The sequence below is a fragment of the Capra hircus genome, chromosome 24 (assembly GCF_001704415.2).
Source record: "Capra hircus breed San Clemente chromosome 24, ASM170441v1, whole genome shotgun sequence".
NCBI lineage: Eukaryota > Metazoa > Chordata > Mammalia > Artiodactyla > Bovidae > Capra > Capra hircus.
The window spans coordinates 36,718,972-36,863,150 of NC_030831.1; positions in this window are offsets into that span (position 1 = coordinate 36,718,972).

Consider the following 144,179-nt stretch of genomic DNA (forward strand, 5'->3'; position numbering starts at 1 on the left):
GTGAAAGAGGAGAGTGAAAAAGTTGGCTTAAAACCCAACATTCAGAAAACTAAGATCATGGCATCTGGTCCCATTACTTCATGAAAAATAGATGAGGAAACAATGGAAACAGTGACATATTTATTTGGGGGGGCTCCATAATCACTGCAGATGGTGACTTCAGCCATGAAATTAAAAGATGCTTGCTCCTTGGAAGAAAAGCTGTGACCAACCTAGTCAGCATATTAAAAAGCAGAGACATTACTTTACCAACAAAGGTCCATCTAGTCAAAGCTTTGATTTTTCCAGTAGTCATGTATGGATGTGAGAATTGGACTATAAAGAAAGCTGAGCACCGAAGAACTGATGCTTTTGAGCTGCAGTGTTGGAGAAGACTCTTGAGAGTCTCTTGGACTGCAAGGAGATCCAACCAGTCCATCCTAAAGGAAATCAGTCCTGAATATTCATTGGAAGGACTGATGCTGAAGCTGAAACTCCAATACTTTGGCCACCCGATGCGAAGAGCTGACTCACGGGGAAAGGCCCTGCTGCTGGGAAAGATTGAAAACAGGAGGAGAAGGGGACGAGAGAGAATGAGATGGTTGGATGGCATCACTGATGTGATGGACATGAGTTTGAGTAGGCTCTGGGAGTTGGTGATGGCCAGGGAAGCCTGGTGTGCTGCAGTCCATGGGGTCACCAATAGTCAGACACAACCGAGTGACTGAAATGAACTGAACTGAAGGGCAACTAAGCATTAATCTCATTTTACCTTTTACTTACATGAATAGTATTTTTCTTGTTGAATTGCCCATCCTGCCCACTGATTTTACTTTTTAATTGGAGTATAATTGCTTTACAGGGCTTCCCAGGTGGTGTAGGCAGTAAAAGAACCTGCCTGCCAACACATGAGACAAGAGTTCAATCCCTGGGTCAGGAAGATCCCCTGGAGGAGGAGAATGGCAACCAACTCCAGTATTCTTGCCTGGAGAATTCCATGGACAGAGAAGCTTGACAGGCTATACCCCAACTAGTCACAAAGAATCGAACATAACGGAAGTGACTTAGCGTGCACACATTTACCTTGTTGAATTGCCCATCGTCCTCACTAAATTTTTTTTAATTGGTGTATAATTGCTTTAGAGTTTTCCCTTAGGGCTCAGTGGCAAGGAATCAACCTGCAATGCAGGGGACTCGGGTTTCATCCCTGTGTCAGGAAGATCTCCTTGGAGAAGAAAATGGCAATCTACTCCAGTATTCTTGCCTGGAGAATCCCATGGACAGAGAAGCCTGGTGGGCTATGATCCATTACAGAAAAGAATCAGACATGACTGAGTGACTGAGCATGTGTAATTGCTTTACAGTGTTGTGTTAGTTTCTGCTGTTCAACAATGTGAATCAGGGATAAGCATACATAGATCCTCTCCCTTTGAGCCTCCCTCCCATCCACCCCACTATCCCACCCCTCTGAATCATCACTGAGCACCAAGCTGAGATCCCTGTGCTATACAGCAGCTTCCCACTAGCTGTTTATTTTACACATGGTGGTATATACATTGCCAGTGCTGTCTCTCAATTCATCCCCCACCATTCTTTCTCTGCTGTTTCTACATGTCCATTCTCTATGCCTGCATCTCTATTTCTGCCCTGCAAATAGGTTCATCAGTACCATTTCTCTAGATTTCATATATATGTGTTAATATATGATATTTGTTTCTCTCTTTCTGATGTACTTCACTCTGTATGACAGGCTCTAGGTTCATCCACATCACTACAACTAACTCAATTTCGTTCCTTTTTATGACTGACTAATATTCCATTGTGTATATGTACCACAACATTTTTATCCATCCATCTGTCTATGGATATCTAGGTTGCTTCCACTTCCTGGCTATTGTAAATAGCTATCCACTGATTTTTAATGCTCCCTTTGTCATATTCTGAGAGCTTCTTTTGAGAATTTCTCTTTCTAGGTTATCAGTTCTGTTCCATTGACACATGCTTCTCTTGCTGTATTAATACCAAAAGGAATGCTTAAATATAGAAAGACATGTCCTCTTTTATTCTTCACATTCTTCCTAATTTTCTTGCACTTTCATGACTGTTTATTTTTACACAACATTTTAACGTTCATCTTTAAGCTCCTCAAACGTGGTGGGGAATTTTATTTCAAACACGCTGAATTTGCAAATTAATTTTTGAGATTTGCACCTTTGTAAGAACAGGTTTTCCAGTACATGAGCATACTGAATCTACAGATCCTTATTTATATCCCACAGTAAGGTTTTATACATATTCCTATACAGATCTTAATGCATTTCTTTTAATTTTTATTTTTACTTTATTTTACTTTACAATACAACAATGATTTTTTAAAGAAATGCTTTATCATTACCATAAATAAGGAGGAATTAAAGCTGTGTGTCAGGATATATCCCTTAACGGTAGCATGTAGGTGAGCAATAGGGACTAGAGTCAAATCCCAATATGTTGCACTGCTTAATGCATTTTTAATTAGACTTATTACTAGACATTAACTTGGCTTTGTTCCTTTGTTAATGTTTTCTTTTAAAAATCATTTGTTCTATATAAATTGTCTAGTTATTTGCTGCTATTGGATTTTCATATTTTGGTTTTCTTTCTGGCATTTAACAGTAGTGCTAATTTATCTGTAGTTTCTCTTGGGTTTTCTAAGAAGGCAGTTAGATTGTCAATAAATAATACCCTTTTCTTCCTTTCCAATACTTTTATATGTCCTGTCTTGTCACTTTGCACTTGAAAAGACTAACAGTATATGTTGATTAAAGTCTTACTAGTGAGTAATTTTTTCTTTTGAGAATTTGAGAGGAGTAATTTGGTTTGTTATGGTTTTATCTTTCTGTATTATAAATGTTTAAGTATGCTAAGTAGGTCTTTACTGGACATCGTTTGTCATATTAAATAAGGTCCCTTCTACTTTTAGCTAAGTTTTGATCTAAAAGGGTTTTATATTTTCCTCTGTATCTATTAATGACATAATAGAGATTCTAATGTTATATCATTTGCTTTCCTGTGAAACACAAAATGTTTCAATACATTCTATGATTTCATACATTTCTTTAGTTGTTTGATACAGGTTTATGTATCTATATTAATTTTTAAATTGACTTTGTTTTTACAGACTTCTCGATTTGAGTGCCAAAATTTCACTGGCCTAATAAAATGAGTTTAAGGGATATTGCCAAATTTTCAGGTCTCTGAAAATTGTCTGCCCCTTGAATTTTAGTAAAAGATTTTTAAATTTTTATGGGACTAGAACAGTATAGTGTGTTCTTGAGAGTGGTAGATTTCTCAGTACAAATTCAATTTATTTAGTGGTCAGAGGCTTATGGTTTTAAAAAATTTATTCTTGAGCCAGTATTAATAAGTTATATTTTCATAAAAAGTATTGATTTTGAAATTATTGATTAAAATTTTATTTGTTGTTCAGTCACTAACTCATATCCAACTCTTTGCGACCCCATGGACTATAGTACACATGGCTTCCCTGTCCTTCCTTTTTTTCTCACATGAATGGAAGGAATAAATGAAATGGCACATTATGTATTGGGATATAGCCAATTAACAAACAATGTTGCGATAGTTTCAGATGAACAGTGAAGAGATTCAGCCATACATTCACATGTGTCCATTCTCCCCCAAACTCCCCTCCCATCCAGATTGCCATGTAACACTGCTCAGAGCTCCATGCGCTATACAGTAGGTCCTGGTTGATTATCCATGACATTATATTTTTTATTTAAACAGAGTTGTGTCTGACTCTGCGATCCCATGGACTGTAGCCTGCCAGGTTTCTCTGCCCATGAAATTCTCCAGGCAAGAATACCAGAGTGGATTGCCAATTCCTTCTCCAGGGGATCTTCCGGACCCAGGGATTGAACCTGGGTCTCCTGCATTGCAGGCAGATTCTTTACCACTTGAGCCACCAGGGAAGCCCCTGAGAATCTTAATCTAAACCAGAATCTTATCATCTATATGTTGAAAAAAATTACCTCCCCCATAGGGCAGTTAGATAATATAGTGATAAATGGATAGAACGCATATATGATGTACCTGAGCCACAGCCAACTTGTGGTGGATGGTGTTTCATCTCTACCCCGATGCTTGCTTATTGGTGTTCCTCTTGTGATTTCTGGGCAGTTTCTCTTTCCTGGTTCTCAGTTTCTTTTCCAACAACTTATCTTTTATCAATATTTGTTGCTGTTGTTGTTGTTAGTCTTTGTGTTGTGGGAACTTCTTTTCCTTCCCCTAAATTATACGTTTCTCCCAAAGGATGATTTTACATGCTTCATTTTCCCTGTCTCTCCTTTGGAAAGATAATATTTTCAAAACTATAATTCAAAGCTATTTGGAGGAATGGATGACACCTCGGGCTCCCCCAGCAGTGTTGTGTATCATCTCACCTGCTATCATTTTGCATCTGACATCCCTGAGGGTCCATTTATTATGATGCTCCCAAAGAAACATTGTTTAAACATATAACTATTCAGCAATAAAAAACTAACTGACAAGATAGACTTTTACTGAAGTGGGTATTTTGTTCTTAAAACACAGAAACAGCAAACAGGAGTAAAGGACAATTCCTTTTTTTCTTTTTAGCTAAAGTGTAACTAGGTACAAACGTCCATCACCTTTATGATGCAAATTGCTTCTGGACTGAATTTGAGTAAGTAGGTGTTCTTTTGAAACTCTATGGACTTAGACACTTAAGAGAGGACAAAGGCTTTATCTCTCTGGTGACTTAAAATGATTAACATGAAGCTAAAATGTGTTATTTTCTATTTCTTAATTCTTTACATGGCTGGGAAAGTGAACTAAGTTTTTTGAGGTTTAAATGTATTCACCTTGTGGAGAGATTACCAATCCTCCCCCCTCCATAATTTATTCATCAGTGCTTTATTACTGGCTCTGAAATTACAATCCATAAAATTTTAAAAAAACCAATGTCATCAGTCATTACTAAAAATGACAAATAAAAGGTCAATAAATCAATAGTTGTATTATCAGAATGAGATATTAATTGCCAAAATCTAATTAATTCTAAAGCACATCTATTCTTAGGGTGAAATCATCTCGGAAGTATATTATATGCATATTTTGCTGTGTAAAAGACAAGACACTGAGGTGAGGGAGAAAGAACAAAATCATGCATAGAGTACATTGATTTTCCAGGTTCTTCTTTCTGCACATGGTCCTTAACATAATCATGATGTTGAGTCCAGCAAAAATCTTTCTTCAAGCATGCACAATGATGATTTTAAGTAGAGGTAATTTAACTTTACATAATTGGATGTTGATCACATTAATCTGTTGCTCACAGTTGGGATTCCACATTGAAGACACCTGGGGAATATGTTTTTCAACATATTTATAATAACAATCCATCCCTGAGTTTTTTACTTGATAGGCCACCTGTAGGTTTTAGTCAAGGGTATTTTGAAAAAGCTTCTCATATGTTTGACTATATACCAGAGATTAAAAGCATGGATATAAAATTATTCTTTCAGAACATATATCACTGCTCTTTCCTTTTGGATAAAATGGTTTATTTTTAAAGGGAGCGCTGAATATTGCATTGGATAACCTTGAGTGTGTTCAAGTTTCCTTCAAAGGCAACATTAATACCCATCTATAGAACCTAAGCAAACTCTGGGAGATAGTGGAGGACAGAGAAGCCTGGCATGCTGCAGTCCATGGGGTCCCAATAAGTCAGACATGACTTAGGGCCTGAACAACAACAAAAGATGAACAGAGAAAAGAAAAAGAAAAACAAACTTAAGAGGATATTTACTATTTTATAAGTTTAAAATATCATGACATATTTTAGACATTCAACAGGCATAAAGAATAATATAAATCATTCATGTATATAAATATAAATATACATTATATTACTCAGATTAAGAAACAAAATTTTAAAAGTGACATGCTGCTGCTGCTGCTGCTAAGTCACTTCAGTCGTGTCCGACTCTCTGCGACCCCATAGACGGCTTCCTACCAGGCTCCTCTGTCCCTGGGATTCTCCAGGCAAGAACACTGGAGCGGGTTGCCATTTCCTTCTCCAATGCATGAAAGTGAAAAGCAAAAGTGAAGTCGCTCAGTCGTGTCCAACTCTTAGTGACATGAGACCTCTTTAATTCACTTCTTCAACTAGATTTACTTCCTCTTTCAAAAAGGAAAACACTGCCATAATTTGGAGTTTCTCACTTTTTTGTGTATTTATGAAATATGTATGAATTCATAGTCAATATAAAATAATGCTTTACATGTCTTTAAGTTCACAAAATAGGACCCTGAATGCATCTTATTCCAATTTATATTTCTGTTCCAAATTATGTGTGTGAGATTTATCTTTGTTGATAGAAAGAACTCCAGGTCATTTATCATCACTGCTATCTGTTATTCATTAGATGAATAGAGTATAATGTATAATGTAGAGAAGACTGTATATATCTATCTTTCTTTTAATGGATAGTTAGGTGTCTCTTTTTCCAGTTTTTCTTATTATGAACACTGTTGCAGTAAGCATTTATGTACCTGTCTCTAGGGTATACATGTAGAATTGGATTTGTTGGATCATAAGAAACAGGTGACTACAGTTTATTATTAACAGATATTGGCAATCTGCTCTCTCCCAAGCATACTCTCTCCCAAGCATGGTGTATTAGTTACACTCTCATCAGTATATAAGAATCCATATTGCTCTACACCTTCTCCATTACTTGAATTATCTGACTTTAAGTTTTACCAGTTGGATGAGTAAGAAATAGTATCTCATTTTGCTTTCAATGTCAAGGTACCTGACTGCTAGTGAGGTATGTTTTATGTTTAGTTATTTATATTTTCTAAATCTATTGGCTATTCCTACGGTTTTCTCTTTTTTTTACTTATTTACAGGAATTTTTGATATGTTTATATCTCTGTTCATTACAAGTTTAGTTATTTTCTGGAAAGACTGACTTCTTTCAAGATTACTTTTACTTTAGAGAATTCATCATAGCATTGAACTTTGTAGGTTCAGATTTTGTTATACCAGTGTGGATCCAATGGTCAGGGATGAAACAATATTAACCAAGCTCACAATAGTTATGGGGCTTCCCCAATGGCTCAGCAGGTAAAAAATCTGCCTGCAATACAGGAGGTGAAAGTTCAATTCCTGGGTTTTGAAGGTCCCCTTACATAGGAAATAGCCACCCACTCCAGTATTTTTGCCTGAAAAATCCTGTGGATAGAGGAACCTGGCAAGCTATAGTTCACAGTGATGCAAAGAGTTGAACACGACTAAGTATGCACAATATTTACAAAGTGATGTATAAACACTGAATGTCAATGCATTTATTATTAATACTTCATGAGGCATGAGCTTTAGAGTTGGCAGAAATAGGTTCAAATCCTCATTTTACATCACATCAACTACAGGACTAGAAGGTCAGTTCCATGAGGACAAGAATTTTTGTCCCTTTTGCTAACTGCTCTATACATATAATGCTGAAAATGCCTGACACATAATAGACACTCAATAGTAGTAATTCTGTGTATGGATCTGCTCTGCAGTTACCTTCTCTGAATTGTTTCACTCATGGAGACTCTTGTGCATGGATACACAGAAAATCTACATTTTAATAAAAACCATTACTTTCTCTTTCATGTGGATTATATTTTCCAATATCCTTTAAAAAACCTTTCTTAGATCAAGTTCGTAAAGATACTGTTTTGCATTTTCTTCTACTAGTTTCACTTTTCTCACAGTTAGCTCTTTCATCCATCTGGAATTAATTATTAATTTATGGCATTGCAGGTTTCCAGTTAGCCTTCTCCATATGCTAACCACTTGCTCCAGTATCCTATTTTGTATGGTTTATTCTTTTCCACCCTTATTAACCATATTGCTGGGATTTCTTCTGCTATAGTAAGACAAAGAGAATAAGTCAAAACTGTAAGGAATAGAAGCAAACCAGAAAAACAAAAAATCAAGAATGTCATTGTTTGCAAATAATGCAAACATTGTAGAGAATCTGCACATTCAGTTCAGTTCAGTTCAGTTCATTTCAGTCTCTCAGTCGTGTCCGACTTTTTGCGACTCCATGAATCGCAGCACGCCAGGCCTCCCTGTCCATCACCAACTCCCGGACTTCACTCAGACTCACGTCCATTCAGTCAGTGATGGCTACTTATGAGAAATAAAATAGAGTTTCCTCAGGTTGATGGCTTAAAAATTCAGTATACTTAAATCACTCTATTTCTATATCTGATAAATATTTAAAGCTAGTTTAACAATAACATTTATTAAATAAACATGTCACAGAAAGAAAAGTGGCCCTTAACTAGTTGAAAAGATGCTCAACTTTACTCACAAATAAGAGAAATGCAAAAAAGTTTTGCAGATTATGTGTTTGAGAAAATTTTCAGAGTTGCTTAAACAAAGTGGTCAATATCTGTATTCTATCTGTATAACAATATTGTATGGATATTATAGTTTCTGAGTACTTTCAGTTAAAAATGAAAGAGAAAGCTGTTACACAATAATAAATATCTGTTCATTTATAGAAAAACTATTTACACTCAAGATGTTTTGATGTGATTCACTGACCTCCTATGTGAGATTGACTTCACACAAAACCTTGGAAAATTTTCTTATCAATCATAGTTATCTAGGTTTAACTAAGGGAGACCCTGGGTTGGGAAGATCCCCTGGAGAAGGAAATGGCAACCCACTCCAGTATTCTTGCCCGGAGAATCCCATGGATGGAGGAGCCTGGTGGGCTACAGTCCATGGGGTTGCAAAGAGTCGGACAAGTAATGCCTTTGGAAACTGTCAGCTACTTAAGGGCTGATTTTATGACTTTGAGCCTCAGACTTGTTGACTCTCATCTCTTGAGTCACCTCTCAGATATCTGGGAGCTATGGTGGTACAAATTCCTTAGTGCCTGTAACTGTGGCCATTTTCTACGATCTGCCATATCCTAAAAATAGTAATATTTCAGAGACTTTTCAGTTCAGTTCAGTCACTCAGTCATGTCCGATTCTTTGCGACCCCATGAATCGCAGCACACCAGGCCTCCCTGTCCATCACCAACTCCCAGAGTTCACCCAGGCTCACGTCCACCGCGTCCGTGATGCCATCCAGCCATCTCATCCTTTGTCATCCCCTTCTCCTCCTGCCCCCAATCCCTCCCAGCATCACAGTCTTTTTCAGTGAGTCAACTCTTCGCATGAGGTGGCCAAAGTACTGGAGTTTCAGCTTTAGCATCATTCCTTCCAAAGAAATCCCAGGGCTGATCTCCTTCAGAATGGATTGGTTGGCTCTCCTTGCAGTCCAAGGGACTCTCAAGAGTCTTCTCCAACACCACAGTTCAGAGACTTTTAGGCACAGGTTATTTGTACCATTTGGGATTGCACCATGAGGATTCTATACACTGCTCACTTCAGTTGAGTGGCAAGCAAATTAGTTACTCCCCAGTTCTTATGTGACCAACACCCTATAGGCTCCCTCTAATTGGATTAGAAACTAAAGCTCATTTTCACAGCTTGGAACAAGGCAATTTGATTAAATTAAATTGTGCCTGGAAAAAATCAATAAAACTCATCAATTCAAATCAATCAGTTCTAATAAACAGACAATCTGGTTAAAGAAAAAAATAGGAAAGTAATTAAAACCATAGCAATTTTTAACCTCTCCTCTGCTGATTCATTCAAAGTTTCTAACCCCAAAATACATAGAGGAAAACCCAAGGTAGTTTAATTGTGGTTCTTTCATAAGTAATGATGTCTAGCTTTGGTTCTGTAATTATTAAAAGAAAGTTACGGTCTTCCACCAGTAGCTATAACAAATGTGTGCGGGAATATATTTTGTGCAGGAACAGAATAACATAGAGAAATCTCAGATTGTAACTGTATAAGATATAGATGTTAATACATATTCTATATCATAGGTAAATATTATGTATTATTAATGTATATCTTTACTGGAAGCTCATAATCTGTCACTAAAGTAATTAATGTCGATCCACCTTGTAACACCAACTTTACTACTTAAGTGTAACTTTACTAATTAATTGTTTAAAAAGTATATCACATGGACAGAGATAGTGGGTATACACATTAAATCATGACCTGAACTCCACAGGTTACATATGTGTTCCATTCAAGCAGAGTAGTAACAGAATACCTTCACATGTACATGCTGTTGGAAATAGCTATTATTCTACACTTTTGAGTTTTCTGAAACTGACGAAGGATTTATGTCGAAGGTTTGGGAGTTGGTGAGTCAGCTTGGTGGGTTCTGAGGATGAACTGCATAGACTGAGGCAAGCAAAGTAGTGGCTTATGTTGAAACCAGTATCCATATAAGCCCATATTCCTCTGTTTGGCTACCTGAATAGATTTATCGTGGAGCCATCAATTATTCATTTCTAAAACTGATTGCTTATCCAAACTGATATATGTCAATTTTCAACTATGTCTGTCATTCCAAAAGTGTATGTTAGTTCCTCAGTCATGTCCAACTCTTTGTGACTCCATGGACTGTGGCCTGCCAGGCTCCTCTGTGTCCATGGAATTCTCCAGGCAAGAATACTGGAGTGGGTAGCCATTCCCTTCTTCAGAGGATCTTCCTGATCCACGGGTCGAACCCAGGTCTCCTGCATTGCATGTGATTCTTTACTGTCAGAGCCACCAGGGAAGACCCCAAAGGTCCTTTACTGGCATAAAAACTGACAAGAGAAAATAGATGCTGTGTGAAAGATCTGTGAAAGACACTTGGCAGAAATGGTGAGATTTCACTGCTGTCTGGCCACACCCAAGACATCAGGTGGGCAGAAGGCATTTTGCAGAAACCTGTCCTCAGCCTGCCTGCTTATGGCAGATAGCTTCCTAGCAATGCTCCAGGCACCACCCTGTTCAAATCCTCATTCTGACCAGCTCCCACTTGTCCTTTTCTGCTGCTGAGCTTCAAAGGTGGCTCAGTGGTAAAGAATCTGCCTGCCAATCAGGAGATGTGGTTTCAATTCCTGGGTCTGGAAGATTCCCTGGAGGAGGGCATGGCAACCCGCTCCAGTATCCTTGCCTGGAAAATCTGATGGACAGAGGAGCCTGGAGGCCTACAGTCTATGGGGTTGCAAAGAGTTGGACATGACTGAGCGACTAAACAACAGCAATTCCTCCGGAGACACAGATCATTTCTCTACTAAGTGAAGCTGATTCCCTAAAGCCATATCTTTAAACAGTGTCTCAAAGGAAGCTTGATCTAGCTGTTTTTCCAAACAGCAATGCTGACATGAAACTCTGCGACTGAGAGAGGATTTTGCCCCGGGAGAAGCCTACCTCCAGAACAGTTAGTGAGTGTGTCTGTTTTCTTATCATTTTCTTAGCTCCCAACTGTAAGAGACTTAAACCCCTCAAGTTGCTTTGAGATTAAAGAAAACAAACATGTGTCAAAGTCATGTCTTTCAAAGAGAAGGCAGAAAACAAAAATAAAATTTCTTGCACAGAAGAAAAAACAATCTGAAAATCAAAGTCAAAGTATTAAGGGTCAGAAGCAAAGTGTGACTTGTCAAGTCATTCATTGTCCTGCTGTGAGTAGAGACTTTCCAGATAAAAGGAGGAGAATCCACATTTGTGGATGACTACTATGTAGTCCATTGTCTCTCTCCATGTGTTCATATTCAATGCTCTCTACCAGGTGTTAATACCCCTCATATGATAGAAGATCACTAGTTTAGAGAGGTTAAGAGCTTTGCTCAAAATCATGCAACTGCAAGATATCAGTTCCATTAAAATGCATCTTTCATTTTACACAGTAAGCATAGAGCTTATTTACCTAATGCTGACTTACTGCTGTTAACAATTGCCGTTAACAATTTAATGCATGTAGGGCTTCCCAGGGGTCACTAGTGGTAAAGAATCTGCCTGCCAATGCAGGAGATACAAGAGACATGAGTTTGATCCTTGGGTGGAAAAGATCCCCTGGAGCAGGAAATGCAACCTGCTCCAGTATTATTGCATGGAAAATTCCATGGACAGAAGAGCCTGGAGGGCTATAGTCTATGGGATCTCAAAGAGTCAGACACGATTGAGCACACTATACTATAGAGCTCATATTATTTTCTGAGATGATTAACCATTAATACTACTTCACACTTATTCATCAACTCTAAATGGAAATTGTCACTAAGTACTACAAATTAAAGGACATAATATTCATTTCTTGGTATGCCTATAATAAGTTTGTTGTTTTAGTCACAAAGTCATGTCTGAATCTTTTGTGACTCCGTGAACTGTAACTTGCCATGCTCCTCTATCCAAGGGATGAGTGGCAGATAATAAAAATTCTTTATAAAATGTGGAAGAACAAGAATTTACTTTTAGTAGAACTGTAATATCCAATAGTCTATTTGCAGCATAATTTAACAAGACTTAGAGAATTCCTATGCATATATCTAAGATATATGAAAGACTTTATTTTCTTGGGCTCCAAAATCACTGCAGATGGTGACTGCAGCCATGAAATTAAAAGATGCTTGCTTCTTGGAAGAAAAGCTATGACAAACCTAGACAGCATATTTAAAAGAAGAGACATGACTTTACCAACAAAGGTCTGTCAAGTCAAAGATGTGGTTTTTCCAGTAGCCATGTATGGATGTGAGAGTTGGACCATGAAGAAAGTGAAAGTGAAGCCGTTCAGTTGTGTCCGACTCTTTGCCACCCCGTGGACTGTAACACACCAGGCTCCTCTGTCCATGAGATTTTCCAGGCAAGAATACTGGAGTGGGTTGCCATTTCCTTCTCCAGGGGACCTTCCCAACCCAGGTCTCCCACATTGCAGGCAGATGCTTTAACCTCTGAACAACCAGGGAAGCCCATGAAGAAAGCCTGTGAAGAAAGCTGAGCACCAAAGAATTGATGCTTTTGAACTGTGGTGCTGGAGAAGACTCTTGAGAATCCCTTAGACTGCAAGGAGATCAAAACAGTCAATCCTAAAGGAAATCAGTCCTGAATATTCATTGGAAGGACTTATGCTGAAGCTGAACCTCCAATACTCTGGCACTTGATTCCAAGAACTGACTCATTGGAAAACACCTTGATGCTGGGAAAGATTGAAGGCAGGAGGAGAAGGGGACAACAGAGGATGAGATGGTTGGATAGCATCACCAACTCGATAGATACGAGTTTAAACAAGCTCCGGGAGTTGGTGATGGACAGGGAGGCATGGCATGCTTCAGTCCATGGGGTAACAAAGAGTCGGACATGACTGAGTGACTGAACTGAACTGAACAGAAGATACGTAATACTAACCTGAAGCTCCAATACTTTGGCCACATGATGCAAAGAGCTGACTCATTGGAATAGACCCTGAGGCTGGGAAAGATTGAAGGCAAAAGAAGAAGGAAGCAGAGGATGAGATGGTTAGATAGCATCACCAACTCAATGGACATGAGTTTGAGCAAACTCCAGGAGACAGTGGAGGACAGAGGAGCCTGACATGTTGCAGTTCATGGGGTTGCAAACAGTTGGATACAACTTAGCGACTAAAAAACAACAATCTGATGCCACTTAAAAGTCTTATTAGGCTAATATACTAATTCCTTTAAGATATTTAAACTTTATAGATAGTTGATGAAGATACTTTGAGATCACTGTGGTCTAGAAAAGTAATTTCATTTCCGTTCAGTTGCTCAGTCGTGTCCGACTCTTTATGACCCCATGAACTGCAGCACACCAGGCCTCCCTGTCCATCACCAGCTCCTGGAGCTTGTTCAGACTCATGTCCATTGTGTCCGTGATGCCATCCAACCATCTCATCCTCTGTTGTCCCCTTCTCCTCCTGCCTTCAATCTTGCCCAGCATCAGGGTCTTTTCCAATGAATCAGTTCTTCACATCAGGTAGCCAAAGTATTGGAGTTTCAACTTCAGCATCAGTCCTTCCAATGAATACTCAGGACTGATTTCCTTTAGGACTGATTGGTTTGATCTCCTTGCAGGCCAAGGGATTCTCAAAAGTCTTCTCCAGTTTGGGGAATGCTATTATATTGATAACCCTAGATCAGTAGATGGATGGTAGATATTTTGTCATTCTCTGTTAAACTGTCTTTTGTTCAGAAATACCCTAGCTGAGGTCGCATCTGTGTAAGAGCAGCAGTATTCTTCTTTATTTTCATTCCTTTTTCTGAAATTTATCATGGAACTTTTTAAAAGTATGCTCTACAAAAGAAATAAGATGTTCTTTCTGGTCTGATGAATAAATTTCTAGAAACTTCTTCAATGACATATGATCAATAGAAAGGGTTTTAAAGAAGATTTTTTTTCCTGAAGTAGTAAGATCAAATAAGACTCAACTGTAAGATGACACATCTACCAAATTCTGTTGCTTTCAGTTTTAAAATATACACCCCTGGTATCAAGCCAGGCCAGAATACACCAGGTGGCCATTCACGTAATTTCTGTTGTTTATTTCTATTGATATTCAGTCTACAAGGTACACTGGGAATTTCACATTGGGACTTAAAACCGGTTGTTTTATTTTCAAATCATTAGTTTTTTAGGATCCGTCAGAACTTAACAAATGGCCTCCATAAGTTGGTATGTGTGCTAAATAGCTTCAGTTGTGTCTGACTTTGCAATTGTGTGGACCATAGCCCGCCAGGCTCCTCTGTCCAAGGGATTCTCCAGACATGAATATTGGAGTGGGTTGCCATTTCCTCCTCCAGAGATCTTCCTGACCCAGGAACCTAACCCACGTCTCTTATGTCTACTGCATTGGCAGGCGTGTTCTTTACCACTAGTGCCACCACAGATGCCCATACATTTATATAGGGATGTAACCAAAAACTACTTCAGTAAAAAGTCAGATAGCATTGACCTCCGTAGCCATGAGTTGCGCTAACTTAATAGAAAAGAAATCTAGAAGCAGGAAAACAAATGCATGTTCAGCTACAGTTTGTGAATATTTTTGTGTGTGTTTGTTTATGTAACAGTTTAGATGGAGCTGTCATCTGAATAAACAAGGGACAGCGGATGATTTGATAGAGTTGGAGCCATACTGAAACATTTTTGATGACTTAATTTTAGGGAAATGAGAGTGTTCCTTTACAGTGTAATAAAAGGAAATATCACGCTAAATTTAGAGACCACATGCCAGTGTATGGAACTCCAGATTAACCCTTAAATGCTACAGGATGAATAGCGACAATTATGCGCAGTTAAAATGTACTCAGAACTCTGCTGAGGACATATATGGAACCTCATTTAATCCTCACCTGATTCTGAGTATATTTATTTTACTACTGAAGAAACTGAGAACACAGAAGCGAAGGATGTGAAGCATGAAGGTTACATGGTTAGTTAACAGAGGTTCTGAGATTTGAAACCAAGTTTGTCTGACCTCAGAGGCCATGCTCTAACCAGTGTTTCATAGTTACTGCGCTTGTAGTTTCTTGGCAACCTTATTAAAGTACTGATACTTGTTGAGTTTGCTGTCAATTAGATTGTCTACTTCACAGGTGTTATACATTGCCTCTTTTCTATGCAATTACTTAATTGTGTTAAGATTTAACTAGGGCAAAACTGAGAAAATGGACTGACTCTATTTACTGCCTCTTCCCTTGCTCTGAGAACCTAGGTTTACAGAATGTCTCTTACTTTGTCTCTCCACCCAAAAAATGGGAACCACAGTATTGATACTCATGTCTAGGCCTTACAAGAGCCAACATATTTATGTTTTATTCACTGATCTATTTTATGCACATAGTGTAGAGCCTGGTTTGTTGTAAGTGCTCAATCAATTACTGTTGAGGAGGTTACCATGGTTAAAACAGATGTTTTGTGCATATGCTTAGCACTGTATCTTGGATAAGTATAGAACCTTTTACCTGCAATAAATGGCAAATGCTATTATTAACTTGAACTTTTAAAATGTAAGAACAACACATGTTTGTTATTTTTATATTATTCCCATAATTCAGCATTTTGAAATATTGTGATTTTGGATTCTCTCCCACAGCACAGCTATCAATGTTTCTATATCCATGTTACCTGAACATGCCTCTTATATTTTTCTCTGACTTACTTACAAAAATATAAAACTGGACAGGTCTTGGAAATTTGTAATAGAATAGAAATTCTCTTCCAGGCTAGGGGTAGACTCTGAATTCAGGTTTCTACCTGGAAGGCTGTTTGGTCTTTTGGATTCCTAGAGATTCATAAGTGACAAGTGACTGATAAATCACCAATATTGTAAATCACACAGCCAAACAACTTTTGCTGAGGGACTTTTCCTCGCTATCTCCCTCGGAATCATTCTCACCAGGCCCCTGAGTGTAAAAGAGCATGTGGTGAAAGGCAGAAGACATGTCTCCTGGGTTGTCTTTTGACCTCATTTGCCATTTGCAGTAAAGATTTATCAGCTCCAAATTGAAAGAAATAGGAACTGATTTGTGAAGGCAAACATCAGGCTTTCATGAAAGAGAAGCAAAACATCCCTAACTTCCCAAGAAAATTTTGCCCAAATGTTATAAAACACAAAGAAAAAGACCCAGATGGTTTTATTCTTAAGCTGCTCCTTTCGAATCACTGATAAAAGTGAAAATTCTTTTTTTTTTTTTCTTCTCAACTGATTTTAGTATTCTCCCAGATGGCTCAGTGGGTAAATAACCTGCCTGCAATGCAGGAGACACTGGTTCAACACCTGGGTTGGGAAGATCCTCCAGAGAAGGAAATTCACTCCATTATCCTTGTCTGGAGAGTCCCATGGCCAGAGGAGCCTGCCAGGCTACAATCCAAAGGGTCACAAAGAGTCAGACACCACTGAGCAACTGAGCACACACAAGTTAGAAATATAATAGTTTAAAATTTTATATTATTTTTTAATCATCTTATTAAAATTTTTTCTTGAAACTTTAGAATTGGCACTAGCGTCTCATTCTGAAAAACCAATAGGGAGACATTGTTAAAAAGATAGACTGACAATATGAACTTTTCATCCCTCTTCCACAAACCCATTAAAATAGCATAAATGAATGAAAAAAGAAAATTAACTACCCAAGACAAAGACAGTGAGAAGTGAGGCAAGAGCATAGGAAGATTTCAAATAATTTTAAGAAGACAGATTAACAGGAAGAGGGGTCATAAAAACATCAGAGAGCGAAGAAAGTTGAAGACTAAGTATTTGTCAAGGATTTCTGGTGAAAAGCAAGTTCTCAAAGTCCCTGAAAAGAGAGGTGATGAAAGTTGCTAGGGAAAAAGTGAAATTGATTGAAAATTCATATACAAAAGGCTGAGACACTCAGATTTCCACCTACATTTTAGGGAGCAGGCAATTGTGACTCTCCCAACTGTGGGTCTCCCATCCCTACAAATTCTTTGTAGATATTGAATCAGCAAATTTCTTGATACTGAGGGATCAGCTTTCATGGAATATAGATGTGAGGGGCTGAATTACACACTAGAAAATTTAGGAGTGAGGTTACCCTACACCAGGTTGCAAGATAACATTATGGCTCATTTTAAATATATATATATATATATATATATATATATATATATATATATAGCTGTGCCAGGTCTTAATTGTGGTGTGCAAGAGCTGTTCATTGTAGTATGTGGAATCTAGTTCCCTGACCAGGGATTGACCCCAAACCCCTTGCATTAGGAGCACAGACTCTTAACTACTGAACCACCAGGGAAGCACCAATGGCTCATTGTTAAATGACCAGTCTGTTTTAGAAGCCACCAAAAGCTTTTTCTCAAAAAGAGTAGTTACCCACAGGAAATGGCAGGAATTTACTCCAAAATCCTGAGTCTTCACTGAGATTTCCCTCTGGGGGCCTGCCAAAGTCTCCAACATGGTCTCTCCATGCCATGGACACTTCAAGCACCATTGACTCTACTTGGTCATGTGACAGAGCCTTTTCTTGTTCTGGGCTCCATTCAAAACTAACAGCTTCTTGGGTTACTTGGCAATGGACTGGAGTGGGACACTCAATGAGGAATGTCACTTCCCACACCCAAACAGGTGTCACCACTAGATGCTATGATACTTTTGCTTTTTTGTCTGTAGGAAGGCCAGATGCTACAAATTTATCATCATTTTAGAAGGATTATTTTTACATGCTCTGTACCATGGGGCCCCTGGACATTTTATTGAGATGAAAGTCTGTATTTTTGGTATATTTATTTTCCAGACTCTGACACAAAAATATTTTGCCAATAATGTAGGGTAGTAGCTAGTTCTTTCTCATTTTAGGTCCAATACATAGAATACAATTAATATAATTCATTTTGCAGAAGGAAAAACGTAATGAAGTTCCCATAGGACTAAATTATAGACATAGGGTAGAAGGGTCAGTATACTTATGATAATGGTTACATTGCTGACCTTGCCAATAAAAAGCAAACTGTTCTGGTACTAATAAGTATCAAGAGAAACTATATTGCCAGATCAATAGCTGTGTGACAGGTATGTGCGGGCATGCATGCTATGTCGCTTCTGTCGTGTCTGACTCTGCAACCCTATGGACTGTAGCCCGCCAGGTTCCTCTATCCATGGTATTCTCCAGGCAAAAATACTGGAGCGATCGCCATGCCCTCCTCTAGGGGATCTTCCTGACCCAGGGACCGAACCACGTCTCTTGCATCTCCTGCATTGCAGGTGGGTTCTTTACCAATAGCGCCACGTGGGAAGTGTGACACATACAGGGCATTTATTTGTTTAAGAAGTGAAACCACATTTGGAATAGAAGTTACAACTAGAGTCATGGTCTGGTTAAGTTTATGATAATCCATTGTCATTCTCGAGAGCCATCTGGCAGACCAAATAGATGAGTGGAATGGGGGTTGGTGATAATTACCACCCCATGATAGCCCTAACACCACAGGTCAGAAAACTAATGCAAAGATCCTGTGAGTTCCTGAGTATGTGATCTGATTAGGCATTCTAGAACTCATTCTGTCATCTCCATTAGGTTTTTACTTTAATATCACAGTATTAGTGAGGCCCTCCTTAACAACTCTACTTTAAAAACACAGTTTATTTAAGTGTGTTTATTTATTTACTTTATCCCTGATTTTTACCAAGCCCAGGCACTTAACTCATGGAAAAGATCTTGATACAAGTACCTGGCACATACTAATATTCTGGCAGCTCAGCTGGTAAAGAATCCACCTGCAATGTGGGAGACCTGGGTTCGATCCCTGGGTTGGGAAGATCCCCTGGAGGAGGGCACAGCAACCCACTCCAGTATTCTTGCCTGAAGAATCCCATGGACAGAGGAGCCTGGCAGGCTACAGTCCATGGGGTCGCAAAGAGTCAGACATGATTGAGTGACTAAGCACAGCACAGCACAGTTTTTCTTATAATTATTTTCATTAGTATTGAATATATTACCCTTTGAATTTCGATTGTGCCAGGTAATTATTTCAACTACTTAAAATTTGTAAATACTTCTCAGCTATAGTAGTGAATAAAACAGGAAAAATTCTTATCTTTATAAAGCTTCACTTGCAGTTGTAGAAATAAACACCTTTTGATAAAGCTGAGGGGTTTGGCCAATGCACTAAGCATACACTGCAGTCTCTGTTGCTCTTCTTAATCAAAATGTGTCACCAGGATTTATGATCCTAACCTACAGTTGATTCTCTAATCCCTTGGTGCCATGAGTACTTAAATACTGAGCAACCAGAAATGCAATTACACAGGAAAAGAAATCAACACTGAAAGGTCTATCTTTGTTGAATAATAAACAATGGAATCATTTGGGAACACTTTTATCATGCAGTGCTCCCAATAACTCAAAGCATGCAAAATTTTATTGAGAATTATTAATAGTTAGAGCTGAAAAGTAATACTAAAAACTCAAAAGTGATATGCAAATAGTAATTTATTCATTGCTTAAGGTAGCGGGTGAATTATTATAATCCATTGTATTAAAGTAATTTGTCATTAGCAAGTGATTAGTAGGGAAATTGCTATTAAACCATCTCTTCAGTTACACAAGCTAAATTATTGCAGAGTATGATAAATTTATGTAGGCAAGAATCTTAAGCAAAACTCTGTGGGAAATGGACCATTGAGTTATATATCAAAATGACTGAATTCATACAGTGAAAAAGTATGTGAAGCTGGTTTCTTATTACTATCACTACTACTAATTCACGCAACACTAAATTATACTTGTAAACTATTGGATTTAGTGGCGTTAAGCAAGTGACAATTTTCTCCTCTTTGCTTCAGTTTCTCCATCTACATCACTCAAACAACTATAATATCAACCTCTCCTCTATCGGACAATCAGAATGAGAACAAGACCCAGCAATCCCACTGCTGGGCATACACACCGAGGAAACCAGAATTGAAAGAGACACATGTACCCCAATGTTCATCGCAGCACTGTTTATAATAGCTAGGACATGGAAACAACCTAGATGTCCATCAGCAGATGAATGGATAAGAAAGCTGTGGTACATATACACAATGGAGTATTACTCAGCCGTTAAAAAGAATTCATTTGAATCAGTTCTGATGAGATGGATGAAACTGGAGCCGATTATACAGAGTGAAGTAAGCCAGAAAGAAAAACACCAATACAGTATACTAACACATATATATGGAATTTAGGAAGATGGCAATGACGACCCTGTATGCAAGACAGGGAAAGAGACATAGATGTGTATAATGGACTTTTGGACTCAGAGGGAGAGGGAGAGGGTGGGATGATTTGGGAGAATGACATTCTAACATGTATACTATCATGTAAGAATTGAATCGCCAGTCTATGTCTGATGCAGGATACAGCATGCTTGGGGCTGGTGCATGGGGATGACCCAGAGAGATGTTATGGGGAGGGAGGTGGGAGGGGGATTCATGTTTGGGAACGCATGTAAGAATTAAAGATTTTAAAATTTTAAAAAAAAAGAAAAAATTTAAAAAAAAAAGAAAAAAATATGTAAAGATTTTGAAAAAGGAATAGCTGAGATTTTGCTGACAGTCCAGTGGTTAAGACTTTATCTTCTGTTGCAAGGGTGCAGTTTCGATCCCTGGTCAGGAAGCTAAGATTCCACATGACTCATGGCCCAAACTCCAAAACATAAAGCAGGAGCAATATTGTGACAAAAAATCCAATGAAGACTTTAAAAATGGTCCCTGTAAAGCAAACGTTAAACAAAGAAAAAAAATGAAAGAGCAAATAAAGAAATCTAAAGTGATAGTAGGAATAATATTTTATAATATTGACAACTGGAAAACTCTCTAAGTGTGATGTAAAGCCAGAAACTAATCTTTAAAGATGTCATTCTTTTTTAGAGTAGTTTTAGTTTCACAGTAAAATTAAGAGGAAAGAACAGACAGTTCTCCAATCAAAGCGGTACATTTGTTACAGTTGACCAACCTACGCTGACATAATCCCGCCAAAACCAATTTTCCTTTAAAAAAATTGAGTCATAGATAAATATGGATGAAGTATTTAATCTTTCCTAACTTTGTTTTTTTTCACATGTAAATGGGGATGAATATCTCACAGAACTATGATGAAGAGATAATACCAGTATGAACACTAACTGTGAAAATATATTCAGTTCCCTTGTGGCTCAGTCGGTAAAGCATCTGCCTACAATGCGGGAGACCCGGCTTCAAACCCTGGGTCAAGAAGATCCTCTGGAGAAAGAAATGGCAACCCACTCCAGTACTCTTGCTTGGAAAATCCCATGGATGGAGGAGCGTGGTAGGCTACAGTCCATGGGGTCGCAAAGAGTCAGACATGACTGAGCGACTTCACTTGGTCTTGGTCTTATATTGAGATCTTTACCATTACTATTTCCACCCACATCATCACACAATTGCCATCGTCATCACCACCATTCCTGTCACCATCAACAATATGGTGTCAGTTCAGTTCAGTTCAGTCACTTAGTTGTGTCCGACTCTTTGCGACCCCATGAATCGCAGCATGCCAGGCCTCCCTGTCCATGACCAACTCCTGGAGTTCACTCAGACTCACGTCCATCAAGTCAGTGATGCCATCCAGCCATCTCATCCTCTGTCGCCCCCTTCTCCTCCTGCCCCCAATCCCTCCCAGCATCAGACTCTTTTCCACTGAGTCAACTCTTCACATGGTGTCAGACCACCCTAACTATGGCCCCATCAAATGTGTAAAAACAGGGAGAGTGCCAGATTTAATTTATACAACTTGAGACAAGGAATACACTGCCAGATGGTTACAAGTTAAGGAAAAAATAGCTATAACATAAGTGTTCTGAGTGACACAAAGTAGGTAAATACAGGAGTTTGTGAATAAGACAAGATGAATCTGACCTGAATTCTTAAAATTTAAGAAAAAAAACTGATAAACAGTAATTCTATTCTTATTTTAAGACAATCAACAGTTATATAGAGGAATTAAAAATTTCATAACAAATCCACACAAATCTTTATAAATTAAGATTTATAAGAGTAAATCTTACTTTTTAAAAATTATGAAGTCAAATTTTGATAGCATACTAAAATAGCATATTAAATATTTTAACATGGTAAAATATACTTGCCTAAGTCCAGATTTGTTTTTAAATATCTAGGCCAACAATACAACTATTCAGCTTTGTACAAAATTTCCATATATTTCTGTATAACAGAAAATACATTTGAGAACAAAACTACAAAACTATTTAAAGAGAATCTCTAAGCTGAATTTTATTTCTGCAAAGCAGACATATAGTACTGATTAAACATCTAAAGTGCTTTTCCTTTACAAAAATATGTATATTCTTAAAAAACTAAGTTATTAACAATGACATAGTACCCTTTCACTTCCATTTGAATGATTTATAAGCTAAATTTTACAACCACAAAAAAACTTCTATTTGTATTAAGATGTTAAAATAAGGCAAAATTTGACAAAAAGAAGGCTTAAAATATATTTCAAAGGAAAATTACAAAAAACTGTACAGTAAAGCCTATGATTGTCTTATTTAACAAGAGGGCTACTCTATTAAAAGATGTATTGTTGTTTACTCGCTAAGTGGCTAAGTTGACTCTTTGCAACCCCACGGACTCTAGCCTACCAAGCTCCTCTGTCCAGAGGGTTTCCTAGGTAAGAATACCAGAGTGGGTTGTCATTTCCTTCTCTAGAGAATTTTCCTGACCCAGGGATTGAACCCACATCTCCTGAATTGGCAGGTAGATTCTTTACCTCTGAGCCACCAAGCCCCCTCCTCCGAAAGAAAAAGGAGAAGAGGACGGCAGAGGAGGAGATGGTTAGATAGCTTCACTAGATATGAATCTGAGCAAACTCTGGGAGATAGTGGACAGAGGAGCCTGGTGGACTACAGTCCATGGAGTCTCAAAGAGTCAGGCACAATTTATCCACTAAACAGCACTCTATTAAAAACTGATTCTTGCTGTTGTGTTGACAGAAGTAGCAAACACAACAGGACAATGGTGCTCACCTGACAAGCCCCTGTTGTCTCTTATAAGGATACTTGGGCCCCTATCTCCATTCAAAAAAATACAGCAAAAGAAAGCCAACCCCAAACAATTTTAGCACAAGCTGGAATCAAGATTGTCGGAAGAAATATCAATAACCTCAGATATGCAGATGACACCACCCTTATGGCAGAAAGTGAAGAGGAACTAAAAAGCCTCTTGATGAAAGTGAAAGAGGAGAGTGAAAAAGTTGGCTTAAAGCTCAACATTCAGAAAACGAAGATCATGGCATCTGGTCCCATCACTTCATGGGAAATAGATGGGGAAACAATGGAAACAGTGTCAGACTTTATTTTGGGGGCTCCAAAATCACTGCAGATGGTGATTTCAGCCATGAAATTAAAAGATGCTTACTTCTTAGAAGGAAAGTTATGACCAACCTAGATAATAGCATATTCAAAAGCAGAGACATTACTTTGCCAGCAAAGGTCCATCTGGTCAAGACTGTGGTTTTTCCAGTGGTTATGTATGGATGTGAGAGTTGGACTGTGAAGAAAGCTGAGCACCAAAGAATTGATGCTTTTGAACTATGGTGTTGGAGAAGACTCTTGAGAGTCCCTTGGACTGCAAGTAGGTCCAACCAGTTCATCCTAAAGGAGATCAGCCCCGGGTGTTCATTGGAAGGACTGATGCTAAAGCCAAAACTCCAGTACTTTGGCCATCTGATGGGAAGAACTGACTCATTGGAAAAGACCCTGATGCTGGGAGGGATTGAGGGCAGGAGGAGAAGGGGACACCAGAGAATGAGATGGCTGGATGGCATCACTGACTTGATGCACATGAGTTTGGATGAACTCCGGGAGCTGGTGATGGACAGGGAGGCCTGGCATGCTGCAATTCATGGGGTCGCAAAGAGTCAGACACGACCGAGCAACTGAACTGAACTAAAACAATGTTAGGCCAATTCCATTTCCTTTCTAGGGTGCAGAACTCCTGCTCTGCCAGATAGATGTGAGTCCAGCTTATACCTAGGAATGGTCCCCTGCCTCTCCTTCTCCCTGCAGCCCTATCCAATTAGCAAATGACATTAATATTTTTAAACTTCATTCTAATTGATTTCTTTCTATCCTGACCCTTCTCTATTATCTTGCAAGAATTCTCTTTGGTGGTTTAGTCACTAAGTTGTGTCCAACTCTTGTGAACTCATGGACTGTAGCCTGCCAGGCTCCTCTGTCCATGGGATTCTCCAGGCTAGAACACAGGAGTGGGTTGCCATTTCCTTCTCTAGGGGATCTTCTTGACCCAGGAATTGAACCCTGGTCTCCTGCATTGCAGACAGATTCTTTATGGACTGAGCTGCAAGGGACTCTCTAACTCTTTGGCACATTGTTAAGGGTTCTTTCCTTCTATAACTCTGCCCATTCCATTAGAATCTCTCCATTCCCTTCACTTCAGTTCAGTTTAGTTCAGTTGCTCAGTTGTGTCTGACTCTTTGAGACTCTGCAGCACGCCAGGCTTCCCTGGCCATCACCACAACCCCTAAGCCTTGCTCAAACTCATGTTCGAGTCTGTGACATCATCCAACCATCTCATCCTTTGTCATCCCCTTCTCCTCCTGCCTTCAGCCTTGTCCAGCATCAGAGTCTTTTCCAATGAGTCAGTTCTTTGCATCCAGTGGCCAAAGTACTGGAGCTTCAGCTTCAGCATCAGTCCTTCCAAATAATATTCAGGACTGATTTACTTTAGGATGGACTGGTTTGATCTCATTACAGTCCAAGGGACTCTCAAGAGTCTTCTCCAACACCACAGTTCAAAAGCATCACTTCCTTGGCACTCAGCTTTCTTTATGGTCCAACTCTCACATCCATACACGACTACAGGAAAAACCATAGCTTTGACTATACAAACCTTTGTCAGCAAAGTAATATCTCTTCTTTTTAATACACTGTCTAGGTTGGTCATAGCTTTTCTCCCAAGGAGCAAGCATCTTTTAATTTCATGGCTGCAGTCACCATCTGCAGTGATTTTGGAGCCACCCAAAATAAAGTCTCTACTATTTCCATTGTTTCCCCATCTATTTTCTATGAAGTGATGGGACTGGATGCCATGATCTTGTTTTTGGAATGATGAGTTTTAAGCCAGCTTTTTCACTCTCCTCTTTGACTTTCATCAAGAGGCTCTTTAGTTTCTCTTCCCTTTCTGCCATAAGGTTGATGTCATCTGCATATCTGAGGTTATTGATATTTCTCCTGGCAATCTTGATTCCAGCTTGAGCTTCCTCCAGTTTGGCATTTTGCATAATGTACTTTGCATAGAAGTTAAATAAGCAGGGTGACAATATATAGCCTTGACGTATTCCTTTCCCACTTTGGAACCAGTCTGTTGTTCCATGTCCAGTTCTAACTGTTGCTTCTTGACCTGCATACAGACTTCTCAGGAGGCAGATAAGATGGTCTGGTATTCCTATCTCTTTAAGAATTTTCCACAGTTTATTGTGATCCACACAGTCAAAGGCTTTAGCATAGTCAATGAAGCAGAAACAGATGTTTTTCTGGAACTCTCTTGCTTTTTCGATGATCCAGTGAATGTTGGCAATTTGATCTCTGGTTCCTCTGCCTTTTCTAAATCCAGCTTGAACATCTGGAATTTCTCGGTTCACGTTCTGTTGAAGCCTAACTTGGTGAATTTTGATCATTCCTTTGCTAGCATGTGAGACAAGCGCAATTGTGTGGTAGTTTGAACATTCTTTGGGATTTCCTTTTGGGATTGCCTTTCTTTGGCATTGGAGTGAAAACTGACCTTTTCCAGTCCTGTGGCCACTGCTGAGTTTTCCAAATTTGCTGGCATGTTGAGTTTAGCACTTTCACAGCATTGTGATTAAGCAAAAGCAACTCAATAATTGACTCATGTTAATCATTATTACTGAATACCAGAGTAACATTTCCAAATGGATAGAATTGAATGTTGCTTCCTTTGCATATTCTGAGGTCTGACACGTTTGTATATTAAAGATTTAATCAATTGACTTTAATTGATTCACTTTAACACAGAGAGTACCAGAAAAGCCAGGACAGTGTATACTTGTAAGCTTCCAAATTTCCACCCTGTCTTAGCAACAATACTAAAAGGTCACAATTAGAAGAAATTTTTTGTATTCTGAAAACAAACAGGAAACTTAGTTATATGGATGTTTGTGTAATTTTCAGGTGAAATTATGTTTGTGGTCTGAATTGATGGCATAAAGTAAACCATTTTTCTGTTTCAAGCATTTAATACTTAAAATCAGGAACTACTGAGTGATAAAAGTATGCAAACACCAATATTTCTTGTTGTTGTTCAGTCACCAAGTCATGCCCAACTCTCTGAGACCCCATAAACTGCAGCACGCCAGGTTTCCCTGTCCTTCACTATCTCCCTGAGTTTGCTCAAACTCATGTCCATTGAGTCAGTGATGCCATCCAACTATCTTATCCTCTGTCACCCTCCTCTCCTCTTGCCCTCAATCTTTCCCAGCATCATGGTCTTATAAACAAGCATAATTTGAAATAAAAAAGATGGAATAGTTATTGGTGACTGTGTTGAAGCAGAGAGAGGCTATGTAAGAAAACAGTGGGACTTATACGCTCCCAGGAAGTCATGATTTCTGAAAATTATTAGGTAGCTAATGTGGCTCAGATGATAAAGAATCCGCCTGCAGTGTAGAAGGTGAGGGTTTGATCTCCAGGTCAGGAAGAGCCCCTGGAGGAGGCAATGGCAAACCACTCCAGTATTCTTGCCTCGAAAATCCCATGGACAGAGAAGCCTGGTGGACTACAGGCCATGGGGTCTCAAAAGAGCTGGACACAGCTGAGTGACTATACAACAACAATCTCATACTAGTTCATGTGACGGATCCTATATTGTCACGGTGCACTCAAGGACCAAGAAGGAAAAAAGAGGATAATTGTTTCCATTATATGGTGAATAATGAATTATTCTATATGTTTATTACCCATGAATCATTAGTAGAAAGAGAGCTAGATAGGAATAGTTTAAAATGATTCATTTTCTCCAATTCCAAAGACCATTATTTATGTTCAGTTTTTAACCAAGAACTTTCCTGCACTGTTATTTAACGTTAACTTTTCTGCAACTCCCTTTTTGTCGAGTTTGACCATTTCATTCTCTTCTGACTTCAAAAGCATACCAAAAAAACTTACCCACACTATTCTCACACTTTTTGATGAGAAAAAAAGATTTAAAAAGTTTGAGTGCCATGAATGTTTAAAAGATTCTAATAAGACCATCTGTTTTTAGATAGCTATTTGCCTGATACTGACACTGTTTTCCTCATTCTGTGTATTCTGTGCTGTCCCTCAGTTTTTGCTATATGAACCTTTTCTTCCTTTCTTCTGTTCCCAAGTTCCCAGTACAATGAAACTTGAGCTGATTAACTCCTTAGACAGAAAAATTGTCATAAGATGGGGTGCAGAAAGGTCAGCCTTGAATTTCATTGAGATATTTTATCAAATTAGTAACAGCAAAGGTCAGCTGGGCTCTGAGTGGAATTTTTGTATTTTCTTCCAGCTTTGAGATAGTTTATGTTTGTAGAATTCTATATTTGAAATTATCTGATTTCAGTTTTAAGTATTGTATGTGTTCAACACATAGACACAAAAGATAAGCAATTACTGAGTAATCATTAGTTGATACTAGTGTTGTTTTGTAAATGATGGTAAAGTTCGGTGAAGAAATAGTTGTTATAGCTTCTAACAGTTTAATATAAATATTTGTAAAATTATATGATACTGAGGCTCACAGTAAAAGAACACAGTTTATTGATACAAACATTGAAATGTACTCAGTGGTCAGTTAGCCTAATTCATTAACTTTGTTCATAAAATAATCCATCCATTCACGTTAGGTAACTCTATTTATACCACTTTTTCGTAGTCTTCAAAAGCAGCTGCATTCTGCCTAGTACGTTAGCAATAAACCTCCTGACACTTTAAGGGGCCATTGCCTGATCACATTTAACAATGCTGCATAACATTTATTTTGCTTTGAAGTGTGTAACCTTTCTTCTTTCCTCATATTATTTACAAGTCCTGCTTGCTTAGAAAGAAACTTCTACTGTGGCCAATATGGAATAACAGAGTCAGAATGTTTCTTCCTATAAAAACAAACCACAAAGAGAGGTAGGGAGAGATTGAGAAAGACAGATAAACAGATGGAGAGAGAGAAACATACAAAACAATGGTTTGTCTGACTCTTTGCAACTGCCTGGACTATGGCCTGCCAGGCTCCTCTATCCATGGGATTATCCAAGCAATACTGGAGTGGGTTGCTACTTCCTTCTCCAGGGGATCTTCCCAACCCAGGGATCAAACCTGTGTCTCCTGCATTGGCAGGCAGATTCTTTACCACTGAGCCACCTGGGAAGCCCTGTAGACTTTAAGACAAATATCTTACTTAAATTTTAGAACAGCAGTTTCAGAGGAATAACACTACGGTTAAAAAAAAAAAAAAAAAAAACAACTCATCTCCAGCTAGTTCATTGTTCCTTTTGATGTGCTCCACATTTGGGAACAAATGGTAACTTCCTCTCCTTCTGAGGAAAACTAAGGAGACAAAACCATGGAAATGCCACCAAGTAGGTAGCTGCATGTGTCAAACACACAGAAAATACCATTTGCAACCATTTTAAAACATTCTTGCAAAAGAATGATAAAAATCTCTTATAAATGTTACTATCTCCCACAGCAAGTAGCTCTTAGCGATTAAAAAGAAAAGTTTGATTGGTAAACATATTGGTGAATGAATGAAGTGAAGGGGACCACAAGTTTCAAAAGTGCATATTCCAGGCACTTCCCTGGCGGTCTAGTGGTTAAGAATCCACCTTCCAACGCAAGGTATGTGGGTTCCATCTCTGGTCTGGGAACTAAGATCCCACATGCCAAGGACGAAGCCCGCACACTGCAACTCCTGAGCCCACTGACCACAACTAGAAACTGTGCAATGAAAAATCTCATGAGCCCCAACTAAGACCTGATGCAGCCAATAAATATTTTTTAAGTGCATTTTTCAGTGCAAGAAGCTCATACCCATGTCTTTTGTCCATTGAGAAACAGTCAAATAATTCTCATCTATAGGAAGCTCAGCTAGTTCCTTATGTTGTTTGCTAGAGATCTGTCTTCAGCCTTCTAATTAAATATAAATGCAGAATATAGAATTTATTCTCACAAGTTCTCAGACACATTTTGCTAGAGCTGTGGTTCTTATAGCAGCATTAAGAGCCAAGAAAATAAAACCCAAAACTGTGGGCTGTTAATATTATTTGTTTCCAGGAGGATGACTATTTATATTTGAAAGGTTCTGTACTAGAGATAAATCAACATGTTCCTAATAATTTTCAAAAAGGATATCTGGGGTCAAAGCTTTGAAGTTTTGTGAATCACTCTGAGAAAATTCATCTGGAACTTGAAAATAGGGAAAGTCCTGGGTGTCTCTCAGTGAGAGGCTTGTACCTTTGATTAACCTTATAATGAATAGACTATTGTAGAACTTCATTGGAACAGAGGTTAATTTAAAGATTTTTGTCTGGTAGAGAGGCAAATGTTTTCATGTTGTTATGACAGATAACCCCCTAAATTATAGTTTAGTGTAAACTGTGTTCTATCAAACTCAGCTATCTTATTTCAACATTCTTTACTAATCTGCCTATAAATACTTAGCTTCTCAAATACTCTTTAGACTGGTTAAACCATCTTCATATTCAGTCACTCAGTCGCATCTGACTCTTGTGACCACATGGACTTAGCCCACCAGGCTCCTCTGTCCATAAGATTTCCCAGAGAAGAATTCTGGAGTGTGTTGCCATTTCCTACTCCAGGGGATCTTCCAGACTCAGGGATCAAACCCACGTCTCCTGCATTGGCAGGCGGATTCTTTACCTCTGAGCCATCTGGGAAGCCCCTTAAATCATCTTACCAGTTTATTAATGCAGTGAATTCAGTACAGTCTTGGATATATGCTCATGTTATATCTGTATGAAAATTGTCTTTTTCAATCTTTTGAAAAATTTTAAAGTAACAATAGTTGTTTTTCACTTATTATCATTTCTTTTTATTCCATTGGGTCTTGTAATCCTTTTTTAAGAGACTCTAAATGGATAGGATGGCATAAAGTCTATAACACAAGCCTAGTACCATCTCTGACTACTTCTGTAATCCCAAGTAACTCGTAACCCCCATCCTCAAATGGTAAGCTTGTACTAGTTGGCGTATAAGTGTGAATTCTAAAGAGTGAGTGATGAGTGGGTACAATTCCTTACTTAAATTTTAGAATGGCCACTGCAGAGGACAAGCACCACCATTCATTGGATATTAAGGCTTCACTTCCTCTGCACATGTAACTGAAACTGGAGCAACTCAAAATATATTGGCATGAGCCCCACACAAGTAATTTTAGGAATCAGTCTCTCATATTTTTATGCTACGTTCCCCACAAAGCTTACCCTCATTCCTTCAGCCTCAAGCAGTATCTCCCTACTTCAAAACTACAAGTGTAGGGGGCTTCTCTGGTGGTCCAGTAGAATCCATCTTGCAATGCAGGGGACACTGGTTCAACCCCTGGTCTAGGAAGACTTCACATGCTGGGGGGCAACTAGGCTCATGCACCACAAATACTGAAGCCTGCATGCCTACAGCCTGTGCTCTGCAAGATGAGAAATCACACAATGAGAGGCCTGGGCATTGCACCTAGGGAGTAGCTCCCACTTGCCGCAACTAGAGAAAGCCTGCACACAGCAAAAAAGACCCAGCACAGCCAAAAAATGAATGCATAAATAGTGTTTTTATAACTACAAATGCACTTTATATATATATATATATATATGTATATATATATCCCTTACATGTTACATGAGTTTGTGTGTTTATTCCCATCTACTCAAATAAAACAGAAAGTGGTAGGACCTCGTGGTTCTACCAAGGCTACACTTCTCAACGAGGTGAATGTGGGGTCTACCATTACCTATCTTTTGATATAAATTAATAGAAACACTGGGAGGGTATAAGCTGTATCAGCAGTGGCTATTTTTCTGGGATATGATGCTTGTAAGTTTCTCTCATTATCTTTAGAAAAAACAGCTTTGATTTGGGTAAAAATAAAATAAAAACAAAACAAGCAAGTAAAACTTCAAAGGCCTCCTTCATTACACAAGGTCCCATCTGAACTTCTTAGATGTCCTGTAATGTCCTTTACCATTTGGCTCCAAACTGTATGTCCAGACTGAGCTCTCATCATTTTTTCCAATAAATTCTATTTCACAGCCATGCCGGAATTTTGTGGTTTCCTGAGCATGTCATATACTTTCATACCTTTGTGACTTTCATCTTATTCTCTTGGCTTAAAAAACATTTCTCACTGTCCTCACTTGAAAAAAAATAAATCAACATGAAAGTCAAAGGCAATCTAAAATGTCTTCTTTGTGACACTGTCTTCTGTTTCCAACTTCTGAAAACCAGCACAGACTAAAGGTTAATTGTATATTTCTTCTCAACCATATAGCTTCTGCAGAGTAACGGATGTCTTTTCTCTTTCATACCCTCTGGAATTAAATAATAAACAATAACAATAATAATAATGATAAGTGAATGAATGTAAAACATGGCATGTACCTTTCGACTAAGGACTGGCTATCTACTTATGGTTTATATAATGATCTTCCATCCATTTCTCATCTCAAATTTCCTATTAAATTAGGTGTACATTCTACAATGGACACAGTCACATACCTTATTCTCCTTTCTTCTTGGTTTTAACCTTGTTTAATAATTTACAAATTTTCTACCAAATCATTTGGTTCTCTAAGTTAGCTTGGATCTCTGATTCCTTTATGAGAATTCGAATTCTCTGAGGTTTCACAGCATCTCCTGCTTCTCCTATCCTGGGAGTACTTCCTCTTCCAGACACCATTTGCCTTCTCGTGGAATGCACAGCATCCTGATCATAAGAGAGTTTCAAGTCTTGGTTCCATACAGCTGTAGAAACCCATTCAGGAGGTACTTTCCTCCTGATGTTGTTGCTGTTTGTACTGTCATGTCTGACTCTTTGTGACCCTATGGACTGTAGCCCACCAGGCTCCTCTTTCCATGGAATTTCCCATTTCCTCCTCCGGGGGATCTTCCTGACCCAAGGATTGAACCCTCACCTCTTGCGTCAACTGCACTGGCAGGTGGATTCTTTACCACTGCACCTTGGGGGAAGCCCACCCCCAAGGATTTTCCCAGCAGCACAGATCTGTCTGTGAAGCTTCCTTCTGTGTAGGGCAGTGGTTCTTGATGGTTGACAGAGACAGAGTGAGTATGGGAGATGGTGTTTTACTTTCTTCTTTGTAAAAAATATTTCTTTCTTTCCTTCTGGCTGTGTCAGGTCTTAGTTGCAGCATGTGGTATCTCCCATTATGGCTAGCAGGCTCCAGAGTGCATGGGCTCAGTAGTTGGGCTCAGTAGTTGCCACATCCAGGCTTACTCTGTGGCATATGGGATCTGAGTTCCACAGCCAAGGATCGAAACCATGTCCCCTGCAATAAATGGCAGACTCTTTTATTTAATACAAATTTATTTGTTTTTAATTGGAGGATAATTGCTTTACAATATTGTGTTGGCTTCTGCCATATATCAACATCAATCAGCCATGGGTACACATATGTCCCCTCCCTCTTGAACCTCCCTCCTGCCTTCCACCCCAGAAGGTGGATTCTTAACCACTGGACTGCCAGGGAAGTTCCTGAGAAGGTGTCTTTCAAAGGTAGACATATCAATAATTGCTAACCCACTGTTTGCCAGATTCAATCCTTATCCTGACATGTCTTTGTTCTTCCCTTCTCCTTGAGATGATGTAGTCTAGTAACTGTTAGAAGAGTATTGTGAGAGGAGGTGCAGATATATATGATACTTGGGATAGAAAGGAATGACTCTTCAGGGGAAACAAAATGAGAAATGAATCAGAGCTGATATGGCCACTCGCAGTCACAGAAAGGCTGAGATTGAGACTCTAGATCTTCGTGTGTAATTGGCTCAGAGTTGGAGAGTATTCAAGCTGAATTAGAAATATTAGGGTAAAGGGTGAGCATTACATAGAAAAGAATAAGGACTACAGTAAGCTCAGCTTTCTGAAATGTTAAAAGTAATAAAGTTAATAATGTATGTGCTCCTTACTAGGAGCTTTATTTTCACAACTAAATGGAAGGTATGATTTGCCTCATGTGGATAAGTGAACTGACCTTGAGGAAAGCCAACTCTCCAGGCCAAGGTCACAGAGAAAGGGAGAAGCAGAGCCATGACGTAGACCAGGTCCATTTCCGCTCTTCCCCTTTCACTCTGTTTATTCTACAGCACTAACGAAATTCATGCTAAGACTGAAAGGGCCCCTAACCTTCAGATATCATGACTTTAGTCTGAGTCACAAATGCAGCAGGAAAAGAAAGTAGAGCCTGTGTATTTAGATTGTGTTGCTTCTAAAATTGCCTCAAACATTTTGTTGAGAATGAATGGCTAATTAGCCCAAATTAAACTGATTAGTGACAGGATAAATATTGACATCAGATAACTAATACTTAAGACCATACATATAGATATCTTAATTTCCAAGGTTGACTTAATATTTCATATGCTCAGTCACTGATGAATTTCCTTGGCTTGCCTGAATGTGTTGCAAAGCTGATTATCAACAATTCTTTTCATACTAATAGCTGCCAGTTATTGAATTTTGCCCTGGGCCAGGGACTGTGGTCAGCGGTCACATGGATCATCTCATTTAATGCTCACAACACCTTTATGAGTTGGGAAGATCATTATTCCACCCTCTTTATTGTAAAATGTAGGCTCAGAGACTAAGTTAACTTGTCTAAGACTCTATGGGTAAAATTGTATTGATTCACAGCAATCGTTGGCCTAAAACACACACTTGGCATTTCAAACATTAAGATGATGTAATATCTCTTGAAAAGAAATGTCATTTATAAGTCAAATACATTGAAATCACCATTCTATGATCAAAATTCAAACACAATGAAGAGTAGTTCAGCAAATATTATATGCTTAGAAGGCTGCCTTTGGTGGAATTTTTTTTATTCTACACTAGAAAAGCCAGAAATCTGTATGCAGGTCAAGAAGCAACAGTTAGAACTGGACATGGAACTACAGACTTGCCCCAAATCGGGAAAGGAGTACGTTAAGGCTGTATATTGTCACCCTGCTTATTTAACTTATATGCAGAGTACATCATGAAAAATGCTGGACTGGATGAACCACAAGTTGGAATCAGGATTGCAGGGAGAAATATTAGTAACCTCAGATATGCAGATGACACCACCTTTATGAAAGAAAGTGAAGAAGAACTAAAGAACCTCTTGATGAAAGTAAAAGAGGAGACTGAAAAAGTTGGCTTAAAACTCAGCATTCAGAAAACTAAGGTCATGGCATCTGATCCCATCACTTCATGGGAAATAGATGACAAAACAGTGGAAACAGTGATAGACTTTATTTTGGGGGCTCCAAAATCACTGCAGATGGTGATTACAGCCATGAAATCAAAAGATGCTTGCTCCTTGGAAGAAAAGTTATGACCAACCTAGACAGCATATTAAGCAGAAACATAACTTTGCCAACAAAGGTCCATCTAGTCAAAGCTATGCTTTTTCCAGTAGTCATGTATGGATGTGAGAGTTGGACTATAAAGAAAGCTGAGTGCCAAAGAATTGATGCTTTTGAACTGTGGTGTTGGAGAAGACTCTTGAGAGTCCTTTGGACTGCAAAGAGATCCAACCAGTCCATCCTAAAGAAAATCAGTCCTGAATATTCATTGGAAGGACTGATGCTGAAGCTCCAATACTTTGACCATCTGATGGGAAGTACTGACTCATTGGAAAAGACCCTGATACTGGGCAAGATTGAAAGCAGGAGGAGAAGGGGATGACGGAGGATGAGATGGTTGGATGGCATCACTGACTCAATGGACATGTGTTTGAGTAAACTCTGGGAGTTGGTGATGTTCAGGGAGGCCTGATGTGCTGCAGTCCATGGAGTCACAAAGAGTCAGACACAACTGAGCGAATGAACTGAACTGAACTGAACTGAGAAAAGCTAGAGTAATAGAAACCTCTAGCTATTAAAGAATTTTTACATAAAACCAAATCATGTCTATGGAAACAGTATCACTTACAAACACTATATAGGTGCCAGTCAGCAACAGTGAAGCCTCTCAGCATGATTGGGTCATATTTACAGTTCCCATAAGGACTGTGACTGTATCCATAGCAACAGGTACTAGAAATGCATTGCATTGTTATAAACTCTTCAGGTTTAAAGATTTCATTTACCTGATTTTTTAAAAATCATCCTCTTATTTAAATAAATAAATAAGCATATTTATCTACATCAGTGTGAAAGTGGTTTAATAACTTTAGGTTTGTTTGGGGTTGATTTTACAGAAAGATAGACAGTATTTTTAAGATTTTTAAGTAAAAATGTTTTTTCCTTTGTACTAAAATTCACTTCATCTTACCTCGAATTTTGTTTAATTTCAGATATGTCTGATTGTGTTTGACTTTTAAAACATAAATGTGGGTTCAATTTCTGACATCAAGTATTTTGCCTGGTTCTTATGTAGATTAAAAGCACACCACAAAAATGTAACTTAAGTGCTATTGCCAATTAGCCTTTAGTACTCACAAACCCCAAATTAGACTCTTTGCTTCAATTTTAATAGTCTTGTTTTGAAAAATCACTTTTCTCAAATGATATTACTTAGTTACTGAAAATGTTATCCATCCTGATGCCAGTAACCCACGCTGATTTCTCCTGTTTTTCGGATGCGGTCCACTGATGAGCACACAGGAGCATGTAAGGACATCAGAGCCCTGAGACAGCCTGGGTTCCTCCCCCACACCTTCCCAGAGGAGAATCTCATCAGCCGTGTTTTTCTTGAGAATCGATGACATCAGAGACCCACATGCAACACCTCCAGGAATTCTTGAATTCCAGTACTGACTGCCTACCTTAGCTCCCTCTCGCCATTGTTTTTCTTTCTAAAGTTCTGAATGAGGAGGAGGGCTGCAGAAGAAAGACTGGGGAGAGAAAGGGAAAATCTTGTCTTTTCATCTGTGTGGCTACATTTTCTCTGCAGGGGCAAAACAGTTTCTGTAAAGCCACGACTGGTACAACTTTCTAATTGGGTTCCTTTTCATTGTGTATATGTTTTAGTTTCTTGTGATAGGAAATTACTTAATATTACTTTATGGTTTTTAATGAGAATTTCAGAGAAAGGAATGAAGAAAGCGAGGGAGGGAGGCAGGGAGAGATCATTTTTTAACCCTTAGATAACCAAATAGGAAGTGAGCTTGTGGAGCAGTTCTAACCCTTTCCTGCACTCCCCCAGGTCAGCTCATCCCAACCAGGCCACCAGGTAACCAGATCAGTGTTCCTGGTTACTGAGTGCCCATCGTGGTCCTGAGGCCATCGAAGTGGGGGAATCCAGGGGCTGTCCTACAGCGACCTACTTCAGCAACGACTCAAGGAGGCTGACAAAGAAGAGAAATTCTCAGCCTCCTTTTTTTCTACCAACTTGATTTCTCTCTCTTGACTCCTCTTTTGTTTGATGAGAGCTATGGTTATCTTGTTTTAAAGTATGGGAGAGGGTGGGATGATTTGGGAGAATGGCATTCTAACATGTATACTATCATGTAAGAATTGAATCGCCAGTCTATGTCTGACGCAGGATACAGCATGCTTGGGGCTGGTGCATGGGGATGACCCAGAGAGATGTTATGGGGAGGGAGGGGGGAGGGGGGTTCATATTTGGGAACGCATGTAAGAATTAAAGATTTTAAAATTTAATAAATAAATAAATAAATAAATAATTCTGGAGGGGGGAAAAAAAAAAAGTATGGGTTGATGGGTGCGAAAATGATGAGTTAGAAAATAGCTCTATTGTGAGAATTCCCTGGTGGTTAAGACTCCACCCTTTCACCATCCAGGATGAGGGTTCAATCCCTGGTGGGAGAACTGAAATACTGCAAATCGCAATGCATAGCCAAAAAAAGAGAAAAGAAAATAGTTATATTAGTAAATAAATTACAGGTTTATCAAAAAACTGGAGCAAAACTGGGAACTGAAATTAAGCTCAGGAGTAAATGATCCAAACACAGAGGTGCAGAGAGAAGGGACTGCCCAGAAGCACCATCTGTGGGCGGGGTGAGGGGGGTGGGGGTGGAGCATTGACCTCTGGGACAGAGAGTCCAAGTTTTAGTTCGCAGTGCACATGGCAAACTCTCCCCTGGCTCCCAGTGCCCTGGGACGGTACAGCCCCCACACGGTTATGAGCACACTGCATGAGTTTTAGGTGATGCTGACTGCTCAGCACTTTCAACCCGCTAAGAAGGCCTTCCCAGACACTCATTCAGCTCACCATCTTAACTGTACCAAAACCTTGCAAGTCATACCCACTGTCCACATTTAATGACAGAAGAAACAGAGGCTACAAGAAGTTCAGCACAAGCCAGGATTGATACTAATACGAGCCCAAGGTGGATGCTTCCGCGCCCAGTGCGGCCTCCCAGTGATGGCCGCTGTTGCGTGTGAAGCGAGAGGAGGGGATTCTCAGGTGTTTCGTACCTGCACAAGGAATTAATCGTCAAGGAAAAAGACATTCCATGAACATTTTCATTCACCTTCTTCTATTCTTTAAACCACGTACATATGACTGATTTTTTTTTTTTTTTTGAAGTATAGTTGCTTCACAATGTTGTGTTAATACCTCTTCTTGAGAGACTTCCCTATTGCCTATACAAGCTCCGTAGGGGGCACCTGCACAAGCTCCATAGGAGGCACTGCTTCCAGACTCCCCGTGAGAGGAAGGCCTTGGGGGTGGTAGACGAGCTCCAGGTTCCAGTGGGAAGTGGGCAGGGTCAAGTCTGCGCCCACATTGTCATCTGGCTCCAGGGGACCACTAACTTGCCTTGAAGCAGTTCCTTTAGCTGGGCCTCACCAACTCTCCTCATTGGAAGGGGCAAAACCAACTTAAAAAACCAGATAGAGTATAGATTCCAATCTTCTCCATCCACATATGTCTTCACTTAATGCCTTGCACCAAGAACACATAAACAAAGTCCTCTGCACCTCTAATTTCACCTTTTAAGAAAACCTTAAAGCCCTTGTGTTCCTCAGCTTTGCAAGAAGACATGAGACACTTCCGCAACCCCTTGACCCTTCCAGATGAATTACAGCCTATCATTCCTCCCAGAATATTCTTGCATCTGTTAACACTGGTCCTGGGTTGCGAGAGTTTGTTCTTTATCATGTTCTTGTTTTCTGACTTATCTAGAAGGAACATTCAAATTTAATTCTATGATAATACTTCAAGGGAAAAAGGGAGTGAACTAAGAGAAAACAGAAAAAATCCAAGTTGATTTAGTTTTTACTGCCATAATTTTATTTATTGTTGGAAAACTATATACACAATCAATATGTTTGTTTTAAAAAATGAACCAAGGGCATTTCAATCCCAAAATTTGGACATGTAACAAATACAAATGAAGATGCACACCTGAATTTCTATTTATACCCCTGAGACAGCTATGTTTTGTTTTTAATACTGTAAGGCAGAGTAATTCCTCATTCCTCATGGATTCGTTTGTTTTATAAAATGATTCACCTGAGAAAATTCCAATTCCATGGGAACATGTCCAAACAAAATCATTCTTCATTCCAGCTTAGAGATGGGGTTCTGAATTAAATCTACTCTAAAGCTCATTTCATTTCAAAAGTCACCAAAAAATATACATTTCCCTTTGCTATTAATATTTTAAATGATGCAATTGACTCTAAAATACATACTTTCTTTGGGGACTTCATTCTTATTAATAGTAAGTTTTAAGAGCCTCAGAGTTAGAATCTTTAAAGTACAGGCTCATACAAAGGAAGAAATTTTAAAGACAGGATGAAAAGGAAGTGAGAGCATTTAAAGATTGAGCGATGGAGTTAATGGATACAGTTTGTAAAAGTCTGCACAACCTCTAACATTTAAGAGATAATCAGTCTTCACACACACACACACACACACACACACACACACACATATTACATCTGCATTCATACATCTCTGTTCTTTACCCAAAAGAGTATAATATTTAGATCCATGCAATGGCCCTCTCTTGCTTAAACACTTGCTGGGGGAATATCACAAAGAAGTCAAAAAACAGGAATGCATTATAGCCCCAGAAACCATCTGTGTTTTAAAAAGCTGGTAATTTGGGGAGATAATATTTTTTTCCAAAACCCTGCCTCCTATTTTCATCTGTTCTGTCTCTGTGGCCACAGTGGTGTGTCTTTAAGGCTTGGCTGATCAATTATGCTCTTCAATTAAAAAAAAAAAAACACAGTAAAATTGAAGGGTACCTACCAATGTGGACAAAGTTAAAAATGCCTTAACTAATTTTTTCAAAGGGAATATGAAGGCCAACACCTTTATTAGTGTTGAATATGAATTTGGGGAGAGTATCACTAGCACAAGGGGAACAGTTCAGTAGACTAAGTGCATTAGCTGCATAATCAAATTAGCGAAGTTTTACTCCACTTCTGCTTCTCCAATTTTGTGTGCGTCCTTTGGCAGTTTTTTTTCTGCTTTTTCTTCCTTTACAGATCACCATATTTAAGCTATTCTTGCCTTTTTCAAGTGCTTTTGCAGCTCATTTAGAGTTTTACATTTTAGATTAAATAATATATTAATGTCAAATTATTAAAAATAGACATTTTACACAACACTGTAAATTATCCACAATTCAATTTTTAATATAAATTTATTTACATTAATTGGAGGCTAATTACTTTACAATATTGTATTGGTTTTGCCATACATCAACATGAATCCGCCACAGGTGTACATGTGTTCCCCATGCTGAACTTCCCCTCCCACCTCCCACCCCATACCATCCCTCTGGGTCATCCCAGTGCACCAGCCCCAAGCATCCTGTATCATGCATCAAACCTGGACTGGCGATTTGTTTCACATATGATAATATAAATGTTTCAATGCCATTCTCCCAAATCATCCCACCCTCGCCCTGTCCCACAGACCAAAAGACTGTTCTAGACATCTATGTCTCTTTTGCTGTCCCACATACAGGGTTATAGTTACCATCTTTCTAAATTCCATATATATGTGTTAGTATACTGTATTGGTGTTTTTCTTTCTGGCTTACTTCACTGTGTATAATCGGCTCCAGTTTCATCCACCTCATTAGAACTGATTCAAATGCATTCTTTTTAATGGTGGGGTAATACTTCATTGTGTCTATGTACCACAGCTTTCTTATCCATTCATCTGCTGTTGGACATCTAGGTTGCTTCCATGTCCTGGCTATTATAAACAGTGCTGCGATGAACATTGGTGTCTCTTTCACTTCTGGTTTCCTCAATGTGTATGCCCAGCGGTGGGATTGCTGGGTTGTATGGCAGTTCTTTTTCCAGTTTTTTAAGAAATCTCCACACTGTTCTCCATAGTGGTTGTACTAGTTTGCATTCCCACCAACAGTGTAAGAGGGTTCCCTTTTCTCCACACCCTCTCCAGCGTTTATTGCTTGTAGACTTTTGGATCGCAGCCATTCTGACTGGTGTGAAATGGTACCTCATTGTGGTTTTGATTTGCATTTCTCTGATAATGAGTGATGCTGAGCATCTTATCATACATTTGTTAGCCATCTGTATGTCTTCTTTGGAGAAATGTCTATTTAGTTCTTTGGCCCATTTTTTGATTGGGTCATTTATTTTTGTGGAATTGAGATGCACAAGAGTTGCTTGTATATTTTTGAGATTAATTCTTTGTCAGTTGCTTCATTTGCTATTATTTTCTCCCATTCTGAAGGCTGTCTTTTTACCTTGCTTATAGTTTCCTTTGTTGTGCAGAAGCTTTTAAGTTTAATTAGGTCCCATTTGTTTATTTTTGCTTTTATTTCCAATATTCTGGGAGGTGGGTCATAGAGGGTCCTGCTGTGATTTATGTCGGAGAGTGTTTTGCCTATGTTCTCCTCTAGGAGTTTTATAGTTTCTGGTCTTATGTTTATATCTCTACTCCATTTTGAGTTATTTTTGTGTATGGTGTTATAAAGTGTTCTAGTTTCATTCTTTTACAAGTGGTTGACCGGTTTTCCCAACACCACTTGTTAAAGAGATTGTCTTTTCTCCATTGTATATTCTTGCTTAATTTGTCAAAGATAAGGTGTCCATAGGTGCATGGGTTTATCTCTGAGCTTTCTATTTTGTTCCATTGATCTGTATTTCTGTCTTTGTGCCAGTACCATACAGTCTTGATGACTGTGGCTTTGTAGTAGAGTCTGAAATCAGGCAGATTGATTCCTCCAATTCCATTCTTCTTTTTCAAGATTGCTTTGGCTATTTGAGGTTTTTTGTCAGTTCAGTTCAGTCACTCAGGCGTGTCCAACTCTTTGCGACCCCATGAATTGCAGCATGCCAGGCCTCCCTGTTCATCACCAACTCCCGGAGTTCACTCAGACTCACGTCCCTCAAGTCAGTGATGCCATCCAGCCATCTCGTCCTCTGGCGTCCCCTTCTCCTCCTGCCCCCAATCCCTCCCAGCATCACAGTCTTTTCCAATGAGTCAACTCTTGGTATGACGTGGCCAAAGTACTGGAGTTTCAGCTTTAGCGTCAGTCCTTCCAAAGAAATCCTAGGGTTGATCTCCTTCAGAATGGACTGGTTGGATCACCTTGCAGTACAAGGGACTCTCAAGAGTCTTCTCCAACACCACAGTTCAAAAGCATCAATTCTTCAGTGCTCAGTCTTCTTCACAGTCCAACTCTCACATCCATACATGACCACAGGAAAAACCATAGCCTTGACTAGACAGACCTTTGTTGGCTAAGTAATGTCTCTGCTTTTGAATATACTATCTAGGTTGGTCATAACTTTTCTTCCAAGGAGTAAGCGTCTTTTAATTTCATGGCTGCAATCAACATCTGCAGTGATTTGGGAGCCCCCAAAATAAAGTCTGACACTGTTTCCACTGTTTCCCCATCTATTTCCCATGAAGTGATGGGACTGGATGCCATGATCTTCATTTTCTGAATGTTGAGCTTTAAGCCAACTTTTTCACTCTCCACTTTCACTTTCATCAAGAGGCTTTTTAGTTCCTCTTCACTTTCTGCCATAAGGGTGGTGTCATCTGCATATCTGAGGTTATTCATATTTCTCCAGGCAATCTTGATTCCAGCTTGTGTTTCTTCCAGTCCAGCCTTTCTCATGATGTACTCTGCATATAAGTTAAATAAGCAGGGTTTCAATATACAGCCTTGACATACTCCTTTTCCTATTTGGAACCAGTCTGTTGTTCCATGTCCAGTTCTAACTGTTGCTTCCTGACCTGCATACAGATTTCTCAAGAGGCAGGTCAGGTGGTCTGGTATTCCCATCTCTTTCAGAATATTCCACAGTTTATTGTGATCCCCACAGTCAAAGGCTTTGGCATAGTCAATAAAGCAGAAATACAAGAGAGTTTTTCTGGAACTCTCTTGCTTTTTCCATGATCCAGAGGATGTTGACAATTTGATCTCTGGTTCCTCTGCCTTTTCTAAAACCAGCTTGAACATCAGGAAGTTCACGGTTCACATATTGCTGAAGCCTGGCTTGGAGAATTTTGAGCATTACTTTACTAGCATGTGAGATGAGTGCAATTGTGTGGTAGTTTGAGCATTCTTTGGCATTGCCTTTCTTTGGGATTGGAATGAAAACTGACCTTTTCCAGTCCTGTGGCCACTGCTGAGTTTTCCAAATCTCCTGGCATATTGAGTGTAGCACTTTCACAGCATCATCTTTCAGGATTTGAAACAGCTCAACTGGAATTCCATCACCTCCACTAGCTTTGTTCGTAGTGATGCTTTCTAAGGCCCACTTGACTTCACATTCCAGGATGTCTGGCTCTAGGTGAGTGATCACACCATCATGATTATCCAGATAGTGAAGATCTTTTTTGTACAGTTCTTCTGTGTTCTTGCCACCTCTTCTTAATATCTTCTGTTTCTGTTAGGTCCATACCATTTCTGTCCTTTATCAAGCCCATCTTTGCATGAAATGTTCCCTTGGTATCTCTAATTTTCTTGAAGAGATCTCTAGCCTTTCCCATTCTGTTGTTTTCCTCTATTTCTCTGCATTGATCACTGAGGAAGGCTTTCTTATCTCTCCTTGCTATTCTCTGGAACTCTGCATTCAGATGCTTATATCTTTCCTTTTCTCCTTTGCTTTTCACCTCTCTTCTTTTCACAGCTATTTGTAAGGCCTCCCCAACAGCCATTTTGCTTTTTTGCATTTCTTTTCCATGGGGATGGTCTTGGTTTCCATACAAATTGTGAAACTATTTATTCTAGCTCTGTGAAAAATACCGTTGGTAGCTTAATAGGGATTGCATTGAATCTATGGATTGCTTTGGGTAGTATACTCATTGTCAATATATAGATTCTTCTGACCCATGAACACAGTATATATTTCCATCTATTAGTATCCTCTTTGATTTCTTTCACCAGTGTTTTATAGTTTTCTTTATATAGGTCTTTTGTTTCTTTAGGTAGATATATTCCTAAGTATTTTATTCTTTTCGTTGCAATGGTGAATGGAATTGTTTCCTTAATTTCTCTTTTTATTTTCTCATTTTAGTGTATAGGAATGCAAGGAATTTCTGTGTGTTGATTTTATATCCTGCAACATTACTATATTCATTGATTAGCTCTAGTAATTTTCTGATGGAGTCTTTAGGGTTTTCTATGTAGAGGATCACGTCATCTGCAAACAGAGAGAGTTTTACTTCTTCTTTTCCAATTTGGATTCCTTTTATTTCTTTTTCTGCTCTGATTGCTGTGGCCCAAACTTCCAAAGCATGTTGAATAGTAAGTGGTGAAAGTGGGTACCCTTGTCTTATTCCTGACTTTAGGGGAAATGCTTTCAATGTTTCACCATTGAGGATAATGTTTGCTGTGGGTTTGTCATGTATAGCTTTTATTATGTTGAGGTATATTCCTTCTATTCCTGCTTTCTGGAGAGTTTTTATCATAAATGGATGTTGAATTTTGTCAAAGGCTTTCTCTGCATCTATTGAGATAATCATATGGCTTTTATTTTTCAATTTGTTAATGTGGTGAATTACAGTGATTGATTTGATGATATTGAAGAATCCTTGCATCCCTGGGATAAAGCCCACTTGGTCATGGTGTATGACCTTTTTAATGTGTTGTTGGATTCTGATTGCTAGAATTTTGTTGAGGATTTTTGCATCTATGTTCATCAGTGATATTGGCCTATAGTTTTCTTTTTTTGTGGCATCTTTGTCAGGTTTTGGTATTAGGGTGATGGTTGCCTCATAGAATGAGTTTGGAAGTTTACCTTCCTCTGCAATTTTCTGGAAGAGTTTGAGGAGGATAGGTGTTAGCTCTTCTCTAAATTTTTGGTGGAATTCAGCAGTGAAGCCGTCTGGACCTGGCTTTTGTTTGTTGGAAGATTTCTGATTACAGTTTCAATGTCCATGCTTGTGATGGGTCTGTTAAGATTTTCTATTTCTTCCTGGTTCAGTTTTGGAAAATTGTACTTTTCTAAGAATTTGTCCATTTCTTCCACGTTGTCCATTTTATTGGCATATAATTGCTGATAGTAGTCTCTTATGATCCTTTGTATTTCTGTGTTGTCTATTGTGATCTCTCCATTTTCATTTCTAATTTTATTGATTTGATTTTTCTCCCTTTGTTTCTTGATGAGTCTGGCTAATGGTTTGTCAATTTTATTTATCCTCTCAAAGTACCAGCTTTTGGCTTTGTTGATTTTTGCTGTGGTCTCTTTTGTTTCTTTTGCATTTATTTCTGCCTTAATTTTTAAGATTTCTTTCCTTCTGCTAGTCCTAGGGTTCTTCATTTCTTCCTTTTCTAGTTGCTTTAGGTGTAGAGTTAGGTTATTTAGTTGACTTTTTTCTTGTTTCTTGAGGTATGCCTGTATTGCTATGAACCTTCCCCTTAGCACTGCTTTTACAGTGTCCCACAGGTTTTGGGTTGTTGTGTTTTCATTTTCATTCATTTCTATGCATATTTTGATTTCTTTTTTGATTTCTTCTGTGATTTGTTGGTTATTCAGCAGCGTGTTGTTCAACCTCCATATGCTGCCATTTTTAATAGTTTTTCTCCTGTAATTGATATCTAATCTTACTGCATTGTGATCAGAAAAGATACTTGGAACGATTTCAATTTTTTTGAGTTTACCAAGGCTAGATTTATGGCCCAGGATGTGATTTATCCTGGAGAATGTTCTGTGTGCACTTGAGGAAAAGGTGAACTTCATTGCTTTGGGGTGAAATGTTGGTCTATTGTATCATTTAAAGTTTGTGTTTCCTTGTTAATTTTCCATTTAGTTGATATTGATAGATGTGAGTGGGGTATTAAAGTCTCTCACTATTATTGTGTTATTGTTAATTTCCCCTTTCATACTTGTTAGCATTTTTCTTGCATATTGCAGTGCTCCTATGTTGGGTACATATATATTTATAATTGTTATATCTTCTTCTTGGATTGATCCTTTGGTCATTATGTAGTGTCCTTCTTTGTCTCTTTTCACAGCCTTTGTTTTAAAGTCTATTTTATCTGCTGAGTATTGCTACTCCTGCTTTATTTTGGTCTCTATTTGTGTGGAAAATCTTTTTCCAGCCTTTCACTTTCAGTCTGTATGTGTCCCTTGTTTTGAGGCGGGTCTCTTGTAGGCAGCATATATAGGGGTCCTGTTTTTGTATCCATTCAGCCAGTCTTTGTCTTTTGGCTGGGGCATTCAACCTATTTATGTTTAAGGTAATTATTGATAAGTATGATCCCATTGCCATTTACTTTATTGTTTTGGGTTTGCGTTTACACCCTTTTGTGTTTCCTGTCTAGAGAAGATCGTTTAGCATTTGTTGGAGAGCTGGTTAGGTGGTACTGAATTCTCTCAGCTTTTGCTTGTCTGCAAAGCTTTTGATTTCTCCTTCATATTTGAATGAGATCCTTGCTGGGTACAGTAATCTGGGCTGTAGGTTATTTTCTGTCATCACTTTAAGTATATCCTGGCCATTCCCTCCTGTCCTGAAGAGTTTCTATTGAAAGATCAGCTGTTATCCTTATGGGAATCCCCTTGTGTGTTGTTGTTTTTCTCTTGCTGCTTTTAATATTTGTTCTTTGTGTTTGATCTTTGTTAATTTGATTAATATGTGTCTTGGAATGTTTAGCCTTGGGTTTATCCTGATTGGGACTCTCTGAGTTTCTTGGACTTGGGTGATTATTTCCATCCCCATTTTAGGGAAGTTTTCACTATTATGTCCTCAATTATTTTCTCATGGTCTTTCTTTTTGTCTTCTTCTTCTGGGACTCCTATGATTCAAATGTTGGGGCATTTAATATTCTGGAGGTCTCTGGGATTGTCCTCATTTCTTTTAATTCGTTTTTCTTTTTTCCTGTCTGATTCATTTATTTCTACCATTCTATCTTCTACCTCACTAATCCTGTCTTCTGCCTCCATTATTCTATTATTTGTTCCCTCCAGATTGTTTTTTATATCATTTATTGCATTATTCATTATATATTGACTCTTTTTTATTTCTTCTAGGCCCTTGTTAAACCTTTCTTGCATCTCTCAATCCTTGTTTCCAGGCTATTTATCTGTGATTCCATTTTGTTTTCAAGATTTTGGATCATTTTCACTATCGTTATTCGGAATTCTTTATCAGGTAGATTCCTTATCTCTTCCTCTTTTGTTTGGTTTGGTGGGCATTTATCCTGTTCCTTTACCTGCTGGGTATTCTTCTGTCTCTTCATCTTGTTTATATTGCTGTGTTTGGGGTGGCCTTTCTGTATTCTGGCAGTTTGTGGAGTTCTCTTTACTATCGAGTTTCCTCACTGTGGGTGGGGTTGGACGGGTGGCTTGTCAAGGTTTCCTGGTTAGGGAAGCTTGTGTCGGTGTTCTGGTGGGTGGAGCTGGATTTCTTCTCTCTGGAGTGCAATGAGGTGTCCAGTAATGAGTTATGAGATGTCAATGGGTTTGGAGTGACTTTGGGCAGCCTGTATAGTGAAGCTCAGGGCTATGTTCCTGTTTTGCTGGAGAATTTGCATGGTATGTCTTACTCTGGAACTTGTTGGCCCTTGGGTTGTGCTTGGTTCAGTGTAGGTGTGGAGGCGATTGATGAGCTCCTGTTGATTAATTTTCCCTGGAGTCACGAGTTCTCTGGTGTTCTCAGGATTTGGACTTAAGCCTCCTGCTTCTGTTTTCAGTCTTACTTTTACAGTGGCCTCAAGACTTCTCCATGTATACAGCACCATTGATAAAACATCTAGGTTAAAGATGAAAAGTTTCTCCACAGTGAGGGACACTCAGAGAGGTTCACAGAGTTACATGGAGATGAGAAGAGGGAGGAGGGAGATAGAGGCGACCAGGATGAGATAAAGTGGAATCAAACGAGAAGAGAGCAAGCTAGCCAGTAATCACTTCCTTGTGTGCACTCCACAGTCTGGACCCCTTAGACATGTTCATGGAGTTATACAGAGAAGAGAAGAGGAAGGAAGGAGACAGAGGTGGCCAGGAGGATAAAAGGGAGAATCAAAAGGAGAGAGACAAATCCAGCCAGTAATCAGTTCCCTAAGTGTTCTCCACCATCCGGAACACACAAAGAGATTGATAGAGTTTGATAGAGAAGAGAAGGGGTAGGGAAGAGATAGAGGTGACCTGGTGGAGAAAAAGGAAAGTCCAAAGGGGGGGAGAGTGGTCAAACCAGTAATCTCACTCCCAAGTATAAATGGGTACTGAAGATTGGGTTCTCAAAGGTACAAAATTGATAACAAATACCAAAAAGCAAAGATTAAAAATCTAGAGTAGAGGTCGGATTTTGAAAAATTCAATATTAAAGAAAAAAAGTCACAAAAATTATAAAATATATATATATGAAGTTTGCTTTAAAAAATAGGGTCTCTCCTTTTTTTGCAAAGTAATAGTAGGTTATGAAAATCAAAATTAAAGGAGTAATAGAGGACTTAAACAAATTTTAATTAAAGAATGATAGTAAAAATATATCTAGGAGTTTCTCTGGTGGTATTGTGGGCAGTGTAGGGCCAGTTCATTTTCGGATAGTTTCTTGATCCAGCTTATATTTCTCAAGATCTATAGGCCCCGTCCTATGTAGTCGGTACTAATGACAGGGTTTTAATCTATTGCACCTGTCACTTCCAAGAGGTTACCTCTGTTTTAGCTTCTTCTGTTTGCTGGTCTCTTCAGTGTCTAATTTCCACCCTGACACAAGGGGGCGGTGGTGGACACTTTTTTAGGCTCACTTGATCAGTCCTGCCATGGGGAGGGAGGGACCCTGCAAACAAGTAACACTGGCGTGTGCTCGCAGTGTCTGGGCCACACTGGGTTTGCCCCCGCTCACGGCATGCGTGCTTTCCCTGTCTACGCTGCTTAGGCTCTAGGTTGCTCTGCCAGGAACTGTCTGAGGCCAGCCCTGTTTTGTATGCACTTCCCAGGTTTAAGCTGCTCAGGTTCAGGTACTTGGGTAGTCCTCAAAGTCGCAGACTCGGTTGGGCCTGCGTTTTGTGCCCATCCCAGGTATGAGCAGCTCAGGTGACCAGGTGTTTGGCGAGCGTGGTCAATATGACTTATCACCTCCCCCGTCCATGCTGCTAGGATTTCTGGATGTACAACCGGCACACCTTCTCAGGCGGATGTTGACCATCCAGAATCCCAAGAAGTCTTGGTTAGCCATGAAGCCTGCTTGCAGTTTGGTAGATAATGCCTCTCTGGGGCCGCAATTGCCCCCTTCCAGCTCTGGCTGCCCTGCCTGCCTGTCACCAGAGGGGGACGGGCTGGCCTGCAGCCGGCTAGCTCTGCTCAGTCCTTTGTTCTGTCAGTGGGCCTGCAGTATCTTAGTTTAGGGCTTTTTGAGTGGTAGCTATCTCACAGTCTGGTTTGCTATCCCAAGTTAGTTCCTTCAGATAAGGCCCAGTCCTTACTCTAAGCAATGCAGCCTGCGCCTCCCTGCCCACCCCCCGCTTGCTAGTGGTGGGTGCAGGCATCTGCGCTGCTTCTCCACTGGGGGAGTTGCCGTTGGGCACGTATCTGTGGGTGTTACTATTTATTTATTTTTCCTCCTGGTTATGTTGCTTTTGATGAAAATGAAAGTGGAGAGTGAAAAAGTTGGCTTAAAGCTCAACATTCAGAAGATGAAGATCATGGCATCCAGTCCCATCACTTCATGGGAAATAGATGGAGAAACAGTGGAAACAGTGTCAGACTTTGTTTTTTGGGGCTCCCAAATCACTGCAGATGGTGATTGCAGCCATGAAATTAAAAGACGCTTACTCCTTGGAAGAAAAGTTATGACCAACCTAGACAGCATATTCAAAAGCAGAGACATTACTTTGCCAACTAAGGTCAGTCTAGTCAAGGCTATGGTTTTTCCTGTGGTCATGTATGGATGTGAGAGTTGGACTGTGAAGAAGGCTGAGCACTGAAGAATTGATGCTTTTGAACTGCGGTGTTGGAGAAGACTCTTGAGAGTCCCTTGGACTGCGAAGAGATCCAACCAGTCCATTCTGAAGGAGATCAACCCTGGGATTTCTTTGGAGGGAATGATGCTAAAGCTGAAACTCCAGTACTTTGGCCACCTCATGCAAAGAGTTGACTCACTTGGAAAGACTGTGATGCTGGGAGGAATTGGGGGCAGGAGGAGAAGGGGACGACCGAGGATGAGATAGCTGGATGGCATCACTGACTTGATGGACGTGAGTCTGAGCGAACTCCGGGAGTTGGTGATGGACAGGGAGGCCTGGCGTGCTGCGATTCATGGGGTCGCAAAGAGTTGGACATGACTGAGTGACTGAACTGAACTGAACAGATGTTGCCCTCTGTGGTTCCAAGGCTTGCCACAGACTCAGCAGTGAGAGTTTTTCCTGGTGTTTGGAAACCTTTTTTAAGACTCCCTTCCTGGGATGGAGCTCCGTCCCTATCTCTTTTGTCTCTCTTTTTATCTTTCATATTTTTTCCTACCTCCTTTTGAAGACAATGGGCTGCTTTTCTGGGTGCCTGATGTCCTCTGCTGGCATTCACAAATTGTTTTGTGGAATTTACTCAGCGTTTCAAAGTTCTTTTGAAGAATTTGTGGGGGAGAAAGTGGTCTCCCTGTTCTATTCCTCCAACCATCTTCGCAATATTCACACTTCAATTTTTAAAAAAAGAAAAAATAGAATTTTTTTGTAAATGCAGAATTTGGCCAGTTTTGAATAGTTGAAGTCTATTTATCTTATCCCTTTAAGTCACAATTTTCCAACATTTTTGAATTGACAACTCTGTCAAATATGGGGAGGTGCCCTCACCTGGGGTTTTCTGGGATGTGATTCTCTGTTCATCTGAGGTTGGAGATGGAGTGAGGTGGAGAGTGGAGGCAAAAACGTATTCTATTTTGTGGGGTCTCCAGCTTTGGCCACATTCAGAAACTAAAGATGGTGCTGTCTGCATGTAACATTAATGAGCCTTTGGCAGTTTTCTTAATGTCAACTACCTAATCTATAAAGTAGAGACAATGCAAGTACCTGCCTCACAGGAGCATAGTAAAGGTTAAGCAAAAGAAGGAATGAAAATATCTAACACATAGTAGTAAGCTAGAAGAGTTTACTGTTATTACATAAGGTACATTATAATTATGGCTTAATATTTAGACCACAAAGAATTTGCATGGCTTTTATACTAATAAAAGGTGAACATTCATTTTATAAGTGAAGATTGGTAATATTTGAATGTTTTTAATATATAAGAGTTTAATAAGGAAGGACGATAAGAAAAAAGTTTATTTTCATCAAAATTATCTTCAGGTATTTCTGCAAGTGAAGCATTTCCTTGCTTAAATTGTAAGCAAAACTGATTTTTTTTTTCTCTAAACAATATCAAAAAGCCTTTCATACATGTTATCATTATTTTCAATTTGATCTGTAATTTATTATGGATTTAAATGATTCCTTCCCATTCATTTAAAATATTTTCAGTTACAGCATATGCAGAACTTCCCACATGGCTCTGGTGGTAAAGAACCCACCTGCCAATGAACAAGACATAAGAGAAGCAGGTTTGATCCCTGGGCCGGGAAGGTCTCCTGGAGGAGGGCATGGCAACCCACTCCAGTATTCTTGCCTGGAAAATCCTCATGGACAGAGGAGCCTGGTGGGCTACAGTCCATAGCGTTGCAAAGAGTCAGACATGACTGAAGTGACTTAGCACAGCACAGCACAGCAAATGCAATATGTCAAAACTGTTCTTCGGAGGCGACTCAACGCCAAAATGTCACTCAATTTTTTTTAAATTAACCCTGCTTATTTCACAGTTCTGTAGAGAAAGACACTGTTTTCTGGTGTATGTGCATAAATGGTCCATATAACTTCACTATGCATTTTAGAAAATGTATTCTCCACTCAACATCTTGGCAAGATAATTCAGAGTATATTATGAGTCTTCAAGTAACTTTTAGGATTGAATAAAATGACAGCCACTTTAAGCCTCATTTGAGTCTTCATCACTTACGTAGGATTTAAAATGTTGATTAAATGAGACCCTGTTGTTCCCTACTTGGTTGAGTTGCAGCAGAGTGTGGTTCATTTAAAGAGTTTTGACCAAATGTCAGAAGCTATTTTGTATATTAATTAAGATATGAGTAGCTTATTTGAAGACAATGTCAAGACTCTCCAGAATGGATTATTAGCAATTCTTCACTACCACGGAGTATGCCATTTGAACAATAACATTAAGAATCATTTGTTTGTCTACCTGCCTCGTTGTACTGGCTGAGACACTTCTAATATAATGTTCAGTCTAAGGTCAGAAGCACAATGGTAATCTCAGCAGAGCTTCCCCATACCTACTTATTGTGTTTAGAAGCAAGTGGTAAAGAAAGCCAATGTATAAAGAAAACAGGAAAGAGCTGGAGACATTAATTAACAAGCTTCTTGTCCCATGATATTAGTCCTATTATTCCATTTTTAAAATCCTGTTATGAGGAAATAATGGTTCGTTGCAGTTTTTCTATTTCCCTCTAGCTGACTGAATCAGCTCCCTTGTATGTGCTCAGTGGACCAGCCTCAAAACTCATTCTTTACCAAATTAGTCATCATATCCACTTTACTTTCTTCCCAATGTCTTTTTCTTCCTAATGTCTTTCAAACCCATCTGTTATTTCTATTAGTATCACTCCAGCTCCCCTGGATGACCCCCCATCCAGGTTTTTATCTATAATCATTTGTCTTATAGGCCTAAAGTCACCTTCATTCATTATCCATCTTCTGTTTTCAACAACAGTCTGCAGTTCTCTTTTATCTGTAGGTTAATGTTCAGTAGCACCTATAAATTGATGTCTACAAACTACTTGCCAAGCCCTCCTCCCACCATGTGTACCAGTCCATTCTTACGGTGCATTCTCTCTCCCCTATTTCTACCCTAACTTGACTGTCCTCCAAAATCTACCAGTTTAATTCTTATCCAGCCTTTAAAGGTCAGATTACATTTAATGTCTTCAGCTATCACCTGATCATAGTAACCAAATGGAACTGGCACTAATTATATTTTCCGCTGTCACAGAATACCTGGAGTCTTTATAACATCTTTATGGATGTTATAGCATCCGTATCTCAGTTCTCTAAGAAGGTTAAGAATGTCTTGAGGACAGGTGTTTCTCCTAGCATCCTGCTGAATAATCAAACATCATGATCAAACATCATGAGACTAATGGATAACTGTGTGGTATTATTATCATTTTTAAAAATTTATTAGCTTATTTGCCTAAAAATCCCTTAGAAACTTCAACAGCAGCAGGAATAATGTTTACAAACACAGACTCAAAAAAAAAAAGTTCAAGAAAGGAAAGTAATGAGTATTTCATCACAGGAGATACTTAAAAGCTGAACATAAATGGACTTTGTCAGGTATCCCACACTGGTGTTGCACTTGACCTCAAAGTTACCACTTAGATAAAGAATCATATCCTAAAGAATTAGAAGGAGGGAGGGTCTTTTTTCTTAGGAACCTCTTAACGTTACTCCTGATTTTCAGAAATTTAAGGCACAGGCCAATGAAAACACACTCATCATTAGCATACCTTGATATTAAGGTCAAAGTAAATATGACTACAGCCGTGAAATTAAAAGATGCTTGCTCCTTGGAAGAAAAGTTATGACCAACCTAGACAGTACATTAAAAAGCAGAAAAATAAAATAAAATAAATAAAAAATAAAAATAAAAAGCAGAGACATTTACTTTGCCAACAAAGGTCAGTCTAGTCAAAGTTATGCTTTTTCCAGTAGCCATATATGGATGTGAGAGTTGGACTATAAAGAAAGCTGAGCACCAAAGAATTGATGCTTCTGAACTGTGGTGTAGGATAAGACTCTTGAGAGTCCCTTGGACTGCAAGGAGATCCAACCAGTCCATCCTGAAGGAAGTCAGTCCTGAATATTCATTGGAAGGACTGATGCTGAAGCTGAAACTCCAATACTTTGGCCATCTGATGGGAAGAACTGACTCATTGGAAAAGACCCTGATGCTGGGCAAGATTGAAGGCAGGAAGAGAAGGGGATAACAGAGGATGAGATTGTTGGATGGCATCACCGACACAGTGGACATGAGTTTGAGTAAACTCTGGGAGTTAGTGATGGACAGGGAGGCCTGGTGTGCTGCAATCCATGGGGTCACAAAGAGTCAGGCACGACTGAGTGACTGAACTAAACTGAACTGAAGTATGACTGGCTTTTTCTTATTCTTTTTTTTCCTGAAGACTTTTTCCTAATTTCTTAGATCCAAAAGAAACACTTCCAAACAATGCAAAGGAAAACTCCTCTTGATGTGGAGGGGGATTACAAGTGTGAAATAAAATTCATATTTTATGGTAAAATAAGAAAAATTTAAACAAAAAAAATTCTGTACCCTTTGGCCTTCCTCTCTCTACCCACTGTGTATTGTGTACCTGCATTAGGCATCAATCAAACCTCCCCGTCAGCAGAAATGCCTGCCCAAAGGTAAAGAACAACATTCTCCTAACATCCGTAAGGCAGTTCCTTAAAGGTGACAGTCATTCTTGATCTTGTAAGGGGTCACATGGTGCTTAGATCTGGGTTATGTAAACTATTTGATGTACAGCCCCCATCTCAAAAAACTTCTAAAACTGTGCCTTGACTTCTTTTTCTTTTAACTCTTTGTTTTATATTGGAGTATATTATATTGATATTTTATATTGGAGTATATTATATTGATTAACAATGTTGTGACAGCTTCAGGTGGACAGCAAAGGGACTCAGTCATACATATACAAGTATTCATTCTCTCCCAAACTCCTCTCCCATCCAGGCTGTCACATAACACTGGGCAGAGTTCCATGTGCTATACAGTTGGTCCTTGTTGGTTATCCGTTTTAAATTTAGCAGTGTGCAGATGGGTATAACGGACTTTTGGACTCAGAGGGAGAGGGAGAGGGTGGGATGATTTGGTAGAATGGCATTGTAACAGGTATACTCTCATGTAAGAATCAAATCGCCAGTCTATGTCCGATGCAGGATACAGCATGCTTGGGGCTGGTGCACGGGGATGACCCAGAGAGATATTATGGGGAGAGAGGTGGGAGGGGGGTTCATGTTTGGGAACGCATGTACACCCGTGGTGGATTCATGTCAATGTATGCAAAACCAATACAGTATTGTAAAGCAAAATAAAGTAAAAATAAAAATTTAAAAATAATAATAATAAATAAATAAATAAATTTAGCAGTGTGTACATGTCCATCCCAAACTGCCTAACTGTCCCTTCTCCTGATCCTTATCCCCTGGCAACCATGAGTTCATTCTCTAAATTTGTGAGTCTGTTTTTCTGTTTTGTAAATAACTGCGCCTTGACTTCTAATGAGAGGAACAGTTCACAGAACTTTCTGAGGTGCTCTTCTTGGGTTATAATCCTCAAATTTGACTCAAGTAAGATTTTCAATTTATTTCTTAGATCAACTGACTAATGTTTCAGTAACACAAGAGATCATTGTAAAATCATACATAGGTAAATTAGATGCAAGTCAATGTTCTCTTTAAATCTTTATTTCAGGTATCTTTAAACATACAACTGTGGAAATCTAAGTACTGACAACCACAGGGAAATCAACATAAAATCTCAAACATAGCTATACTCTAAGCTCTGTAAGGTCAGGGACTTTGTTCATCTAACTCAGCGATTTATACTCAGTACCTTAGACAATTTCTTGACACATAGCAGGCATTCTTGCATGAGTGTGTGATAAGTTGCTTCAGTTGTGTCTGACTCTGTGTGACCCTATGGACTTGTAGCCCAACAGGCTCCTCTGTCCATGGGATTCTCCAGGCAAGAATACTGGAATGGGTTGCCATGACCTCCTCCAGGGGATTTTCCCCACCCAGGGATCAAACCTGCATCTCTTCTGTCTCCTGCTCTGGCAGGCGGGTTCTTTACCACTAGCACCACCTGGGAAGCCCAGCAGGCATTTTTAGGCATTTGTTAATTAAATGAATGAAGGATTATAAATACATTGCACTTAGCTTGCAATTATCTTTATAATACTAATTTTACATATTATTTATTGTGATTTTAGTAACATATATAGTATTTTCTTAATTTTTCTAATTTTTTTCTTGTTTTTACAGTTGAAAACTAGCTATGGGAGAACTTCCATTTTATATGATAATGTTTCCTCTCCTCTGTTGATCATGCCAATTGCTTGCCGGTCACAGCTAAATGTTGTTGAACCTTGGGTAATCTCTATGTGCAACTCTCATATGTTTTTCCCCCTTTGGTCTATGTGATTAATGATTTTTATTTTTTTATTTGTATTTTTTTTACTAATTCTCATTTATTCCTGAGACATAGCTATTCTTGCTTGGGAGTCATTTGAGAAAGCAAGGAGGTAGGAGGGGAAGACAGGAGAAAAGAAAACAGTCTTTTGTTCACAGCATAAAACTCTTAATATCCTGTTGGGTCAACAGGAAAATGGCATATGCTAAAGAATTATATAATTGAAAGAAAATGACAAAGGCATTAAAAGAAAGGGTTCCATAATGAATCTTCTGGCAGGTTTCAGAGAAAGAGCAGCTAGGTCTTCATGGTAATAAAACACAGTGGAACTTATTGATAAAATATGGTGACAAGTGCTTTCAATATGTTCAAGAATATGGCCATTCAATAAGCATATGTTTAGAAATGCTTGAAGATGTTTAACTGGAAAATGTAATGATGTGAAAGATGACATCTATGAGTCAACAATACAATAATAACTATATTTTAAGTACTATCTTTCATTTAGGATTTAAGAAATGTAACATGAGGAATGTTATTTCTGTACTTGTATATTTTGCTGAAACTTTTTTTTTGCGCTAGTGGTAAAGAACGCTCCTGCCAGTGCAGGAGACATAAGAGATGCAGGTTCAATCCCTGGGTTGGGAAGATCCCCTGGAGGAGAGCATAGCAACCCACTTCAGTGTTCTTGTCCGGAGAATCCCATGGACAGAGGAGCCTGATGTGCTATAGTCCATGGGGTTGCAAATAGCTGGACATGACTGAAGTGACTTAGCACACACAGGATTTTCTTAAGTAAAGAGTAAAATTTTTAGGAGCTTGATGCCATTTCACTTAATGCTATGATTTGAACATTTTAGCATTATTATTAAAAATGACCAAAACAAAGGTAGGGTCACAGATGTAAATGCCAGAGCTAATGACTGTGACATGAATATACTATGGAAACAGCACGGCTCAGTAACTAAGCCACAGATTAGAAACTGACATTTAACATTTAATTCTGATTATTTTCTGGGTGCTTGGCAACCCACTCCAGTATTCTTGCCTGGAGAATCCCAGGGACAGAGGAGCCTCGTGGGCTGCCGTCTATGGGGTTGCACAGAGTCGGACACGACTGAAGCGACTTAGCAGCAGCAGCAGCAGCAGCTGTATTTCTTAACAGCAAACTATATAACACTGCATTAACTTATCCAAGTGAATAGCAAAAATGGTGCAAATAAGGCAAAATAACAAATAACTTTCCATTATATATAATTTTTAAATTGAAAATGTCTTAAATTTTACATTACGATATGTTAATATGGTTGTTGTGTTAGAGAAAAGCCATGCCTCACAAATATATGATGAAATTACACATAAGACATTTGAAAAGCTGGTTTGTTTGTTTGTTTTCTTCCTACTAACCAGTTCAATCATCGTTATAACAGCACCCATCTCAGCGACAACCTCCATGGAGGAAGCTGCCTTTTTCTGTGTTGCCTGGCTCCGGTTCAAACACTCCCACATTGAAAGAAAATATGATTTTAAGCTGAGAAAATATTTCAAACTTTCTGTCTTTCATGTTACCTATAATCCATAGGGTCGCCAACAGTCAGACATGACTGAAGAGACTTAGAAGACATGCACAGCTCTTCACATGTCAACCATACTTCATTTAAGTGTTTACCTTTATTTCTTTTAATATTATTATTATTGGCCTTGCCACTCGGCTTGTGGGATCTTAGTTCCCTGACAAAGTATCAAACCCCATTCTTTCATGGGTTCTTGGCAATGAAGATGAGGTTGTAACCACTGGACTGCTAGGGAAGCCTTTAATACATTTTTTAAACATTTTAAAGTGTTTTCCTTAAAGACTGAAATGGCGATACCAACAAAATACTTACGATAGAGACTATGATAATGCCATTAAACATTAATAACAGTTACTCCAGATGAACACATGTACACCCTGTATTTTTCAGTATCCTCATTTGAAAAGTGAAAAAGATAAGGAGGTTAAAACACCTAACTATGAGCTAACTGTGGAGAGTAACCAAGGGTATTGTCATTCAGATACTAGCAGAATGCCCCCCAAACATTAACTGTTCTACTCCACTCCCACCTCCAAAACTTCCATTTTTCCATAAAACCTGAAATGCAGCAGGGTAGTATTTGTCATCAGCTTTCTAGATGCAACCATGGTATTTCACTGCTTCTGCAAATCTCACTATTGGCTGCCGATAACTTGTGTCGTTAAACTTCTTGGTGGACCCAGGCATTATCTAGCGAGTGTGTAATAATTCTAACTTAACATTATATAACCTGACTTAATATAAACTGACGTTGGTTCCACATGTATCTTATGTTGATGCACAGAGTCAACACGAGGGAGATTGTTAACTCCAGTAGATTGTCCTCTAGTAGGTTACAGATGTAAAGCATTACATTGCTCTGAAGGAACAAAACACTAAGGTTATAAAGAGTGGGCTTTGTTTCTTGGTTAAATCTTATGCTTTCTTGTCCATTCATTTTAATAAACTCATCTGTAATTGTATTGTGTTGATGCTGGGGCTTCCTCAGTTGCTCAGATGGTAAAGAATGTGCCTGCAATGGAGGAGACCCAGGTTTGATCTCTGGGTCAGGAAGACCCCCTGGAGAAGGGAATGGCTATCCACTCCAGTGTTCTTGCCTGGAGAATTCCATGGATAGAAGAGCCTGGTGGACTACAGTTCAGGGGATCACAAAGAGTCAGACACAGCTGAACAACTAATATTTCACTGTATTGATACCAGCTGCTGAGCTTAAGGCAGATGAAGAAAGAAAAAGTCAGTCGTGTCTGACTCTTTGCAACCCCATGAACTGTAGCCCACCAGGCTCGTCTGTCCATGGGATTCTCCAGGCAAGAACACTGGAGTGGGTAGCCATTCCCATCTGCAGGGGATCTTCCCAGGATAAATAAGGTGAGCCATTTCAATCAAGGAACTCTCAGAAAAATACAGAGGCACACATTAAAACAAGTAGGTACAGTGTAAGGAGTTAAATGATGTAACTGAATCAATGTTTTAAGCATAGTAGAAATGGAGGGGTTCATAACTAGACACTGGGACGTGAAGCAAACTTCACTGAAAACGAGGCATTTTAACTCACAGAATCAGAACAGTTAGGATCAAGAAGATAGTAAAGTGAAGAAAATTCTAGACAAGAGGAGCAAGCCCTGTGTGGCAAGAGTCTAACATTGAGTTTTGATGCTGCTTTTCTTTGCTCATAGGAGGAGAAACAGAAAAAGCAATAGAGCCCAGAGATGTGAATGACAAGAGCTAAAATATAAGCTCAGAAAGGGAGTAACTCCAGGGAAGACTGGAGGGCACGTCTCAGGCTGCCAAGGGAGACAGTTCCAGCAAACTGGCCACATACAGAAATAGAGGGTGAGGATGTAGAAAAATGACTGACAAAATTATTAGGATGTGAATCCCAACAGGATAAGTTGATCCAGAATCTACATCCTGACTTACATACGCTTTAAGCTGAGTGGTTTTGCAAAATCCTAGGTAAATAGCAAAAACTCCAGAAATACAAAAGGATACTCATACAATCAGTTTAGTTCAGTTCAATTGCTCAGTCATGTCCAACTCTTTGCAACCCCATGGACTGCAGCACGCCAGGCTTTCCTTTCCATCACCTACTCCCAGAGCTTGCTCAAACTCATGTCCACAAAGTTGGTGATGCCATCTAACCATCTCATCCTCTGTCATCCCTTTCTCCTCCTGCCTTCAGTATTTCCCAGCATCAGGGTCTTTTCCAATGAGTCATTTCTTCCCTGGTGGCTCAGATGGTAAAAAGTTTTCTTGCAGTGCTGGAGACTGGGGTTCCATCCCTGGGTTGGGAAGATCTGCTGGAGAAGGAAATGGCAACCAACTCCAGTTCTTGCCTGGGAAATCTAATGGACAGAGGAGCCTGGCGGGCTACAGTCCAGGCTACAGTTCACGACTGAGCAATTCATATAATAGGAATCGGAAATACAAAATAGTAGGAAAGACTATAAGGAACATCAAGAGAAATGAATGTATCAAACATGTATTAATATATTCTTAAATTACATAATGCCAGTGTTACTATTTCTGATAGGTCCTAAATATCTTTAGTTCACACTTTGAAATCCAGGGTAATTGAGATTTTCACCAAGCCCCCAGTGATCCAATCATGAAAGCCTAATTCTGCAGAGCATATGTCTTGAATTCTTGGCTGTATTCCAAAGCTGCCTTTCTTCACCCAAAGTCTGACCTCGAGTGTGTGAGTTCAACTGTGTGTAACCTGGGGGCATACCTCAGTGCAAGCACCTAATGCGGCTCGAGCTGGGCAGCAGCAGTTCAATAAATATTGATTGATGGCAATAGAGACAGTATCACTCTGCTTAGATACGCTGTCACCTGCCTGCAGGAAATTGCTGACAGCCTGCTCTATTCAGAACAGTTGTCATGGCAGCAGAAATTAAACACCAGCAAACTTGAAGCTACACAAAAGTCATGGGACAACATTGCTCAGAAACCTGCATCATTCATGACTTTCTGTATTGTCTCAACACAAAGAACAGGCTGAGAATCTTCAATATGTCTGCATGGTGAGCAGCAAAACTCTGGAGGCCAGACCATGCCTCTCATGGGATTATGGTCTTTCAAAGTGAAGCTAAAGCAAAGTTACTAATTCTTGCAGTGGAGGACAGTGAAGCACATAGTCCTTTCTCAGGTTTCAGCCTCAGTACAAAGAAGGGAGAACTTTCCTGGACTCCTCGAAGCCATACTGGAAAGAAGATGTCTAGATTCTTATATGTACCTTGCCAGGATTAAAGCAGACTTCCTAGGTGGTACTAATGATAAGTGCATTTGATCCCTGGGTCAGGAAGATCTCCTGGAGACAGAAATGGCCACCCACTCCAGTATTCTTGCCTAGGAAATCTCGTGGACAGAGGAGCCTGATGGGCTATAGTCCATGGGGTCACAGAGTCAAACATGACTTAGCACACAGGCAAAACTTAGCCATTCTACTCATTGAATAAAATGATTTTTTTCCTCCAAAAGCGATATTTGCAAAAACTGTCTTCTATGAAAAAAATAAATAAGTAAAAGCCATGAAGAACTAATAGGTGGAATTTCCATTTTTTGCCATTTGGAATGCAGAGATCCAGATATCTTCTTTTACTTACATGTATGAGTGAGTGAAAGTCTTTTGGTCGTGTCCAACTCTTTGCAATCCTATGGACTATACAGTTCATGGAATTCTCCAGGCCAGAATACTGGAGTGGGTAGCCTTTCCCTTCTCCAGGGGATCTTTCCAAGCAAGGAATCAAACCCAGGTCTCCTGCATTGCAGCAGGACTCTTTACCAGACATAAGGGAAGCCCAAGAACACTGGAGTGGGTAGCCTATCCCTTCTCCAGTGGATCTACCCAACCCAGGAACTGAACCGGTGTCTCCTGCATTGCAGGAGGATTCTTTACCAACTGAACTATCAGGAAATCTCACGTATACCTATATATATCTATATCTGTGTAGCTATAGATCTGAACATACCAATATAGATATAAAATGCTAGAGAAATATTTGTAGACAAATCTTTTTGAATGCATGTGTGAGTTGAAAAAAGTAATCAACTTAAACTAAAAATAAGTATATAATCATGGTGGGAACACAGAATTAAGTGGAAGAATAAAGTTTCGCGCACTTGAAGCCTTTCATTGAACCAGAGAAACTCACGTATTTTCTTCTCATCTTGTGGGTGTTGAAAGTGCAGAAGACAAAACAGAGACATCCTCTGATAGGGAAATAATAGAAGCAACTCCTCTCTATTGCCCTCCCCACTTTCCTTTAAAGCCAAAAACCTGAAGGAATTTGTGTGGATTTGTAGGGTAGGAGGGAGAAAAGACCACCAGGAAAACTCAAGTCTTGATGTTAATTAAAGAGTAAAAATAACTCTCCCTGAGAATGAAAACTTCATTAGGTCTCATATGAGTTTACAGCCAAACTTCAAATTTATTAGGATTTTTTTATTAATTTAGGCCAGGAACTAAGTGTAAAGTGACCTCCAATGATATACCGCGTCCTGATCTCATAACATTGCTCACCTGGAAAGTGTGGATTGGACAGAGAATTTCTAGGATCAATCCCTTGTGCAATTTGAATTTTGAAAACCTGTATTATAAAATTTTTTAAATGAAGTGGTCCTAGACCAAGAGTATCTGTAGTATGTTCCTGGTCAAGAATTGCTTATAGAACTGTTCCCAGAATCCATGGATGTATGGAGAAGGGCTCTTTAGAAAATATCAGAAAAACTAGAGTATAAAATAAAGACATTCCATAAACAAAACTCTTCCTGCTTTGTGAGATAACACACAGCAACTGTCTTGAAGACCTCATCCATTATTCTGAAACCAGAGTGGCTGTTTTATAATGTATAGTAATATGACCAATTTTATGCTCATGTTATTCATGATTTCTTTGGTCGCTAAAAGATACCTTGAAATCAGTTCAGTTCAGTTGCTCAGTCGTGTCAGACTCTTTGCGACCCCATGAATCGCAGCATGCCAGGCTTCCCGGTATTTCACGAACTCCCGGAGTTCACTCAGACTCACGTCCATCGAGTCCGTGATGCCATCCAGCCATCTCATCCTCTGTCGTCCCCTTTTCCTCCTGCCCCCAATCCCTCCCAGCATCAGGCTTTTCCAATGAGTCAGCTCTTTGCAGAAAGTGGCCAAAGTACTGGAGTTTCAGCTTTAGCATCATTCCTTCCAAAGAAATCCCAGGGCTGACCTCCTTTAGAATGGACTGGTTGGATCTCCTTGCAGTCCAAGGGACTCTCAAGAGTCTTCTCCAACACCACAGTTCAAAACCATCAATTCTTCAGTGCTCAGCTTTCTTCACAGTCCAACTCTCATATCCATACATGACCGCAGGAAAAACCATAGCCTTGACTAGATGGACCTTAGTCAGCAAAGTAATATCTCTGCTTTTCAATATACTATCTAGGTAGGTCATAACTTTCCTTCCAAGGAGTAAGCGTCTTCTAATTTCATGGCTGCAGTCACTACCTGCAGGGATTTTGGAGCCCCCAAACATAAAGTCTACCACTGTTTCCACTGTTTCCCCATCTATTTGCCATGAAGTGTTGGGACCAAATGAGAAAAGGAAAGATATAAGCATCTGAATGCAGAGTTCCAGAGAATAGCAAGGAGAGATAAGAAAGCCTTCTTCAGTGATCAGTGCAAAGAAACAGAGGAAAAGAACAGAATGGGAAAGACAAGGGATCTCTTCAAGAGAATTAGAGATACCAAGGGAACATTTCATGCAAAGATGGGCTTGATAAAGGACAGAAATGGTATGGACCTAACAGAAGCAGAAGATATTAAGAAGAGGTGGCAAGAATACACAGAACTGTAGAAAAAAGATCTTCACGACCCAGATAATCACGATGGTGTGATCACTCATCTAGAGCCAGACATCCTGGAATGTGAAGTCAAGTGGGCCTTAGAAAGCATCACTACAAACAAAGCTAGTGGAGGTGATGGAATTCCAGTTGAGCTATTTCAAATCCTGAAAGATGATGCTGTGAAAGTGCTACACTCAACATGCCAGCAAACTTGGAAAACTCAGCAGTGGCCACAGGACTGGAAAAGGTCAGTTTTCATTCCAATCCCAAAGAAAGGCAATGCCAAAGAATTCTCAAACTACTGCACAATTGCACTCATCTCACATGCTAGTAAAGTAATGCTCAAAATTCTCCAAGCCAGGCTTCAGCAGTACATGAACCGTGAACTTCCTGATGTTCAAGCTGGTTTTAGAAAAGGCAGAGAAACCAGAGATCAAATTGCCAACATCCTCTGGATCATGGAAAAAGCAACAGAGTTCCAGAAACACATCTATTTCTGCTTTATTGACTATGCCAAAGCCTTTGACTGTGGGGATCACAAGAAACTGTGGAAGATTCTGAGAGAGATGGGAATACCAGACCATCTGACCTGCCTCTTGAGAAATCTGTATGCAGGCCAGGAAGCAACAGTTAGAACTGGACATGGAACAACAGACTGGTTCCAAATGGGAAAGGGAGTGAGTCAAGGCTGTATATTGTCACCCTGCTTATTTAACTTCTATGCAGAGTACATCATGAGAAAGGCTGGGCTGGAAGAAACACAAGCTGGAATCAAGATTGCCGGGACAAATATCAATAACCTCAGATATGCAGATGACACCACCCTTATGGCAGAAAGTGAAGAGGGACTAAAAAGCCTCTTGATGAAAGTGAAAGAGGAGAGTGAAAATGTTGGCTTAAAGCTCAGAATTCAGAAAACGAAGATCATGGCATCCGGTCCCATCACTTCATGGGAAATAGATGGGGAAACAGTGGAAACAGTGTCAGACTTTATGTTTTGGGCTCCCAAATCACTGCAGATGGTGATTGCAGCCATGAAATTAAAAGACACTTACTCCTTGGAAGAAAAGTTATGACCAACCTAGGTAATATATTCAAAAGCAGAGACATTATTTTGCTGACTAAGGTCTGTCTAGTCAAGGCTATGGTTTTTCCTGTGGTCATGTATGGATGTGAGAGTTGGACTTTGAAGAAGGCTGAGCGCCGAAGAATTGATGCTTTTGAACTGTGGTGTTGGAGAAGACTCTTGAGAGTCCCTTGGACTGCAAGGAGATCCAACTAGTCCATTCTGAAGGAGATCAGCCCTGGGATTTCTTTGGAGGGAATGATGCTAAAGCTGAAACTCCAGTATTTTGGCCACCTTATGCGAAGAGTTGACTCATTGGAAAAGACTTTGATGCTGGGAGGGATTGGGGGCAGGAGGAGAAGGGGACGACAGAGGATGAGATGGCTGGATGGCATCACCGACTCGATGGGCGTGAGTCTGAGTGAACTCCGGGAGTTGGTGATGGACAGGGAGGCCTGGCGTGCTGCGATTCATGGGGTCGCAAAGAGTTGGACACAACTGAGTGACTGAATTGAACTGAACTGAGCTGAACTGATGGGACCAGATGCCATAATCTTCGTTTTCTGAATGTTGACCTTTAAGCCAACCTTTTCACTCTCCTCTTTCACTTTCATCAAGAGGCTTTTTAGTTCCTCTTCACTTTCTGCCATGAGGGTGGTGTCATCTGCATATCTGAGGTTATTCATATTTCTCCTGGCAATCTTGATTCCAGCTTGTGCTTCTTCCAGCCCAGCATTTCTCATGATATACTCTGCATATAAGTTAAATAAGCAGGGTCACAGTATACAGCCTTGAAATCAGAACTGCCTCTAAAAATTAGGAATGAAGGACCTAACACTTCAGAGGCCTATGCATGTATTTGATTTCTTATTTTTAAAGAACTCACTAATTTCTGAAACAAAGCAAAACAAAGAACCTAAGGATGAGAAAGAAATTTTCAGGCATAAAAGTATCCAAGATTTCTGGTTGCAAGAAGGATATCTATACCTTTACATCATCTTTAAAATAGGATCCAATAAAGGAGGCCTTATAGTAATTAATTTTAATTTTCAAGCCAACTATTGTTACCTTAAGTATGTGTACACACACACACACTTGCCTTTATTCACAGAAGGTGCCAGAGTATGTACAAGACAGAGGATAAATTTACATATGTTGAGCAATGGGTCTTCACGTAGCTGGGATCTATAAACTAAAGAGTCTAAAATGATAAAACAAAAAGAGTATCCACACAGGACAACCTAGGTAGGAGCCTCTGATCCCACCATATCTAAAGAAGAAGAACACCAACTCCAGTCTTCTATCTGTGACTCTGTAAATGATATTTATTACCAGAACCTCTGAGTGAAAAAACTGGTTGTACATTTCTAATGCTAATTTATCTGTCCACACTTTGGGGAAGAGAGATCAGGTGATATCTGGAATTGATAGGTACATGTGGTTATCAGAAGACTCAGAAGCACATTTCTGTGTACACTGGTCAGGAAGTGGTCACATAAGCTCAGCAACGGGAATAGTCCCTGTGCCACAACATAGCTAGAGATGTACTCTGCGGAGAGGATTAGGGAAAACAGTTCTGCTTTCATGCAATGTAGGCAGAGTAACTGGAATACCCTCCTCTTCAAACTGGAATCTTTCCAAGTATCACATGTCTCAAACACAACTAAAAATGAAGGGTAGGGAGAAAAAGACAATTAGCATTAATGCAATGCTTACTGTTCACCAGATACTGTATTGGACATGTTTATTGATGTCATCATGCTTAATAACACCCTTATGTCAGATTTATGCTTTTATTCCCATTTAGCATATAGGGCAAAGTGAGATAAATTGCCTACGGGTTTTTAAAGCTAGAAATAGAAACACAAAGATTTAAGTCCATTTCTATTCAACCATAAATCAAGTGCACTGTACCAAACACAACAGCTATCACTCACTGAGTGTATTATGTGCCAAACCTATAGTAAATCAATTACATCCTCTTATGATAATGCTATAAATGTTCCTATAGAGAAGAAAAACACTTAGAGATTAGGTAACAACCAATGGCACAGAATTTAATAACTGAAGCCAAGATAAAAATTCATATCTGTGGATCTAAACTCTAAGTATTTATCACTGCACTTCCCGCCTCTGTATTTACAGTTCTTGCCTGGAAACTTCTACTCACTCTGGGACTGGCCAGTTTATCAGCTTTGACCCCTTGGAGTCTCAAGCTAACTAAATAAAACTGGCTCACAAAATCTACGACAGCTCATTGACCTCAGGATTTTAGCACCAGGGTAGGGCTTATAACAGCCTGTCTGATAATAGCTCCTGGGACCCAACTGTAGTTTTAAAAACTAGGGATCATTGACTTCTTGCCATAAGATAGGACATTCTAAGAAAAACCTGGAGTGCCTCTCCACAAACAAAGAACTCAGTAAGGCTGTTATAGAATTTGGGCATGAGGGTAGTGAAATGAGAAGCTTTTATTATTGTTCTTCAGTTGCTAAGTCACGTCCAACTCTTTGCAACCTCGTAAACCACAGCACGCCAGGCTCCTCTGTCCTCCACATCTCCCAGAGTTTGCTCCAATTCATGTTGATCGAGTCAGTGATGCTACCTGACCATCTCATCCTCTGTCCTCCTCTTCTTTTGCTTTCAATCTTTCCCAGCATCAGGGCCTTTTCCAATGAGTCAGTTATTCATGTCAGGTGGCCAAAGTATTGGAGCTTCAGTTTAAGCAACAGTCCTTCCAATGAACATTCAGGGTTGATTTCCTTTAGGACTGACTCTCCTTGCAGTCCAAGGGACTCTCAAGAGTCTTCTCCAACTCCACAGTTCAAAAGCATCAATTCTTCAGTGCTCAGTCTTCTTAATGGTCTAGCTCTCACATCTGTATATGATTACTGGAAAAACCAAAGCTTTGACTCTATGAACCTTTGTCAGAAAAATGAGTTTAGGTAATTTTATTAAGCAATATTTCCTCAAAGTAAAGCAGATATGTGTGTAAAGAGGCTACTACCAGTCCTGGGCTGCACAGTAGATTCAGGGCTGTGTTTCCTTGAAGGACACAATGTTAAAACAAATAAGGACTGCTGCAAGTGGAAATTCCTTCTCTGGACTCTGCAAGACTGTGTCCATGCATCTGAAACTCAGATAATTCACTTTACAGTAAGCTGTTCTGTTCATTCTTAGTGAAGTGATATCCAGCATGAACATTTTTGAGGGCCTATAGTGTTAGTCTTCACAAAACCAAATCCTGTCTTTTTGTTAAATAGCAAAGCAGTTTTTAGATTTACGGGGTTGAACAGGCAACTTTTCAAGCCTAGTTCAAAAAATGCAGATCCATCCACCCATCAAGATATGTCACAGCTCTTCTCCAGACTGCATCATTTCAGCTCCTTCCTAGTTGAACACCATTCCCATGGCCTTGGTATCTGAGTTCCCAGGGCAAGCAGAGACACTCTGAAGGCAGGATGAGGAGGGAAGGAGTGGGACAGGAGGGGGAATCACCACAGGATGATGTGCTGGGGAAGGTAAGGAGCTCCTTAGAGGGTGAGCAGTGCCCAACAATGGGCCTGTGTAGACTGGGAACAGAACATAGAGTAGATGGTCATCTGATAGGACCAAAGGAATAAACACAAAGAAGGGATCTGCCGACTCCCCTGCGCTCTGTGGATGACTGAGAAGAAGGAGAGGTCCTTCACTGGTATGTTCTTTAAGGGATGTTTTGGTGCCAAGACAATGTTAGCTTCAGGTAAGAAGAAAAGGCAGAAAACCCTGAAAAAGAAAAGGAAGGTTTTCCTCATTCAAAAAAGAGCAGAAAATGCTGGCAGGAAAAATCACATTAGTCTAGTGGTCTTCGGGAGGGAAAATGAGAGCAGTGGTGTTGAGGGTGTGTGCCTTGGATTATTTTTCAATTGCACAAGGTGTGAAAAGTAGGATACTGGAGGTTTAACCAAAGGAAAGGGTTGTGTATAAGATAAGACGTTGCTAAGGTGATGAAATTTAATTATTAGAGAAGTTTGTAGGATGCCCCACTTCCCAAGTTACCATGGTAACTTAACTCAAGCATTATGCCCTGGACATGGCAGAAATGATCCAATGTCTCTTAACACTTGCTCTCCACTCATCCTTTCTCTCTTGCAACAGAATCTTCAATTTTGGTTGGTCACATGGCTGCAAAAATAAATACTACATTTCCCAGCCTCCCTTGAAGTTAGATGTGTCCATGTGACTAATATAGAACAATAGGAGGCAAGCAGAAGTGGAGTGCAGAGCTTCTAGGAAATGCCTCGCACTGGCCATTTTTTCGAATACTTCTGCCTGTGATGGCTGGAACCTGACCCACATCCTGGACCATGAGGTAGAGGCCATGGAAGTCAGCTCAGCAACCTGGAAGGGACCCTGATAATTCTGTGAGTCATAGTACAAGAGCTGGACTGGCAACCTCAGTCATATTTCATGAGCAAGAACTAAGCATCTTATTTAATCCACTGCCATTTGTAGCTCCACAGCCACACACAAAACTAGATAACACATCAAAGAATATTCTTGAGCAAAAACATGGCACTATATTTAAAACACATGATGATTGAGTAAAAGTGTTCTAATTTTTTAATTGGAAGTAATGAACTATAATGGTCCAGAAATCAGATTCTTTCCCCAGCACCTACCATGTGTAAATATGACCAAATTACTTTGCATCTTTTTGCCTCAGTTTCCATATCTATAAAACGAGGGTAAACACAGAACCTATTCTTTAGGACTGTTATGGGGAGCAAAGGAGTTAATATTTGTGAGATGCTTAGAATAATGCCTAGCAAATAATAAGTTGCATTAACAAACCTACCTAACCTAAAAATAAAATTTTTATTTCCATGAAGAGCTAAATTTAAGGTTATACAATAGAATGTACGCTTTGATGAAGAAAACAAAGATAATAGGAGATGACACTTGATATTACTCCATACAATAATGGAAAGAAAATTTATCACTCAAGAGCCATCCTTCTGTGAATCATTCCAAATGTGTAGGCAGAACTGGCATAATTCAGTTTTAGGGTTTGCAAATGTCACTACAACTGTCAATGAAATGGAAAACTATGTAATATAGTTAAAGAAATAACCTGAAGACTCCCAAAATATCTTCCTTTCCATTAATTTGGTTGCTCACAATGCTGACTGTTCTAGTTAAATAAGGAATACTCAGTAATTATCCGATATAATTTTTCTATCTAATTTTTATATACAATCAAGGTCATAAAACAAGTCTGGAAGAAATAGACTAAATTTTTTAAAAGGTCTTCCTTCATTATTTTTGATTTCCAGCAGGAGTAAAAGTTGCAATTTGCTATGAAACTTTCACAGAAAGTTCAAAAGGTTACAGATATGGAAACTTTTCAACAGTTCTATGTGCTTATAGATTTTTTGCATAAACCAAACAGAGATATGAGAACCTCTTTTTAGTAAGGAGAATAGCTTAAAACATTCTAACTGCCAGAACCATAGTCAAGGGCTCTTTTTCCCTCATCTTCCCACTGTCAGATTTTTTTTTCCTCACCTTGATATGTTGTCTCAGTCTTTGAATGGCTTCTCTCCACAATGAGTGAAAATATGCTGGCCAGTTTGAATCTGTCATCACTCAGTATACTGAAGATACATTTATAAATAGCAAACTTGAAAGATCTAGCTGGGAAAATACAAAAGCTCAAGGAGGAATCATGCAGAATGAGCAGCTGGCCTTTCTTCTTGTCAAATGGCAGTCTATAAACTTCCTCTCTCTATGAGGTTTTTGCACCATACTGGGAAAATTCCAAATATAACTCCATCACCGGACTATCTGAAGAAGCAAAAAAAAAAAAAAAAATCCATGCTGATCCACAGTACAAAACGTATGACGTTCATATTTGTCAAAACATTTCACCTCTGCAGCCACTGAACCTGTAATGACAAGGACTAAGGATGAGTTGACAACAAGAGCACAATTAGCACTCGCTTGGTAAAATTGAAGGGAAGTTTGAAATTAATCCTTAAGAGTAAGACATACTTTTTTTAAAAAGTGCTTTTTGGACATTTAAATTATACTAAAAATGTTCCCACCATTAAGTACCTTAAGTAGTCTAAAGCTTTGATTTTCTTTTTCCTTAACCCATAGATCTTGACGATCAACAGCATTTATTAAGATCTTCTTATACTTAGAGCTTTATTGGGCACCATCTTGTATTTTATTTTCTCTTTCTTTTTTTTTTTTTTTTTTTTTGTGGTGGTGTTTAGTGGTTTAGTCGTTAAGTCATGTCCAATCCTTGTGACCCCATGGACTGTAGCCCTCCAGGCTCCTCTGTCCATGGGATTCTCCAGGTAAGAACACTGAAGTGGGTTGCCATTTCCTTCTCCAGGGGATCTTCCTGACCCAGGGATTGAACCTGGGTCCCCTGCATTGCAGGTAGATGCTTTGTTGACTGAGCTATGAGGGAATTGCTATTTACAGTGTTGTGTTAGTTTCTGCTGTACAATGAAGTGAATCAGCTATATATATACATGTATCCCCTCCCTCTTAACTTCATATTCCCCCATCCCACCCCTCTAGGTCATCACAGAGCACCCAGCTGAGCTCCTGTGCTACAGAGCGGGTTCTCACTAGCGGTCTATGTTACACATGGTCGTGTATGTATATCAATCCCAACCTCCCAATTTATCTCACCCCCTTCCCCCTACCCTGCCCGTGTCCATGAGTCTGTTCTCTACCTCTGCATTTCTATTACTGCTGAAATGCAGATATGTATTCTATCAATTTTAGCCCACATAAGCTTACAAACACAGACTTGCTGCTGAACGAGCACCATTGTTCCTGGTCTGGGCAGACAAGATTTGAAAAGATTTAATATTGTGCTGTTTGAGCTTAACAATTAGTATGGGGACAATTAACTGAAGGGGTTCTTTTTAAAATTCTCCAGGCAAGAATACTGGAGTGGGTAGCCATTCCCTTCTCCAGGGGATCTTCCCAACCCAAGGATCAAACCCAGGTCTCCTGCATTGCAGGTGGGTTCTTTACCATCTGAGCCAATTTGAAGAAAACTTCAAAAATCTTTGATGGTGATTCACATTCTACAGAATAAGCCACATATAGATCATTAACATCACTAAATTCTGAATCTTTTTTTTTTTAGAAAATATGGGAAGATCATTCTTCTGGTTTGAGATAGGCATACTAACTGCTCGTAATGTAACTATCTCAACTCCTTATCACGAAGATGAAATATTAAGTAAGGTAAACTAAGATCAAGAATCAACATTATGACAAAAAAAAAAAAAAACAAGGATTACATGTAAAGCAAGCGAAACACATTTAAAATGTCTAACTTTGGACTATCTTATTGGGCTTGTGAGGCAGCTCACTAAATGTAAGGTTTTCATTCATCTCCTCAGTCTGTTCTTGGATCAGCAAACCGAAAATGAGATGCTGGTTCTTTTTCTCTGGGAAGGCTGCTCTTAAAGTTGCCTCCTTTTTATCCTCCATTTTTTCTCTTTATCTTCCTTGCCAGGTACTGGAACTTCAGAAAGTGATCACGGTGAGTATCAGCTCTGAAGAGGTGATGTATGAGGGCATGGAGGTGGACATGTAGTGAAGGAAGTTGCTATTGTGGCACATTGAATTCTGGGAACTCAGCTTCTCCAAGGCCAAAATCCTCAGGGGAGTGAGGCATAGAGTTAGGGCATGAGAGCTCTGTTAGCAATTCTATTAGATTCTGAGGTTGTAGTTTTTTTCATATATTTATTTGCTCAAAATTTCAAAAAGACATGAAGCAGAAGTAGGATATAATTCCACAGATATTGCATCATCTAGAATGTTCAATTTATAGATGAATACATCAACTTCTAGTTTGGATCTCAATATGGAAAAAATAATAAAACTGATTGAATGAAAAATAGACCTATGACAATGTATATAAGCTTATGTTTGAAAACACTTGACAATGTATCAACAGGAAAAAAGACCAATATGAGGTCTATCAAATATACTGTAAATAAAGAGAAATAAGCATCATTTGAGCTCCCCAAGGAAGAGTACACTTCTGAGATTAACCACCTATTTTCAACACAAGCAGTTTTTAGAAAATGTGTACTCAGAAAGCCAAATACTTAAAAAGTAAGAGATTTAGAATAATAAAAAAGCAGAAGGAGATTATTTTGAAAGTTTTAGAGTAGATAGCTGTTGTTTTGCTTGTTCAGCCTCACTTTTCTTTTTTTGGCGATAACAAAGGCCTTCTCTTTGTATCTGGAAATGCTCTTCCATATGGCGAGACTGTCAATCACCTGCTGGTTTCCATGTCTTCTGAAATGAGGCTGGATCATCTGTCTCCATATCCTTGAGATACACTGAAAGGTCCAGAGGAGGCCACGCCCAGAGCAAAAGTCCTTTTATCAGGCGCAAGCAGAATCCTGGAGAGTGGAATCTCTGCCTTTCTGAGATCATGGGTTGCAAGGAATCACATGAGACAGGCAGTGCTTATGCGCTCATTTATCTCACAATCTAAGAGTTAGACATGTCAACTCAAATTAACAGATGAGATGAGGACTCAGATTAACAGCCTCTTCCAGTTCAGTCAGGAATTAAGCAGAATATTGAGAACTTTCAGCAGGTATCACTAACTTTGGATTATTAAGAAAATAACACAAGACTTTTGTTTTGGCTGAAGTACAGTCAACTTATAAATATTAATTTTAAGTATACAACATAGTGATTTGATATTTTTATAGATCACACTTGAAATAAGAAAAATCCTTTATTTTTGCCCTTTTAATGAATAGCTTAACTTTTGAAGATCATATGCTTCTAAACATTTAATCATAGAAAAAATAAATGGCTTGCTATTCCCCAGTCTGGCTTCTCTAGTGGCTCAGTGGTAAAGTAATTGCCTGCCAGCGCAGGAGACATGGGTTTGAACCCCTGGGTAGAGAAGATCCCCTAGAGAAGGAAACGGCAACTGACTCCAGTGTTGGGAAATCCTATGGACAGAGGAAGCCTGGCTGGTGGGCTACAGTTCATGGGGCCGCCAAAGAGTCAGACAGGACTTAGTGACTAAACAACAACAATCTCCCAGTCATTCAATCTTGCTCAGATTCACTTTTCCAGAGTCTAGAAAAAGACTCATGAAAAGAGAATAAAATAATTCCCAATCATCATGTAACGACTTTGAGTATATGCAAGAATGCATGTGCCTTAGATTTAAATAGTGCTTCTGTATCAACCACTTTGCAAAGGAAAGCAGCTGTCTTCATCTCAAGCTTCTCAGAGATGGTACTTGCAGTACTGTTACTACTGCCATGCTCTCTGTCACAGCATATGTCAGCAGCAGAGCAGTTACCTAAGCAACACCTGCCCTTGAACATGAGCTACAATATTGGAAAATCCTTCTACTGCTTTTGCCTTGATTTATTCTACCAACTTATTCCATGTTCACTCTCCGGGCTGGGATGATATGTGAAAATGTGACCATCGACCGCGACTTACACAATCCACATCAGTGGTATACCAGCCCTTGAATAAGCCAAGAATTCAGATTCTTTGCCCAGATCAACAATATTAGCCATGAAAACAAAGCTGCCTGCAGCAGCCCACCTGTTATTAAAATGTATGTGACAGACTATTCACACTCATCTGCCACCTGTCAATGAATCATTTGGCAGGAAATTTTCTCCAATGTTATAATGTAATTTTCACATACACCCACAACACCCAGGGTAAAAGCAAAACAAAAATCTGTATTAAGAACTAATACGTGCCAGAAATATTCATTAAAAATATTCTACTGGATTTAGTCCTGCAAGATAGCCTATAAATTTCCTCCCTTTTCAAATGAAACACTATTCAGAGAAGTTACTAAGGGCTTCCCTGGTAGCTCAGACAGTAAAGAATCTGCCTGCAATGCAGGGGACCTGGGTTCGATCCCTGGGTCAGGAGGATCCTTTGGAGAAAGGAATGGTTACCCACTCCAGTATTCTTGCCTGGAAAATTCCATCGACAGAGAAGCCTGGCAGGCTACAGTCCATGGGGTCACAAAGAATTGCACACTACTGAGCAACTAAACACACACATATACAATAAGTTGACCAAGGTCACCAACAAGCAAGGGACAGAGGCAGGAAGCAAAGCTCAGGCTTATAAGCCAGGACAAGCCTCTCTCTGTACTGCAACTACTTCTCAGAGTTTTATGATGGGTAATGTATATCTTAATGCAGTTTTGTTGTTTTTGTTAATATACAAAAGAAGTTTTAAAAATATGCAGGTTCTGTTGGACTATGAAATTCAGTCTCTCCAAACATGTAAGACCTTAGACCTCATCCATTTCACCTACAATCAGTGCAATAAGCTCTCCCACCATGGCCTCACTGGTGGTTACCCAATCTCTGAACACAGTGACAAAGAACACACTGAGTTATAAAACAGGTCATTCAATGTTTGGAAATTCCCAAACATAGGAAAGTTTTTAAATCTACACTGAGAGACTTCCCTGGTGGTCCAATAGTTAAGAGTCCATCTTCCACCGCAGGGGTTGCAGGTTTGATCCTTGGTCAGGGAGCTAAGTTTCCACATGCCTCATGGCCAAAAAACCCAAACATGTCACAGAAGCAGTATAGTAACAAATCCAATGAAAACTTTAAAAATGGTCCATAGCAAAAATATCTTTAAAATTTTTCTTAATTTAACTTTAGCTTTTTATTTTGTATTGGGGTATAGCCAATTGACAATGTTGCAGTAGTTTCAGGTGGACAGTGAAGGGACTCAGCCATGCATACAAATGTATCCATTTTCCCTCAAACCCTCCTCCCATCCAGGCTGGCACATAACATATGTATGGCACATGGGAACATAATGTTATGTGTGTCTTTAAAAAAATTTTTAACTACATCGAGCAAAATTTTCCCTGTATTAGTTGCCTATCTTTCATAATCTCAAGTCACACTGAATTAAGTAAGAACTTATTTCACATAATGATTCTTTCAAAATCAAAAGACAGCATGAATTTCTCTGAAAGTCTGCCTCTGGGTGGGATCGACGCTGCGTCTTTGAATGGTTCCCCAAAGGCATGGTTTCCAGCCTCTGCTTATCTAGCATCCATGAAAGAACACAATATGCCAGCTGTGGACTGACTAATACAACAGGGTAACAGGAGAAATGTCTCACAAATTGCTCTAGACACCATATTTCTGTTTATATAGACTAAAATTAAATCTGTTATTTTTCTGTATGCCAATCATGCCACACTGTTGACTCATAATGACTGAGCTTAGTTAAAACCCTTGATCTCTTGTGAATAGCTAATAAGTCAGAACAGAGCATAATAGTTATTATTTAAACTGAGATTTAGGAGTTAATTGCCTATCTATTGTTAGTTTCAGGATTAACTGTGCATTTTTTAAGGATTATAGTTCTTTAAAAGCATAATCTATAGCAATAACTGAGATACCTTTTTCATGTGTCTACAATTTCTCAGGCATTACAAGTCTTAGTTAATGAATGTTCACAACCACCCTGTGAATTGGATATTATCATTTACTTTTTATGTACAAGGAGAGCTAGAGTCAGACAGATGAAGGGCCCACAGAGCAGGGGCTTCAGTGAGATTTAAATCCGGGTGCGTCTGATTCTAAACTCTTAGTTCTTTTCAGTATTGTACAGTCCTTCTCCAGCTTTATGTCATTCCGTAAATATGATGCGTCTCATCTATAACTTTATTAATTAATGATTAAACATAAAACAACAAAATCAGAATAAAATGCAGGTAATAGGGAAAAAATGGAAACAGAGACAGATTTTATTTTCTTGGGCTCCAAAATCACTGAGGACGGTGACTGCATCCGTGACATTAAAAGACACATACTCCTTGGAAGAAAAGCTATGACAAACCTAGACAATGTATTAAAAAGCAGAGACATCACTTTGCCAACAAAGGTCTGTCAAGTCAAAGCTATGGTTTTTCCAGTAGTCATGTACAGATGTGAAAGCTGGACCATAAGGAAGGCTGAACACCAAAGAACTGATGCTTTCGAATTGTGGTGCTAGAGAAGACTCTTGGGAGTCCCTTGGACAGTAAGATCAAACCAGTCAACCCTAAGGGAAATTAACCCTAACTATTCATTGGAAAGACTGATGCTGAAGCTGAAGCTCCAATATGTCGGCCACCAAATTGGCAAAGACCCTGATGCTGGGAAAGATTGAAGGCAGGAGGAGAAAGGGGCAACAGAAGATGAGATGGTTAAATAGCATCACCAACTCAATGGACATGAGTTTGAGCAAACACCTGGAGATAGTGAAGGACAGAGAAGCCCGGTGTGCTATAGTCCATGGGATCACAAAGAGCTAGACACAATTTAGTGACTGAACAACAATAAGGACCCCCTATAAGGCTTAAAAAATGTAGAAGTCAAAATCTTTACAGTATGAAATCCACTTAGCATTTTTGTTTTGTTCAGCTTTATCTTTCTTACTTGCAAGGGTATCACAATAGTCTTGGCCAAATGCTTTACAGGCTCTTAATTTTATCTCTTTATTTTGTAGCTCTATGAAATTAACTTAATGAAAAGAGAAAGTGTCAGCAGGGGCTTCCCTGGTGGCTCAGAGGTGAAGAGTCCTCCTGCCAATGCAGAATACTTGGGCTCAATCCCTGGATGGGGAGATCCCCTGGAGGAGGGAATGGCAACCCAATCCAGTATTCTTGCCTGGGAGAATCCCATGGACAGAGGAGCCTGACGGGTTGCAGTCCGTAGGGTTGTGAAGTGTTGGACATGACTGAATTTGAGCACCCTCCTCCTGATTCTGCTACGATCAACTAATGCATTTACTATGAAAAAACTGAAGCGACTTAGCACTCAGGAACATCACCCAAAGGAGGATGAGATAATCCACTCTTTCCTTGTCACTGCACTTCTGAATATACAGATCACATTTTGTACAGTTCTTTGGAGTTCCTTTCTGTTTGCTGTATCCCATAACGATGTCTGCTATTGTGACTTCTATTCAAACTGTCTGAATTAAACAGTGAATTTAGGAAGGATGTTTGATATTAGTCCAGTATATAAAATAAATCAAACTCTTATTTGCCAGCAACAAATAAGTAGAAAATTGAGTATTAAAATACATTATTTATAGCTGAATCCAAAAAGTCAAATACCTTGAAATAACTCTGACAAAAGATGTGCTTTAAGAAAAACTACATAAAGTTACTGAAATAAATTAAAGGAGGCCTACATTAAAGGATACTTTGTTCATAGATTATAGAAGTATTAATTCTTCCCAAGTTTTTCTGTACATTTAATGCAGTCAAAATCAATACTCCTAGAGGCTTTTTTGGATGGAAATTTATTCTGACTCAAAATTTTATTTTAATTTAAAAGTTCAAAAATAGCCAATACAATTTAGAAAATTAAGGATAGCTTGACAAAATACATGTCAAATTGAACATATAATCATTCTCAATTAAATGCTGTTAAGCCAATTATATTTGACTATGTGAATGATATGTTAGAATAGCTTTACAAAATAATAGGAGACCCTCAAATAAAGACAAGTTATGAGGTTGGTAAAAAAATAAAATAACTGAATTTGTGTTATCCAGAGTTATTTTAATATAATATTTATTGCTATTAATAATAAAACATGCCAAAAAAGCCAAGCAGATTAAAATTTTACTCTTTAACTTTTAATACAATTTTTAAATACCAGGTAAAAGTTTTTGATACAAAAATTTCCTAACTGGAAAGAAACTATATAATTTGATTAGCATCCCATTCAAATTTAAATAAATTAGAAAATAAAACAAAATAATTTTCATGATTATAAAGTAAAAGATTTATGTGCAAATTACTTGTAATCTATAAAGATTATTTTCTAGCTATTATAGACTAATATACTTTCAGTTTAAAATATATAATAAACAAAAGAAAGACTTGAACAAGTAAAGCTACTCAATTCTATTTTTGTTTTATTTTTACTATCTCAGCATTGTAATTTTTTAAAGAATAAAAACTTGAAGAATGTTTTGTGGATCTGTGTACTGCTTGAAAATTAGTGGGAAAAAAACAGCATAACTGATAGAATTTCATGCAACAAAATTAAAATAATTTGTAGTAATTTCTTTGGTTATGATGATATGTCATGTTTGGACCCTGTTGCAGTGTTTTGAACTATGGAAAGTAATGGTTTATTTCCAAACCCAAAAATTGCTTTCAGAATCTTATTAACAATTCCAGTTGCTACTGTCTTAACAGATCAAAGCTTCTGCAAATTGAAATTAATGAAAAATTGTCTAAGAATAGCAAGAGCTTTACAAAGATTGTATAGTGTACCATTTTCATCAAAAGACCAAAAACAGTTTGAAAAATTTTATCAGGTCATGGCTATGCTGAAATATAGTCAAAGAAAGACACTTTAAAAAAATAAGTATATTAGCAATTAATGATTTATATATGCTTTTATTTTATTACTCATCTTAAATCATCTTTCTTTAGGAAAAAAAACACTTAGGCATGGGAAAAAATAAATAGACTCAGTAATTGTTTATATTTTCCTGATTTTCAACTATATTAAAACCATGGGTTTTCACAGATTTTTACAAATTCGTAGGGAAGGTGTATTTGCTGGCTTGGGAGAAGAGATCTTAACAGTTTGTTAACATTTTTAAATTTAACATTTTTACTAAAATTAAAATTATTAAAATACTTTTAACCTTTAAACAGTAGAAAACCAGCTTCTGTACTTTTACCTGTGTGTGTGCTCAGTTATGTCTGACTCTTTGCAGCCCAATGGACTATAGCCCACCAGCCTCCATGGGACTTCCCAGGCAAGAATACTGGAGTGGGTTGCCATTTCTTCTCCAGGGGACCTTCCTGACCCAGGGATCGAACCCATGTCTCTGTCTCCTGCACTGCAGGTGGATTCCTTACCTGCTGAGCCATCGTGGAAGCAGGAATAGACATAATGCTTCTCTGGCCTTGGTCTTGTTTGCCCTTTGGATTCTTTTTCGGAAAGTTGCCTGTTATCCTCCAAACCATTACTGACTCCACTTTGAACCAGTGGAGTCTGGTTCTGAGTCTAAGCTGTAGATTTGGAAGAGTCGTATAATAAGTAATAATCACATCTTTTAAATAAACTAGAGAGATAATCAACGGACTAGATCATACTGTCCTGCTATTTTCGTTGAACAACTGAGAGGCATAGAAACATTTCAGTACCTACTATGTGCAAAGAATTGTGAAAGATGTGAAGAAATGTGAAACAAATACTCTTACAATCCTCCCCTCCTTGCCTTCCTTTTTCCTTTTCTTCCTTTCTAAGATAGCAAATTTTCAGTGACCCAGGTCTCTGTTTCATTTAAATAAGTTACTTCACTTTGAAGATGACTAAGGTAGATAAACATTTTCTTCCTGAACAATGCCTTCCTCAGCAGATTCTTCTCTACACTGCATTTATTAACAATCTTTTAAAACAATCTGGAAATACAGTTTCTATCAACAACACAGGGCTCTTGCAAACACATATAACTGAATGATCAATGAAACTGAAACAGAATATCACAAAACAAGTTTCCTTTAGGATCAGTTCTCTTTTTTTCCCTATTTATTTATCTTCAGTTGTTACTTTACAACAAAAGCTACTCAGTACTCATGCTACCTATAAAAACCAAATGGAATTTTATTGTGTTTGATACTAACTTATTTTTCCAAGCAGACACTATTAAAATCTCTACATGCATCATTAAATTATTTTATTACCAATAATAAATGTCTCTTGACATATCAAGGGATGTAGATAGATACAAGATAATTGAATTTTACAGTTATGTCCTTTAGGGCATAGGCCCCGTGAATCTTAATGTATGAGTCAGACAGATAACCATTTTCATCCACTTCAAATAAATGTTTTTATTAAAATATTCATTAAATGTTTTCACAGTAATTGTAACTTGCTCCTTCGAGTTAAATGTTAATGCTTAAAAACTGAATTTGGATATAAAAAGTAACTACAAAAAATTTTTTAATTATTTATATTCAGAAAGAATTGGGTTTCTCAAGAGACATTTTCTGTTTTTACTGAAGATAAAACTCAAAATATACATTGGCTTCTGTCCATAAATAACAGAAGACTGCTGTGCTGGCAGAATTTGCACTGAGTTGGTCTGCTCTTTTTCATGATTCTTCTCTTTCCAGACAATTCAGGATGCCTCTTGCCAGGAGAAAGTAAAATGTTTCATCTGACCATTGTACAAGTGTGCATGCTCAGTTGTATCCGACTCTTGGTGACACCTGGATTGTGGCCTGCCAGGCTCCTCTGTCCATGGAATTTTTCAGGCAAGAATACTGGAGTGGGTTGCCATTTCCTTCTCCAGGGGATCTTCCCATCCCAGGGATCAAACGCTTGTCCCTGGTGTCTCCTGCATTGCAGGCAGATTCTTTACACTAGTGCTACCTGGGCAGCCCACTCATCTGGCCCCCATCTGTTAGCCGGGGCACTGACTCAGTCCTATAACTTTCATATGCTGCCAACATTATTTGTAGGGGCTCCCGAAGTCCTCCAGGATCTCAATGCCCCAGGGAGTTATAAGGTGGCTTTTTTTTCTTGCCCACAAAGTATTTCAATTCCTAGATACTGAGTAAATTAGTTAGAAACCTGATCAATGTATTTAGCATATTACAAAATGACTCCTAAGATAACTTCATGGGAAAACAGAAAAGCACGTTAAGGACTTTCAAATCATCTAACCCAGTGGCTCACGATTTTTACAATAATATTAAGATGATGTTTGCCTTCTGCCCTGGGTCATCGCTTGCACTAGCGATGGAAAAGCAATGGTGGGTATGCAGCTTAGCACACACCAAGGCTCCAGACTGTGCTAAGGGGTTTTGTTTTGGGCCATAACCCACTTACAGACAAAAAATGTCAATGTCACTTAAGAACGTCCTTGATGAAACAGTAAAAATTATTTTGATTTTTAGATGTCTATGCCATAATTAACTGAACTGAATACCATAATCCACACATTTTCACTAACTTGTGTGATGAAATGGCAGATTATACATGGAGCACTTCCAGAGTGGATGGAAGCACAGGGACTCTGGAGGGCAATGCTTGTGCCCTTGTTTAAACTGAGAACTGATGTGAGCTTCCTTTCTCCATAGGGCAGCATCTTTATGGTTGACATACAGTCTGAAAGAGCAACTGATAGGCGTATGGCTTTTAAGACTCGGAAATTTAGCAGCCCTCTCTCACCTCCAAATAAAGTCAGCTGGTCATTTTAAGAAAAACAACTGGTATTATTTTTTTGGTATCAATACAACCTGAGCTTTCAAGCAAAAAAACAAAAACAGAATCTTAGAAAACTTAAATCTGCAACCATGAGGTTAAAACCCTGTTTACAAATGTGGTGTTTTTCATATTAAATAGTGAAATGTGTCAGCATGTAAAACAGTTGCATAACTCAGTAAGCCAATATTTTTAAAATTTTTTGAATGCTTGACCAAAGCATTTGAAACAAAATCTGACACAGGTAGAAGAACCATTCAACATATAAAATAGCTTAGAGGATTTTAATGTAACTGACAAGAAAAATATCATTAATAAGGTATCAGATTCCATAGCACACCTTATCTTTTAAAAAAAGATGAGTGTTGTCATAAAATCAAAGAATATTCACACCCTTTCCAAAAAGTAATTAAAATTCTCACTTTTCCAACTATAAATGTGCGTGACTAGATTTTCTATATATACTTAAATGAAGACAACATATTGCAAATGGATGAATGCAGAAGCAGATATAAGAAACCAGCTGTATTCAAGAACTCAGCTATATATTGATATTATAGGTTAAACATTGAAGAGATTTTCAAAAATGTAAAACAGTATCACTCTTCTAAGTTTATTTTTTTAGTAAAATATAGTTGTCATAAAAATATATTATAATCATATTATTTATTTTAACTTATACTAAGTGAAGTTTCTTATTTTAAAATAAATTCATAAATATTTTTTAATTTCTCAGTTTTTTAATATAGTAAATATAGACATATATAAAATCATATGAAAATTTTGGGTGGTTCTTGATACTTTTTGAGTGTATCTATATTCTAAAAAATAAAGAAACATTTATTCAGCACAATTTTTTTTTCTTTGCTGAGGAAACTATAAAAAAACAGAGACAGTGATCAACATTATCTAAATCACAGAATTAGTAGAAATGCCCAGACAAAAATCAAGGTTTTCTGAATTCTAGTTATATTGGACTCCTGAGGTTGTCCTAATGAAGTCCCCAAAACAGGTGGCTTAAACAACAGAAATGCATTGTTTTCCATCTCCAAGACTAGGAGTCTGAGATCAAGGTGTCAGCAGTGCTGGTTCCAAGGTCTCTTGGGGAGGGTCAGTTTCTTGCCTCTCTCCCAGCTTCCGGCAGCTCCATCACCCTGATTTCTGCCTTCTTGTTCATGTGATGCTCTCCCTGTGCCCATAGAGTCCAAATGTCCCCTTTTTATAAAGGTACTAATCATGCAGGGTTGAGGACCCACCCTACTCCAGTCTGACCTCATCTTTACTAATGACATCTGCAATGATCCTATTTCCAAATGAGGTCCTATTCTGGGGTGCTAGGGGATGAGATTTCAGCATATGAACATTGGGGGAGACCATTCAGCCCATTAAAATCAAACCAGTCAATCCTAAAGAAAATCAACCCTGAATATTCATTGGAAGGACTGTTGCTGAAGCTGAAGCTCCAATTCTTTGGCCATGAGAAGAGCCAGCTCACTGGAAAAGACCCTAATGCTAGGAAACACTGATGGCAAAAGGAGAAGGGAGGCAGTAGAGGATGAGAAGGTTAGATAGCATCACAGACTCAACTGACATGAATTTGAGCAAACTCTGGGAGATAGTGGAGTATAGAGGAGCCTTGGCACGCTGCAGTCCATGGGGTTGCAAACAGTCAGATATGACTTAGCAACTGAATGACAACAAATTCAACCCATAATACCAGCCCAGTGTGTTCTTCTCTCAATCCTCCTCGATATCAAGGAGTATTCTCTTTTCTAATGTCCTTTCTTTTCTCCCTTCTGCATTCCAATCTCACATTCTCTCGATACACCCATAGAAGTACTCATATGAAATACATATAGAGAAAATTGATTCCTCAGGAAAGCAATCATTCAATGAAAACAGAAGTTCAAAGTCAAGTTGACTACAAGAGGAAGCGCAACTTAAGGTCAGCTTTAGATTATTTCGATAAACAGGTGAAGACAGATAACATCTTAGGAAATTAGATGTCTTAGGAAGCTAACACATTTATGAATGAAGATCACAAAATGTTATGTCATGCATTTACAAAATATATCAAAACTTCACATGTAAGGAAAATATGATTTATCAAAAATTCTTGAGTAGCTAGAACAAAGTTTGAATTCCAACCATGTACCTTTTCTCTCCATCAACTATGATTCGGATATTGGTGAAATGCATTCATTCTTCATCTTAAATGATGGGTATACTGCTGGAAAAAGTGACAGGTGTAGTGGCTTGTGCGTGGGTTGAAAAAGAATTTCCAGACATGAAGCAGAATGAAAGGAGAATAAAGTTTTTTAAAGAAAGAGATGCTCTTAGAACAGCGGGCTGGCTCAAAGGAGAGCCCGCTCCTTTCAAAGGCTTGCAGCCAATTTTTATAACCTCAAGACAGAGAAAATTCCTACTGGAATGGTGGCATTAGGTGACTCGTTATGATGCTATAGGATGGATAGTAGGGCTTCCCTGATAGCTCAGTTGGTAAAGAATCCGCCTGCGATGCAGGAGACCCCGATTCAATTCCTGGGTTGGGAAGCTCCACTGGGGAAGGGAAAGGCCACCCACTCTAGTATTCTTGGGCTTTCCTTGTGGCTCAGCTGGTAAAGAGTCTGCCTGCAATGCGGGAGACCGGGGTTTGATCCTTGGGTGGGGAAGATCCCAGTCTTCTGGCCCAGAGAATTCCATGGACTGTATAGCCCATGGGGTCACAAAGAGTCAGACACAACTAAGTGACTTTCACTTTCACTTTCTTTCAGGGTGGATAGTAGGGTGAGTATTTTACCTAATATGAGGTCAGGGAACTGGCCAGTTTAGATCCAGAGGCTCATGGCAACAGTGCTTATGGGGCTTGGTCAGTTCCAGAGATTTTTATCCTGTGACCTTGGTACAGGGCACCATGCCTGTGACTTTGGAAGAGGGCTCCACGATAGTTCCTACTGCTAATCTTGATAAAACTTGGTCCTCATCTACATGACAGTCTGTGAACCTTGTTCTCCTACTTTCATAACTGTCTTCTTCCCCATTCCCCCAAATTCCCAATAACAATTCCCAATAACAATTCCCAATAACATTTCCATAACTGTCTTCTTCTCCTTTCCCCCAAATTCCCAATAACATTCCCAATAAGGAATCAGAGCAGTCCCCAAAAAGATTGTGCAAAGTATGAAGAACACAGTAAAGTAAATTGGCTAAAAAAACTTCACAGAATTGAAATCACTTAATAAGACACTCTATTAGTTTGAATTCCCCAGAGAAAGAAAATCCGTAAAAATTGAAAGTTGGTTTTTTTGTATTTGTTTTTTTTTTTTTACTTTATTTTGCCTTACAATACTGTATTGGTTTTGGTATACATTGACATGAATCCGCCACGGGTGTACATGAGCTCCCAAACATGAACCCCCCTCCCACCTCCCACCCCACATCATCTCTCCAGATCATCCCCGTGCACCAGCCCCAAGCATCCTGCATCCTGCATCGAACCTAGACTGGCGATTCGTTTCTTACATGATAGTATACATGTTTCAGTGCCATTCTCCCAAATCATCCCACCCTCTCCCTCTCCCAGAGTCCAAAAGTCCACTCTACACATCTGTGTCTCTTTTGCTGTCTTGCATACAGGGTCATCATTACCATCTTTCTAAATTCCATATATATGTGTTAGTATACTGTATTGGTGTTTTTCTTTCTGGCTTACTTCACTCTGCATAGTCGGCTCCAGTTTAATCCATCTCATTAGAACTGATTCAAATGTATTCTTTTTAATGGCTGAGTAATACTCCATTGTGTATATGTACCACAGCTTTCTTATCCATTCATCTGATGATGGACATCTAGGTTGTTTCCATGTCCTGGCTATTATAAACAGTGCTGCGATGAACTTTGGGGTACGTGTGTCTCTTTCAGTTCTGGTTTCCTCGGTGTGTATGCCCAGCAGTGGGATTGCTGGGTGGATCACTTTCTAACACCACACACAAAGATGAACTCAAAATGGATTAAAGATCTAAATGTAAGACCAGAAACTATAAAACTCCTAGAGGAGAACATGGGCAAAACACTCTCCAACATAAATCACAGCAGGATCCTCTATGATTCACCTCCCAGTATACTGGAAATAAAAGCAAAAATAAACAAATGGGACCTAATTAAAATTAAAAGCTTCTGCACAACAAAGGAAAATATAAGCAAGGTGAAAAGACAGCCTTCTGAATGGGAGAAAATAATAGCAAATGAAGCAACTGACAAACAACTAATCTCAAAAATATACAAGCAACTTATGCAGCTCAATTCCAGAAAAATAAACGACCCAATCAAAAAATGGGCCAAAGAACTAAATAGACATTTCTCCAAAGAAGACATACGGATGGCTAACAAACACATGAAAAGATGCTCAACGTCACTCATTATTAGAGAAATGGAAATCAAGACCACAATGAGGTACCACTTCACATCAGTCAGAATGGCTGCGATCCAAAAGTCTGCAAGCAATGGATGCTGGAGAGGGTGTGGAGAAAGGGGAACCCTCTTGCACTGTTGGTGGGAATGCGAACTAGTACAGCCACTATGGAGAACAGTGTGGAGATTCCTTTAAAAATTGCAAATAGAAAGTTTTATATATATATATATTTAAAGAGATTTCTTTTAAGGAACTTAGTTTAGTCAGTTCAGTCACTTAGTCATGTCTGACTCTGCGACCCCATGGACCGCAGCACGCCAGGTTTCCCTGTCCATCACTAACTCCAGGAACTTGTTCAAATTCATGTCCTTTGAGTCAGTGATGCCATCCAACCATCTCATCCTCTTTCATCCCCTTCTCTTCCTGCCTTCAGTCTTTTCAGCATCAGGGGTTTTTCCAATGAATCAGTTCTTCGTATCAGATAGCGAAAGTATTGGAGCTTCAGCTTCAGCATCAGTCCTTCCAATGACTTCAAGAATTATTTCCTTTAGGATTGACTGGTTTGATCTCCTTGCAGTCCAAGGGACTCTCAGGAGTCTTCTCTAACACTACGGTTCAAAACAATCAGTTCTTTGGCGTTCAGCTTTCTTTATGGTCCAACTCTCACATCCATACATGACCACTGGAAAAACCATAGCTTTGACTAGACGGACCTTTGTCGGCAAAGTAATGCCTCTGCTTTTTAATATGCTGTCTAGGTTTATCAGAGCTTTTCTTTCAAGAAGCAAGCATCTTTTAATTTCATGGCTGCAATCACCATCTGCAGTGATTTTAGAGCCCAAGGAAATAAAGTCTGTCATTGTTTCCATTGTTTCCCCAACTATTTGCCATGAAGTGATGGGACCAAATGCCATGATCTTAGTTTTTTGAATGTTTAAGGAACTAGCTCACTTGATTATAGAGGCTAAGGGTCCCAAGACCCACAGTTAACAAACTGGAGACCAGGAGAGCTGATGGTGTGGTTCCAAGTCCCAAGCACAAAGGCAGGAGATGCCTAATGAAGACAGCCACAAGCACAGAGAGAATAAATTCTCCCTGACTCAGCCTTTGTGTTTTTTTAAGCCCTTCAGTGAATTGTTTGTGTTGCCCCACAATGAGGGGCAATTTGCTCTATTCAATCTACTGATTCAAATGTTAATCTCATTCAGAAACATCCGTCACAGACACCGCTAGGATAATGGTTAAACAAATACCTGGGCACCCTCTGGCCCAGTCAAGTTGACACATAAAATTAATTATCACAGGCACATAATATTCAACAATGTCCATGCTGAGAGAAAGAGAGAGATTAAATTAAACTAATGCAGTAATTATGGGGTTTTTAGCCAGAATACTTTATTAAAATCTCAATTTAGATTTTTCTCCTTTTATATGGTCTTCTGCCAATACACACACACACACACACACATACACAGAAGCAATTTTGAAAAACCTTTACTCAGCAATTTTTTGAACAGATGGCAGGAACAGTTTGAAATAATTTGGGGCTTTTTCTCCCTTTAGTAAAGGACTGAGCATGTAGAGCTGCCCAGGATGTGAGGAGAGAAAAAGGCAGGAGGACAAGACCAGGCAAAAGGGAAGATGCCCTAGATGGGGAGCTGTGCCCAGCAGTGGACAGGCCTCGGCAGGGATGCAATTTGATACACAAACTACTGGAAAACAATAAAATACATAATTTTTACATAGAAATCAATGTTGTTGCTGTTATCCAGTCGCTAAGTCGTGTCCAACTCTTTGCAACCCCGTGGACTGTAGCCTGCCAGGCTCCTCTGTCCGTGGGATTCTCCAGGCAAGAATACTGGATTGGGTAGCCATTTCCTTCTCCAGGGGATCTTCCTGACCCAGGTATCTGTCTCCTGCATTGACAGGTGGATCCTTTACCGCTAAGTCTCTAGGGAAGCATAAATAAATATATAACATAATAATACAAATATATAAACCATCTATTTTCAGACACTTTACCACAAGTGACAGAGGACTATGTTTCCTGAAAGAAGAGAAAGAAACTGGCTGAGCCAACAATAGCTCTCTGCCTGGAGGTGTTTTCCAGCAGAGCACAAGGACAATTGTAAGCCCAGGTAGAGGGGGCTATCACCCTGAGCTGTGGAAAGAGAGGACAGTGGCTGTCTGGGTGGCTGGAAGCAGCTGGGTGTGTCAGAGATGAAGCAGCTGCACAGGAAGAAAGATGGAGAAATCGTCATGGGGATACTTAAACGTATGGTCTGCTTGCCACACTGAGGCCAGGCTAGAGATGCCCTCTCAAGCTTAAAAACAAGTCTTTAGACTTGAGGAAATGTGACAGAAAATAAAATAGAACTGGAGCTAGCAAAAAAAAAAAAAAAAAGTAATTCCCAGTATGATTTCTTCTTTGATCAGTTACTGAAATACTTAGTTGTAAATTTCCAAACATATGGGCTCTTTTGTTCTCTTTGCCTGGGTGATCTCTAAACTTAATTACACTGTGTTGAAATAATGTGGTTGGAATGAGATTTGATTTAATGTAATATGCTGCAACTTCATGGCTTCATATGTTATCAGTTCTGGCAACTGATTAATATGTGTTTGAGAAGAATGCAGATTCTCTAACTGTGGTCTGAACTACAGATATCCATTTGCCAGGATACCTGGTTACCTTTAAGACTAAAACATGCATATCTGGACTTTTTAATGTCAATAAAAATCAGAAACTTTATCCTTTAGGATAGTCTCACCTCCATTGGTGGATAGCTAGTAAGCTGGAAACAGGAGAGAAGAGCTGTACACTAGCTGTCAAGGTCACATGTCCACATCTGTTGGCTCTCCAGTCCCCGGATGCTGCTGGTGCTATTGCAGTTGTAGCCAAACCACCACCTTGAAAAAAAAAAGTCAAGAGAATTAGAAGGGAGGGGCGCGAGGGGGTAAAGAACTTGCCTGCCAGTGCAGAAGACTTAAGAGACCTGGTTTCAATCCCTGGGTCAGGAAGATCCCCTGGAGGAGGGCATGGCAACCCACTCCAGTATTCTTACCTGGAGAATCCCACGGACAGAGAAGCCTGGTGGGCTATAGTCCATAGGGTGGCACAGAGTTGGACATGACTGAAGTGACTTAGCATGCACCCTTGCCAGCAAAGGGGAAGGTAGCTGTAACAAACAGATATTTCAATGTGGAACAAAACTGTTAAGATAAACTGAAGATCCGAATGTCTGAAAGTTTCCCTCATTCTAAATTGACCAAAATAGTTTAGAACAGAACACAATGTACAGAAAGAAGCATAAATCTCTAAAGAGAATTGACTCAGTTTTGTGATTGAGCGATTAGCATGCTAATATTCCGTGGATATTGGCATTGGGGAAGGCAGTGGCACCCCACTCCAGTACTCTTGCCTGTAAAATCCCATGGACAGAGGAGCCTAGTAGGCTGCAGTCCATGGGGTTGCTAAGAGTCAGACACGACTGAGCAACTTCACTTTCACTTTTCACTTTCATGCATTGGAGGAGGAAATGGCAACCCACTCCAGTGTTCTTGCCTGGAGAATCCCAGGGACGGGGGAGCCTGGTGGGCTGCCATCTCTGGGGTCGCACAGAGTCAGACACGACTGAAGCAACTTAGCATTCCGTGGATGAGATTCAGAGGCAAAAAGGAAAGGCATTGACCTGGGAGTTGCCCTGACTTTACAACAGTCCAGGAGTCGTCTGTGTGAAGAATGAGACATCCAGGGCTCAGAAAATTGCAAAGTAGAAGGAAAAGACTGAGAAGATGAGAGGATGGAGCCCCGATGAGAAGCTCCTTCTATCCCTTAGACCAAGGTCTAGGTTGTCTTGTCTAATACGATAGCAAGGAGTCCACCTGTAGCTATTTAATTTAATTCAAAATTTAACTTTTAATTAAAACTAAAGTTTAATAAAAATTAAATTTCAAAAAAATCAAATTTTCCTTCATCTATTAAATAAAAAAGGGAATAAAATTAAAAATTCATTTCTTCAGTTACACGAACCTACTTGAAGTACTCAGTAGACACATACTTATGAACTTCCCAGTCACATACATATGGCGCCAATGGAAAAGAACCCACCTGCCAATGCAGGAGATGCAAGAGATGCGGATTTGATTCCTGGGTCAGGAAGATCCCCTGGAGTGGGTTGCCATGCCCTTAGGGGATCTTCCCGGCCCAGGGATCGAACCTGCCTCTCTTGTGTCTCCTTCATTGGCAGGTGGGTTCTTTACCACTAGTGCCACCTGGGAAGGCCTCAGAGTACCTGGCAGACCTGAAGCCTGGGATAGAAAGTAGGAGAGAAGGAAAGAGCTATAGGGGAGAAACCAGGGGTAGAAGCCCTCACGGGGCCTGGACCAGGCTCATGGCACCCTTTTAAACAGCACAGCCACACAGCAGTTTCCAGGCAACCAAAATGAACTTACGATAACTTCCAAATGTTATATTAAAAATAGCAATATAATTGATATCTGTCATAAACATATATAACAGATTAGACATTTAAACAGAAACAAAAGGAAAATGCAACAAAAAGCTACAGAAATATTATGTAAAATGAAAACATTAAATTCTATCAGAAGAAGTTGAGTAAGCAAAATATAAGGATTTTGAGAGAAAAACAATAAATAATGATTCTTTCTCGACTTCATCTTCACAGTAGCGGCAGCGGTGTCCACAACCCAGTCGCCAACAGGCAGCTCTTTGTCCATGCCCGGAGCTACACACTCTCGAGGTGACTAGCCAGGAGATGGTCACCCAAATCAATGTGCATGTAGCCTCGTGGAGAGCATCTCTTCAGAAGCTCAAGTCCTGCTGCTGGTAGCCATGCCTCTAGATAAGGAGGCTGCCCTGGGTCAATGTGGGATGGAGACTCTGAAGAGTGTTCTGGAAGTAGGCGGCCAAAGTCTTAGAGGTGAAGTCCATGGTTCACGGCCCATGCTGGGAAAGTAAGAGGTCAGAATCCCAAGGTTTTCAAACAAGACAAAAAGAAAAGTAAGACAGGCTGGGTCAAGAGGCATATGGAGCACAATCAAATTTTCTGATGTCTCTTGACTCCCCTGATAGAATTTGGCCGCGGAGCTGAACTGCAGGTTATCCTGCCACACTTCTGGGGATGCTAGCAGAAGACACAAGTTTCCTGAGTCAGAGAGAAAGGAAATTTTGTTATTTACATTTTATAACTGCAAATTGCAGTAGCAGGAATACCATGATTTTTTCCCACCGATTTTTCAAATTTAAGTTTCCACGGGGTATGTAAGAAAGATTGGATGATATCTGAACACACAGGATGTTGCAGTATAAGAAAGGAATTTGGGGACTTGCCTGGTGGCACTGTGGCTAAGACTTCACAATCCCAATACGGAGGGCCCAAGTTTGATCCCTGGTCAGAGAACTATATGCCACATACCTTGACTAAAGATCCCGCCTGCCACAATGAAGATTTAAGATCCCACGTGTCTCAACGAAGACCCAGTGCAACCAAATAAGTAAATAAATATTAAACAAAAGAAAAAGAAAGGAAGGCATTCGGAGCTCAGGAAAACCAAATTTTTATAACAGCAAGAGGAAGACCTTATCATTCACTGGACTATATTAGACAGTAAGCTTGCCTGCCTATTGCTTCAGAGGGAAAGATACAACTCTAACTTCTAGAGGTTTTAGCTAACCTGTGTGTACGAACAGTTGTGTCTGGCTCTTTGTGACAACATGGACTGTAGCCCACCAGGCTCCTATGTCCATGGAATTATCCAAGCAAGAATACTGGAGCAGGTTGCCATTTCCTCCTCCAGGGCATCTTCCTGACCCAACTTGTGTCTCATATGTCTCCTGCACTGGTAGGTGGATTCTTTATCACTAGCACCACCTGATCCAGAATTAAAGGCAGTGGGTACTTTGCTCTGGTTCCATCACTTCATGGCAAACAGATGGGGAAACAGTGGAAACAGAGACAGACTTTATATTTTGGGGCTCCAAAATCACTGCAGATGGTGACTGCAGCCAGGAAATTAGAAGATGCTTACTCCTTGGAAGAAAAGCTATGACCAACCTAGACAGCATATTAAAAAGCAGACACACTACTTTGCCAACAAAGGTCCATCTAGTCAAAGCTATGGTTTTTCCGGTAGTCATGTATGGATGTGAAAGTTGAACTATAAAGAAAGCTGAGTGCTGAAGAATTGATGCTCTTGAACTGTGGTGTTGGAGAAGACTCTTGAGAGTCCCTTGAACTTCAGGAGATTCAACCAGTCCATCCTAAAGGAAATCAGTCTTGAATATTCATTGGAAGGACTGATGCTAAAGCTGAAACTCCAATACTTTGGCCACCTAATGTAAAGAACTGACTCATTGGAAAAGACCCTGATGCTGGGAAAGATTGAAGGCAGGAGAAGAAGGGGACAACAGAGGATGAGACGGTTGGATGGCACCACCGACTCAGTGGATATGAGTAAATTCTGGGAGTTGGTGATGGACAGGGAGGCCTCATGTGCTGCAGTCCATGGGGTCACAAATAGTCAGATGCGACTGAGCAACTGAACTGAACCAAACCTACCTCAAAAACCTGACAGAAACAAGAGAGATCCGTGGAGAATTATCTTTCAACAAATACTTAGTGCTTTTTATTTTACCAAACCTTGTTTAACTTGTGACTAAATACCATCAAAATAAATCTGTATAATTTTTTGAACCCATTCAGGTTTAAGGCTATTTTTTCAAGTCATTGTATTTAGAAGGCTCAAGAAAAGAGCAGTTTGCTTGGCATGATGGGAGTATTTCCAAATAACAAGTTCTCTTGTTGAGCGGAGAGTCAGTGACTTCATCAAGACTTCAGTGAGATTATAGAAATATCTGAGGATGTGTCAACTCAGAGTTTGCAGAGAAGCCCCATATGTAATAGATGCCACTGTCCTCTGCAAGAAGAGATCTTTCAAATCGTGATAATGAGAGTTGTGGTCTGAAAGACAGAAACACCATACATATCCTACTTGGTATTATGTATCCTGTCTGAATTGGTCCTAAAATCATGGAACATTTATCCTGTAAATACAATGAATGTTTGGTGTTTCAACTTTCCAACAGAACAGGAAATATATTACCTATTTTCAGTAGCACTGAAGCATTAAGAAAGCTGACTACATATATTATGAAAAAAAACCAAATTAAGTTTTTTTTGTAAGAAAAGATTTCTATAAAATCATTTACTTTCAGTGTAAACTCTAAATGCAAGAAGTAGCCTGCAGAGGGGAGAATAAGAAGAGACTCAACTAAATGGGCAAATACTTTTAGCTTTGTTTTTCAAGTACCTGAAAATTTGTTGAGTTTTTCTATTTTATATGGAAGTGTGTCTTTAAAATGTGGAGCCTAATTAACAAGCAATAAAACTATCTTGCCATGTGGTTCTAAAGGTCTTGCTCATTAATAATATAAGAAGAACCTACATCAAGCTAGAAGACATTGCTACTTCCAATAAATTACACATGATCTTATAATGCAGGGTTTTAATTGAATGTTTGTACCACTTATAATGTCACAGTCTTCAAGATTTCACTTAACAATTGCCATCTGAAACATCTTACATCATCCTGTAAGTCTTAACAAGATGTGTGTGTGTGTGTGTGTGTGTGTGTGTGTGTGTGTGTTTGCCTAAGTTTCCTTTTTAAATAAAAAGATTAGGTTTTTAGACTAGCATAACAGAACATGATTTTCTAGTTTTAATTTTCCTGAAATGATATTAATTATTTATTCCACAGTTATTGAGCACTGGATATATAAAAAAATCATGTTTGTCACTGGTATACTAAGATAAATATGTCAGTCTTGCACTGGTGAAATTTATAAGTTAGTAATTGATTCAGATATTCAAACAGTATTTTTCTAAGAAAAATTCTTCCTAGCTTGATCTACATAACTATGAAATTTTTTATCAGATAATTTTAGTTTTTAAAGCTAAATGGATCTTTAAAACTCCTTTAGTATAATTCCTTCAGCTTTAAAATAGGATAAAATGGTCCAGGAAGATTGGTTTTTGTTCAAGTGTCCTTATAACCCTGGAACTAGAAATAATCTCCAAATTCAACTCTAAAGCTTTTTCTGTCAGTAAAAAAATCAGAAACACCATATTTAGGGTAGATCATTAAACCTTGAAATATTTGTGGTAAGTAGCAAAGACATCTCCTTAGAATGATTTTTTCATTTTATATAAAGTATGATTTTAAATAAATATGAACAAATTAGATATTATTAAAAACTGTAAATTGCTAATAACATTTTATTTTTAAATTATCATTTTTTTATATTTACCAGTTTAGTAAACTACTTTTTTAAATAATTTTAATTAATTATGCTCTACAGATTTCAACTTACTTATACATATTTATATTTACTGTATACTTATTTATAGTAATATATCAATATACATATTTATACTTATTCTGTTTTGTACCCCCTCCGTCAGGAAGCATTTAACAGGAGGCTTTCTGTGTGCTGTTTTAGATCTGTCATGAATCTTCTGTCCCTTATTAATTCTTGAATATTCAGGAATTAAGTGGAGTAGCAAACTACTCCCAGGGGCTTAGGAGCATATGCATTTCCTTCGTTAGTTTTTCCATAGATGATAAGTAACTATTTATGACCCTCTTCCTTTTTATGAACCATATGGTAAAAGTGATTATTTACAACCCTCTCTCTTTGATATGGATCGCCTTATGTTTTCCTTGATAATTTGTAAGTCTGGACTTTTGATTTTTATCTTTGCTGAAAATAGCTACCTTGTAAGACAGTATATATACTCACACGATGTTGAATAAAACACCTTTGCTCCATCAGAGCTTTGGTCCCCATCTCCCTCTCTCTCTCTCTCTCTCTCTCTCTCTCTCTCTCTCTCTCTCTCTCTCTCTCTCAGGCTAATTCTCTGGAGCACAGAGGCTCACTGGGCTCACTTCCCTACCTGGGCTTCTAAGACCCTCGCGAGAAGGTGCTCTGTGCATTCACCCCTTCAAGAGGGTGCCTGGTGCCTTCGTGAGCAGTGCAAGCCCCGTACCAGGGGCTTTATTGGCTTTCTGCATAAACCAAGGAATATCAGCCTCTTTCTCTCTCCTTTACTTTCTTATCGTTGGCTCTGGACCACCAGGTTCTGGTCCATTAAAGGACCTCAACACCCCCCAAAAAAAGTATTAAAGGACATATATTTGGAAAGTACTTCAGACATTTAGATGACGGGGAAAAGTCATGAATTCAAATGTACTTACATTTGTATTAATAATTATAAAAATATTTAGCCCAGGGCACATGAGTGCTTTAAAAAGGGTCATGTGTGTGGATGCTAAGTTGTGCCTGACTCTTTGCCACCCCATGGACTGTAGCCCACCAGGATTCTCCAGGAAAGAACACTGGAGAGGATTGCCATGACCTCCTCCAGGGGATCTTCCCAACCCAGGGTTCGAACCCTTACATCTTATATCTCCTGCATTGTCAGGCAGATTTTTTACCACTAGTGCCACCTAGGAAGCCCCCCAAAGGGTCAATATCATGTTATATACACCTTTCCTGGTGGCTCAGGTGGTAAAGAATCTGCCTGCAATGCTGGAGACCCAGGTTAGATCCCTGAGTCAGGAAGATCCCCTGGAGAAGGAAATGGCAACCCACTCCAGTATTCACGCCTGGGAAATCCCAAGGACAGAGGAGCCTGGTGGGCTACAGTTCATGGGTCGCAAAGTGCCACACATGACTGAGTGACTATCACATCACCTTTGGTCTTCTCTTTATCAAATACTGCCACTCGATAATAGCTGTTTTGCTTCTACAGTCCTATGAATAGAACATGATAGTTTTTGTATTTTTGTTTCCATCAGTAGTTGTAGGAGGCATAGAATATATCTCCCCATTAACAAAGGAAATGCAGGGAGTCAAAACATATTGATTTGTATAAACTGGCTACCAGTTTAGATCATTCAGTCTCCCAAAGGTCTACAACCAGTAATCCATTTGACTGTGTACTTTGAGAGTTCATATACTTATACTGGGGGCTTCCCTGGTGGCTCAGATGGTAAATAATCTGACCACATTGCAGGGGACCCAGGCTCAATCCCTGGGTTGAGAAGATCCCCTGGAAAAGAGAATGGCTACCCACTCCAGTATTCTTGCTTGGAGAATTCCATAGACAGAGGAGCCTGGAGGGCTATAGTCCATGAGGTCTCAAAGAGTCAGATACAACTGAGTGACTAACACAACAATACACAACCTACTTACATTGATCAATTATCAACTATATCTTACATATAGTACATATGTAAGAAAATATGCATGTATATAACTATCAATTATACTATCAACTGAGCAAATATCTATCAATACATAATAGATAAAATAGTACACACCTACACACACATATATATGTTCATCATTTGTTTGAAATATTTACATCTAGGTCCAAAGAGAACTCTAGCAGAGAAAGAAATGGCAACCCACTCCAGTGTTCTTGCCTGAAGAATCCCAGGGACAGGGGAGCCTGGTGGGCTGCCGTCTATGGGGTCGCACAGAGTCGGACACAACTGAAGCAACTTAGCAGCAGCAGCAGAGACTATCCAAATTTAGCTTTCAAGAGTGGTTAAATTATTCTTTTCGTTGCTAAAGTATATCAGAGACCAATTCCAACATGTGGGGGTGGGTGGTTTTCCCTCCACACCAAGAAATGCTCAGGACACTAGGTGGGTTTCCTACAAGTCTACTCAGGGTCTACCAGGAAGTAGCATCTGGTCCACAGGTTAAGGGCTCAGTCTCACAAGATTGCCCTCCATCTCAAAGGCCAATCACAAGTGTAAGTTAACACGTGTGACCAATGGGCTACACACTGATGGTTGCAAGGATCCCTCTCCTTGGATTTCAGATGCTGGTTTCAAGTCCAGGTTGTAACCTGTACCTCTGACCAACTTAGCTATAAATCAGAGGTTCCCATGACCTCATCCCACTTCAGATTCAAGTAATTAACTAAAGCAACTCACAGAATTCAGGAAACATTTACTTACATTTATTAATTTATACTAAAAAGATGTGATAAAGGCCATAGTCTGACTCTTTGCAACCCTATAGACTATGTAGCCCGCCAGGCTCCTCTGTCCATGGGACTTCCCCAAGCAAGAATACGGGAGTGGGTTGCCATTTCCTTCTCCAGGAGATCTCCTTGACCCAGGAACTGAACCTGCTTCTCTTGCATCTCCTGCAGTGGCAGGCAAGTTCTTTACCACTGGTGACACCTGGGAAGCCCTCATTACGTAGTTAAAGTGAAAGTGGAAGTGAAGTCGCTCAGTCGTGTCCAACTCTTTGCGACCCCATGGACTGTAGCTTATCAGGCTCCTCCATCCATGGGATTTTCCAGGCAAGTGTGCTGGAGTGGATTGCCATTTCCTTCGCCAGAGGATCTTCCCAACCCAGGAATCGAACCCGGGACTTCCGTGTTGCAGGCAGACGCTTCACCATCTAAGCCACCAGGGAAGCCCTCATTACATAGTTCAGTTCAGTTCAGTTCAGTTCAGTCACTCAGTCATGTCCGACTCTTTGCAACCCCATGAATCACAGCATGCCAGGCCTCCCTGTCCATCATCAACTCCCGGAGATCACTCAGACTCACGTCCATCGAGTCCGTGATGCCATCCAGCCATCTCATCCTGGGTCGTCCCCTTCTCCTCCTGCCCCCAATCCCTCCCAGCATCAGAGTCCTTTCCAATGAGTCAACTCTTCACATGAGGTGTCCAAAGTACTGGAGCTTCAGCTTCAGCATCATTCCTTCCAAAGAAATCCCAGGGTTGAACTCCTTCAGAATGGACTGGTTGGATCTCCTTGCAGTCCAGGGGACTCTCAAGAGTCTTCTCCAACACCACAGTTCAAACGCATCAATTCTTCGGTGCTCAGCCTTCTTCACAGTCCAACTCTCACATCCATACATTACATAGTTAGGGATGACTAAATAATTGACCATTGGCAATCGGTTGCACCTCAGCCCCTCTCCCCTCCCCGGAGGTTTGGTGGGGAAGGTTGGATTCTGAAAGTTCCAGCTGTCCAGTCACATGGTTGGTTCCCTTGACAGCCAGCCAGCATTCTTAGGTTTCCTAAGGGCTTTCCAAATGTCACCTCATTAACAACACAAGACACCTTTAATGCTCTCTTCACAGGAAATTACAAGGTTTTAGAGTTCTGTGTCAAGAACGGGGTCAAGGTCCGAATATGATTTTTTCTTGTTATAAATCATATCATCCCAGTTGCAAAATACAGTCCAGCACCAATTATATGAAAAATTCTTTCCAATATAAAACATACATATATATATGTATATATATATATATATATGCACTGATCAGAGGATTAAGATTTTGGAACTAATGTTTTGTCTATTTCTTGAACTGAACAACATGCTGAAGACAATGCGGAGGGTGATGATACAGATGGAGGTGCTTCCCGGGTCTGGAGGGCAAGCTGGGTGACATCTGATGCCAGTGACGTATTGGTCCCACAGGAGATACTGTTATGGTCAATATCACGAGCTGGCGGTTTAAAAGCTTACATTCTCTACTTAGCCAGCAGCTACTATGCACCTGTGTGCTAGATGCCTTCCATTTATTATGAGTGTAGGCATTATTGACTACTGACTTTCCTGGTGGTGCAGTGCATGGGCGTCTGCCTACCAATGCAGGGGACATGGGTTCAATCCCTCGTCCAAGAGGATTCCACATGTCACTGAGCAATTGAGTCTGTGTGCCTAGAGCCTGTGCGCCACGACAAGAGAAGCCACCGTGATGAGAAACGTGCATCTCAACTAGAGAGTAGCCCCCACCCACCGCAACAAGAGAAAGCCCTCACATAGCAACAAAGACCCAGCACAACCAAAGGAAAAAAAAAATACTCCAAATAAACTCTTTTCTTACTTGCAAACTTTCATCCTTCTGTATTTTTGCTCTCCAAGCAAATAGCTCACACTAGTAATTCCAAACCTTGCTTGCCTTAGACTTTCCCAGGAGTTGCCATTTCCCATGGAGAAGGAAATGGCAACCCACTCCAGTACTCTTGTCTGGAAAATCCCATGGATGGAGGACCCTGGTCGGCCATTTCCCAAGGATTCATGTGCTGGGCAAGTAAAACCCTTCAATTAACTCTTCTTTGTTCAGGAAGCCTTGACTTCCTAGGAAATGTGTCTAATATTATTGGGTTAAAACACTTTTCAATTTACAACTTTACAAATAAATTTCTTGGACTTCCTTCATTAAGTGAGCTGATACAATGCTAAATTAAAAATTTAGTCCTGCTGCTAGGATAACCAAGTCTTGAAGAGAAAATTATTCCAATATTATAATTCTAATCCCAGAGAATCCTACACTGTTTCCATTGGTTTGGGTTATTTCAAATACTAACTACACCCTCATTTTGTGAATACCCAACCCCTTGCACTGTAATTTCAACATTTGAGTGGTCGTTGCGAAGGTGTGCTTTCATCTATCTCAGTTTCTAGGGTAATGATTTTATTCAAAATACCACTGTCTTTGTCTTATGTTTAAAATCCAATATGGTGTTCCCTAAAATGTGTAACAATTAGAGCTAAGTCTGAACTGGCCAATCTGAGCATAGGAAACACTCAAAAGACATACAAGTCCAACGCAAGAAGCCTTAAAAAAATAATTTAGATCGTTATTGTATTTTATTAGGATGAAGCACCATGAAGAAAAACTATCTTAAAATCCTCTTTAGCTATCTCCATTTTTACCAGTAAAAAGAAGAAAAAGTGTTAGTCACTCAATCATGTCTTACTCTTTGTGACCCCATGGACTGTACCCCACTAGTCTCCTTTGTCCATGGGATTTTCCAGGCAAGAATACTGGAATGGGTTTCCATTTTCTTCTCCAGGGTATCTTCCTGACCCAGAGATCGAACCCAGGTCTCCTGCCTTGCAAGCAGTCTCTTTACTAGAGGTTCATACAAAGCACTGCTTTTAAACACTGCCATCTTCTTCCTTCAAGCTCCCTTTTCAATGCTGTGGGGCTCTTTTGCTGACATCCTTCCTATTATAAGCAGTAGACAAGACCTGCTTCAGAGTCCCTCTATTCAGTATACAGCATCACTGTGAGCCTCACTCTGAATCTCATCACACTAATGCTGAAATTTTTAAAATGCACTACAGTTGAATGCCTGTTTTCTCCACTACACTGAGAATTACTTTAAGGCAGAGACCATGTCTTTAATATCCCTTGGGATAAGCTGGTGGAAGATACTCAACACATGTTAAAATTAAATGTCCACTTGTGCCAGGTTACTGCCAGTGAACACATGTGTGTGTTCAGTATAGAGATTGTCAACACTTATATTTACTTCAATTGATTAACCAATGGCATGGAAGATTTACAGAAAGCAGTACCAACTTGAAGACTTGGATTGAAGAGGCTTAAAACTTTTGCTGCCCAGGCTGTTCATCTTGAAGACTGATGGAATCTTATTTTATATCATGAAAAAATAAAGGCTGTTGTTTTAATAGTTATTAATGGTAGCAGTCAGGCATAGAACTCTTGACTGCAATGAGTCAGACTGGCCATAAAAAAGACTTGTGTCCTGAACACAAATGGAAGAAAAAAGATCCTGTAATTGTTTTAAGCTCACCAAAGAGAGACTACTAATTAAATAGTAAAGTGTTTACCTGCAACAACCATTATGGGAAACTAATGAACTTGTTCAAAGGATGCAAACAAGTTCTCACCTGCTCTGTCAGTCAATAATACTGGAAAGAAGCAATTTCCATCACGGTGGGGAACCACAAGTTAATTCAGAAGCCACCAGATTTTAATGAGACTCAAAGCCAATACACTGGGTGGTAAAGTTTAGCCATCCACATTTTGGTCATATACAAATTCTTCTTAATGTTTCTTAAACATTTAGAATGTTTAAGAAAATGTTTCTTGGAAATATAAAATACAGCATAAAATTCTACCAGTCTCTACATCATTCATTCTATCTAGCAGAGGAAGGGGAGATAAGAGAGAAAGAAGAAACAGAAAGCTGGTCTGTTTTCCTGGGGATATTCTGCACTCAACAAAAAGCAGAAAAAAAAAGATTAAAATGAATGAATTACTCAAAATCTCATTGTTTACTGTATATTTAGTAGTCTTACCAGAAAACGTTAACCATGGCACAGTACTGAAAACATAGCAAGCAAGAGAAGTCTCCTACTCCATGTATGTTATTTATGATACATTAGTACTCTCAAATGTATAACTGTTTCTATAAAAATATATTGTTTTTCAACAGAAAACTATAAAATTATATTCAAAATAAGTATTTAACACTGAATTCTGTGAATAGTTGTACTTATTCTAAAATGAACTGATATGTCACTCATTATCTGAGAAATGCAAATCAAAACCACAATGAGGTACCATTTCACACCAGTCAGAATGGCTGCGATCCAAAAGTCTACAAGCAATAAATGCTGGAGAGGATGTGGAGAAAAAGGAACCCTCTTACACTGTTGGTGGGAATGCAAACTAGTACAGCCACTATGGAGAACAGTGTGGAGATTCCTTAAAAAATTGCAAATAGAACTGCCTTATGACCCAGCAATCCCACTGCTGGGCATACACACCGAGGAAACCAGAATTGAAAGAGACACATGTACCCCCAATGTTCATCGCAGCACTGTTTACAATAGCCAGGACATGGAAGCAACCTAGATGTCCATCAGCAGATGAATGGATAAGAAAGCTGTGGTACATATACACAATGGAGTATTACTCAGCCATTAAAAAGAATACATTTGAATCAGTTCTAATGAGGTGGATAAAAATGGAGCTGATTATACAGAGTGAAGTAAGCCAGAAAGAAAAACACCAATACAGTATACTAACACATATATATGGAATTTAGAAAGATGGAAATGATAACCCTGTATGCGAGACAGCAAAAGAGACACAGATGTTTAGAATGGACTTTTGGACTCTGTGGGAGAGGGAGAGGGTGGGATGATTTGGGAGAATGGCATTGAGACATGTATACTATCATGTAAGAATTGAATCGCCAGTCTATGTTTGATACAGGATACAGGATGCTTGGGGCTGGTGCACGGGGATGATCCAGAGAGATAATATGGGGTGGGAGGTGGGAGGGGGGTTCAGGATTGGGAACTCATGTACACCCGTGGCTGATTCATGTCAATGTATGGCAATACAGTATTGTAAAGCAAAATAAAGTAAAACTAAAAATTAAAAAAAATAAAATGAAGTGATATAGAACATATTTAAAGTTGGTTATTATTACGTTATTAAAGAGAACAAATTCATTATATTGTTACAGGCAGGAAAGACCAAAAAAAAAAAAAAAAAGACATCTAAAAAGTGCAATTGGGAAGGAAAACTTGGAAGCTTTGAAATTTGTCTTGGGACCAAAAGCAACAAAAGAATTTTATCCAAAGCAAAGTAAAAAACTGGTTCTTGGATGAATTTCTTTCCTGTACATCTGAAAAGTATCAATAAGAGCATCTACAAAACAGTCACAAAATCATTAATAAGATTCCTTTTAACATTAGATTGAGCCTGTATTTCAGAAAGAATATTTTTTATGTGTGAGTAGACATTTGGATTATTTCTAATTTCAGCTATTAAAAATAAAGCTGCTATGAACATTCACATATATTTTGGGTTTTTTTAGTTTTCTTTTTTGGAATTATTCATTGTTATTGCATAGAAATACAACTGATTTTTGAATATTGATTTTGTACCCTTTAATGTGGCTTAATTTTGTTATTAATTTTGCAGGATTTATTTGTGGACTCCTTAGGGTTTTCTATGTATAGGGGTATGTCAAACGTGAACAAAAAAAGTTTTACTTCTTTATTTCCAAATAGTATGCCTCTTGTTTCTTTTTCATCAGTTCAGTTCAGTCTCTCAGTTGTGTCCAATTCTACGACCCCATGAATTGCAGCACGCCAGGCCTCCCTGTCCATCACCAACTCCCGGAGTTCACTCAGACTCACATCCATCGAGTTGGTGATGCCATCCAGCCATCTCATCCTCTGTCGTCCCCTTCTCCTCCTGCCCTCAATCCCTCCCAGCATCAGAGTCTTTTCCAATGAGTCAACTCTTCGCATGAGGTGGCCAAAGTACTGGAGTTTCAGCTTTAGCATCATTCCTTCCAAAGAAATCCCAGAGCTGATCTCCTTTAAAATGGGCTGGTTGGATCTCCTTGCAGTCCAAGGGACTCTCAAGAGTCTTCTCAAACACCACAGTTCAAAGGCATCAATTCTTCGGTGCTCAGCTTTTTTCACAGTCCAACCCTCACATCCATACATAACCACAGGAATAACCATAGCCTTGACTAGACGGACCTTTCCTGGCAAAGTAATGTCTCTGCTTTTGAATATGCTATCTAGGTTGGTCATAACTTTCCTTCCTTACCTAAGCGCTATTACTTTGCCTAAGCTTTTGCCTTTCACCAATAAATATGATGTTAGTTATGGAATTTGGGGAGCTTCCCAGGTGGCTCAGTGGTAAAGAATTGGCCTGAAATGCAGTAGCCACTGGAGATGCAGGTTCAGTCCCTGGGTTGGGAACATCCCCTGGAGGATGGCATCACAACCCACTCCAGTATTCTTGCCTGAAGAATCCCATGGACAGAGGAGCCTGGCAGGCTACAGTCCATAGGGTTACAAAGACTTGGATATGACTAAAGTTACTTAGCATGCAAGTATTTTATACATGGCCTTTATTATTGGAGATATGTCTAGTGCAGACATGATGCTGATATCACTCAAAATAAATATCAATTATTTTGAGAAAATTCCCATCTATTCTCAGATTGTTGAGAGTTGGTTTTTTTTTTTTAAATCATGAAAGGGTACTGACTTTTCTCAAATGCTTTTTCTGCATCAATTGCAGAGTTCATGCATAGTTTTTGCTCTATAACATATTTTTAATTAATTTTTTGTAATACAATGTGAGACAGTGGTCAAAGTTTGTTATTTTGCCTATGGATATTCAGTTGTACCAACACAATTTGTTGGAAAGAATATCCTCTCTTTATAATTGCCTTTGTAACTATTTCAAAAGTCATCTGCCCATGTGTGTGAATTTATTACTAGATTTTCTATTCAGCTTCATTGATAGATTGATTTTTACTTCACTCATTCCTAAGATTGGGAGCAAGAAGGCAGATGGGAATAATGGGGGCCTAGGAGGGAAGGGACGTAGTGTGGCATACTCATTCTGGCTTTAAAAAATTATTACTGTAGCTTTTTAAATAAGTCTTGAAATCAGGTAGTTTTAGCCTTCCAACTTTGTCATTTTTCAAAATTATTCAAGTTATTTGTGGACTCTTATTTTCATATGACTTTTAGAATAGTTAATTTTTATTTTAAAAAAAAAAGAAGAAGCAGCTTCCAAGATTTTTACTGGGACTGATTATATTGATTTCTTAGGTCAACTGAGGGATACTTGACTTTTTAAAAAGATCGGGTCTTCCTACCCATGATCATCAAAAAAGTCACAGTCATTGCTTCTCGGCCTTTTGGCTAAGATCAAGTGTAAAAAAAGTCACAGATTCAAAGATAAGGGAAACAGTTTCCATTACTCTAGAGGAGTATCAAAGAATTTTCAGCCCTTTTTAATGTACCAATATGTATGACAATAGATACTAGGATTCCTAGAAAATTTCTGATTATATAACATTACATGTTTAATAAATTACCATGGTTTCCTTATAAGCTGTCTGGACATCACATTTTTAAATAAAAGATTAATTGTTGATTGATTATAAAATTTAGACAGACATACTGTTGGAAATTTGAAAAACATAGCAAAAATTAAGAGGAAGAAAAATTTGACCATATTCCACCCAGAAGAAGCCACTCAATAGTTCACAAAATTCCTGTTGGCATTTTCATTTCTTTTTAGTTTTCCCTTATTATAATAGAGATAAATGTTAAAATTTTGATGATTAAAAATTATAAAAGAAAACAATCTTACCTTCAGTTCAGTTCAGTTCAGTCGCTCAGTCATGTCCAACTCTTTGCGACCCCATGAATCGCAGCACGCCAGGCCTCCCTGTCCATCACCATCTCCTGGAGTTCACTCAGACTCACGTCCATCGAGTCAATGATGCCATCCAGCCATCTCATTCTGTCATCCCCTTCTCCTCCTGCCCCCAATCCCTCCCAGCATCACAGTCTTTTCCAATGAGTCAACTATTCGCATGAGGTGACCAAAGTACTAGAGTTTCAGCTTTAGCATCATTCCTTCCAAAGAACACCCAGGACTGATCTCCTTTAGAATGGACTGGTTGGATCTCCTTGCAGTCCAAGGGACTCTCAAGAGTCTTCTCCAACACCACAGTTCAAAAGCATCAATTCTTCGGTGTTCAGCTTTCTTCACAGTCCAATTCTCACATCCACACATAACCACTGGAAAAACCATAGCCTTGACTAGGCAGACCTTTGTTGGCACAGTAATATCTTTGCTTTTCAACATGCTGTCTAGGTTGGTCATAACTTTTCTTTCAAGGAATAAGCGTCTTAATTTCATGGCTGCAGTCACCATCTGCAGTGATTTTGGAGCCCAAATAAATAAAGTCTGAGCTGTTTCCACTGTTTCCTCATCTATTTCCCATGAAGTGATGGGACCAGACGCCATGATGTTCGTTTTCTGAATGTTGAGCTTTAAGCCAACTTTTTCATTCTCCACTTTCACTTTCATCAAGAGGCTTTTTAGTTCCTCTTCTCTTTCTGCCATAAGGGTGGTGTCATCTGCAATCCTACCTTAGAACTAATCAAAAATACATTTTATTCTATTACTTCTTAACCTTTTTTACTACACTCGTATTATTAAATGTCACTGAAATAATACATATCTGTGTTATGTTTCTCTTTTGTAGTATTTCCAAGTAATTTTCTCCTAACTGAAATATAGTCAAACTCTTTCACTTACCAAACACGTATTGAGAGCCTCATATATCATATACTATTCCAGATTGTTGGAAAATTTATATTCTAATGATGGAAGGTTAACAATAAACAAATTAATGAGAAATACAGAAAAGTATGGTTGCTGTAAAACTAGACATTGTGTTGAGACTGAAACTGGCTGCTTTGGCTGGTCAGTCAGGAAAGCTGTAGTTGTAATCTGAATGACAAGAAGACAGCCATGAAAAGATCTAGGAAAAGAGAATCCCAGGAAGAGAAGGCAGCAAACGGAAGTGCCCCAAGGCATTAATGAACTTGGCCTGTTTGAGGAGCAGAAAGGAAGCAGTTATGGGGGACATTCTGAGCAAGGAGAAGAGAAACACGTAATGAGGTTGAAGAGTCAAAAAAAGAGCCAAGACCACACAGGACCTTGGAGACAAGGTAGAGACAGAATTTTATCACAAGTGCCATAGAAGGCCCAAAAGGATTTTAAACAGGATTTCAGTATAACCTGATTTACTTTTTAACATCACTCTGGCTATTCCCTTGTGGTTCAGCTGGTAAAGAATCCGTCCGCAATGCGAGAGACCTGGATTCAATCCCTGGGTTGGAAAGATCCCCTGGAGAAGGGAAAGGCTACCCACTCCAGTATTCTGGCCTGGAGAATTCCATGTACTGTATAGTCCATGGGGTCTCAAAGAGTTGGACACAACTGAGCAGATTTTACTTTCACTTTTCACTTTCTGGCTATTGTATGAAGAATGAAAAACACAAGGTCCACTGAAGAAGATAGGAGACTAGTTTGAAGACTACGACAGTAGCCTGGCCAAGAGCTGCTGACTACTGGAAATAGGGCAACAAGGGATTAGAAAAAGTAACCATATTAATACTTCAATACAACTGGACAATTTACAATACTCTCCTGTGCATTGGATTTGGCAGGAGCAGGAAGGAAGGAAATGTAATGATTATGAAAACTAGATTATCATAGCATATTTCAATTCTAAATCAATTATGTGTGCATAATATTTCTATTTTTCCTAGAGCTATATGAATAATAGAGTCATATATTTAAGCAACCTCTATCTTTAAGCTTCATATGTTCTCATTATTGGTATTTTTTAATGAATTCGACTTCAACAGCCCTGTTGAGTAAGCCAGGAAAGTTAATGGCTTGCAGATGAATGAGCTGTCAATGTAGAAACTTACTACCACATAATATTAAAATATATTGATTTTTTTAAGAGAAAGAGACTGGATTTGATAAAATGTGAAGAATTACAAGCTACTAGCATAGTGATATGTAGATTTTAATGTCATGTGGGGGAAAAAAGAGTCAATAATATTTCTCATTTACTATATGATAATCTTGGGGACCTTTTGTATTAATAGTTGAAGGTTCAAAACCATTAAGCAGGGATTGCTGCTTGATCTAGAGACATGGTTTTGCATAAGAGGATAGAGTCCTGAACTCTGTTCACCTAGATTTTGCACAAATTCTTCTTTTCTATGTGATATCTCCTAGCTAAAGATCTATGACTTAGAAAAGAAACCCAGAAATCATTTTGATCAGTGAATAATTAGCACCCTTTCTCATTCTCAAGCAAACTCCAAAGGCTCAATGACTGTTGTTAGACCCAAGGCATTCATAAATTGCTGCTGCTGCTGCTGGTGCTAAGTTGCTTCAGTCGTGGCCGACTCTGTGCGACCCCAGAGATGGCAGCCCACCAGGCTCCCCCGTCCCTGGGATTCTCCAGGCAAGAACAGTGAATCATAATCAAACAGTCAACCATCATCCACCTCACTGCAAAAAGCAGAGGGAAAAACAAAAACAAAACACAACTTTTTTTGGCTTTCTCAGAGGCAGAGACAAGATGGCAGGACCATGAAATCAAAAGGTAAAATGTTGATTTAAATGGCCTCTTGAACTCTTATATAAATCTTCTCTAAAGAGTTACTTAACTTAGCATTCCCACTTCAATTTGTTAGAGTATTAATCTATCCCCCAAACATGAAATTCCATAATTAACATCAGATTTGATGTGGCAAAACTCAAGTGAAAAATAGAGATGGTGTTCAGTGATTCCTAAGAAATGTGACAAAGCTGAATACTGGCCCTGCTAGGAATAGCATTTTGAACTCAATATTGTCAATAATCCTGGCTTTTTTTCTCTTGCAAAAGTAATATAATAGTAGAATCATTCCTACAGCCTTATACCTCTGTTTGTCACTTATTTCTTAATATTTCTCTCATAATAGGAGCTTCTTCATGTAGGAATTTGTGTTTAATCAAAGCAATTAGCACCTAGGCTGTGGGAACAGAGGCCTACCTAAGAAACTAAATGTCATGAAATAAAGGTTATGGCCACTGAGACAGTATATCCAATAAATTTCAGATGAAATCAGTAAAAATCAGATGTAGACAAGAGGGCTGAAGAAATTTTCAGTTTCAAGTGATGGCTGTTAATTGATTCTGTTCCCAGGGAACAACCTGCTGGCCTCGCTGTCAAAGAGAAGAAAAGGTCATTTATCAAATCTGCCCTCCCCCACAAATAAAGCTGACTCACCTGCATAATAATCCATGGAACTCTGCTGGGAGACCCATCCAGAATGACGGTACCTTCAACAGTTGAAGGTGTTGAGCATAATGACATGGAGGCATGTCCCCAAAGGTTCCCACCAGTGATCCGGAGCACTGGGAGTGGTGACTCACTCTCTCAGAGCACAGGAAATCTGCTCTAGAAGCTTCCCAGCATTCTAGAAATGGAAGATGGTGAGATGGTTAGATAGCATCACCGACTCAACAGACATGAATTTGAGCAAACTCTAGGAGATAGTGAAGGACAGGGAAGCCTGGCGTGCTGCAGTCTGTGGGGTGACAAAGAGTCAGACATGACTTAGCGACCAGACAGCAACAACAGAAAGAGGGCTTGGTTCTGAAGCTGTCCAGTGGGGAGTGATGCCACAAAAAGTGAGCATAACTCATGATGCAGAGAAGATCAGATGGGTGAACAGACAAAGATACAGCCATCAGATTTCATGAATAGATAATTGCTGACTGTTGAGTAAAGCATTTGGTAGAAAGTGTGCTTTGGGAGGAGAGAGAGCCCAGAACCCCAGGTGACACTGGTCAGTCAGGTGTGGGTTTGAGACTGGTGCAGGAATCACAGCACAGGTAGCCCGATAAGGTCCTGTGAGAGGAGAGGGAAATAAGAGGGGGAAATTCTGATTTCAGTTGCATTATTCCTTTTGCATGTGGTTTACCATCTTTATTCTGGAATACGAGTTTGGTCTGAAACCAGGGTGGAAGATGAGGAAGCATAAGCAGTATGTATAGGTTACAGTTACCGTTTTGTGAAGTAAAAGAGAAGTTTTGTGAAGTAAAGGAGAGAGTGAATGACTTGTAATGGCCAATTCATTTTTTAAGGCACTATTTTTTATTAAGGTTTTACTTTTAAAAAGAAAGAAAATTGAAATTATCATAATGCAAACAAGGGGAAAGTAATTTCTGAAACAAAATTTAGATGAGGTTAAAAAAAAAATCAACATGGGTATGATCTAGTACAGAGAGCAAAACTAAACTTGAAAAGCGAAAGGAGAGGGTAGGATGAACAGAGAGAGTGGCATTGAAGCTATACGTAAAATAGACGGCCAGTGGGAATTTCCTATATGATGCACGGAGCTCACATTTCCTATATGATGCACGGAGCTCACACTCAGTGCTGTGACAACCTAGTGGGGTGGGGAGGGAGGTGGGAGGGAGACTCAAGAGGGAGGGACATATGTATACCTATGGCTGATTCATGTTGATGTGTGGCAGAAACCAACACAATATTTTGAAGCAATTATCCTCCAATTAAAAATAAAGAAATCTTTCAAAAAAGAAAAGGGGACTAGAAAGAAAGAATACTGACCAAAACTTTCTCAGTGGAGAAGACAGGTGGGAAAACATTCTGAATTTGAGAGAAAAAGGAGTTCAGGCAGCTTATTCCTCTCAGTGAAACTGGATGTTATAGTGCCTACTAAGATTAGTAAGAGACAGGATGGAATTGCTGGCTTGAAGTGAATGGTAAACATGAGGAACAACTTGCCAGGAAACAGAAGCGATGTGAGATGAAGAAAATGAGGTGAAGTGAGGAAGCCGGAAATGCAGCGGATGTAGCCAGCAACACGCTGTGGTTTTCCCCTCAGCGCCTGACAGCCCAGAAATAGCACTGTTTGCTACTGTTGAGTGTTTAATTCTTCTGGATTCGCAATTTGACTCCTTTGAGTCTGAACTTTCATCTGCATGACTGCTGTCACTTTGCTTGCTTTTGTGCTTTCCCTTTTACAGTCACAGGCTGTGGTTTTATTTTTGTCAAAAAAAAAAAGAAACATTTGGCTCAAGAAAACACATGATTAGAGTGTAAACAGAGCTGCCCTCCAGATAGGAAGGGGCTTTCTTTCTGTGGCCAGCAGCTCAAAAGCAAGGCAGGGCATAAAGGGACTGAGCAAAGCTGATTCTCAGCCACCGGCTGGAGTTTGGGGTGAATTCTCCAGGGATTGGGGAAGGAGTCTATGTAGGGTTGGGTTTAACAGACCAGTTGTGACCAGATGTGACAGGAATTTATTATCTTTATGTAAAGCAGTTCAACTTGGACTGTTGCATGAAATTTCTTTCAGGAATTTCATCCACACCATTTAATAAGGTTTATGGTTAGATATGATTGGGCTTCCCCAGTGGTTCAGATGGTAAAGAACCTGTCTGCAATGCAGGAGACCCAGGTTCAATCCCTGGGTCAGGAAGATCTCCTGGAACAGGGCATGGCTACCTATTGCAGTATTCTTGCCTGGAGAATTTCATGGACAGAGGAGCCTGGTGCACTAAGTCAATGGGGTTGCAAAGTTGGACATGACAGGGGGACTAACATTATTATTATTATTATTATTATTATTATTATATTATGGCTAGACTGGGCTTCCCTGCTGGCCCAGTGGTAAACAGTCCACCTGCCAATGAAGGAGACATGGGTTCAATCCCTGATCTAGGAAGATCCTATATGCTGCAGGGCAACCAAGCTTCTGTGTCACAACTACTGAGCCTGTGCTCTAGAGCCTGGGAGCCCCAACCACTGAGTCCATGTGCTGCAACTTCTGAAGCCCGCGTGCCCTAGAGCCTGTGCTCGGCAAGAGTAGCCACTGAAAAGAGAAGCCCCCATACAGCCACAAAGAGTAGCCCCCACTCTCCACAGCTAGAGAAAAGCCTGCACAACAGCAAAGACCCAGCACAGCCAAAAATAAATAAGCAAATAAGTAACATTTTTTTAAAAAGAAAGAAAAAAGATGGCACAGAACCATTACCTTCCCAGTTATGTAGAGCAAAGAATGGGGGGCTAATACATGTGTTCCTGTGACAATCGTCTTCCTGGAGAAGGAAACCCCAGCCAAGGGGCGCCAAAGGAATGGACAAAATTATCCGTGAGCCTCCACAAGGAACCACTTTCTTGTAGGCGTGTATGATCACAGATTTGGAAATGACAATCAGATGTAGTCAGACTGATGATGTCCTCAGCCCAGTTTTATTAAAAAATAAAATGAGAGAATATGAGAGGCGCTTTCTGTGACAAGTGAGGAAACAGAAGCAGACTAAACTCATGGTGTGTAAGGTAAATACCATCCAGAGGATAAGGAATAGGAGGACCCAGGTTACACAACTATATATTCTTCTCACGATATTAAGGAAACAAAGTGACCAGTCTGTACAGGATTACTTCCCGGGGGGGGGGGGGGGGGGCGGGTGGTTAAGGCAGACATTTTGACTGAAAATGCACAATTAAAGTGTGAAATGAAACTTCCCATTGGGATAGCTAAATTCAGCCAACAAACCCATGAAATGTCCTTCTTTCTAGATGTCCCTTCCACACTTTTTAAATTTCCTTATTATGATGTTCTCAGCAGTTGGGGAATCTTAACACAACCTCCATTAAACTGCGGATGGATTCCAACCTTCACTTCAGGCTCTTCTCATTTGGCTAGCAATTGGTTGTGCAAAAGTCCAGAGCTGAAAATGTTACCTTTGCCCTGTCGCTTATAATTTTGCCTTGCTGTGTGTTTTCCTGATCTTGAGCTCCAGCTTCAGGGCCAGGTTTATCCACTCAACTCTCTTGCTACCACCTGACCAACCCCCAGCCAGCCTGCAACATGTGTTCCTTGAAACTAGGGGCAGACTGACAGGTAAAGGTAAACTTATTCTAACTGATTCTCTGATTTCCCCAAGGTGGACATCCCAGAGAGGGAGTTGGTGTCTGGCAGACATCCAGAGAAATTGGTGACAGCCATCTTCTGAAGACCAACAGTCAAGACACAGCCCCTGATCAGACCAGGGAGGAACTGCTGTTTTTCCAATCCTCTACCCCTTGTCGGGTCCTCCCCCAGAATCTGACATATGGCCCTCCTAGGCCTCTGTGTGCTGCCTGGGATATGATAAGCAGTAAAGAAGCAGACCCTTCGTCCCCATTTGCCATGGGGCCAAGTTGCTTCAGTCATGTCCAACTCTTTGCAGTTGGACTGTAGCCCGCCAGGCTTCTCTGTCCATGGGATTCTTCTGGCAAGAACACTGGAGTGGGTTGTCATGCCCTTCTCCAGGGGATCTTCCCAACGCAGGGACTGAACTCATGTCTCTTATGTCTCCTGCATTGGCAGGCAGATTCTTTACCATGAGCACCACCTGAGAAGCCCCATGAGTTTCGCCTAATAAACCCACCTTATCAGAAAGCTTGATGTGCACATTTGGGTCATTAGCTTCAGTTTCGTCAACAAAACTCTCTGTTTTAATTAGTTCAAAGAATTTTAAAATATTTTTAGATAATAACATAAAGTCAAAATAACAAGGGGTAGCAAGAAAATAATTAATGATGGGTCAGACATTGAATCATTCGCTGAAGGAATCAGCAGAGCGTATGATCAGTTCCTGTCTCTGGGTCTTTGTTTTCCAGCTGTGGAAATCTCTGCTTATCATCTGCGATTAAAATGAGCAATTTCACTTGTTACTCTACCTGTCAAAGATTTCTCTGATAATTTTCTTTAAAATGAAAGGCTGCAAAGATTTCAATTCATTTTCAGTTTACTTTCTTTTTCCATCTTTACCACTTGCAGACAAGAGAATTTTAACTAATATGGTGACTTGAGGTTCCCAGAACTCATGGATCAATTTCCCCAGCTCCTCTGGAACCCAAGCTTGATGGGAGTGAAGCAGTTGGAGAGTATGTAAGTGGAATTGTGGTCAAGCAAGGTTGGTAATGATTGCAAACACCCAGGAGCGTGCTTTACCTATGCTCTTAGAACTACATTGTGGATGGAAAGAAAGCCAGAAATCCAACATCCAGAGGTTAAGCCAAGCTGGAAGCAATGAGGCTATTCGGATAACTCCAAAGAGAAAACCAGAAAGGGGCTTGGGGCACAAACTACATCAGATAGAATTTCTAGTTTTCTGTCATATCCATAACGAGTTTGATCGATCTGAGCACTTTTATAGCAACTCTGTCCCAGAAACATTGCTCACTGTCTCCACTGCCAGGCCTTTTGTTAGGTCAAGAGTGGGGACAACTTGAAGTGGACCTTGCCTAGTCCACAGCAGACTTGATGTAATCTCAGCAGCTGCTGCTGCTAAGCCGCTTCAGTCATGCCCAACCCTGTGAAACCCCATAGACAGCAACCCAACAGGCTCCCCCGTCCCTGGGATTCTCCAGGCAAGAACACTGGAGTGGGTTGCCATTTCCTTCTCCAATGCATGAAAGTGAAAAGTGAAAGTGAAGTTGGTCAGTCGTGCCAGACTCTTCACAACCCCATGGACTGCAGCCCACCAGGCTCCTCCGTCCATGGGATTTTCTGCCTGCAGTGCGGGAGAGCCTGGTTCCATCCCTGGGTTGGGATCCCCTGGAGAAGGAAATGGCAACCCACTCCAGTACTCTTGCCTGGAAAATTCCATGGACTGAGGAGCCTGGTAGGCTACAGTCCATGGGGTCGAAAAGGGTCAGACACGACTGAGTGACTTCACTTTCACTTTCATATGCGATACAGGAAGCAAATGTTGGGAGTTGAGGAGAGAGGGAGGGAGAGGGAGGGAGGAGAAGAGAGAGATTGATTTGAACATGCTAGGCTTGGCTAGCTTTGAAGATGGGGGGAAGGAAGCTATGAGCCTCGGAATACAGGTGGCCTCTAGAACTGGAAAAGGCAAGGAAACAGGTTTCTCCTAGAACCTCCAGAAGAAAACACAACCTGCTGACATCTGACATCTTGATATTCGCCCAATGAGACCTAAATAGTTTAGCATTTGTAGGCCACTGGATCTCTGTTGCAACTGTTCATTTCCACCATTGCAGTGAGAAAGCAACTCCAGATAATATATGTGTGAATGGGTATGGCCATGTACCAATAAAGCTTTATTTACAAAACCAGGCAACAGACCATATTAGGCACACTGGTTGTAGTTTACCATCCCCTGCAATAGATATCCCTCCTTGTGCAATGAATTTAAAACTCAAAGATCAACTCAAACATGTGACATTTATGCTACCATCGCTTGCTGCGATATTTATGGCAAAATTTCCATATGATGTTGAGCCAATGACTTTACTTTAGTTCCCCTCTGTTTTCTCATCTTGTAATAGTAGCTATGCCTAAGATTATCTTGAAGATTGAATGAAGTATTGCATTAATACAGGACAATGCCTGACTTATACTAAATAAATAATAGATGGTAGCTATGATTGTTGTTGGTCTTCCCAGGTGGCGCTAGTGGTAAAGAACCTGCCTGCTAATACAGGAGAAACAGGTTCAATCCCTGGATCAGGAAGATCCCCTGGAGGAGGGCATGGCAACACACTGCAGTGTTCTTGCCTGGAGAATCCCATGGACAGAGGAGCCTGGTGGGCTACAGTCCATGGGGTCTCAAAAAATTGGACATGACTGAAGTGACTTAGCACGGATGCACACACGCATGGTTGGTGTCATGATCACTGCCAACAATTATTACACCCTGCTAGTCAATTGATTGTGCTCTCTCCACTGCTACCGGGGTCATCATCAATTGATCTACTGTAGTACTAAAATCCAAGCCCGTGTATCAGTCCTGTTTTTTGTCTTTTGGGGGAAACTATTCAGAATTCTACCTCTCCTCCTTCCTGTGTCACACCGGTTGGTTTTCTTGCCTTTTTAGCTAACTTGAAAAGCTTCAAAAAGCTGAGGAAGTTGTATAATGGCTTGAAGGACACAGCAGGCTATAACCAGTGTTCTGAGAGTTTTGTTCTGATTTAAAAATAAGCCTGAGGTGGGAAATAAAGCCTCCACAGAAATAGTCTGTGAGGATAGGGAGAAGGTAAACAAGCTATTTTCAGGAGCTAGAGAGCAACCTGAGGGCTCTAGAAACAGGCCCAGGGTCCCCAGGCCCAGGCAGTTCTGATGGTGAACACAATATCACAGGAATGCTGACCCTCCCACCCCCTTTTACAGAATTTTCTGTAAATCTCAGTGTTGCTCTGTGTAAACTTAGATACCATCAAACATTACACACAGGACGTGGGCACAGAGAGGGTGGCAGACGCTGCCTTTTGAAGCTATTAGTCTTTATGGTACAGAAAAAGAGAATGACAGGAATGTCTTCTCATTACAGATATAAAATTATTTTCAAGCCCTTGGATTCTGTCTTCTCAAAAGCTAAGACCAGGTGTTGAAGTCCAAGGGATAAATCTAATTTGAAGTCACCTAGTGTGTGTGCCTGGAAGATCTTCATCTGTTTCCCCCACAGGGACCACCCACTCCACCCTCAAGGGACATTCCCGAGGTGGGGTTAGAGCTGACTGACAACTGGAGGAGCTTTATCTCTGGGAGTGCCTAGATAGTTGATGTTTGATTCTTGGCCAAGATGAGAGCAATGGGATTTATAATGTGCTGTTTAGGATTTCTCAACACGAAAAAGAAATGGTAATTATGTGGTGGGATGCAAGTGCTACTAACATTAAGGTCGTAGTCATTTTGCAGTCAGTTCAGTTCAATTCAGTCGCTCAATCTTGTCTGACTCTTTGCGACCCCATGGACAGCAGCACGCCGGGCCTCCCTATCCACCACCAACTCCCAGAATTTACTCAAACTCATGTTCACTGAGTTGGTGATGCCATCCAACCATCTCATCCTCTGTCATCCCCTTCTCCTCCTGCCTTCAATCTTTCCCAGCATCAGGGTCTCTTCTAATGAATCAACTCTTTGCAACAGGTGGCCAAAGTATTGGAGTTTCAGCTTCAACATCAGTCCTTCCAATGAATATTCAGGACTGATTTCCTTTAGGATGGACTAGTTGGATCTTCTTGCAGTCCAAGAGACTCTCAAGAGTCTTCTCCAACACCACAGTTCAAAAGCATCAGTTCTTTGCTGCTCACCTTCCTTTATAGTCCAACTCTCACATCTATACATGACTACTGGAAAAACCTTAGCCTTGACTAGATGGACCTTTGTTGGCAAAGTAATGTCTCTGCTTTTGAATATGCTGTCTAAGTTGGTCATAACTTTCCTTCCAAGGAGTAAGCGTCTTTTAATTTCATGGCTGCAATCACCATCTGCCGTGATTTTGGAGCCCACAAAATTTAAGTGTGCCACTGTTTCCACTGTTTCTCCACCTATTTGCCATGAAGTGATAGGACCAGATGCCATGATCTTTGTTTTCTGAATGTTGAGCTTTAAGCCAACTTTTCACTCTCCTCTTTCACTTTCACCAAGAGGCTCTTCAGTTCTTCTTCACTTTCTGCTATAAGGGTGGTATCATCTGCATATCTGAGGTTATTGATACCTCTCCCCGCAATCCTGATTCCAGCTTGTGCTTCATCCAGCCCAGCATTTCTCATGATGTACTCTGCATATAAGTTAAATAAGCAGGGTAACAATATACAGCCTTGACGTACTCCTTTTCCTATTTGTTCCATGTCCAATTCCAACTGTTGCTTCCTGACCTGCATATAGATTTGTCAAGAGGCAGGTCAGGTGGTCTGGTATTCCCATCTCTTTCAGAATTTTCCACAGTTTATTGTGATCCACACAGTCAAAGGCTTTGGCATAATCAATAAGGCAGAAATAGATGTTTTTCTGGAACTCTCTTGCTTTTTCGATGATCCAGTGGATGTTGGTAATTTGATCTCTGGTTCCTCTGTGTGTCAAATCAGCACATTGTACACATTCAACTTACATGTTATATGTCAATTATATCCCAATGTATCTGGAAACTACCAACACCAACCACAAAAATATATACAAAGAGAAGGAAAAGAAAAATCCCAAACTCTCATAGAGACCACCTCATCTCATCCCCACATTCAGCACAGGACAGGCTTCCTGGACCTTGCAGCTGTCCTTGTGAACTTGAGTTCACGTGAGGCACAGAACTGCAGGTAGAATTTTCAGGGCAGAATCTCTGTTCACCCAGAGCTAAAGCAAAAAAAAAAAACAAAAAAACAAACTTTTTTTGGTACTTTCACTGAATCCCACATATTTTAATATATAATATTTTGATTATCAGTTCTATCATTTTCCAATTTCCAATGTGGTATATTTTGACCCATGAATTATTTCATAGATACATAAAGATGTTCCACTTCACTCAAAATCAAGGAAAAAAGAAATATTTAATTTCCTTCTAGTGGGAAAAAAATAGTTTGGGAGGGATGTGGAGATGGAGAAATCCATAAGCAGCTGGTGAAAAGGTAAATCGATACACCATTTTCAAGAGCAATTTTGAAGTACTTAATAAAGCCAAAGATGAGAGGCACAAAATCTGTGAGTTTGCAGTTCCAGTTCTAGACTATTTACCAGAAAATACGTTCATTCAGGTGTACAAAGATGTTTGCTGCAGTCTTTGTAATCACGTAAAATATTACACATCTGAATGTGAACTGTATATTATTCTTGCAACAGACACTACAGATTAATAAAATGAAACATCTGTAACTGTGTGTGTCAACAAACAAAGCAACAAAATTCTGTAAAGCAATTATCCTTCAATTGAAAAAATAAATAAATAAAATAAGATTTTTTAAAAAGAGAACTATAAGGGGAGAAGATAAGATAGAAAATTGGAATGCATGTGCATTCTATGATACAATTTAGATAATATTTAAGTTCTGCAGAAAATACAGATGGCTGTCTAGGTGGCACTAGTAATAAAGAACTGAAGTGAAGTGAAGTCGCTCAGTCGTGTCCGACTCTTTGTGACCGCATAGACTGGGGCCTACCAGGCTCCTCTGTCCATGGGATTTTCTAGGCAGTAGTACTGGAGTGGATTGCCATTTCCTTCTCCAGGGGATCTTCCCAACCCAGGGCTCGAACCCGGGTCTCCCGCATTGTAGACAGATGCTTTACCATCTGAGCCACCAGGGAAGTCCTAGTAATAAAGAACCCACCTGCCAATGCAGGAGATGTAAAAGGTAAGGGTTCAGTCCCAGGGTCGGGAAGATCCCTTGGAGGAGGGCATAGCAACCCACTCCAGTGTTCTTGCCTGGAGAATGCCAGAGGCAGAGGAGCCTGGCGGGCTGCAGTCCATGGGGTCACAAAGAGTCGGACACAACTAAGCGACTATGCAGAGCATCCAGTATTTTACAATTTTCATCTCAGGATGATTTTGCAGATGTGATAGTTAATTTTATGTGTCTACCTGACCAGACTAAGGGATACCCAGATTGCTGGTAAAACATTATTTCTGGATGTGTCTTCCCCACGTTCCCCATTCCCATGACCTCCAACTCACTGAATTTCACCGTTGACTTCCTGGCAGACAGCAGATCATGAGACTCCTCAGTCTCCATAACCATGTGAACCAATTCCTATAATAAGTAATATTTGTTTTTGTTGTTCAGTCGCCAAGTCATGTCTGACTCTTTATGGCCCTATGGACTGTAGCCTGTCAGGTTCCTCTGTCCATTGAATTCTCCAAGCAAGCATACTGGAATGGGTAGCCACTTCCTTCTCCAGGCAATCTTCCTGATCCAGGACCTGAACCCAGGTCTCCTACATTGCAGGTGAATTCTTTACCACTGAGCCACCAGGGAAGGCTACACGAACCACCAGGGAAACCCACCTGCCAAGCTGGCAACACAGGTTGGATCTCTGGGTCAGGAAGATCCCCTGGAGAAGGAAATGGCAGTTCATTTCAGTATTCTTGCTTGGCAAATCCCATGGACAGAGGAGCCTGGTGGGCTACAGTCCATGAGGTTGCAAAAGAGTCAGACATGACTTAGTGACTAAACAAAAACTATCTATATGTATATACACATATACATATATTGGTTCTCTTTCTATGGAAAACCCGGATTAACACAACATAAAAATTTTTATTTTTAAGAAGAAGGTGCTATTTTAGAATCTAGTTTTTATTTTTGTCATGGTTTCTTTCTTTGTGGTCCATTTTATTTGTGGCTCATTGTTTTGCTCTGTCTTTAACTGGATTCAAGCAAATTTGCCACCTAGTCTGCATGTGTTGTTATCTTAAACACATTCCTCTTTTTTTTGTTGTTCTTTTCTGTTGTTCTCAACATATCTGCAGAGTCAACTGCTCTTTCCAAAAGCAACGTTGGTTTTTTAGAAAACTTATCATTCAGTTTTTCTCAAACATATTGACCATATTTTATGTAAATTATTTCAAATGACTTTTACAACATGCATAAAATGATTCACATGGAATGTTCTTCTAAGTAGGTTCTCAGCAAGTTGGAGGATAGGGAAAATGAAAGCACGAATGTACATTACAGATATGACTGCAGTTTTATCATTGCACACCATTTAGGGGAAATTATCGGCCAAAATTCAGGGGAAAGGGTTGTTCTCTTTCTGGCCCTAAATTGATTAATTGGTTAAATTTTGGAAAGCAAGAAACGAAAGAAACTCCAAGAGATAAGCATGAACCGCAGGGTTTTTAGGTTTCTAATTTAAGATAATACTGACTAATAATCAGGTATTGGCCACACTGTTTTCTTAGCCCTCTGCTTGCATAGTATCATCACCTGATTGCTTCACACACGGAAGACAGCAGAGGTCTGTGGGCCATAGGCCGCAGGAACATAGTCAGAACTGTGCTTTCTCCTTACAAAACAACCTCTCTCCATCTCTCACAGCCTCAACAATTCAGGGTAATGACATCCACTTACAAATTTCCCTTCCTAGTTGAGATGCTTGGAGAAGGAAATGGCAACCCACTCCAGCATTCTTCCCTAGAGAATCCCATGGACAGAGGAACCTGGTAGGCTGCTGTCCATAGGGTCGCATAGAGCCGGACATGACTGAAGCAACTTAGCGTGCATGCACGTGTTGGTGAAGGAAATGGCAACCCACTCCAGTGTTCTTGCCTGGAGAATCCCAGGGACAGATGAGCCTGGTGGGCTGCCCTCTATGGGGTCACACAGAGTTGAACATGACTGAAGTGACTTGGCAGCAGCAATAGCAGTTGAGATGCTAAAAAACTATCTATACCAGTTCTTTAGTTCAAAATTACTGAAATAGTAAGTATACAAAATGAAATAGTAAGTATACAAAAATCTACAATATGGTAAGAGATATTAAGAATGATGACCATTTTGCTCTTTTAATTCTTCACTTTATTTAATTTAATCGAACCAAAGTCAAAGACCTGGCCTCAAAGACTCCGCCTCAGTCCTCCCTATCAATGGCTGCGATCATCTTCAGGTTGTGTTAAATTCCTGCACTTGACCAAGATGAGTGTCTGGGTTTGACAAAATCACAGTCCCAGTGAAATAATGACATTTATGTTGAAATGACAAAGATCCCAATTTTCAGCCATGGTACATTCACCCTAAGAGCATATCATTCGCAAGCTGTCTTTCAGCAGGTTACCAATTTGTATAATATTTATGGTTTGGGGTTGTTTGTTTAATTTACAACTCTACAGCCTCTCCAGCTTTAATTAAATTGTTACTTGTTGCCAGAAGAGAAGGTTTAATTTCAGAATAAAATTTTTTAAACTGAAGTGAATCCAAGTTTATCTCCACCCATAGGGTCCAAGAATGATACTCATGGCTCTAATCATCTGAGACCTGAAGCCTGAGGAGTTGCAGCAGGCTTACTCCTTTCTCTAACCAATAATAAAGTAAGCACTACTAATCAAGACCCCTCTATCTTTTATATTTATTTTATTTATAATTATTATTTATTTAATTGGTTGTGCCAGATCTTAAGTGCAGCAGACAGAATCTTTAGCTGCCACATGTGGGGTCTAGTTCCCTGACCAGGAATTGAACCTGGGCCCCCTGGATTGGGAGCATGCAATCTTAACCACTGGACCACCAGGGAAGTCCCAGGACCCCTGTATCTTAAGAGATGTGGCTCTCAAAAAGGCAGTGACCATAATAGTTCCTTAAATTGCCATCCACAATTGTGATGCATTATAAGAATTTTCTAGCTTTTTCCTTCACTGTCAGTGATCCATGAAAAGTCATAGATTCCTACAGTCTGCAATGAATAAGATTGTAAATTTAATAAAGTCAGTTAGAAGGATAAAAAGTCACCTGACATTTCTGACAGTCCTATCTTGACATTATGAATATCTAACCAGTTCTCACTACTGTGTGCACATTTGCACCTCTGTGAATGATATAATAACCTCAGTAGGCAGAATTTTGTTCACACTTCTGTTCTCCCTCTGTGTAGCTGAAAATTATTTTAAATGACTCATTTTAAAATATTGCTTTCCCCTTTTCTAAGCCTCCAAAATGTAAAGTATTTATTATTATTATTTATATAATACATAGTTTCAGCTGAGGTGACTTTTGAGCAACTAATTATTAATTATAGTATTATTATAATCTGATTATTAATCAACATGATATTTTAAAATAAATTTACCCACCATTATTGGGCTTCCCTGGTGGTTCAGATGGTAAAGAATCTGCTCACAATGCAGGAGACAGGGGTTTGATCCCTGGGTCGGGAAGATCCCCTAGAGAAGGAAATGGCAACCCACTCCAGTATTCTTGGCTGGAGAATCCCATGGACAGAGAAGCCTGGTGGTCTACAGTCTGTGGGGTCACACAGAGTCGGACATGACTAAGCAACTATCACTTTCACCCACCATTATAATTATAATAAAACATATCTGGTCTTGTCGTAGTAAACCATTGTTGTAGTTATACTATTGTTTTTATTCCCTTCACCATCATCAATATCTTGAATGTATACCTTGCTAACTGAACTATTAGATTTACACTCACAGTCATATTTTGCTACAGGCACCTAATATACTTAATTAATATGTTCACATACCAATCACCCAAGATACACTGTAGCAAATGTTGTTACATGATATCTATATCACCTTGAGGTCTAACTGCCTGAGCACTTTGCCTCCAAGAGGAGAGCTCTCTTCCCCTTTGTAGAATAAGTCAGGAGTGCCAGAAAATTTCAGCTTCCTCCTGCATTCAGGAGAAACCCTCAACAATACTCAATGGAGATGGGTGTATAAAAGTCCCAACTCCATATTTCATGGATGGAAAAACAACTGAGGCCCATATTAGACACAGAATCCCAGAGTTCTGCAGTAGGATTAAGCTCCAATTAAAACAGTGATGCCATTTGCAGCTACATGGATGGACCTAGAGAGTACCATAGAGTGAAGTAAGTCAGACAGAGAAGGAGAAATATTGTATGACATTCCTTATATGTGGAATCTAAAAAGAAATGATACAAATGAACTTTCTTACAAAACAGAAAGAGACTCACAGACTTAGAAAACAAACTTATGGTTGCCAGGGAGAAGGATGGGGGGAAGGGATAGTTAGGGATGGATATGTACACACTGCTATATTTAAAATGGACAACCAATGAGGACCTACTACTGTATAGCACAGGGAACTCTGCTCAATGTTATCTGGACAGCCTGTAAAGGAGGGGAGTTTGGAGGAGAATGGATACATGTATATGTATGGCTGAGTCTCTTTGTTGTTCACCTAAAACTATCACAACATTATTAATTGGCTATAACAAAGGTTAGTCACTCAACTGTGACCGATTCTTTGCAACCCCATGGACTGTAGCCCACCAGGCTCCTCTGTCCATGGAATTCTCCAGGAAAGAATATTGGAGGGAGTTGCCATTCCTCTCTTCAAGGGATCGTTCCAACCCAGGGATCAAACCCAGATCTCCTGCACTGCAGGCAGATTCTTTACCGTCTGAGCCACAAGGGAAGCCCTACCCCAGTACAAAAGAAAAAGTTCACAAAAAATCCATAATGATGATAACAACAACAGAAACAACAACAAAAAAAAAACCCAGCAGCACTGGGAAATCTCTAGCAGTCCAGTGGTTAGGACTCTGCACTTCCACTGCAGGGGACACAGGCTTGACCCCTGGTTGCTGCTGCTGCTGCCAAGTCACTTCAATCGTGTCCCACTCTTAGTTAGGGAACTCTTAATAAGATCCCATGTGAGCACAGTGCAGCCAAAATTTAAAAAAAAAAAAATTTGTGTGAGTGTTGCTGCTGCTGTTGTTGTTTTAAGGGTATGTTAGGTGTTGACATGTACACACTGCCTGTATCAGCGCAGCTTTTTTGGTTGCCCTCACTTCCTTGGTTCACTTCCCAGTCCCCTACAGCCATCTTGGGACTATCTGCCAGACAAATGCTTTAATTCAAATTTTTGTCTCAAGGATTGATGCTGGGGAAACCGGTCTCCCACAAATGGCCTAGAGTCTATACGGGAGCAACTGTTAACATTTGTAGGAAGGATGAGGGGATAGACACTGACATAAATCTTTCATTCAAAACATAATTTCAGAAGATTCTACCTGCAGTGCCAGTTCAAACTACCGTAAGTTTTCCACAGAGAATTTATGCTTAAATTCACAATGTCTAGACTTTGTATTGATTTAGTGTAGTGGGAAAAATCAGACAATCAATCACTTGAATTGGTTGATAAATTCGGGCAAAACAATGTACCTGGAGACCTGAGAAGACACACTAAGAATAAAAATAGAGGTCCACTGTAAAGCAAGATAGCTCAGTTTAAAAATCTGAATCTGCTAATTGAAGATTTTACCTGTTAGAAGCTCCAAAGAAACAATACCTTTATCTATTTTTACACACTAATTTTATAGCTTCATTATATGTGGAAATTTTTCTCACATTCTTTTTTCCCTAAAAAATTGTATAGATATTGCAATACCTTCATCTAATTATATATATGTATATATAATATTTTGACAGGGAGATATGCTCCAATATGTATATTTCCATGGTAAATAAGCTATTTATTTCTGTCTATATTCCTGTTTGTTCTTAATCCTTGGGAATGGCTGAATGGCAAAAATGTCAATCATTGAATATATTTTAACGATTTTTGCTTTATATTTGGGTATTCTCTTCAACATAAAAATGAGTTGTTTAGAATTTTCTTTCATAATTTATTTGACCGTTGCTTCTATGCATCACATCATTTATCACTTCATCATCTTCTGATTATATTAGTATTTTCTTGTTCTTTTTATATATCTATAAAAATTTTTGACATGTATATAAAAATTTATTTGTATATGCATTTTAGTTCTCCATTCTCCAAGACTTTTCTTCTTTTATTCATGATTTCATGTCTTTATCATTTTTTTCTGAATTCTTGAAGAAGTTATTCATTCTAACTTGAAAACTGCTAATTTGAATTTCTGAAGTCACTTAAAGCCCTCTGTTGCAGTTCTGTGCTGTCTCTCCTCCAATCCAAGAGAGGAAGTGTGGGACAAAAGAAGGGAATCAATTTTAGGGAGACAGACAGGCTGTTCCAACTGGGGCTCCTAACTCTAGGGTTGACCATGGTTTGAATTCAGGTTTGCCCATGAACAGGGAAAAAAAACTACCACTAATAAAATGTAACAATCTTTCCATAGTTTACATTCAGAGTGAGTTAGCAACACCTGTGAGTTTTTTCAACAATAAAAAGTATAACTAGGGACTTCCCTGGTTGTCCAGTGGCTAAGACACCTCACTCTCAATGCAGAGGGCCCTGGTTCGATCCCCAGATGGGTAACTAAATCTCACATGCTGCAACAGAGATTAAAGATTCCATGTACCACAGCTAAGACCTGGTGCAGTCAAATAAATGCACAAATATTAAGAAAAAAAGTACACCTATGTTAGTGCTAAGTAACAATAGTTACATTTCAAGAAATCATTTTTGCTTTCACTACTTGAAACTATAGAAGTCCTTCATCAGCTCCCTGCATTAATGTAATTCTAATCAACATACAGAAATGTTGTTTGCGGATAATGAAAATTGATGTTGAAATACATATCGAAAACTGAGGGCCAAGAGTAGCCACAAATGTTTTGAATACAAAAAATAAACAGAATAAACCCACTCTTAGCTTCCGAAAGTATTTTTGAAGTTTTGTGGCTTCATCTGCCTGCCTAACTGGATCAAATCAGAACCATGAATTCCAACTCAATCTGTGTAATTTTTTCTCTTCTCTTGGGTGTTGGAAAAACGAATTTTCTCCAGATCATGAAAGGCAAAATTCATGCTTCCAGAACCAGCTTTCAAAAGTACTAATGTGAACTACCAAAAAGTCTCAGATAACTAATTACTTGGCATGCTTGACCAAAGTACAGTTTTTTCTCATTTGAAATAATTGTTCCAAATGTCTCAATACTAAGTAATCCAAGAACTACAGGATATTCAACACTTTTTGTCAAGGTTAACCAGTAAGGTATCATTTTTTTTTCCTCTTAAAGAGGGTCTCATATTTCAGGCTATGTGTGTATTATACTTGGGCTCCCCTGGTGGCTCAGATGTAAAGAATCTGCCTGCAATGCAGTTGACTCAGGAGACATGGGTTCTATCCCTGGGTTGAGAAGATCCCCTGGAAGAGGGCATGGCAAGTCACTCCAGGATTCTTGCCTGGAGAATCCCCATGAACAGAAGAACCTGGCGGACTACAGTCCAGAGGGTCGCAAAAGAGTCGGACACGACTGAAGCAACTTAGCGTGCAAGCACATATTATACTTGGTTTTCAAGAATCCTAGGAATTACAGAGTTTATATTAAAATACACACAACCACAAATGCACATATACAAAATGTGTAAATGATCACTTATATGCATCCTTTCATATAACTCAGTTATTAGTTAAGCTCTGCTTGCACTGAGCCCTCAATTACACAGCTTGCGAATTATTCTCCTCTAATCATAGCCCATGAAATTTCAATACCACAGATATACTGCATCTGTACACACTCTCTGCAAAGTTCCTAGCACTTACTTTCTCATCATCTCTCCCCAGCTTCCATGTATGTGGGCTATTTCAATTTTTCCCATGTCAACTTCCACAGGAAACATAATCTTCACTGTTCTCTACCAAACTTAGATAAAACATTTTAAAGATTTAGTAATTTTACCATTTATTCACACACATTGCTGTGGGTAAAGAAAGAAAGTGAAGTAGCTCAGTCGTTTCCAACTCTTTGCAACCCCATGGACTATAAGCCTACCAGGCTTCTCCATCCATGGGATTTTATAGGCAAGAATACCGGAGTGGGTTGCCATTTCCTTCTCCAGGGGATCGGCCTGACCCAGGAATCAAACCTGGGTCTTCTGCATTTCAGGCAGACGCTTTACCCTCTGAGCCACCAGGGAACTCATTGCTGTGGATAGGAACCTCTCAAATACCACACGACCTCCTTCCACCTCAACTCTTTTAAGCCCTTCACAAAAGCTTTGATCTCGGATTTCCCTGGTGGTCCAGTGGTTAAGAATCTGCCTTAACCACTGGAGACATAAGTTGGATCCCTGTTCCAGAAAGATTCCACATGCCACTGGGCAACAAAGCCTGAGCCCAGATGCTGAAACTACTGAGTCCACGCTTTGCAACATGAAAAGCTTTGCAACAAGAAAAGCCACCACAATGAGAAGCCCATGCTTGCCATAACTAGAGAAAGCCTGTGCACAGCAACCAAGACCCAGTGCAGCCACAACAAAAAAAGCTGTGATGCTAGCACACAGCCGTGCTGTCTTAAATGATGAAGTCATCTTCCTAACAAGGGTGATTTTCTCACTATGAGGAATTCTTATACCACCTGGTAAAAAATATAATGCTCTTCCTTAATTTGTATACAAATATTAGCACATAGAAAGAGAGAAATAAACAGCACCTACTATTTCACTCATCGATCATAATTGTTCAGTCGCTAAGTCATGTCTGACTCTTTGCAACCCCGTGGACTGCAGCACGCCAGGCTTCCCTGCCCTTCACTGTCTCCTGGAGTTTGCTTAAACTCATGCCCATCGGTGATGCCAGCCAACCAACTCATCCTCTGTCGCCCCTTCTCCTTCTGCTCTCAGTTTTTTCCCGTGTTAACTTTAAGGGTTACAGTGCACTGAATACTGCCAGCAGGAGTCCAAAGAGCGGTCCACAGGCTCGAATACACACACACAGAAACAAGTCCCGCAGGGAGGCTGGAACCTCAGGAACAGGCTTTCAGGGCACCACACAAAAACATTCAGAATAAAATTTTGGCTAACCACTCAACTATTTTATATAATGTAGTTCAAATATCTGGTTATTTGATTTTTTTTGGATTTCTTCTCATTTTGCTTTTTAATTAACTTTATATTTGAGTATAGTTGCTTTACAATGTGTGTTAGTTTCTGCTGTACAGTAAAGTGAATCAGCCATACGTACATAAATAGGCATTCTCTTTTCGACTCCATTCCCATATAGGTCATTACACACACTGAATAGAGTTCCCTGTGCTATACAGTAGGTTCTTATCTATTATATATTTTGTTTTAATAAACCTTATTTAATAAGCTTTTCTTATTATTTCTTCCCCCTAAAATATTCTGTGCTCCATATTATTCACCCACATTTCCTCCCCCAAAATTCCTGGAAACCACTGATATTTTCACTGTCCCCAAAGTTTTGCCTTTTTCAGAATGTCTTATAGTTGGAATCACACAGTATTTAGCTTTTCAGATTGGCTTCTTTCACTTAGTTATGTGTATTTAAATTTCCTCCATGTCTTTTTATGCACTGATAGTTCTCTTTTTTCAGTGCTGAATAAAATTCCATTGCTTGGAGATACCAGTTTCTATCCATTCATCTACTGAAAGACATCTTGGTTGCTTCAAAGTTTGGTCAATTATGAATTAAGCGATTATAAACATTTGTGTACAGGTTTTTGTGTGGGTTAAGTTTCAACTTATTTGGATAAATACCAAGAAATATGCTGAATAGTTTGCTAAGAATAAGATTGGTTTTGCACAAAACTTCCAAATTGTCTTTCAACATGGCTATACCATTTTGTATCCCCACCAGCAGTAAATGAGGGTTCCTAGTGTTCCACATCCTTACCAGCACTTGGTGGTGTCACTATTCTGGATTTTGGCCATCCTAATAGGTGTGCAGTAGCATCTCATTGGTTTAATTTGTATTTCCCTAAAGGCATATGGTGCGGACCATCTTGTCATGCTTTTTGGCCATCTGTATATCTTCATTGGTGAGGTGACTGCTCAGGTCCTTCACTCATTTTTAGTCAGGTTGTTCATTTTCCTCATTTTTGCTAAACTTTAAGAGTTCTTTGTATATACTGCAGGACAGTCTGTTTTAACATACGTCTTTTGCAAATATTGTCTTCCAGCCTTCGGCTTGTTTTTCTCATTCTCTTGATGCTACTGGACAGTGTCAAAATAAACCATCTGATAATTGACTAACTCTTTCTCAAATATCTGGGGGTGTTTACATGTCAGCATAGACTATATTACAGATAAACTAAATCAATTTTATATCCTTTTTCCTTCTTCTTATTTGAAGAATATAATGCACTTGGAGGCAGAGGAGAAAGAAGGGGCATTGGTATAAGACAACTTATGCCAACCTTTCATTTCATTTCTTTCTTTCCATCCGAGTGAAGCAGCTGGATGGAAAGCAATCAGGTTTTGAATCCAAGATTTCTTGATACTGAGTCCACCAATCTAAGTTATTTTGATAGGACACAATTACATGTAGCTTCATGGAGACAGAAAAACATATAACTTATGTGCATATCTTTACCTCTTCATCTCATTTTGAACTGACAGCAAAATTCTTAAGCATTCATAAATGATTAGAGTTTCACTTGCATTTACCATTTGGTTAAAGCTCATAGTGGGTTTTGTTGTTGCTGTTATTGTTTATTCTTAATTTCTGGAAATAAAACACTGGGTACTATGAAGAGGCAGTTTGAAATTTTACAGGTAAATGTTATGAATCTGTCTAATAATCCTTCTGTGTTATGAACCAATCATCAACTTCCACCTTTGAAGATTCTATAAGAAATTCTACAGTATCTATGACTTTTCATTGATTTCCCTGGTGTGTGACAAAAAGTTTTCTGGGAATACATTAATTTTTAATTTTAATGTGGTCTCCTTGGTATAATTTTGAAATTTTTAAAAAATAAAGATAAAATGTAATTAAAACTTTAACCATATGTGTTCTAACAGTGAAGATAATCCAACTGATATTTAATCAGGACTTTGCACAGTTATAGTGGCATTTGTGAAGGTAATGACAATTATATGGGAACACACTCCTCTCTCTGACTAGCAAACTTCTGTGGAAATTGATTGTAAGATGCCACCAAATACCGAAACATCAAAATGTCTTAGATTCAAAGAACTATGACATATCTTTGAACTCGGACACCATTTCAGTTGCTGTTGACTCTGTTTCAGTTGTGTGAACTCTCTTGCAGGAACTTGTCATTTAATCATTCCTGGCTTCTGCTCTTTGTCCTCCTTAACCAGTCTCTTTGGTTATTATTTTCATGCTTTCTCTTTATTATCTATTTGGTGGGAGTGTAGGAGATATTTAATGGAATCCTGGAGTATGATTCATCTTTTTTGGTTTTATTGAGTCATCTTATTAGATACAGAACAGATGTGAGTGGGAGAGATATGGGTGATAGCACTTATAGCATCTGGATCAAATAGCAAAGAATCTGTCTGCAATGAAGGATACCTGGGTATGACCCCTGGGTCAGGAAGATCCTGTGGAGAAGGGAATGGCAACCCACTCCAGTATTCTTGCCTGGAGAATTCCATAGACAGAGAATCCTGGTGGGCTACAGTCCATGGGGGTCTCAAAGAGTTAGGCAGGACTAAATGACTAACACTTTCACTTTTACTCTTCATAGGGGTTTCCAGTGTTTATTTGTATTTTTTAAGCCTAAAAGACCTAGTGTTTTAGGCCGCCCCCTCGCCCGTCACGCACCGCACGTTCGTGGGGCACCTGGTGCTAAACCATTCATAGACGACCTGCTTCTGGGTCGGGGTTTCCCCGCGCAGGTTTCTTTTCAACCTCTAGAGCACCAGGTTTCTCTTAAACCCTTGAACACTTCCCACTCGTCCTCACCCTGTCTATCCTACAGGGGGGTCCGCGGCACCCTGAGTGGGGTCCTAGCTGTCCCGAACACTCAACATTGGGGGAGTACCCGAAAGTACTCCGGGGGGAGTGATTAAGTCACTCTGGGGGGAGCAACAGAGTGCTCCGGGGGGAGCAACAGAGAGTGCTCCAGGGGGAGCTTTTGCTCCGAGGAACCTACCTTCGAATAGTCTGTTCCGGGCGCACTTGCCGGGGACCAGCCCCGGTGGATCCAGGGAATTCGAAGGGTGGACGGCATTGGCGTGGAAAAACTTGTTTATTTATTAATATAAGATTAGATTAAGAAACTGTAGCGTAGTAGGAAGATTAAGTGGAGGAAGAGGGCTGAATAGCTTGGTTTACGCGGAAGGCCAATAAAATTCCAGACAAGGAATTTGCACCATCTACGTTGGGCCACCGGCGCCCGCTTGAATATCTAAGGGTGCCTCGCCTTAAGCTCCCTTTCGTGCGGGTCTTAACAGCCGGGGCAAGTAAGTAGACCAGGCGAGCCTCCGCGCCCCAGGTGGAGATTCAGCCTGAAGTTAAAGTAAAGAGCAGAGAGAAGGAAAGGGAGAGAAGAAGAAAGAGAGAGAAAGACATGGGGGGAGCCAGAGTCCCAAGAAACCAGGCCGAGAGACTAGTTCGAGAAACTGGTCCGAGAAACTGGCCCCTGGCCCCTGGCCCCTGGCCCCATCCTTTATTGTTCAGAAGGCCTTTTATACTTTTGATAAAACATGGAGATCAATGGGTAACACAAAATTATGTAGCGTTCGCAGCCCAGACTCTTTCTGTACATCATTTTGTATACAAAAGGTCTCAGGTGATTTACATTATCTTCTGGCCAAGAGGCTTGTTAACACTTTTTGGCTCTCTTCCTTAATTTTGTTTCCCCTGAAGTGTTTTTCTTTAATCTGCATCTCCTTAAAGCATTAAAGTTACATCTCTATAGAACAAAGGTGCAGTGGGATATAACAAAGAAGGTACTTAACTCAAAGATCTAATGTTGCTAATACCAGGTCTACTACTTGTTTTTCTATATACCAACTATATCTAAAAATAAAGGATATGAAAATTTGGCAGCAAGCATTGACCCAAAAAATGAAACTTTTAATCAGTCCTATTCTAAAGATTTTGACTCCTTGGAAGCTCCTACATTCCTAGGATGTTGTAAGCTTCCTGTGCCTCCTGCGGTCAGGAGGCCTCAAACAATCACATGAGCAGCTGTACGAGTCCTGCAGGCAGGCCAGAAAGCCATCAGAGGGTTTTTGGATTGAAACACTCTTTCAAATGCAGAAGACTAAAGCCCTGAATTGACTTTTTCCAGAAAATGTCAGAAGAGTGGAAAAGCAGAGCACAAAAACCGGCAGATTTTTGTTGGGGTACATGCTTAGGAATTTCCAGAGGGGTCCCTGAAGTCTGAGCACGCCTTGCGTATGTCAGCTTCCTTCCTCATGACCTTGTCACGGGCGGGATTCCTCACACTGGCTTCCGGCAGTTTTATTCTCATATTATTCTACAGATGAGAAATATAGAAAGTTAAATAACATTTCCAACGGTTACACATAAACAGCTAGAGGCAAAGTCAGAACTAAAACCCAGGTCTCCTTGTGTTATTTTTATTAGAGCAACTTGCTGAAATCCAATTATATATAGTAATTTTAATTTAATGTTTTCTTTTGATCTTAAATCACTCTATGAATTCCGCAAAAGGAAAATTAGCATTTCTTCTATGTGGCTTGAATTCTCAATTTCTTCCTGCTCAATCTTAAATTCTGACTTCACACTGAAAGACCTAATTTGTGCTAAAATGATTCTGTCTGCAGGAGAAGCTAACCTAACTGTGGAAACCATCTGGTTCTGATAGCATCAACTGCCTGGTTTATCCCAGATAAGACTCTAGATTTCTAGCTATCAAGTATAGACTCTCTACCCTCATCTTCCACTCAGATGAGAACCTGAAGGCTGGTACCAATCTCTACATGACTGGTATGGAAAGAAATTTCTGCTCATTATATTTTATTTTTCCCCTCATTTTATTGTAAATTACCTTGGCATGCAGAATGAACTCCAAGAATGAGTATATTCTTATATGGATCCTAAGTTATCATCTGCTAATGCACTGAGCTTTAAGAATGGAGACAAAAGTGCAATATTCACTAATAAGTTAGAAAAAAATTATATTGCCTTTTGGGGAGATAACTTTAAAGCTCACAAGTGAAAGAATAAGAATATACAAAAGTAAAACACGTCCACCCACCAACTAGTTGAAATGCAAGAGCCCATTAAACTCAGAGTCATAGGAAGGAAAATGCAAAATGCCTTTACTCTCTTCTCTTATTGTGGCAGCTTCAGCAACAAGATGTTTGCTTGCATATTTAGAACCAGCTGGTTCATTCTCATTCATACTTCAGGGTCTTGCTTTTAACTGCCACCTCCTCCAGTTTCCTAGTAAGAACTGTGTTGATGTGTTTAGAGTAAATTGATCAAGACAGTTAACTTACTAATGAAATAAAACTACAAATATCAGGAGTTTCTGAAACCAGCTTTTGTAATAACATTTTGGAGGGACTGGACTGCTCTAACAGAGTATGAAATGGAAGAAAAAACATATGTCATAAAGTGTTAGTGTCAACCATAGAGGGAGGCCATTGAATTGACTTCTTGGGGTTGTGGTTACCGCAAGCTGGGAGATGAAACAAATGAGTCAGCACCACTCAGGCACCCTGGGCCAAACAACTGAAAGGAACAAAAACAGGTCCTTCCTGTTCAGAGGGCCATTTAAGTCAGGGTAGGGAGGGAATATGGTGGTAAAAGAACAGCGCCCTTGGGGGACTTCCCTGGTGGTCCAGTGGCAAAGATTCCATGCTCCCAATGCAGGGGGCTGGGGTTCAATCCCTAGTCAGGAAACTAGATCCCACATGCCGCAACTAAGAATCTGCACACTACAACTATAGATCCTGTTAAAATACAATGAAGATTGGCGATCCCACATGCCTCAACTAAGACCCCATGCAGACAAATAAATACTTTTAAAAAGAAAGAATGAATAATTCCCCTGGATTGGATGTGGAAAATGAGATAAGTATTCAAAACCCAAAGCTCAGAGATGCTGTGTGTCTAACTGCTCAAGAAACCAGTCTTTCTCCATGACTAAAGCAATTTTTCACTTGTACCATCTCCTTCTGTTATTTGACCATCTGCTCTCTAATTTGTCATCCTGAATATGGGAACCAAGCAACCCAACTTAGGTTCCATTTACTCATTCAAAATCATGAGGCCACGCGTGGCCTTTGTCCTGACTCTTTTGATCCATTGGCTGTAGCACACCAGGCTCCTCTGTCCTTCACTGTCTCCTAAAGTTTGCTCAAATTCATGTCCATTGAGTTGGTGATGCTATCTAATCATCTCATCCTCTGCCACCCCCTTCTCCTTTTGCTTTCAACCTTTCTCAGCATCAGAGTCTTTTCCAATGAGTCAGCTCTTTGCACTATGTGGCCAGATAAGACTTAGCGGCTAAACAACAAAAACAAGCACATAAGGTAGGGACACTTGGCTACCAAGAGGGTAAAGCTGTCACATGGGGAAAGTAATTGATAAACTACAGCAGGAAAATGGAACTGAAATGCTTATCAAAAAATACTTGAAACCTATCCTTTCAGTGGAGTCCTTCCAATTACGTTTCCATACAATTTGAGCCAGTTTGTATTTGGTTTCTTCTTGTTTGTAGCTAAAAACATCTTACCTGATACAATGAGGCACACAAAAATGAAAAAAATGAGAATGAAGTCAAATACATGAGATCTGATTTTTTAGTTCTTTGCACCATGACTATAATGGAGAGTAATCTGGTATCTAATAGCATTTTTAATGGGAACCATCACATTTGAAGAGAAGAGTATTTTGTTAACACAGAGCCAAACCACTGTGAAATTAAGTTTAAGAAAGAAATAAGGGAGTAAGAAAACTTTCTGTTTCTAAGCTCACTGCAGGGGAAGTAATTTCCATTTTCATTTTCTCAATTTTTCCTCATTACATTTGATTTGTTAGCTATGGAGGAGGCTCCATTTCAACCGCCCTGCAAGCTTTATGCCATTACATGGCATATATGGAAGTTAGTATTTCGGTGTTGGTAATAAAGTGCTTACAACCCACAAGAACACCTACATAATAGTTAAATTGCCCTGCCATGGTGAAGGTTCATTTCTGCCGGGTGCTAAGTTCTGATATCACATTTGTCAAATGGTCTAATCATCTCCTCAGCTGAATTCAAGAGCCTAAGGAGCTTCACAAATGCCACTGGGCGCTCAAAACTCGCTGAAGCCTTAAGGCAGCCAAAAGTTATGCTCCATGAAAGAAACGTGAGCAATCATTTATTTTTTAAATTAGTTGAAAAACTCAAGTGTGTTGGCTCATCAGCATAGACAGTAGGATTTAGAGCCTAATTTGAAAACTCCCTCAAAATGAAGAAAGCAGACAGACTTGGGCTGAAATGTATAGCCTCTCAAACTTGAGCGAGTAGTTAATCTCCTTGGGCCTTTGGGTTTTTTGGTTTTTTTTTTTTTTTCCTGTAAAACCACGGTATTATTATCTACCCAATAGAATCTTATGAGTACAAAATGAAATCTTATAATATGTTTCTAAATGAGAGTTATTGTAAAGTTTATCTGAACTTCAGTGTAGATTTATCATTAAAACATTTCATATGAAATTGGAAACTATATTTATTACAACTCTTCTAGACAGAACATAATGTTCTAGGAAGAAAGATTATTCACTGTTTATTCTCGGGATTCTCTTGGCTTTTGCTGGATGGTTTTTGAGGTCCACCTTCTGCATCTTTTGGACGCTTTGTTGCCTGTGAGAAGCAATTTCAGAGAGAGAAGTTCAGGCAGCAACAACCACCTCTCTTCGAGCCCTGGCCCCTGGCCAAGGCCTGGTATGTGCTGAACGTCATCTCTGTCACTGACAACCTAAGCTCCCAGGTCTACGAACATTAGACACATATTTCTAGTCATCAGCTCTGTTGGCCTGTGCTAGAGAACCACTCTTATATCTTTCAATAAAGCCAATTAGACCTTCAAATTTCCTCCACTGAATCGTGTTTCTTAATATGACTTACCATGCTTTCTACTGCTTCATCTACAAAAATCTTTGGTGTTTAAAATAACAGTGCTATATGTACGATGTTTCAAAATGCTTTTTAAGTGACTGTGAATCTAAAGGAACGTGATTTTGAAATGTTTCACTAAATTCTTTTCAAAGTGCTTTCTGTTGTGTTACTGCTAAGCAAAGACCATGAAATGATTCAATGTTATCTCATAGGAGAGTTTGTGCATTATATAATTATTTAAAAACATAACTTGAGACCTTCTCAGTATAAGAAACCAAAAATTAATGCAATTATTTTAATTGTACACAATGCTTTTTCAGGTTCAGTGTCACAATTATAATATTTATATTTGTTGAGTTTTCCTTTATGTCACTTGACAATTCATCCTAATTACTTCCATTGTCATTATAATCATTGTTTTTAGTGAAGAGCTAACTCCATTGAACTGATGTACCCAGGTTGACATAGGCAGTTCCTTATTGTTGGAATTAAAATTATATACATATTTGTATAAATATTCTTCCAGTGGTTATTTTCATGCACAGAGCTTCTTCTCAAACCTGTCAGGTAGAGTTCCCAAAGGATCAGTCTTTAGTTCCTTTCTCTTTTCTGTTTACTTCAACTCCCTTGATGAACTCTTCTCATTTCACAGCTCTCAATGCCAAACGTATGTCAATAGCTTCCAAATTTGCACCACCAGCCAAAGATCTGAATTCCAGACTCCATGCTTTTATACCCAACTGCCTATTCAAGTCTCCATTTATATCTAAAAAAAATCTCAAACCCAGTGTGTCCAAAATAGAACTCCTGTTTGCCACTCGGAAAACTTTCTCAACATGCGAATTTTTCATCTCAGCTGGTGCAAAATCAGTTGCTTAGACAACAATTTTGGAGCTATCCTTGACTCCTTCCTTTATGTCACATCCCACTTTGATCTCACTGAAAATCTTATTTATTCTACATGTAAAACTTATTTGAAAATGCAGTTCTTTTTACCATCTCCATTGGATCATCCTTATGTGACTACCATCATCTCCTTCCTGGATACAGCAATAGCTTCCTACACCCGTTGTTATAGGCTACTGTAACGAATTACCACAAATGTGGTGGCTTAGAACAACAGTTTATTCTTTCATAGTTCTGGAGATTATATGTCCAAAATCAATATCCCCCGCCAAAACCAAGATGATGCCAGGGCCATCCTCTCCACAGAGGCTGTAGGCAAGAACCCATTTCTTTGCCATTTCCAGCAGCTAGAGCTTCACCCTTTGTGCACCTTGGCTCAGGGCCTCTCCCTCCATCTCAACGCCAGTGTTGTAACATTTTTCTCTGACTCTGTTTCTATCACATGGACTTTTTCTTGTCCGTGGTCAAGACAAGAAGAATAAATGTGGTTGTATTTAAAGGCCCCACCAAAATAATCTGGACAATCTCCCTACAACAAGATCCTTAATCTAACACCTGTAGTAATTTTTTTCCATACAAGGCAATACTCACTGGTTTCAGATATTAGGGTCTTTTAGGGAGTCATTACTTAGCCCACTTCTCTTCCTAACTGGTGACCTGACTCCAATCATTTCCTCCTTATGGGCTATTCTCAATATAGCCACAAGAGTGAACCTTTTGATTGATTGATTGATTTTTTTTACATTTATTTATATTTATTTATTTGGCTGCACCAGGTCTCACCTGTGACACATGGGATCTTCACTCTTGCTTACGGCATGCAGGAGATTTCGGGCATAGCATGTGAACTCTGGATTGTAGCATGCAATATCTGGTTCCCTGACCAGGGATCAAACCCAGGCCCTCTGCATTGGGAGTGTGGAGTCTCAGCCATTGGACCACCAGGAAAGTCCCCAAGAGAGATCCCTTTTAAATGTCTGTTAGATCCTGCCATGTTTTTTTCCCTCAGAACCTTGCAATGGATCCTCATATCAATTAATACAAGAAACAAATTTCTCACAAGGCCAATACAGCCCTATGTGATCTGGTCTCACATTTCTGTCAAACTTTATCTTCCACTATTCTCTTCTTTGCTCACTCCATCGCCTCCAACTGCTGACCTCTCAGCTTTTTCTAGAACCCGCTAAGCACTTTCCTGTCTTAGGATTATTGCACTTGCTGCTCTACCATCCCCACAGATCACCACCTTTCAACTCTCTTTCTTCAGTGCTCATACGACTTTCTCAATAAGATCTACCCTAAAGCCGCATTTAAAAATTTAACACTTAACTCCATATTTCTACTCCTTCCTCTTCTTTCTTTCCCCAAAGCATTCATAAGAATCTAATATCCTATATAATTCAATCATTTAGAATTACTATATTTATTATTAGTCTGTCATTCTCTTTTATAAAATAAGTTCCAGGACTTCCCTGGTGATCCAGTGGTTAAGACTTCACCTTCCAATGCAGGGCTTCCCTGGCGGCTCACGTGGTAAAGCATTCACCTGCAATGCCGGAGACCTGGGTAACGAAGATCCCCTGGAGAAGGGAATGGCTACCCACTCCAGGATTCTTGCCTGGAGAATTCTACGGACAGAGGCGCCTGGAGGGCTATAGTCCATGGGTTGCAAAGAGTCAGACATGACTTAACGACTAACACTTCCAACGCAGCGGGTGCAGGATAGATCCCGGGTCAAGGAGTTAAAATCCCACATGCCTTGAAGCCAAAAACCAAAACATAAAACAGAAATATTACTGTAACAAATTCAATAGAGACTTTGAAAATAATACCCAACATAGCCAAAAATAATAAAATAAATATTTTCAAAACATTTAAATATTTTTTTAAAAATAAATATTTTAAAAATGCTCCACATCAAAAAATATTTTTTTTAAACAAACTCCATTTTGTTCAGTGATGTTTGTCAAGTGTCTACATCAGTGCCTGGCATAGAGAAGATACTTGATTACTGTTGTTTATTGAACAAATGAATGGCATTTTCTGTTAAGAAATTATTTCCTTAGAATAAAGTTTTCATTAGTATAGTGGTAAGGCCAGAAAGCTTAAATATTTTTTTAGATCCTGAAAGATCCTCATTTCACTCAAAACAAGAGCTGAATTCTTTACAAAGAGCCATACTGCTGTAAAGGGGAGAACAAAATGTACAATTATCGTTTATTTTCCCTAGCAATAGGAGTTTACCGGCTTCACCATCACCTCATCTGAATTGAATCTGTATCACTTCTTTTTGAAACAAATTGCAAATGCAATGCTTTGGACCAATATGGTATAGATCTACTTTCAAGACAGTCAACAGACATATACCGAGCATCTCTTCATACGATGGATTAGTCTATGTATTCTTAAGGGACGTATAGGACAATAATATTTTTGAAAGTGTTGTCCATGCCTTCAACAAGGTCACAATTAATTCAGAAGAGAGGGGACACAGAAATGAGTAACTAACTGGCAAGGCAAAGGGTGAACAAACACTATCAAAAATTTCACAAAGGGTGCTGTTAAAGTTCAAGCTGAACTATTATATGCTGTAATTCGATACACTTAGATAAAGCTCAAGTGAGCAAAGAGGTCCTTCTTATTCTGTTTCTGCAGGGGCATTTTATTCTGCTATTAATTTCCCGACATAAGACAGAAGCGATGCTTCAGGGAGCCTCTCTCTAGTCCCTAAGGGTATGATTAAATAATGTAGAGTAATGTGTAGCAACTGCACCTTTATTCAAAAGAGAAAGACTTATTTAATTTTTTTAGCTGCACAGTCTCGTGCATGACTTCTCCAAGATTTCGAATTTAACAAAAACAGACCCAGAATTTGAACCAACCGTGGGAAGATCCTGAACAGACTTGTGGAGCTTTGCCGTGACTCCAGCCAGATCTCCCTGGAAGAAAATTGGATCTACAAGCAGCAAATAGAGCTCATAAGAGTGATGATTCCCTGATGAGCCAAACTTTCAAAAACATCTGAAACTGAGAAGTCACACACTGCAATAGAAAAAAGGGATCTTAAATATATAAACTTCTAGGTAGAAAATAAATATGTCCTGGGGCTGTAAGGTACAGAATGATGACTATAATTAGTGACACTGCATTGCATATTTGAAATTTTCTAAAAGAGTGGATCTTAGAAGTTTTCATCACAATAAAAAAATTGCAATTATATATGGACACCAGAGGCGAGCAGATTTACTGTAGCAATCATTTTGCAAGGTACACAAATATCAAATCATTATGTTGTAGCCATGAAACTAATACAATGTTATGTGTCAGTTATATCTCAATGTGTAAAAATCAACAGTAAAAGTAACAATTTCAAATACTTCTTCAGCAATTCCACTAAAAGGATGTATTTTTTTTTAATTTCTGATGTTTTCTTTCTATTAATAAAAAGACAATTAAAGAGACTCAAATTTCAAAAATGAAAATGAATTACAACATCCGAAAGACATGACATCAGTGACCTAGAAAATCAGGCTTATGACGCACTTATTTGAGATGTGAGATCAAGAAGCAAATTTGAAATTAACTGAAGGAATTCCCTATTTCTAATAAACTATCTTTTACCTAGCTGACAACAGTCACTTTTAAAATGAAAGCTTTTGAGAACTTTACTTAAGAAAACATGAAGCATTTCAAAGCAATCTTCTCTTTTCACATTTATAAAGAAGAAACCTGAAAGGACACACTGCTTATTGTTCGTCTCTTAAAATCTACAAAAATGGAAAATATACTGTGAGTCTTTGAAATGTACCTGGTAATAGTTAAAAATGTAGAAGTATGTTGGCAAAAGCCTTCAAGTTGGAGTCAGAAGGCTTGAGTTCGTGTCCAGGACACTTACACTTTGTATAACCCTGAAAACACTCAATTCCTTAAAAATAAATGATATAAGTAGTATCTACCTCAATATTTATGATAAAGATTAAGCAAGATGGTATATGCAAAAAGATTTTGCAGCTATAAGGGGCCATTCGTAGATAAGGAACTGCTGTTATTGATAGTTTAGTTTATTCCTTTACTTACTTTAGTTAGTTTAGGATGTAGGTTTCCCTGGTGGCTCAGTGGTAAAGAAGTCACCTGTCAATGCAGGAGACTCAGGTTCAGTCCCTGAGTCATGAAGGTCCTCTGGAAAAGGAAATGGCAACCCACTCCAGCATCCTTGTCTGGGAAATCCTATGGAGAGAGGAGCCTGGCGGGCTACAGTCCATGGGGTCCCAAAGAGTCAGACACGACTTATGGACTAAACAACACCAAACAAATAACACAGCAGCCATCTAACAAACTATTTCAAATACTCAGTCCTACATTAAGACTTTTGGCTTTTAAAGACACAAAATACAACTCAAATCAAGGCAGGAAAATAAAAATCATAATGGCTGGCGTAGTCTGAAAAGCTCAAGGAACAGAGAGATGCTTCCTAATGATTTAGTTAAGGCATTAAAATATACCACACACCCACGTGCTCCGGTTGTACACGGAAGCCCATGTAGGCTATTGTCTCAGTCTAGCCACCCTAGTGTAGAAAGACAGCTCAGCACATGCAGCCTCACTCCATCACTCTGCTCAATCCAGAAGTGAGAGTTTCCTGTGGTCGTTAATGGGGTTGTACGTTTCCCACAGGGGACAGAAGTCACTGAGACAACGGAAGAGCAGATTTTCAGAAGACCCCAGAGCTGGAGATGGGAGGCAGTGCTGCCCAGGCCACAGGGATGAGTCTGGGGGAGAGTCGGTGCCCTAGCAGGGCCCTGGAGATGCAGCTACCAGGAGAGGGTAAATGAACACTAGATGCCAAAAGCAGGGACCACCAATAGAGCCCCCTTCAACTATATCATCAAGTAGGTTTGATGGTGGCCACTTCCGTTGGACCTTAAGAAAATATGCGGGTGCCTAGTACCTCACAGGTTTACTGTAGTGCTTGCTGACCACATTTCCCCTGAAGGGGACCCTGAACTAGTTTTTCTCTCACCTTCTTTTGTCCTCAGTTCTCTAAGGTCTTATGTTGCAACCTTCTTCTGTACGTGTTCAGTGTTATTCACCTTCTTAAACTTTTTTCCTTTATTTGTTGAAGCGAGGACTTTCCTTCCTGAATATTTACTACTGTTCAGTCCCCTCTGAGACTAAAAGGTGATGAGCATCATCCTCTACACTCAATCCTCTAGACTAGAAAACGAGGACAAGGAAAATGATATATACCAAAAGCCCTTTAAATACAAGTGCAGGAGGACTGTTAATGTGTAGAACCTCTCTGCCTATGTGCCCATTTTTCCGGCCTCCTTTCCCACCACTGACCCCATGCCATGTCACATGGGCAACACCAAACTACCTGGAATCCCCCACAGGCACCAAGTGTGGGGTGAGGCCACCGACTCCTCTCCCACCTTTCTTTACCTGCCTAAACATCCGTGTTTCTTTCACTTGGTTCAGCTTCCAGTACCTCAAGGTAGCCTTTCTCAGACTCATCTCTTTGCTCCTCTGCCTCCTTTTGCAAATCTCTCAGGAATTACCTACTCTGTTGATATTTTTGGTTCATGGGTCAGCCTCTACCACAGGTCCACACAATTCTTGAGAACAGGAGTGTCATATGTACCTCTTAGCACAGTGACTGGCAGGGAGTAAGCAGTCATTAGTGTCACTGGCTGAAATATGTATTTATTGATGAACTTGCTGTTGCCATTTCAGCCTATAAATTTCATGAAGGTACAGTTGCAATCTCACTTGAGTATAGCACTAAAATTATACCTATAATCCATCAACATATAGTCCATAACTGCTGATGACGTTTTCTTCTTGGAAAACACATTCATGAATGATTTACAGAGAGAAGATTGAATAATAAACAAGGGCTTTTTAATATTCAGGCTTATCTTTAAAATACATTAAGAGAAAGAAGAAAGCAGTGAGGCTGAGGAAGAAGCAACTAGAAAAATTGAAAATAAGGGAACAGGGGATATAGGACAAGGAAGGAAATGATATGAGAGGAGACGAAAAAAATCTGCAGTAGGATTATTTGAAAAATTGGTTTTTAGAAGAGTTGTACACAGTTTCAATGCTGTTTACTTGAAAGAAAAATGAAAATGAAATTATCTCAACCATGACAAATGAGAACCATAAATTACCCACATTTTCGACAGTCAGAACACCATCCTGAGAGTCTGCAAGTGATTTGTATGCTATGTGGCAAGTATGCTCCATTGGGTACAATTATATGATTGTTTATTGAATAATTGCTCTCCTTGTCAAAGGTTTGATTGAATATTTGCCTGCTCCCTGTAATATTTTCACTGAGTAATTGTCTGCTGTGGGTAATACCTCCACTCAGTAATTGCTTGTTCTGAATAATATTTTCACTGAATCATTTCCCATTCAGCATATTTTATCCAGCGATTTTCATGTTGTGAGTCATGTTACTATAAGTTCACTGAGAATTACTTGTCAAATTACATATTTTCTTTGCATTACTTGGAAATTAGATCTGAGTCCCTGCCCCGCACCTTCTCTGGGCTGTTGAGAGATTATATAACAACTTTCGAAGTTGATTTCCAGTGGTGCAGAACTCTGCAACTGAACTCTGTGCCTGAAGTCAAATACCATAAAAGTTCTCTTTCGCAGGAGCAAATAAATTATTTCAGAGAAGAGATGGAGAAACTTAATGAATCTTAGTGGGACAGGTAAAGATTGATATGAAACATGAATAAGCTGTCTCAGAGACTCATGTAGTGATTTCTGGAATCAATTTTTATGAGACTGTAATAGTGACCAGTTTAACAAAGTGCCAACAGATCTTGTTGTTCAGTTACTAATAATGTCTGACTCTCTGCGATCATGGACTGCAGCACACCAAGATTCCCTCTCCTTCACTATCTCCCGGAGTTTGCTCAGATTCATACCCACGAGTCAGCGATGCTACCTAACCATCTCATTCTCTGCCATCCTCTTCTCGTTTTGCCTTCAGTCTTTCCCAGCATCAGGGTCTTTTCCAATGAAACAACAGATCTATATATAATTCCAAGTTCAATGGTTTTTTAAACTAAACTCTGCTTTCTCATGTCAATTATACTTATTTCTAATTAATGTTCAGTCATATACATATTTTCTCTATTGATACCATCTTTGAATTTTTAAAAACACATTATCATATCTTTACCTTGTACCCATGCATGAGTTCAAGATTATATGAGTGGAGAACAGCATCACTGACTCTTCTTATAACTAGATTAAAATATAGATAGTCTCACCAAGATAGCCATACATCCTGATGGTATAGAAACCTCAACATATG